Genomic DNA, 144,179 nt, shown 5'->3' with positions numbered 1-144,179 from the left:
AAGGCAACAAAAAGAAACATTTTATCGGTTTCGATGAATCAATTCCCACGATGAATCAATTCCCATGAGAATAAATATGTCATGGAACCTATTATTGCTCTTTGGAGAGAAAATATTTCGCATATAAATGCCAAAGAGTGCAACGGAATAGTTCGTCGCAAATAATGTGAAAATTTACCCACTAATAGAGTGAGAGCTACTCGACCATTTTAGCTGTCGGAGTAGACTTTTGTGGTCCTATTAACGTTTCATTAATAATACGCGGTAGACACCCAAATGTATATAGCGGTTTTCGTGTGTCTCGCTTCTAAGGCGGTAAATTAAGAATTATTATCTGATCTGTCGACTGATGCTTTTCTTCTTTCGTTTAAATGGTTCGCTGCCAGGAGAGGCCTTCCACATGTTGTGCATTGCGACAAAGGGAGCGAGCCGTGTACTCAGAGAGATTCAACAAGCGTGCGACAAACGCTGGCATGCCGTAGAATCATACGCAGCGTCGTCTGGGGTGAGGTTCAGCTTCACATCAACCAGAGCTCCACACTTCGGCGGACTGTAGAAAGCAGCAGTCAAACAAGCTGCTAACGCATGTGGGAATGGTGACAATGCTCGCACAAGTAGAGGCTATGATCAACAGCCGCCCAATCGAACCGCTGTCTCCACACCCCAACGATGGCATTGCGCTGGTGACAGCACTTCTTCCAATCAGCGTGGGTCTGCGTTCGCTATCGTCAGAATCCGAAGAAGGAGCGAGACATTTTGGCAGGCCTGGTCGCAAGACTACATTCTGGGTATTCAGGGCAAAGGCAAGTGGACCAAGGAAATACCCAAGCTCAGAGAAGGCCAAGTGGTAATAATCCACGAGGACAATTGCCCGCCACAGCAATGGCTGACCGGGAGAGTGGTCCGCGTAGTCGAAGGCGAAGATGGCTAGGTCAGATTGTCGGAGGTTAAAACCTGATGATGCGAACTTAGATTCTAAATTAAATAATTAATAAAAGTTTTACAATCCTTAAAACATTTAAGGATTAACAATATCAATATAGTTTTACTAAAGACTTTAGGGAAAAGGTTTCCTAATAATCTGGTCTAAGCAACCAGTCAAATGCTCATAGCATATCCCCCAACAATAAATTTCAGTGAATTTACCAATAATTGAGAACGCATCACATCAAAACTAAATCTTACCAAAAAATTAAAAAAAAATATTTGTGAACCAAGAATTGGTGAAAAAATCAAGGTAGTTGCAGTTTTTTGCTAATTTTATCGATTTTTAATAGCAATATAAGTTGAATTATAGCGGATTGATACGGATGTATCAATCATGTATCTGGTTTTGTTAAAAAAGAAAGAATTATTTTATCAAAATTTTATCCTAAAACTAAACAAACAAGAACAAAATATAAGTGCCACACTGAGTCAACCTATTCTCTGTAATAAGTGTAAAAAAGAAATTACAACAGCTAATTATGTGAAATGTGTCAATTGTAAATCCAATTATCATTTCACAACTTGCTCTCCACTGTCAGAAGCCATTTACTTGAGCTTGTATGGTGAGAGAAAGACATTGAGGAAGTGCGAAATGTGTAAGCCGAGAAGCCGCCCTACAAATAATTTATGTCAGGCAGTTGTTTCTGATAAGGACAACAACAAGAGGCCACCTCGAATTGATGACGTAGAGATGGAAAATGAGCAAACAAACAAATTTAAAGAGTCTGTTCAATGAGTTGTCTCTGAATGCAAATCAGATATCGCTGAATTAAAGACTGATTTAAAAGATGTAAACAGAACAATAGAACAACTCGTATCCAATGTAAACACATCAACTATGCAGATAAAAGACGAAATAAAAAACGCTCTTACAAGTGAAATAGATTGCTGACAAATAAAGAGAAACACAAATTATTAGCCGAAACAGGGAGATAAGAAATATCTCTCTAAAAACAATTGACAAATCTCGGAATATTGAAATAAATGAAACAAATATTAATAAAAAACATCGCTTAAAAAAATAAACCGACAAAATAATAGTAGAATTCGTATGAATCTTAGAATCATGCTAATATTATAAGCCAAATACCAAAACAACAAATACATCTATATAAATGATGAATTAACTTTTAATAGCCGTCGACTCTTATGTCTAGCCAAGACCAAACCAAAAGAGGCCAATTGGAAATTTTATTTATGTAAACCATGGGAATATCTTCGCCCGCAAAAATGAAGGCTCACCATTATTTGTCATCAACAACTCTACAGATATTGAAAATAATAAATGGCACCACAAACTAAAATACATTTTCCAAAATATACATATTTTTTTTAAATATTTTTCTAATATCCCATTTTACTGAAATCAGTAAAGCTTTCGACACTCTTTCTCACAGCAAGATACTTCAAATTGTAGAAAAAAATTGAAGTGAATGAGCTACTTGCATATCGGCCCCTGAGCGAAGTAAGGTTGTATTCAAAGGTAATAAAAAAGTAAACAAAACATAGAATTATATTCGAATGCAACCTTGAAAACAGCTGTTCATGAGAACGATCGGCAAGGGAAAAAGATGGAGAAAGGCGGGAAAGGGTTTGAGTGAGGGAATGGGTGGGAAATGAAACAAAAGGGTGATGAAGAAGATAGTTTTTTTTTTTTGGATGTTTGAAATGATGAATGATAGAAGTTTTTTGTCGGAGGTGTGCAAGTTTTTTTGTGGTGCTAGATTTTAGTGGAAAAAAAAATTAAAAAGGCTAAAATGACACAAATGAAAATACAAAGTTACAAATTTAAAAAGAAAAACATACAAATTTAAAAGCAAAAATATTTAAAACAGAAAATACAATTTGAATACAAAACACAATTTTAAACAGAAATATTCTAAAGATAAAACTGAATACATTAATACACACTTTAAATAAAACACCCAAATATATAAAATTTAAATAGAACAAGCAAGCGAGCTATATTCGGCTGTGCCGAATCTTATATACCCTTCACCAAATTATACTTCAAAATACAAATTTTAAATATTTTTAGGTAAACAAAATTTTTTTTTCCAGTTTTTTTTTAATTTTTTGGAAAAATTTTTTTTTCGAATTGTTATTTAAAATTTTATTTTTTTTTAAATTTGAAATTTTTTTTTTGGTTTTTTAAATTTTTTTTTTGGTTAAAAAATATTTTTTCCAATTTTGACCCATTGTAGGTCCAACTTACTTATATACGTCGTTGCAAAGGTCTTTGAAGTAGCTATCATTAGATATCCATATTGTCTATATTAACGACTTAGTAATCCAGATATAATTCATAAATAGGTAAAAAATCTAGGCTATCCTGGTTTTTTACTCATATCTCAGCCATTTGTGGACCGATTTTGCTGATTTTAAATAGGAAGTGTCAGCAATTTCCGGTCGAGACATGATGGCAACGCAAAAATTTAGAAAAAAATTATGGCAAGGCCTGGCTAAGCCGGTAGAAAAAGCGTTAGGTTCACCATCATGTCCCCCACGAAATAACTGTACAGAAAAAATTTTAATTTTAAAACAAAAAAACTAATCTCAGCCTTCAACTGTTTTGCTCTACTAATCCTAACATTTTTATATTTTAAATTAGAGAAATCGCGACGTTTACTTTCGTTGGCCGCAGCTGATGTTTTGCTGCATGGCCTGCCCACCCTCCTCCTTGGCAAAACCTGTGGCCCATCATATTAAGGTTTGCCCCTAATTTACCCCTACACCTTAAATTAAGTTCTCACTTACCTTTCTATTACAGCTCACTCCATTATGGTTCCTTTACATTGGCATATTAAGCGAACATGTGGGCCTTTAGGGAATGGCAGACTCGCCAATTGGGCGCATGAGTTTGGTGTAAAAAGGTACAGGTAAATGCGTCGGTTTGTCGTTGATTTTTTGCTAATCAGCACTATCTATTTTTTTTTAATTTCAGAATAAACCTAGTCTGAGCTCAAACTGAAGCCTACCCTGTCTTGGACACCAATTGTGCCAACCAATATAATTTGACAATAAACTATAAAAACTATTAACTAAACCAACGAAAGCCTTTTTTATATATATTTCCTGTTTCTGTCCGGTCAGTCTGTCTCACACTTATGCCACTGGCCAAATATCAATCGGTGCACTCCTTTGGTTATTTGCGTGTTTTGTGTAACTTTATTTTAAATACGTGTATGTGTATTTTGTTTTAAATATAATTGTGTGTATTTTGTGTTTGTTTTAATATTTTAAAATCTATTGTTTCTTGTTTTGTTTGTTGTTCTGTTATTTAATTTTTCATATATTTTTTTATATTTTAAAACTCATTTTCTATATTTAATTTTTCGTCAACTTCTTCACTTCACATCTTGTCATCGAATCCCCAAAAATTTCTTTTTCTTCCTCTTCTTCCTTTTCCCCAATTCACCACTACCTTTCTTTTTCCCGCCTTTTTCGCCATCTTTTTTTTTCCTTTTGTCAACTGTCTTAGCCTCCCTGAACGACTGTGTAAACAGTCTAGCAGTTACACGGTTGCATACTAATGTAGATAGTGCAGTTTTTATTTTGTTTCTTCTTCTTGTTACATTAGTATTGAACCTTAACCCGTTCAGGGGAGACATGACAGAAGCTTCTCGAAAGTATGTCTGACAGAATTATTGAAGATTTGGATCCCGAAGATAATATAAAAGATCTTCAGAAAATTGATTTCAAAAGACAGACAGACAGACATGGCTTAATCGACTCTGTAAGGATCTAGAATATACATATAGTTACAGGGTCGGAAATTGAAAATGTTGAAATAGACACTTCGAATTACATTTTCAACACACAAATATACAAAATTCAAAATTTTAATTAAACATCTAAAATATCACACACACAAAATTAATCACATTGGAACACAAATTAAGGAAACGTCACGATGACGAGAAGGTTCGGACTGTTCTGGACAGGATAACTTACATACGGACTATAATCTAACCCTGATTCATAAAGTTCCTTTGTGTGTTCCGGACTAATTAAGATAATGTCCGATTAAAAAAACATAAGGTAAGTGAGCTAGTTTTAAGGCTGTAGGGAATAGTTAGGGGCAAAACCATAATTAATGGGCAAAGGTTTGTCATGGAAGAGGCGAAGCAGCAAACCTCCGCTGCCGCCAAGGAAGTAGGGAATTGCGATGCCTATGAATGAAAACCAGGTTGAAAATTCAACAATAGGGAAATTCTAACGGTTTTTTTTAATTTTTTTTTAATATATTTTTATATTGAGTTAAAACTAACAACAAATTAAACAACAAAATAGCAAGGATCGCTCAAGGATCGAAACTAGGACCAATATTATAGATTATCTAAGACAACAATATGATAAAATGTCAAAAAAATCGCAAAACTTTTGCTTATGCAGATGATACTGCAATAATTATTGCTGATAAAATTACAAAAAACTTCACAGTTATAATGCAACAAAATGGTGCCACAATAATGGGCTAATCACAAACGAAAGCAAAACTAAAGTTATGCACATTAAAAACCTCCTCATTTGGAAAATTCAGTCATAACACTAAAATACCATAACATACAATGACGAAAAAATAACTATGAGAAATAAACTTATCAAACATTATTTCATAAATTTGCAATATGGAGAATCCATATCAAAACGTACAAAAAAGTGCTATTTTCGGATTTGACATCTTCGATTTTAATGAAATTTACCACACATATTACGGTTCCAAAGGGTTCCTCAAATCAATGACTTTTTCATCGGAAAAATTTGTCTAAAATTATATGCACATTGAAACTGCTCAAAGTCCAACATAATTTTAGATTCCATTTTAAAGGCAAAGATATTGACCTTAAAATGGTGTAAATAATATTGTTGTTTAAACTACGGTTTAAACCATATTTAATTGTATCTTTTATTTAACAAAAAACAAATATTATTTATATAAACATTCATTTCTTATTGAATTTGTAACATTCATTGAATTTTTTGTATTATTGAATTGTATTATTGAATTTTATATTAAATTAAGTACTATATTATTGAATTGTTAGTATTTTTAAATGAAGTTAAATTAGTACTCTTCTAATATTTACCTGATAATTAACCAGAATGTTAGTAATTAAGTACGATTAGTATAATGTTGCTAACGGTATGTTAGAAATACATAAGAAATTCCAAAAACTCTTTGGAATTTAAAACTAGGTTTCTTTATAAAAAACAAAATTATAATAGTTCACTTCTTGCCTAGCAACAGGAGCCTTAAGTTGCAACTTTAATTTTTTATTCTTTTTATAAAATCCTAATTACCTACAAAATTTTATTTAAATAAAACCCCCAAATTTTTATAAAGTTTTTCGAAAACATACAAGCCAAAAAAAACCAACCACAATTGTGCATATATTTCTCAAATACATGTACATAACAAAACTAATCAAATTTACTTTTATTTTCTCTATCTCTTTATATTACACAGTACAACACATGATTTTGGGACTCAATTCTGACAATTGCACCTGAAAGTAGCCCAAAAAATAAGAACTTCTGCATCATTAGTTTTGTCAAGTTGGCTGCCGTAATAATTTAATGGGCATACGAATTTTTTTTCCTCAAGGTGGATTTTTATCACTTTTTCTATATTTTAGCTCGGTTATATCTCGTATACCGTACGGAATATCACTTTTGTGGCTGAAGCATAGTTGTAGATATTGAATAGTAGAAAAAAAGCACGGAACATACCTACCCGAAAAAGGTGCATCCAGTACCTTAAAAATCGCAAAAATGCCCATTAACTGGAATAGTTTTTCTACAATGACATTATATCCATCATAATTTCAAAAAATCATATATTTTGTACATAAATTTATTTTCCTTTGACATGTGGCATTTGTCTAACATTGTTCTATCCATATTAAATCAAAAATCTTCAGCTGCATTTTTATCTTTATCAAGATTTATCATTTTGTTCAGAAATGTAACCAATTTGTGTGACTCATCATATTTAAGTGAGCAATAAATTTTTTTAAATCCTGTGGCTTATCGGGTTTCTGCACTAAGCCCTTCATTTGCTATAGTCTTATTTTTGTGAACAAAAAAAATACATTTTCAGTTTTAAATACAGTTTTCTTAATCTCTTTCAAGAATTGCTTAAAACAAATCCCTTATTTTTTCCAAATGTTAAGACAAAAATTACAGACATCTTTTAGTGTGTAGTGATAATCACAGCATCATCATTATCACAAGTAACATACAGCTGTCGATTATTACCACAATAATTGTTTATTGTGTTCGTACTTATGCAGATTCACATAAATAAATCTATATCTCAGTTTATCCTTGTTGAATATAATCCTTAACTGAAAATTCAAAAATTACAAATTTGTGTATATAAACTCTCATTTCACAGATCACTATGCAGACACACATAATTAAACTCACAAACTATGAATCCTTATTTAATATTATACTTAAGTGGAAATTCAAATATTGAAAATTTGTGTATATAAACTTCCATTTGACTGATCACTAAACATCAGTTGCAATTCTGATCTCATAGTGTAAAGAACAACTGAAAGAGCTAAAAATTAAATGAAAAAGAAGTAAATGAATATTGATGTTATAATGAAGTAGTAAAGATGTGGGCATATTTTTTAGCAATTGCCACTTGTTAACTACTTACTATAAATGTATTACATTCAACAAATTACCTAAGTGATAAGAAATGGTGAACTAAATGACATATCTGTGAAAAAAAATTTAGAAAAGTGAAAGAGTGTTTTAAACATTGTGAGAAAAATTTGTTAATAAGTAAGTAGTAATAATGAAGGCTCTTAATTCATCAAGCATCTTCAAATTACAACTTATTAACTAATTTTCCCTTTCATGTGTTTGTGAATAATAAGGTGTGAAAAAAGTTTTATGAGTTAAAGATATCTAAAAGAAAATATATATTTTTCGTTGTAATATCGATGATGTATGATTAATTCGAATTCCATACGTCTTCAATTACAGCTAATAGAAAATATTTTCCTATCATCAATTATAGTTGCAAAGGAATCAGTCAATAAAATTGAGAAGCAGAATTGAAGTTTAAGTGAAAGTTTAATTTAAAAATAAATGTTAAAAACATTATTTAAATATTATTGTTAAAATCTAAAAAAGAGCATAAATAATATTGAGAAGTAAGAGTGGTATATTGGGCTTATGGTTTTTATCACGGAAATTCCCGGGAATTTGATAAATTTTTCAATTTAATTTAATAAAATCCTTGTGAAGTTAGAATGCCAATGTTTGAAATACATTTCAAAACTAATGGATCATCCAAATTCCCTTGCCAGGGAGTTGCTGTCATTTGAGGGTCATAGACGACTGAGGCGATTGAAAACACTGGATCTGGCCAGATAATCATTTTAACAATCACTCATGTTGGACATTTTAGCGGCAATAACAACTTTAGTTTTAGTTTAGGTTAAGCTTTTAATACTTATTGTAAATTTCTAAAAAGAAAGATTCAATAAAGAAAAAAAGAGTATGACTGATTTCCTATTGTAATAATAAGTGCTAAAAATCAACTATTTTAAAAATAAATTGAATATTATGTTAATAAGTAGTAATAAGTTACAATTTATTAACTAATTTTTCTTTTTATCTTTTTGTGAATAATTAAGTGTGACTAAATATTTATAAGTTAAAGATATCTTAAAGAAAATAAATATTTTTTCGATATACCATTGAAGATGTATGATTAATCAAATTATCTTTGAAATTGTGAACTGTAGTTTGATAACAAAGTTAACACTAAGCGACAGATGTCGGAAATTTCGGTTTTCTCTTAATTCAAATTTTATTTAATTTTAAATTTAATCCTGAGTACAAACAGTAATTTAAAATCGATGTTCACTCAATCAAGATACACAATAAACTGATTGGTTGAACAGGTCTCAATCATTATTTATGTACCCAGCGTCATCTTCTGACAATTTCCAGCATGAGCTAAATAAGTACTTCGTAATGGGTTCTCAGTAGATAAACGTGATGATTGTTAAACCAGGCGATACAAACCGTAAAGTTAAAATTGATAATGCAATTTCGAAACAAAATAATAATTGAAAGATAATGTATTGTTTGTTAGAAGCGAATAAAGTTATGAGTAATATTATAACTAATATGATTAATTTGTAATGCGTTTTCACATTAAAAATAATTTCACAATGGCTAATTGACAAGGTTAAAGGGTCCCTGGGATTGGCACCCCACTCGACCGTCAATCGAAAGGCACGTATTACGAAGAACAATTTCGAAATTTCGGCTTTAGCCTATTTGTTCTTAAACTCGGTCCAAATGTGTAACTAACTCAGAACCAGTCAATGGTTCTGAGTTAGTTACATTGAAGTATGAAAAAGTGCAATATTTTTGAATAACGGAGTTTTAAAGTGGCAATATCTTGAAATTGAAAGCCAATCGAAATTTATTAATACCGAATTGTTTGAATTGAGTTGAATATGTCTGTTAAGCACAGTATATGCAAATTTTAATCAGAATGTAACATTGAAATAAAAAAAAACTAATGCAGAAGCCCCCTGTAAATCATACGAAGACCTAGGAAAAACATCTAAAAAAATCAGATATATTATCTGCCCATTCGGATGCTGAAGTCAAGGATTCGTTTAAAGAAGTGTTGAGAAGAAATAAACAACCGGCAGAAACAATCGAAATGTCTAAAGCGAATAGTAAAAAGTATTCCATAGAAACCATTAATCTTCTAAGTTCCCTGTATGAATGGAGAGAACAAACTATTACTGAGATTATAGAATCGTGTGTTCTTCAAGAACACACTTGAATTATTACATTTTTAATGTTCACTCAATCAAGATTCAAAATAAACTGAATGGTTTAGCAGGTCTCTGTAACTATTTATAAACACCACCGGCATCTTCCGACAATTTCAATAGTAATTCATAATGGGTTTTCAATTTACACTTAATCAACTAATTTTTCATGAATAAATAATTGAGATAATTAGTGGATAAGACAATTAAATACAAGACTTGCATGATCTAGCAAATATACTCGACTATATTTCATTTCCATAATGATCATGCAATGCTTTCCACACTGCTATACATGCACTGTTCTGTTATACTCCGCAACAATGTTTGTGACAAGATGTTTGTAACGAAAACGCCTCCTTAAAGTATACCGATCGACTCAGAATCGCTTTCTGACTCAGTCTGGCTGTCCATGTAAAATTTGTGCGCAAAGTACAGGTAGCAATTTTGAAGATATTTCGATAAAATTCTGTATACACTACTATTTCGGTCCAACTGGCTTGAAACTGGCTGAAATCGGTCTAATATTTCACCTAGCCGCCATACAAATATCATCCCGAAATTGCACTTTATCCGTGATAAATGTTTGATTAATATAGGTATCTACACAAATTTCGCTCCAAAAATGTTTTATATATACCGAAATCATTTCACCTAATTTTATGATGATCGGTCCATCATTAGTCATAGCTCCCATATAAGGCCCGTTTCTGAAAATCACTTTAACGAGCATAAATCTCTTAAAAATGTTGGTATACGTATAACATTCAACACAAATAACTTTGAAATGGACATAAATAACATGACATTATTTCATGGCGATGGGTTTATAACTAGTCATAATACCCATATAGACGCGCTTCCGAAAATCACTTTAACGAGCAAAAATCTCTTAAAAATGTTAGTATATACATACAATTTAACACGAATAACTTTTATATAGAAATAAATAAAATTACATAATTTTAGTATGATCGGTCCATCATTAGCAATAGCTCCCATATACGGCCCCCTTCCGAAAATCATTTTAACGGGCAAAAATCTCTTAAAGATGTTGGTATACTCATACAATTCAAATAACTTCAATATTGACATCAATAACATGACCTAATTTCATGGTGATTGGTCCATAATTATTCATAGCTCCCATATAAGTCCCTCTTCCGAAAATCACTTTAACGGGCAAAAATCACTTAAAGATGTTGGTATACTCATACAATTCAACACGAATATCTTTCATATTGACATCATTAACATGACCTAATTCAATGGCGATCGGTCCATAATTAGTCATAGCTCCCATATAATGTACTCTTCCCAAAAATCATTCACGAAAATAAATTATTGAAATGTTAAAAGGAAAATGATTATGCTCATATACTTAGTATAGGGTATTATATGGTCGGGCTTTCTTACTTGTTTTTGTTTGAAAGCCCATTGAATTGTATTAAAAATAGTTTAATTAGCGTTAAAGATAATTGTATTAAAATTTAATTTTAAATTTTCTTTTGGCAGAGTTTTTTTTAACATTTCTAAAGTCTTTTGGGAAAACTTTCCCTGATGATCTGGCCTAGGCAACCAGTAAATTTTCTGAGACTTTATCAATAATTAAATTGGAAAAAGTCATATTTTCTTTAGAAAGAAAATAGATGTTGAATATTCCTTATTAACTTGTTACGGTCAATGATTTCTCCTAGACCTCTCGGCACATATTTGACCATAGTCCATATATAAAGTTCACTTTCGAAAATCCCTCAAATAAGCATAAATATAAATATCGCCATTAACTTGAAATTCAATGCAAATAGTCGCCATATAAACAAAAATCCTTATACCGAATTCTATCGGACCATAATTCGTTATAGCTGCACAAAGACATTGACATAGCAACTAATATTATGCAAAATGAGCTCAACATAGCAACAAAATGGTGCCATGACAATGGATTAATAATTAATGCCAGTAAAACTAAGATTATGCATATAAAACCACGACACTTCAGGGGCCTATTTCACTAAACTACAATTCTACAAGTTTACAAGTTACAATTACAAGTCTAATTCTTACAAGTGCTGATGAATTGTGTTTCATTAAGATTTTCACAACACTTGTAGCTTTTTGCACTTGTAAATTACAATTTCTACAATTACAAGTTCTTGCACATATATATTGTGATATTAATTTTACAATTCTTATTTATTATTACTCAAAATGCTAAAATATCCTATAAAAACGCAATATAACATATTTCAATAATATTTCTTATATAAAAAAAATTTTTTAACCCGAATTTTTTTTTCACCAAAAAAATTTTAAAATTTAAAAAAAAAATCGAAAAATATTTTTTTCCAAAAAATGAAATAAAACAACAAATTTTGTTTACCCAAAAATATTTAAAATTTGTACTTTGAAGCATAATTTGGTGAATGGTATATTATTGTTTATACCCAATCTATCGGAAAATATGCTATAAATACTTTTGCAAATTTGGGTACTAATTTAGAATTGTCTATATATGTTTAGATTTCCAAAGTGGCTATTCACAAAAGCAAAAAAAAAAAAAAACAAGTAAAAAAGTATAGTCGTTGAAGACCGACCATATGATACCCTACATCAATCGCCTTAAAATTAGGTGGCATGACTTCTGTATATATGAAACCTATTTCAAAAAAAAAAAAAATCGTTACTTTAATATAGAAAGGCCCTAAACGTGTTTTTTATAAGCCCAGATTTTCGATAAATGGTCCACTCATATATCATATTTAGCAAAAAAATCTAGACTTAAAAAAAACACGAGTTAGGGCCTTTCAATATTAAGGTAACCAAATCCTAATTAATATTAAATTTTTTGGATTTTGTGTTTATTTTAACTAATTTTTATTAAAAAATAGTTTAAAATCAAATTTTATTTCAATTTATCATTCACTTGTAACTTGTAAAATTTTTCCGAGGGTCTCCGTCGACCCTAAGCTTTTTTTCTACAATTCTACAAGTTTACAAGTGCAAATTTAGTTTAGTGAAACAAAACCACTTGTAGAAGTATGACTTGTAGACTTGTGACTTGTAAAATTCACTTGTAGCTACAAACTTGTAATTGTATTTTGATGAAACACAATTATTCACAAGTTCACAATTTTACAGGCAAAAACACTTGTAATTGTGAACTTGTAGCTTAGTGAAATAGGGCCCTGATACTCTAAAATAGAACTTAAATTTCATGATATTGCTTGCATCCATAATGAAAATATCAACAATAACGACAACTGCACAACAATAATTGAATTGGTCAACACATATAAATATCTGGGCGTGTATATAGACCACAATTTCAAATGGCGCACACACATCGAAGAAGTTCAAAAACAACTACGAAAATCATCGATTATGCTTTATCATTTAAGCAACTCTGCAACATATAGTGTTTTGAGACAAGCCTATTTTTCACTGTCGGAGTCCTACATCAGACATGGCATTACTGCATGGGGAAGCTCATCATACTGTAGTACTCTACAAAATTCACAAAATAGAGTCCTAAAAATATTGTGGAAGAATTTACACAAATCTAAACAACACAACAACACCAATATAAACATCAATAACGTCAACAATAACAATTCAAGCGTTATTAACGTTATAGACAACAGCACCAACACAACTAACAACAATGTCAACAGCACCAACGTAATTTACACCAGTAACAACACTAGCACAAACAACAACATAAACAACACTAATCAACTCAACAATTTATATAATTCAATTCCAAGAAACAACATTGCAAAACATCTAAATATACTAAATATCAAGAGTATTTATGAAATCACGCTGATAAACAATTTTCACCATGAAACGAGATATCTTGAGAGAATAAATCACCAATACAACACCAGACTTCGCGCAGAAGGACGATATAAACCAGATACATACAAAAACAATTATGGAAAAGCTAAAATAGAAGTTAATTTGCCAAAAATTCTAAATAACTTGCCAACAAATATATTAAATATTAGATATAAGCATAAGAAGAAGAAAGAAATCAAAAATTTGTATATAAGTTCGCAATGAACAAATTCAAATTAATATTTTGTTATTATTGAACTAACTATTGAATTGTAACGTTATTATTTCAACATAATCATTCTTAAATATTTAATTTTTGACCTGCAGATAAGCCACTTAACGGCTTCGTGGGTCCTTAATTTGATCTTAAAATGTAATTATAATTATATGAAAAATTCAATAAATAATAATTAATTAAAAAAAAAAAATATATAAGTACCTCTTTCGGAAAACATAAATATCTAAAAAATATCAATATCGAACCAAAATTTAGACAGACCAGTAATTTGTATTTAATAATCATACTACACGAATTTGTAAATAGCGGTCCTTATATGAAAGGAGCTCCCATATAAGGACAACTTCCGAAAAAGATCAAATATCTAAAACATATTGATATCAAACCAAAGTTATACACAGATCTTTAATTTGTATCCAGTAATCATAATAAGAGATTTGCGAATTTCGGTCCATATTTTAGAAAGTTCCCAAACCCGAAGATAATTGAAATTCTCATCAATATCTTACAAATATGCTTATCAAATTGAAATGCGATAAAAAAAGCACCATTATAAAGAAAAATCGCTATACCATTTTTTTTTTAAGATCTGCCTATAATTTTTCATAGCTTCCATATGAGAACCACTTCCGAAAAACTCATTAACCTACACAAAAATCAAAAAAATAAATAGGGGAGCAACTTTTAAAATCGAAGTTTTTCGATCGAGATGGAATTTGCACCAAGGTTAGTCCTATTGGATAGTAATTCAGACACAATTTCAACAAAATATGTCGTGAACTCTCTGAGTTAGAGGGGGTCAAAATTAGGCATTTTGACCAAATAGGTGTTTTTTCTCATCCATATAACTTATTACCTATTGTTCTTAGGAAAATGTGTCCCAAATAGTTTAGATAGCTATTTCTTCAATCTTTCGAAAAAATATTAACTTACCTCTCTAGTTAATATTTTTTTGAATGTCTTCTTTGATTTGTAAACTTAATGTGTTAACATTTATTGAGAGCTGTTCCATTGTTGTTACAAGATCTTTGACATCAGATTGGACTGAGCTCATTTTATTGTTGACAGAGGTCAATGACATTGTCTCCTTAAATTTTTTGGATTGATCTTTATCTACATTCTCTTCATCATCGGTTCGTGCTTGTTTTTTTTGTTGGCATTATCATCAAAAACAACAGTTTGGTAGAATGTACTGGGAGATCGGCTTCTTGGGTTACATCAGTAAAACTTCCATGAAGTTGTTCTTTCGCCATACATTTCTAGGTAGGTACTCTCAGAAAGCGGGCAGCACATAGAGAAGTGGTAATTTGAGTTACAGTTGTAACACTTTACATAGCTTGTTGTTGTTATGTCTTTTTGCATTGATTACAAAGAACTGCTTGATTAATTTTGATTTTCTTTTTTTTTAAATAAATTTGGTTTTTATTTAATTGTTGTTTGGTATTTTTGTTTAGTTTTAATTTTGACTTTTAAGATAGTTTTAATTGTTTTTTTTGAAAACCTCTAAGTAAACACATCTATTATTTCAATATTTCAACTAAACTCGTCTGGTTTGTATTTAAATATTGTAGCTCTTACTATAAAGTTAAAGCAGTCTAACTATACAAAAAAAGTCGACCTCCTTTCAATTTTTGTCTATAAATATGAGCCAATAAATATAATTGTTTTCTCTGAAATTATTTTCAAACACCAACCAAACTTACCAACATACTCATATGAGTGATTATAATTGTAGGGATTTGGGGAAAAAGAAATAAATAAAAAGAGTTTGAGTTGGGTATTTTCTTTTTATATTATATTCTTTTTTTTATTAAAACATATTCACCTTTTTTGTTGTTTTAAAGCTGGTTTACAATTTGATGGTTAATTGATTCAGGTAAGTATTTTAAGGTAAGTATTTTATGGTAAATATTTTAACAATAAAAAGGTAAGTTTTATTTTAAGCAAAAGGGTAAGTTTATTTATTTTAAGTAAAAAATGCTAAATTGATCTTATTGGATCTGTTGCCAAGCAAAAAGTGAAAGAATTCAATTTTAATTTTAGCTAACAAGAACTATCTTCGGTTACAGATAGCCGAAGATATTTGGAAAAAATCCGTAAGTACTAAATGGTGTTACGGTTTGTATTCATTTGTAACGCCCTCTGTACTTCAATATACTTAAAATTAATGTAATTTACATGCTTATGAATTAGGGTGTACAATTCTTTTCATCTTTTCTTAAATTTAACAATTTTGTTTGTATAAATAATGAGTTCAATTTTGGTTAAGATTTTAATACAATTTTAAAATTCATATTTATTTATTTATTTATTTATTTATTTATTTATTTATTTATTTATTTATTTATTTATTTATTTATTTATTTATTTATTTATTTATTTATTTATTTATTTATTTATTTATTTATTTATTTATTTATTTATTTATTTATTTATTTATTTATTTATTTATTTATTTATTTATTTATTTATTTATTTATTTATTTATTTATTTATTTATTTATTTATTTATTTATTTATTTATTTATTTATTTATTTATTTATTTATTTATTTATTTATTTATTTATTTATTTATTTATTTATTTATTTATTTATTTATTTATTTATTTATTTATTTATTTATTTATTTATTTATTTATTTATTTATTTATTTATTTATTTATTTATTTATTTATTTATTTATTTATTTATTTATTTATTTATTTATTTATTTATTTATTTATTTATTTATTTATTTATTTATTTATTTATTTATTTATTTATTTATTTATTTATTTATTTATTTATTTATTTATTTATTTATTTATTTATTTATTTATTTATTTATTTATTTATTTATTTATTTATTTATTTATTTATTTATTTATTTATTTATTTATTTATTTATTTATTTATTTATTTATTTATTTATTTATTTATTTATTTATTTATTTATTTATTTATTTATTTATTTATTTATTTATTTATTTATTTATTTATTTATTTATTTATTTATTTATTTATTTATTTATTTATTTATTTATTTATTTATTTATTTATTTATTTATTTATTTATTTATTTATTTATTTATTTATTTATTTATTTATTTATTTATTTATTTATTTATTTATTTATTTATTTATTTATTTATTTATTTATTTATTTATTTATTTATTTATTTATTTATTTATTTATTTATTTATTTATTTATTTATTTATTTATTTATTTATTTATTTATTTATTTATTTATTTATTTATTTATTTATTTATTTATTTATTTATTTATTTATTTATTTATTTATTTATTTATTTATTTATTTATTTATTTATTTATTTATTTATTTATTTATTTATTTATTTATTTATTTATTTATTTATTTATTTATTTATTTATTTATTTATTTATTTATTTATTTATTTATTTATTTATTTATTTATTTATTTATTTATTTATTTATTTATTTATTTATTTATTTATTTATTTATTTATTTATTTATTTATTTATTTATTTATTTATTTATTTATTTATTTATTTATTTATTTATTTATTTATTTATTTATTTATTTATTTATTTATTTATTTATTTATTTATTTATTTATTTATTTATTTATTTATTTATTTATTTATTTATTTATTTATTTATTTATTTATTTATTTATTTATTTATTTATTTATTTATTTATTTATTTATTTATTTATTTATTTATTTATTTATTTATTTATTTATTTATTTATTTATTTATTTATTTATTTATTTATTTATTTATTTATTTATTTATTTATTTATTTATTTATTTATTTATTTATTTATTTATTTATTTATTTATTTATTTATTTATTTATTTATTTATTTATTTATTTATTTATTTATTTATTTATTTATTTATTTATTTATTTATTTATTTATTTATTTATTTATTTATTTATTTATTTATTTATTTATTTATTTATTTATTTATTTATTTATTTATTTATTTATTTATTTATTTATTTATTTATTTATTTATTTATTTATTTATTTATTTATTTATTTATTTATTTATTTATTTATTTATTTATTTATTTATTTATTTATTTATTTATTTATTTATTTATTTATTTATTTATTTATTTATTTATTTATTTATTTATTTATTTATTTATTTATTTATTTATTTATTTATTTATTTATTTATTTATTTATTTATTTATTTATTTATTTATTTATTTATTTATTTATTTATTTATTTATTTATTTATTTATTTATTTATTTATTTATTTATTTATTTATTTATTTATTTATTTATTTATTTATTTATTTATTTATTTATTTATTTATTTATTTATTTATTTATTTATTTATTTATTTATTTATTTATTTATTTATTTATTTATTTATTTATTTATTTATTTATTTATTTATTTATTTATTTATTTATTTATTTATTTATTTATTTATTTATTTATTTATTTATTTATTTATTTATTTATTTATTTATTTATTTATTTATTTATTTATTTATTTATTTATTTATTTATTTATTTATTTATTTATTTATTTATTTATTTATTTATTTATTTATTTATTTATTTATTTATTTATTTATTTATTTATTTATTTATTTATTTATTTATTTATTTATTTATTTATTTATTTATTTATTTATTTATTTATTTATTTATTTATTTATTTATTTATTTATTTATTTATTTATTTATTTATTTATTTATTTATTTATTTATTTATTTATTTATTTATTTATTTATTTATTTATTTATTTATTTATTTATTTATTTATTTATTTATTTATTTATTTATTTATTTATTTATTTATTTATTTATTTATTTATTTATTTATTTATTTATTTATTTATTTATTTATTTATTTATTTATTTATTTATTTATTTATTTATTTATTTATTTATTTATTTATTTATTTATTTATTTATTTATTTATTTATTTATTTATTTATTTATTTATTTATTTATTTATTTATTTATTTATTTATTTATTTATTTATTTATTTATTTATTTATTTATTTATTTATTTATTTATTTATTTATTTATTTATTTATTTATTTATTTATTTATTTATTTATTTATTTATTTATTTATTTATTTATTTATTTATTTATTTATTTATTTATTTATTTATTTATTTATTTATTTATTTATTTATTTATTTATTTATTTATTTATTTATTTATTTATTTATTTATTTATTTATTTATTTATTTATTTATTTATTTATTTATTTATTTATTTATTTATTTATTTATTTATTTATTTATTTATTTATTTATTTATTTATTTATTTATTTATTTATTTATTTATTTATTTATTTATTTATTTATTTATTTATTTATTTATTTATTTATTTATTTATTTATTTATTTATTTATTTATTTATTTATTTATTTATTTATTTATTTATTTATTTATTTATTTATTTATTTATTTATTTATTTATTTATTTATTTATTTATTTATTTATTTATTTATTTATTTATTTATTTATTTATTTATTTATTTATTTATTTATTTATTTATTTATTTATTTATTTATTTATTTATTTATTTATTTATTTATTTATTTATTTATTTATTTATTTATTTATTTATTTATTTATTTATTTATTTATTTATTTATTTATTTATTTATTTATTTATTTATTTATTTATTTATTTATTGTTCAAATATGGGTTTGAACATCCTTAATTCTATTAAGAGCCATTAACTCTTTGTAAAATTTGTCTTTGGTGTGGTAGCACATACTATCTGGAAGCACACTTACTCTTGCAATGCAAGTCTTATTTCTGCATACATATTTGTTCTGATCCAAATTATAATTTCCAAATTTATTTTAATAACTTTATTTGAAAATAACATTATTTGCATTGCGAAATTATCATGATCTTAACTGTGGAAAATTATCACTTCAACTGATAGTACAATATTTTTTTATGAATGGTAAATGCAAATTTTAAATATATCGGGACAAAATTTATCAATTTTACGTTTTCTTTGTAAATTAAAAGATGAAATAATCCAAAATATATATTGAGCATTTATTTCATAATAAATTAGAAAAATTAAATAAAACCCCAAAAAATGATATAACTCCCCAAAAATCATTATTGCATTTTATTTTGGGGGATTATTTTGAACTTCGTTATATCGCCAACTTTAGGAGTGTTTGTAGAGAAAAGGGTATTGTATAAAGATCACTGGAAACTCATATCGATATCATTCTCTGCAACCTTTCGAAGTATAACATGAACAAATAGGCGACATGAAATAAAAACGAATTTTGGAGACTTATTTCATTTTCTAATTATTTTAAAAAGTATATCGAATTCAAATTATGTCCCTGTTTATTTACAACACTCATTGACCATTCATGAAAAAATAATAACTAGGCAATTCGTTTGACACATAACTTTGCGGTGAAAATTACGTTAAATATTTAATAAACTTAACAAATAATTTTGAAATTATAAGCGGTTATAAAAAAATAGCCGATGATCTATGTTAAAAAATCAGTGTTTAAATTCTAGCGATTTTTGAATTTTCTTACAATTTATGAAATTAAAAAAAAATCTTTACAAAGTAAATAGAAATACAATTATGGCTACATTTCTTTATAAATCCGAGGTTTTTTGATTAATTTGGTTTTTCAACAAAGTCGCCTTTGAGTGCTAAACACTTTCTCCACCGTTCTTCCATTTTTCTTTTACTTTCCAAAAAAATAGGATTTGTCGAGGTCATTAAAATAGGTACTTGTTTGTGAGATGAATTCATCGTCGTAGTCGAATCTCTTTCCATCGGTCCATTTCATCAGTTTTGAAAACAAGAAATAGTCACTCGGGGCTAAATTCGGTGGATATGGCAGATGAGGGAGCAAATCATAGCCTAATTCATGAATTTTTGCCATGGATACTGCATAAGTGAGCATTGTCCACTGTCCAGGTGAAAAAGAACTTTATTCTTGGCCAAATGAGGTCATTTTTTCAAATCCTCATTAAATAATATTACACTTTTAGTTTATGCTTATGATTGTACCTGAAAAGAAAGCATAATATAAATTAGGAATGAAGAAATATTGAAACGATAATGTTGTACCTGTAGCCATCCCGAACATTTTTAGCGAAACCTGACTGTAAAGGGAAAATAAGTAATATTATATAAAACAAATTGTAAAAACCATGTGCTAGCCAGCTGACAAACAATGCATGTAAATAGTGTCTTTATATATGTGTGAGCTAGTTGTGATTCGTGGTCATTAAATGATGTAAGATTGACAACGCGAAAAGTTCTCAGGTTTGCATTTCATTCAGATAAGGGAGTGTTTATTTTTGATTAACAATCTTTGTTGATTAACAATTCTCGTGACATTGTTATTATTTTGAAGTGCAATCAGACCAGTTTTCGTTTTTTTCGTCTCAATCTGGCACGTGTTCTACGGCGTTTGCACCAACCACTCGTCTTTTAATTTATGTGGAGAAGCTAAACATCGTGGATTACCATTATCACACTTGTTATTAATAACAAGCTTTAAGTGCTCCAGCTTCCTAGATGAAGATATAGGTCTACTATGGACTAACTAGAATCGACGTGGGACAACCTTGCAATTTGAGAGTCTTGTTACTCCGCCATCAAAATTACAAGAAAAAAATTTAAATAAATTAGTGAAAAATAAATCTTGCTAAAAATTATGAATTCCTGGTAGAATAGGCGATAGAAGTTTATGAAAATCCAAGGAAAGCGCCTAAAAGTGAGAGGTAGACTTTAATCAAAAATTTGCCAGTGTAGTAGAGTGGGAAAAACCCGCCAAGTGGAGAAAATCCGCTAAATATAAACATATAGAGATAAAACAATTTATTACATTATTATTAAAATTTCAAAAACAAAAAAAAACATACAGATGTCATGATCGGCAACCAATTTTTTTTTTTATAATTTATTTATTGTATCTTCATTATTTAATGAACTAACAATAAGTGGTTCAAATCTTATATCTAATATTATTATTTAATTAGTCCAGCCAGTGCCGGACGAAAAAATTTTGTGTTCATGGTTGTTTTGGTTAAATTGGCATTCTTCCTTCTAGATTAGGTCTGCTGTGTCCCTCCTTCTTAATCGAGTGTGGCCACGGTTATCTAATATGTTGCGGGCCAGCGGGTTTGGGTGAACTTCAAGATTTTTTTAAATATTTTTGTACGTTTTTCGAGATTTCAGTTTTTACAATGGGCACGTTTAGATCTTTGTGTATATTCGCGTTTTTGATATACCAGGGGGCAACTGTGATCATTCTTAGAAACTTGTTTTGTCGTCTTTGGATTTTTCTACATTTGACGCTGAGGCCGTGCCCCATAACTGTATGCCATAACACCATATCGGTTTTATGATCATGTTATAAAGTAGAAGTTTACAATCTAAACTAAGCGTGGAGTTTCTGCCAATAAGCCAATTAATTTGAATTGATTTCAATTTCATTTGAGTCAACTTTGCATCTATATGACTTTTCCATGTAAGGCGACGATCGAGATGTATTCCGAGGTATTTCACTTCCGATTGTTGAATTATTGTTTGGTTATTGATATGAATAGGGGGGGCATGATTCTCTACGCAATGTAAATGTAATGTGTGTACATTTTTGCTCGTTGACTTTAATTTTCCATTGTTTTAACCATTTTTCTAATTCAAATATGTGGTTTTGTAAGTAACGAGACGCTTCTTGAGGGTTTTCATGAATGCTTAGAATAGCAGTATCATCAGCAAATGTTGATGTATGAGTGCGATTGTTAGTTGGCATATCAGACGAATACATCAAATATAAAAAAGGAAATTAAAATAGAAATTAAAAGCCAAAAACTTCACATAGAAAAAATACCATGATGACACGATCAACAGATTATGGGATAGAAGTAAAGGAGACATGACGTGATGAAGGGGGAAATAGGTAAATAGGGTTTTGAATCAATAGAGTTTTTATTTTGAGAGTAAAAAGCCCCGGGAAAATGTACATAAATGAGGAGGAAAACTAAAAGAGGGTATTTAAGCTCGTGGTTCATGTTCCTGGAGGAGAATAAATAAATTCAATAAATAATATTAGAACTTTGAAAATCGTATGTAAATAATCTGAGGAAAGATTGTGCCAATAGTGCTTTCACAACCTTCCTGTAGCTGGCTAATTTTACAAGAATGAAGTTACGAAGACCTTGTCTAGTCTACACTGCAATAAATAGCCAGGTAATAATTATACCCTTCACCATGAGTGGCAAGGGTATATATAAGTTTGTTTTTTATTTTAAAATACTTATTTGAGAAGCCGCAGAACAAAAAGTACTTTTTTTGAAAATTTAAAAATTTTGGGAAATTGATTTTTTCTAGAAAATTTCAACCCAAATATTAAAAGTACCAAAAAATCAATTTGTAAAAAAAATCGAAAAAGTGTCTTTTTTTCTTAGCCGAATTTACAATATTAAAAAAAATATAGATTCATATTATTTTTTTTAAATAAATTGTCCAATTCACAAATGCTGCACAGTGGGGGATCTGAAAAAAAAAGTGGAAATAAATCTGTAACTTCTAAACGAATAGCCCGATTATAATAAAATTTCCCATGGCTATAGAGGAGATGTCGATAAGTTTAAGTTTTGAATTTGGGCTTAAACAACCAAGGGGGCCGAGCCACAATGCCCCAAAGTGGGGCACCTCGGGTATATCAAAAATTAAAAATGATGCCAAATGCGATCCGATTTGAAAGATTTTTATATATATGGAATGTACTAGACGAGATCTACAAAAAAAATTGCTTTAGCCATATATTATCTGTTATAGTTTACGAGTTATTCGCATTTGAAAAGTAAAATTTTATTTTTTTTGCCTACCTTGGTCTGCCATTTTGCTAATAACGGATCCAATTCTTTCCCGATTTTTTTGAAGTATCTTTTTTTGAATTAACAACAAATTTATTAATAATCTTAAGAAAGAATTGTTAAAAAATATCTACTGAGTCAAAAGTTATGTGCATTCAAACTTAAAAAAAATAAAAAAGTCGTTTTTTCGCCATTTTTTTCGAAAAAAGTACCTACATTAATTTTAAATTATACAGAAAATGAGAAAAAAATAAATAATGTGTTTATATTTTTCTGAAAGAGAACATTTCGGGAAATATTATAAAAGCAAAATAATATCAAAATTCGTATTATTGCGTGGTCCAGAGCCTTCCGAAGTAGACCTATTTTTTATGTAAATTTCAACTTTAGACAACATATTCTAAAATCGCATAGCTGCTTTCAAAAAATTAAGACCAGTTTTGTATGTCCCAATCTGTTCTTCAATATCATGCATAGGGATTTCATAGCCCCGAGCTTGGTACCTTCAATAGATCCAAACATCAAAAAATCCCAATTTTGGGATTTTTGAAAAGTTTTTTGGGAATTGTGGGATTCTCAATAACAAATCTAAATCCAAATTTTCACTTTTGCATTCCGACAAAAAATGTCTATATAATTGTCTCGAGATTCGTGTGTTGTGTTAATCGTTGTAATTTTATAGAGCTTTGTAAATGTACTTGGAGTTACTGTTGACAAAGTAACGAGAGGGTTGGAACCTCCTGGGAGTTAATAAGCTAGTCTGAAAAACTCGTTATGTCGATTCTGTGGCTTGTGGTCGATTCTGAGCAAACGCGGCAATCATCTTCCGAAAAACTTACTCATAACCAAGTGATCATTCAAAATTGAAACTACTGAGCCAATCGGCCAACACCATATCGTGATTTGTACATCCACATCGAAATTCAGTAAACAACTTTTTTCCAAATAAAATTTATCGTGCAGAGTTCCCATAGAATTGGTTTAAGTGATGGTTTTTTCCGGAAAAAATAATGCTTATTCAAATTTTAACAGGAGACAACTGGCAGATGCCTGTTGACAGGAGCAGTGTGTCAACGGTTTTTACGGGGATTACCCTGGGGATGAGCAGAATGATAGCCGGGAGTAGTGTTCACCATCTAGCCATCGCTGAGCAAAAAAAAAATAATAAAATGTCATTTCTTATTAACGTTGGCCTGACTAAATTTAAAGTCATCGCGACCCTCTATTTCCCATTTATTTTAGGTATGCCCTAACATAACCCCTACAGTTTGAAAATTAACTCACTTACCTTATAGTAAGCTACTCCATATTCACATTACCACCAGAGACTCCGACTGAACAAAAATGTCGATGCGGGAAGAGCTAATTTTCTAGATCTGTCTGTCTACTCTTTCCGAAATATTACTGGTGTTAAGAAACAATTTAAGAAATTCTCTCTTTTGACTTTTGTTTAAATATATTTAATTTTTATTTTTAATTCTATTTCTCTTACCCCAATTACATAAACATATAGTTTGTGTTTTTACTTTGGCCAAATTGATTACACATTTAATAGATTATATTAGCAAGGATACAAACAAACAACAAAAAAACTTAAACAAAACTACCAAGAATATAACACATAATAAAATTTAACACTATAGTAAATTCTTAACATACACAAATTAAACTAAGGTTGTGGTAAAAGGTTTTATGTTGTTGTTTCTCAGAGGTGGAAGTTGTGTTTACTAAAGGTTCCAAATTAACAAGACAACATTTTGCTAAAAACAAACACACAAAAACCAATCCAGACATGCATACAACTACAGTAACAAAGTTAATATGTAGAAAAATGTTTGAATATACAGTTGCGAGCATAAAAAATGCAACGCTAGGCTATGTGACCTTCAACTGGTATGATTTTTCTTATAACGGGATCCAATTCTCCCCATCTGCTATTTATAAATTCTTTATGGTCATAGTCAATTATTGTGTGACGTTTTGCCCAATATTTTTTTACGTAAGGAAAATTATAAAATTTTTAGTAAAATCAGTTTGGGCGAGCAAAAAATATGCAACTCCAAGGAAATTGACTTAATTTTTAAAAAATTTTAAAAAAATATTTATAAAAAATTGCTAAAAACTTTAATACTGTTACGATACAGTAATTTGCTGTTAATACTAATAAATTCAAGGATATGAAATCTGCAAAGGATAACAGATTTAACGAATGATGCATTTTCTGTTCAATATGGTAAATTTTTCGAAATTTGATTTTTTGGTATTTTTATAATATTTGGGTTGAAATCTTCTAGAAAAAATCAATTTTCCAAAATTTTTAAATTTTCAAAAAAATAACTTTTGTTCTGCGGCTCCTCAAATGTAAGAGTGCTTTATTCGGCTGTGTTGAATCGCCATACCATTCACCAAAGTATACTAAAAATATTGAAAACTATTTGTGGCAAACAAATTTTTTTTCAAAAATTGGGCGTAAAAAAAAATTTGAACAAAAATTGTATTTGAAAAAAAATTTATTAAAAAGCAATGGAAAAATCGAGGTACTTTGCTATTCTTTTTAGCTTTAACTCATACCGTAGTCCTTTCGTCTCCCAGGTCATAAAGCTTTTAATACTTTCCCAAATGCGATTCGAGAAAGATCCCCTGATTTGACGTTATCATCGGCTTATGAAATTATTTCTTCGGTAGTTATTCTGTTAAGTTTTATGGTATTCCAGTTATCAACTTCGACATTTGCAGAAAGCAAATGAATTGCTTCATCAGGAACAGTCAAGAACTTTCCGTGATATCATTAGAGCAATATTATTCAGAGCTCTAGCAAATTCTTGATTTTCTCTTTGGCGCATAATTTTCCTAAGTTCAAAATATTTGAAGGTATACCACAAGGAAGATCTATATATAATGATCATTTGAGGGTACCAAAATCTATCCAACTATCACCTTTTGTTGATTATTGATTAAGTTAGCTTCAATTCTATGGCGATTAATGTTTTTCATAAATTCAACAATGATTTTATCATTTATATTTTTGAGGCGGTAGGCATCACTAATGTCATATTCATTTATATTTACATTTATTGACGCTGCTATTGTTTTGACAACATCATTTGCATTTATTTCTTTGTTTTGTACTTTGTTGTTGCATTTGGTTCATTTTTGTGTCCATCTCTCGAACCTCTTTTTTGTTCTCTTTATTTTCTGCTCTCATCTCTCCAATTTGTTTAACTAAATCCGAGAGAGTAGTTGTAATTAGCGACAAGGCAGTTTTCATATCTTCTTTAAAAGAGATATCAGACTGGCTTACATTATGAGTTAATTGCTCAATAGATGCTTTAATATTGTTTTTGACGTCGTTGATATCAGATTTAACATCATTTACATCTTATTTAACAGTGCATATGCTGGATATAATCCCGTTTAATGTGATGGACGTTTTGAATACTAATTTTCCTGATCATCATTCTCTCTTTGCTGCTTTTGTTGGAATTTGTCTTGATACAATACTACCTTTTATGCATTGTTGGTGGTAGATTTGATACGATGTTTGCACATATGACATTTCCAGTTATTTTTTCGCTCTCCATTCATACTGATGTAGGTGGTTTCGGAAAGGGGACAACAAGGATTGATATGGTAGTTGTTGTTACAATTGTGGCATTTAACATAATTACTCGGTAGAGGTTCTGAGCACTGTTTGCAAGTTAGAATTACAATCTGCTAGTTGAAAAAACTGTCAAGAGGCGCTGTCAAGAAACTAATAATAAGTTGAATAACTGCACAGAGAAAACAGATTCGTGATAGTAACCGAATTTGTTGTCAATCGAATGATTCGGTTGCACACATAGAATTTTTCAATTCTAACAACAGAAAGTCAGTTGATAAAGAAGAATTTCAATTGAGGCAACCAAAAATTAGTTGCCCCTTCCAAAATATTATAGTCACAACTGTAAAATTCGGTCACTAAGACAGAATCATTCGATTGGCAACAAATTCGGTTGCTATTACGAATCTGTTTTCTCTGTGTGTAATCCTTTGTAGAATAGGCATCTTTTCATGGCATTATTAGTGGCTTTATGTATCCTAAAATCGCTGGCATTTCGCAGATTGTTGTACTTCGTTGACATATGTTAGTTGCTCTGTTAAATATCCTGGAGCACTTCCTATCTTCATTTTATATATAAAATTAATGTATTTAGTTGGAGACTTTGTCTGATGTTTAGCCATTTTAGTGTTTCTAGCATAAATTGAATTGCATTTAATTATAGCTCTCATAGCTTTATTTTGTAGTTTCTGATCAAATATGAACATCCTTCAGCACAAGCAGCTGCTTATTGTTGTTTAGGAATGCGAATCTTCGAAAGTAGTAATGCTGATGTATCTATTAATACAGATATACCCGAAGAAAGAGTTTTTTTTTTTTTCGTTATTTTACTCAGAATCAATAACTCTAATAACGATGAACTTTTGTGCGTTATTTTATTTTTTTTTGCTAAAATCGACATAAGACATGTATTACAATATGTATATCTCATAAAAAAACTAAATTAAAGTAACACAATAATTTTGCCTGTATGTAGACTTTCTTGGGCTACTGTATATCAATTAATCAATTACAGATATAATTATATACCTGGTACGGACTCAAATCTAATACAAGTTTTATTATGTGCTCCAACCGGAAAGGCAGCATTTAATGCAGTTCTAGTTGCGAACTTATACGGACTTGTTTCAACAGTGCTTGTGATACGGTGAATTAAATCTACTGACAAATGCCACAATTTTTATTTAAAAAAACTTACAGCTCGAGATATACCGCTATTTCGAAAATAGAGGAGGTTGCACAGCATATATTCGCATAACTAAAAAATTCTATGTGTGCAACCGAATCATTCGATTGGCAAGTGATGTAATATATGTAATATTAATATATTTAAAAGAAATTGTGTATTTTTGTGAAAAATAATGTATATCAGAGCATTTAAAAATTAAAATAATTTGAATCAAATGTTATATATTTATAATATAAAGTATTTAAAATACTACTAAATAAATAATAAAATAATAATAATAATAATAATCAATGTAGTGGTAATTTCTAGGATTATATGCTTTTAAAATTTTTTAATGATGAACATAAGGCTAATTTATTATCTTCATAAGATATATTAATGCGCTCGTTACTTAAAAAACGTTCAAAGTTATTCAAATTGGTTCTAGTTCGGTTCAACTTCAGTTCAGTTTTCTACAAGTTTCGTTGCGAACAGACATGTCTATAAAGTACTCATGTTAAATCTCGATTTACTGCATAAATGAACGGCGAAAAATTAAAAATAAAATATAAACAATCAAAACGTATTCAAAAACATAAAAGCTGGTGTTAAAAAAATAGATAATCAATAGATTTGTGCTTGTGAAATTATTAAATTAACCAAATTGATTGAACAGCAAAAACCTAAAACACAAAAAAATCTATATCAATGCAAAATATAAAACAAAACAGAGAAATAATCAAAATGAGCAACGTTCTCTGCAATCAAAGTAATAACAACAACAAATTTTGTAAAATGCCATAACTGCAACTCCAATTACCATTTCTCTACGTGATCTCCCTTATCGGAATCAACATACTCCACTATGACGGGTGAGAATAAAATAAACTGGAGATGTCATCTGTGTAAACCATGGATCAGATCTTCTAATAACGTTTATCAAGCTTTAGTTTTTGATGAGAATAATCAACAAAAGCAGATACGAGATGATAATATTTCAGAAGAGAATGACAGAGCGAAAAAAATTCAAAGAGTCTCTGTTCGGTGTAACAGAACTAAAATCGGACATGAAGGAAATGAAATCCTAAATTGAATTGCTTATATCAAATGTAAACACCTCCAACTTACAAATAAAAGATGAACTACAATCAACATTCTCAACAATTATAAAAACATTATCAACTCTAGTTACTAGAGTCTAGTAGCTCAAGTGACTGAGTTAAGTATAAGTGCAAGCAAACATAAACATAAATAAACAACATGGAGATGAGCATAAACAAAATTGAACAACAAATTATTGCTAAAAAATTGATATCAAAAACATTGATAATAAACAATTCTCTCCTTTCGATGTCTTTAAAAAAAATAGCAGCTTCGAGAAACTTTGATATCAAAGAAGTAGCTTATCGTTGGAAGAGACAAGAAAACTAAATTTTGGTTGGGTTGTCCTCTCTGGATAAAAAAATAGAATTTATGAGCAAAATATAAAGGCATAGAGTAGAAGCATCAATTATAAACAATAATGAAAACAATAATAGCAAATATTCACTTGTACAGGATCGATTATAGTTAAGTTTTTGATAATCTATATCATAGTAGCATCTATATATTGAGTAACATTTGTATCGCTAACATTTGTACTTGTATACATATCAACAAACTCAATTACAATTTTTGGAGCATCCTATAGCCAATACATGCTAGGTATAAGTATGAGTAGAGCCTCTTTGTTGAAACTCTACTCTCCAAATACTAGTGCACTATGCACTAGTAATCAAATCACTAGTCTGAAAAACTCAGATTAACAGCATCCATGAAAAGTTATTTCTTTATTGTCAATAATTTTTGCCAAAATAAAGTTTCGTCCATACTGTTTCTGCAGCAGAAAGTGTTATGCAAAATATGGGAAGGCCAAATTATGATAGCAAATGATACGTCTTCGGAATATTCATCCATTACAATATCCGGAAGTCGTTGTCCAACAGTTACATTATCGAGCAATGTTAATACAACTGGATTAAGATTTAATCCACCTTTATTAAGATTTTCTACATTAAACTCATCAACATTGTTATAATTATTACCGTCATCGTCTCTATGATTGATGAAAATGTCACAGATTCTGATCATCTTGACGATCAGCAACAAATGATACATTTTGAGAAGTAAAAATATCGAACCAATTAGAGTCAATAGGTATGCCGTGTTTAATGTATAAATCGGTCGTTATTAAATGTCTAGCAGCTTCAATAACTTTAGCTGGCCTTATTATCTCATAGATGAAGCTGAATAGCCTGAGTTTGGTCAAAAGTCCTAGGCTGAGCTGTAACAGTTTCATTAACAGAAATATGAAATTTTACAACAGATCCTTGTATTGAACATTACCTTTCAAATCCATGAGCTACGACTATCATGAATGTCTAATAGGCGCTCTTCTATGGACGTTAAGTCTTTGAGACATTAAGGTATATCTGGGAAATCAAGCTCATTGGATAGATTTGTCCTACGCTTATTTTTTATAAACAGCTACAAGTTTTACTTATTAGTTTCGGATGGAAACCTTTCTTAAATAACAAAATATATCGTTAATGAAATTAGTACTTAAACTATTTCTATCCTGTGATATTTGTTCTACCTGGCTTTTGAGCCATAATCCTCCACAACACATACATATTAATGTTGACCCTTGTTTAATGACGTCGTTATACTTGTTGAATCTCTCTGTTTGCGACTACTAAGCGTCTGTTTTCGTGCAAATATTATTAAGGTGGTTCCTCCTTCATTTGTCTTTACCTTACTGCTTGGCGATAGCTTTCCCTTTCTCAGTTGGTATCATCACGTCTATGACGAAGAACTCTTCCATGATCATTTCTTTGAATATCGTATTGGCTTAGGCGCTTAACTGTGTATGTCTATGTTGTATTTTGTTGTTGCTCAATACTCTATATTCCATTTTTGTCGATGAAACGAGCGACGCACGTATTCCTGAACTGAACTAATGTATGCTAATGTGGATCATCTCGAATTGTTCGATGTTCCTCCGTATTATGGGCTTGTTTTTGTAACCTATATTCCAGATTATTTCGTCGACTTAGTTGCCTGGCTGTATTTCTGGCTTGCTCTTCCACTCTATATTCGAGATCATTACGTTTTTTCGCTTTTTTTTGTGGCGACCAGCTCCAATTGACGGTGTAATGGATCGTCATGTCTATATTGTCGATTAGCATCGTCACGCTCCAACTCTAATTGACGGTATAATGGATCGTCACGTCTATGTTGTCAATTAGCATCGTCACTCTCCAACTCTAATTGACGGTATAATGGATCATCACGTCTATATTACAAACGGAATAATGAAATGATAAATGAATGATAAATACATAATTATTCTTTGCCCCAAAACTTGAATCATAAAATAAAATGTAAACGATACAATTTTCAGCATTCGAATTTAGATGACCAATGAACCATAGGGAGTATCGACAATCTAAAAAGTGCAAAATAAGGGTCAGTCTAATTTACATAATGGATTTGTGATTGTAAACTGCAATTATACACAAAATGTATTTTTACTCTTCGACTAACGCAGACATTTATTTAACTCTCTCTTTGCTAAGTTGTTGCTGATATAAATACATAGCTTAGGGCATTCGACTAATGCGAATAATTCGAATAAGATATTTTAACTTGTTCGTATAATATGATCATACATTTAAAATTAATCGAATTATTCGAATAATAGACATTTCGTATGGTATCAGTAAAGAGAGAAGCTTTATTTGATAATTTATTGGGTTTATAATGTAAATTAGAAAATATTGGTGCCACACTGAGGTACACAGAGGTGATGTATTTGACGTTTCAAGAAACAAAAAACTGTTTTCTAGGGCAGTCATTTATATACATATTAAAATCATTTTGTTAATCAGTTTCAACGTTTCGATTATTCGAATGGGTACCCTAATACCTATACATGTGTATATATTTTCTGCCTGACTAAAAAACTGGTAGCACACTAAGTAATAGCAACCACTTGACACAGCTTAAGGCACTTCTTAATAAAAACCCACAACAACTGCAAAAAAAAATTCCAGAAACCATAAAAAAAACGTAAAAGAAATGAAATGAGTAAAACAGGGAAGTGCATATTTATTACAAGAGGCCAAGTGTGATACGAGTAGTACAGCACTGTAACAAAATACCAATACAAATGAGTTTATGTTAAGAGGCTGGTAAGGGAATTAAAAGAATTTATTGGCTGAGAAAGGATAATCATAAAAATTAAGTTACTTTTGTTTAAGTAATCATTAATGTAGGGCTGAGTATGAATTACATAGTTTTATTTAAAAAAATGCGTAAATCCTGATACGTTTTCTTTAAATATATAAGTAGACAAATTTTAAAATTTGTGGTTACAAGTGAATTAAATGTTCTGTCAGAGAGTTAAAACCAAAGTATACCAAGTAGTCCAACTCTCAATTTTTTCAAATTACTCTCTCACATATACGCGTACCGTGTGAGCGCAGATAAATGTAAACAAATGAAATGTCTTGAAATTTTAACTTTTAATTTTTGATAAAATAATGTTCTATTATACATTATTACTTTAACACATATAATTTTATATTTTTTTTAAACACTTTTAGCACACTTTCATTGTTAAAAAGTTTATATTTTGCACAAATCAAGAAAAAAATATTTTTGGAAATTCTGACATGTAATTTTTTGTTATTGTAGAATTTAAACACATGGAGAGAGTTAGGTACTGTTGTCAAAGAGTTGGACTACTTGTTATACTTCGGTTGGACTACTTGTTATACTTCGGTTAAAAAAAAATTTCAAATATATGGAAAATTGTGGATCGTTCATCACAAAATTAGTAGAAGTGATTTTTTTTTTGTAATAAACTTTACTGGTGCTAATAACATTTTCATACTAACGTGTTTAATAGATTTGTTTAAAATTGAAAAACTAGATGTGACGTTTTTCTTTTTGAAAGATTTTTTGTAAAACTGTTTAAAAATCTTTGAGAAATATAAAAAACAATTAAGCTCCATTTTTGTCAAAATTTAAATATTTTTCAAACTCATTAAAAATTTTTGACTTTGATTATATGTATTTCACAAATTCTAATTGCAAAATGATATACATATGAGTTTTAACAAAGCTACAAGCTGTACAACATTTTCCTAACCCGAGACCTTACCTTGAGACAACGATAGTATGCTTAAAAATTTAATTTTCTTAAAGCGATATTGTGCTATAGATTTTTCGATACACAGAGAAAACAGATTCGTGATAGCAACCGAATTTGTTGCCAATCGAATGATTCTGTCTTAGTGACCGAATTTTACAGTTGTGGCTACAATATTTTGGAAGACGCAACTAAAGTTTGGTTGCCTCAACTGAAATTCTTCGTTATCAACTGACTTTCTGTTGTTAGAACTGAAAAATTCTATGTGTGCAACCGAATCATTCGATTGGCAACAAATTCGGTTGCTATCACGAATCTGTGTAGCTTTTGGTATGAGAGAAAAAATGTTCCACTACGACATATCAAAAAAATCATTTTCGAAGCGCCCAAATATCAATTTTTTTACATTTTCTCAACTTTTATGTTTAAGGTTTATATTTAGTAGGTAATTGAAAAAAATCCGCTGATTTTTATTTTTAAATATTACCCTTCCAAGGTGAAATTGTATGCTAAAAACGATGGCGATAGCTATTTTTCCAAAAAGATGTTTTACTTGAAGTATTGGAAGAGTTTTTGTAGAAAAATCAATCTATTTTTACGAGTTAATTTTTAAAGTTTTTTAGTAGGTATTTTAAATAAAAAATTCGCCGATTTCAATTTTTTTTTTAATATATCCTATCCAATGGCGATATCATGTTTTGGGTTTTAAGATGAGTTTTTGCCGAAAAATGTTTTTTTCGATTTTTTATTCTTTTTTTTGTTATTTATAAGGCTCCAACCAATTTTTATGTATTTTCTCTTGTATCAAGTTTAAAAAAAAAAAAATTTTGAACGAGTTTTGGTCAAAAAATTAATTTATTTTCGAAATGATATCGCTGTTCAGGTTAGACTTGCCAACCGTCCCGTTTTCGACGGGACAGACCAGTTTTAGAGTCGAATGTCCCGTGTGCCGGCGATACTCTGAACGGGACGCCATTTGTACCGTTTTGAAAAAAAAAACATAACTTTTTCATTAATTACCACAAAAAATATAAAGAAATCAAAAATTTTAAATACCAATAGACAAGAATGCTTTAATTTCTGAAATATAGTATTTTCTCAAAAAATCACTATTTAACAACATATTCTTACTCCATTCATATTTTAAATTTATAAAAGCTTTATAAAATAAAATGTTCATATTTTTTTATAAACCTTTAGTGCATTAACTTCTATGACTCATTCAATTATATATTAAACTAGCTGTACCGGCAAACGTTGTTCTGCCATAGCTCCCACAAAGTTTGAAGACTCCCACTATAATAGTACTCCAGATATGCATTAATAAATTTTTACTTTGTATCGGAGGTGCCATGCCCATTGTACCTATATAGGTCAATTGTGAAGCTAAACCATCCAGGGACTCACTCAAACACACACAACAAATTTCATCGAAATCGGCCCAGTCGTTAAGGAGGAGTTCATTAACTAACAGACGTACAGAAGAATTATATAAATAAAGAAGAAGATAATGTTTACAGTATACATTCATGAAACATAAATGGCACGATACTCGTTCTAGGAAGCTTGTACCTTTAGTTAAAGCTGAGTTGTTGGTCCATTCCAATTTCAGAGCTAAGATGTGCTAAATGAATTTTTCCCAGATCATTTAGTGGTGTCCCGTTTTGGAAATTTCAAAAGGTGGCAAGTCTAGTTCAGGTACAATTCTTACCCGGAGGGCTGGTTCACTGTTCTTGCGGCTTCGTTTGTTGGTACAGGTCAGTGTGATATCTCACACACACACTCGATTATTATTTTTTTTTATTTTTATGTTTGCTTTTATTCACTTTTAGTTGTTTTATGTAGATATTGTTTTTTTTTAAATTAGATTTTTTCTTAGATTTAGTTTCTTTTAATTTCAAATATTATTTTTATTATATGCCGGCGTCTATCCGTCTGACTTGTTGTTTTCTTTTCTTCATAATGCCACAAAGTATACAGAGCCGACACGGCAAAAAAAATATATTTGTCTCTTACGCTCGAAACAATTTCAACTGGTTTGGTTTTGTGCTTATTTATATAGTTGTTTGTTTTAACGCACTATCTGTATTAAACCGCAAATTTGTTTTCTCTGTCTATCGAAACAATTTCAAAAAAGCTGATTTTAGTGTTTTTGAACTGTTAAATTTGACGCCTCTGTATACTTCGTGATAATGCCAAAAAAACTAGTTAACTTGCAAAAGATCGTCGAGTTGTAAGAAACTCACCACACCTCTTACAATGTTACCATATTAAATGGGAGGCTTACACAAGAACTACAAATATGTTAAATGGTTTACACGGGAGGCATAAATCAATGACATGGTTTACACGTAAGCCACTAACAATAAATATGCGTTACCACGGACAGACGCTAGCAATCGCCATCGTTTTAATCGTTCAATTTTACCTTGGATAGGATATATTTAAAGAATTTTTTTTATACACCTGCTAAAAACCTTAAAAATTTTTTGATAAAAACTCGTCCAAAACCTCAAGAAAATCATTTTTTGAAAAAACTTTTATCTCCATCGTTTTTGGCGTACAATTTCACCTTGGAAAGTTAATATTTACAAACAAAATTAGATTAGTCGATTGTTTTTATTACCTACTAAAAACTCTTTAAATTAAAAATTGAGAAAATGTCAAAAATTTAAATTTGGACGCTTAGAAAATATTTTTTTCCCTTTTGAATGATTTTTTGTAAAATTTTTTAAAAATCTTTGAGAAATATAAAAAATAATTAAGCTCCAGTTTGTCGAAAAAACGGAGTGACAAAATCACTCCATATTTATTGATGGTGGGTAGAAAAATAATTTTGACCACCATTAGTTAAAATGTTTTATAATTAGGTCAGATAATGATAAATGTTTTCTAGACTGAAGACATCCATTCTTTTTCAACAAGCGCCACCTACTGTCAAAACTAGAATCTTGAAAAGTTTGTGCATCAGCACGACTCCTGAGTCTCCTTATAACATTTTTTATCCTATTCCTGTAGTTACAGAAAATATTCAATTCTGTGGAGCCCTCCACTGGAGAAAATGATCATACATCAAATCTCTTAAAGAAATCTGATAACAAATGTCTCTATCATTAAACCGATCATCCGTATTCAAACTCAACATGCGATGAACCATCGGAACTAAAGCATGCAAGGCATTAATATTTGACACAAAAATCGAGAGTGGCAAATTGACATTGGTCAAGTACATGCCCCTAAAACACAGTCATTATTAGCAGCCTCTAAATATTCTACTGCTAATAGGTTATTATCTGGGTATGTTTCAAATTTCGGACAAGATGGATTGGTAATAGCTATACAAATTAGAGAATGTCGAAATACTCCTGGAAACTGCCCGATATACCAAAAGAAATTGTATTACTCAAAGGGAAAAAATGTAACAATGGAGTGGTATCACAACCAGCATTACAATGGGTAGGTATAGAATTGTGATGATAAGTCAGAAGCATAAGGCCTTAACCAAGTCTCACTCAACCCAAAAATGTCCAGAAAATTATAAATAACTGATCGATTAAGAGAAGCATCAGCAACAAAATGAAAATATCTATCAATCATAACAATGGGTAGGTATGGAATTGTGATGGTAAGTCAAATCCAATCACTGACAAAAGACTTATAACCCGGTGTATTTATCGCCTGTGATCAAACATAAGGCTCACTTAACCCAAAAATGTCCAGAAAATTATCAAAAACTGATCGATTAATAGAGACATCAGCAACAACTTTTTGATTAAAGGAAACGGGATCATGTGTTTCATTAATTATACTCATATAATTACATTTTATTTAACAGTTTAACAATTGATCTCAACTTTAACTTTAGGAACATCATAATTTAGATGAGTATATTTTTTTAAATTTTCCCTTTAGTTTGAATATCTTGAATCAATATTGCCTCCCATTACGTCTTTAAGGAGAATTAAATGATTTCTTATGATAATTAGACATTACCTGGATCCGATTTGAACGGAGTTAAATTTTACCAACACAGCTTATCTCCACCAAAATACGTGCATTCCTGTAGATCGAATCTTTAATTATGTTTACCACAAACTTGTTTTTTCTCTGCGTGCACGGAAACTATTATAACCTACGATTTTGTTCCCAAAAAGTGACATGAAGTATTTTTATAGTGTATGGTGCCCATTATATTCCAATGTCCGTTATTTAAATGTCCGATGAGTAAATAAAATTTTCACTACACCATATCAAAAACATAATTTTCAAGGCTCCCAAATTTCACAAAAAGCCAAAAAATTTCCTTTTTTTACGTAGTGAAATTTTTTGTTCCTCATAACAAAAGCTATCGAAAAATCGATTGCTAAATAGATCTACCCTAATACTCATAGATTGTTCATAATTAAATTTTTAAGAGTTCCACAATTCATATAAACTTTAACTTTAGGAACATAATAATTTGTATGAGTATATTTTTTTATTTTTCCCTTTAGTTTGTGATCTTACATACAGCAACAATTATTTTTAGTCAAAGTCAAGTGATCATTTAAATACACCCTTGACTCAATATTGCCTCCGATTACTGCTTTAAGGAGAATTAAATGATATTTTATGACAATTAATCATTACCTGGTCCCGAGTCAAACGGAATTAAATTTTACCAACACAGCTTTATCTCCACCGAAATATGTGCAGTTCTGTATATCAAAACTTTAATTATGTTTACCACAACTATGTTTTTTCTGTATTAATATTTTAATTTCTAATATTTTATTAATTTTAAATAAAATTGGAAAATTTTCCTAGTCTGTTAAAATTAAAATTAAACGATAGAAAAGAATTTCCAAAAACGAAGCATTCACTTTATTTATTTAATACTTGTTTAAATAAAAATAAAATTTGGTTTGTTATTCAATGTTTTGCAATTAAGTTTAATCCAATTGTTTATTATTTTGTGTTTGTTTAATTTATTAAACTCCTTTAATTTTAAATAAAAATTTTATTTATTATTTTAATGTGTTTTAAAAATATAATTTACACTGCACTTGTTTCTTTCACTAATGTTCAAAACTAGAGTGATTTACAACAATTAAAAATTCTAATTGAGAGCAAAAAAAAGCTAGAATGTGAATGTAATGGGAGAATAGAAAATAAAAAAAAATCATATTTATGGTGATACCGCTATTGTGCGTGGGTGGATTTAAATTTGGTTGACTCAATTATATGAGGAAGGGTTGATAATTTTAAGAAAATTATAAACGCAAAGCCTTGAATGCAAAGAAAAAGCTTTTTAATGACACAGTTATTTAATGACCACGCCCACTTTCATTCAGTGGTAGAAAATTTAGATACAGTTGGGTTGTTTTATGTACGTTTAACCATAAATGTCAATAGTACATATATTTTAAATACTAGCTAATCTAAAAAAGTAATGAAGTATGGTCGCTAAAGCCCGACCATATAATAGCCCACATTTTGTGAATGATTTTTGGAAGTTGGCCTTATATGGGAGCTATAGCTCTCTTGTTTAAGGAATTTCGTTGTGGCCATAAAAGTCCGGCAGATGTCGAATGTTCTGGATGCCCAGTTGAGGTCTCTACACCAGAAACAATTGAACAATCACGATATGCTGAAGGAGATTGAAAGTGCGAGATACTGTGGAAGCCATAATCATCTCTCATTGCTCATTGCTCAGTGGTATCAGTTTTGAACGATTACTTGGATATGGGAAAGCTTTCCACAAAATGGGTGCCGCGTTTGTTCAATATAGATCACAAACGTGTGACAACTTAGCAGGAGTGTTTGTTGTTTAACCGCAATATGGACAAGTTTATCCGCCGTTTCATGACCACAGCCAAAGAATATTTATATTCATTGCCACAACGCACCAGAATTGTCAGCCAACAAAGTCATGGCAATCAATCAATGGCGAATATTATGCCAACTTATTTGAAAAATACGACCGCTTTTGGCTTGTTGTTGTATGAAGTAGTATTAAGTAGTATTAATTTATGAAGAACAGATTTTAAAGTGGCATATTTTCGAATGTCATTGAGATATTGACTTTTGTAACACCAAAAATTAAATTATTTCAATAATTTTTACAATTTTGCTCATAGGGTCCACATTTTCATTGGAGGTCGGAAAATACTTTGGAGATAAATAGGGAACACATCATGGTTTTCAGAGCTGCTTTCAGTTTTTTGATCCCAGGTGTGGAATTTTAGAACATGTGGCCCAAATTTGAAATTTTGATAAACAAGTTATACTTCAAAATACAAATTTCACCAAATTATACTTCAAAACACAAATTTTAAATATTTATATATATTGTTATTTTAATTTTTTTTTAAATTTTTAAATTTTTTTTTATAAATTAATTTTTTTTTTTTACAAAATTTTAAACAATTTTTTTTTTTTGGTGTCAAAAAATATTTTTTTCGATTTTTAACCATTGTAGGTCTAACTTACTACGGTCTTATATACGTCATTGCAAAGGTCTTTGAAATATCTATCATTAGATATCCATATTGTTTATATTAATGACTTAGTAATCCAGATATATAGGTCAAAAATTGAGGTTGTTCTGGTTTTTTCCTCATATATCAGCCATTTGTGCATCGATTTTGCTGATTTTAAATAGGAAACGTCTCGAAAGCATGTCTGACAGAATTATTGAATATTTGGATCCCGAAGATATATGGGTTCTTCAGAATATTGATTTCAACAGACAGACAGACGGACATAGCTAACTCGACTCCACTATCTATAAGGATCCAGAATATATATACTTTATAGGGTCGGAAAATTATATTGTGGAAATTACAAACGGAATGACAAACTTATATATACCCTTCTCACGAAGGTGAAGGGTATAAAAATAGGTCATATTCCGAAGGGTGCAGGGACGACATATTCGAAAAATTTTCTCCGTAATACATATGTATGTTCTTTTTTAATTTTTTTTTTAAATAAAAAAATCTAAAATCTTTTGTAACAAAGATTTGAGTCCATTCGGTCCAAAAGTACGCTATTTATTTTTTGAAAAGCGGACCAAGGTATGGCAACATTTTAAAATTTCTATAACTCGGAATTTATAAGAGATAAATAGCACACATGCCGCTCCTGGAGAATTTGTAGGGCCAATTTTAATAACTTAAAATCTAATACTCCTTGTCTATGCCCAAGTAAAATTTTATACCGATAGGTGCAGCCGTTTAGAATTGCCAGATTTATTTCCAAAAAATGTTGATTCTGCACCACTGTGCAGCGTTGAACGTAGCACAAATAAAATTCAGAATTTTATTTAATACTTACATACTTATGATGACCTTTTCCAACATAAACACTATTTGTTGTTTTTTTCAAATTTAATAAGTAGCACGGCAGTTCGTTTTTGTTTTAGTTATTATACCCTACACCACCATAGTGGGGAGGGTATTATGCGTTTGTGCAGATGTTTGTAACGCCCAAAAATATTAGTCTAACACCCACCATAAAGTATACCGATCGACTTAGAATCACTTTCTGAGTCGATTAAACGATGTCCGTCCGTCCGTCCGTCTGGTTGGCTGGCTGGCTGGCTGGCTGGCTGGCTGGCTGGCTGGCTGGCTGGCTGGCTGGCTGTCCATGTAAACCTTGTGCGCAGAGTACAGGTCGCAATTTTGAAGATATTTCGATCAAATTTGGTACATATTACTTTTTCGGCCCAAGGACCAAGCCTATTGAAACTGGCTGAAATCGGTCCATTATTTCACCTAGCCCCCATACAAATGTCCCCTCGAAATTGGACTTTATCGGTCATAAATGTTTAATTTATCTATGTATCTACACAAATTTCGCTCCAAATAAGTTTTATATATACGAAATTCATGTCACCAAATTTTGTTACGATCGGTCCATAATTAGTCATAGCTCCCATATAGACCCGCTTCCGAAAATCACTTTAACATGCATAAATCGCTTAAAAATGTTGGTACACACACAAAATTCAACATAGTTAACTTTAATATAGACATAAATTACACGACCTAATTTTATGGTGATCGGTCCATAATTGGTCATAGCTCCCATATAAGGCCCACTTCCGAAAATCACTCAAAAATATATATTATTGATATTTTAAAAGAAAAATATTTTTACACATTTACTTGGTGTAGGGTATTATATGGTCGGGCTTGACCGACCATACTTTCTTACTTGTTTTTTAATTATTTATTAACAAAAATGGAGACGGGGAGACTGCTCTTGATGAAAAACAATAACAAATTTTGATGGCTTATTCCGAACACTTTTGAAGTGTTCGGAATTTTACTGGAAGTGTTCGGAGTCTGTCAGTCAAAGTCGACAAGGCCGTTATTGAAGTCAATTAAGTCGTCTTCAAGACGATGATTACCGATCGGACCCCTTAAAAATAAAAGTTGAGAAAAAGTAAATTTTTTGATTTTTTTCTGAAATTTGGGCGCCTCGAAAATGATTTTTATACCCTACACCACCATAGTGGGGAGGTTATTATGCGTTTGTGCAGATGTTTGTAACGCCCAAAAATATTGGTCTAACACCCACCTTAAAGTATACCGATCGACTTAGAATCACTTTCTGAGTCGATTAAACGATGTCCGTCCGTCCGTCCGTCCGTCTGGTTGGCTGGCTGGCTGGCTGTCCATGTAAACCTTGTGCGCAGAGTACAGGTCGCAATTTTGAAGATATTTCGATCAAATTTGGTACATATAACTTTTTCGGCCCAAGGACCAAGCCTATTGAAACTGGCTGAAATCGGTCCATTATTTCACCTAGCCCCCATACAAATGTCCCCTCGAAATTGGACTTTATCGGTCATAAATGTTTAATTTATCTATGTATCTACACAAATTTCGCTCCAAATAAGTTTTATATATACAAAATTCATGTTACCAAATTTTGTTACGATCGGTCCATAATTAGTCATAGCTCCCATATAGACCCGCTTCCGAAAATCACTTTAACGTGCATAAATCACTTAAAAATGTTGGTATACACACAAACTTCAACATAAATAACTTTCATATAGACATAAATCACACGACCTAATTTTATGGTGATCGGTCCATAATTGATCATAGCTCCCATATAAGGCCCCTTCGAAAAATCACTCAAAAATATAAATTATTGATATTTTAAAAGAAAAATATTTTTACTCATTTACTTGGTGTAGGGTATTATATGGTCGGGCTTGACCGACCATACTTTCTTACTTGTTTTGATATGTCGTAGTGGAAATTTTTTTTCCTCATGCCAAAAGCCATCGAAAAATCCATGGCACAATATCGATTGCTAAATTGCTCCCTCCTATTCACCCTATTCACCGGATTTAGCACCGAGAAATGACTCCATGGAAAAAGATTTGAATCCAACGAAATCATATCACAAACAAATAATTATTTTGATGACCTCAACAAATCTTATTTTTTGAAAGGGATACAAAAATTGGAGAAATGTTGGGCAAGACTATTTTGAATAATAAAATGAAGTTATATCCAAAAACCTGTGTTTCATTCAAAAAGTAGAAATCCAAATTGTGTCAGATGTTAATGGAATGACCCATAAGTAAGACTAAATCAACACAATTTTTATTTGTATGTGAAATTTTCAAATAAATCGCGAATATTTAAACCTGCATGTTATGTTTCACATTAAATTAATTCCTTTACATCTCTTTTAGTTAAACGCGTCTAACAACAGAGTGTTTTACAAAATTGTAAAGTAAATTAAGGCAGACAAAGGAGTTACTACAAGCTAAATGAATTAAGCAGTTTATCTTAAAATACACTTAAAGAAAAAATGTTTTTTTTTACAATCCATTTATTCTTGCCAATAACTAATTAAATTTGCTCTTTTATAGAATTTAAATTATAATATATTACTCCTACAACAAAATTTAACATTGCCACAATATCATTGTTGTTGTCTGTTGTGTTTTTTTTCTTCACTACCACTTTTCTACTACACATCATCTTGTTAGCCAGGCTTCATTTGATAAGACAAACATGTAATAAATTTTAGTTCATTTTAATGTTTCTACTCAACCAATATTTGTATGCATGCATGAGTTTCTGGGCAGAGATGTAAAAAAACAGTGGATGACAAAAGTGTTAATGATTGTTGTTTAGTTGAAATTAAAACTGTTAAGAAGAGTATATAAGAAGGTTAATAATTTGTTTAGGTTCCTTTCGAAAAACTAAAATAACACAATACTATATACCGTGAAGTTGTAAGGAATACAAACCAAGACTATCACATTAAAATCAATGAAATCCTAGCTTATTCATTAATAATATATTTAGCCTATTGGTCAAATTAAATGGAATAAATTCAATAATTAATTTCCTCTTTTGTCACCAACTGTCTCTATCTATAGATGCGTGTTTATTTGTATTTGTAAGTTTAAGTTCGTTGTATGCTCATGATATCTTCAAGATACTAGGACACAATAACAAATGAGTATAGATCTAGCAAATATCCTCATGTTATTTAAATATGTATGCATATATGTGTATTAGGGTTGCTCGCCCTTATTTTGCACTTTTTCCTTCATACAATAAATAATTTTCCATCTAGAAACCATTGACTGGCAATCGAAAAACGGTTCCATATTTTATTTAAATTTTAGTGTTTTGGGTCAAAGTAAGTCATGAGAAAAATTTTCTGTGTTCCTGAAAAAGTTCTGGACAGTTGGGTGGATTTACCTCCCGTGGTACAAAATTTACATTTTTGTTTCAATACCACTCAAGGGCCTTTTTCCATAGTGGAATGATGCCAAATCGTGCCAGATATATGGAGGCACTATGTGCTGTTTTAAGAAAATCAAAAGATCCTTTGTAGACACTCCGTAATATATATTTCTGTGTTTATCATGCCTGATGTCACAAATGATTAGCTTCTTTTGCCAGAATTGCAAATTATTTGCCACACAAGAAACTTCTTGGAAAATTTTGTTTGTTTCCGGTATTATTCTTGAGCATTACCTCGTCCATCAGCCACATAAAAATCTTGGACCACAAGTTGTGATAATTCTGCCAGTACATAAGTTTCATCATCCATCATACAAAGGATTATTTTTTTAAAAAATGATTTAACGAATTCCGATCTGGAACTTTCTGAGCTTCAGAAGACTTCAAACCAGCATTAGATTTGGCTCTGCGCACAAAAGAATCAGAGCATTTAACTTTACAAGCTGCTTTTCTGATAGATCTATTCGGTGCTCTTTAAAAGAGTTGTCCAACTTCGTTTGCCTTAATAATGTTCGAAAATGCAAACAGTGGCTACTCTGCAGCTGTCAAATGGTCGAAAATGCAACACTGAAGTATATTAGGCGCAAATAAATTCAAAATCTTAATCATAAAAATGGCTGACAAATAAACTTTTTTATTTGTTTAATTTTATATTTATTTTTTAAAAAAATTTTAGACTTGAAGGCGAAGGAAAAATTTTTCATTTGTTGATTCGAACTAGATTGGACATGGAAAGTGATTTTATAGCCGGGATAAAAAAAGACTGTGCTGTTGGGTCAAGTGTTAACAAAAATTAAAGAAATTTACCCAGATTTTAAACTAACAAAGGAACATATAAACAGAAAATTTTCAAATTTAAGAACAACAAATAAAAGAATTAAAGCCAGAAATGAAGTGCCACCACATGGACGTTTTTCGAAGAGTTTGATGAAGTCTATGGCACAAGACACTCGATTGATCCACCAGAATTTAATTTGATAAGTTCATTGGATGAAAGTGTGGATGGAAACATTTCCGAAACTTGTGACGATTCGCAAGCGTCTGAAGATTCTCCTATTCCCAAAAAGAAAAAACGTGGAAGTAACGATGAAATTCTGCAATATTTAAAAGATGAGTCTGACAAGGAGCAGAAACGGCATGACGAAATTCTTGCTATGGAAGAAAAAAAGTTGCTTATTACAAAAGTAATAACATAAAAAATTGAATTCAGTCATATTTTAGGCACTAAGGTCATTCAAATTTGTACACTTATATAAAAATTCAGGTAGCAAGTATTTTAATTCCTTACAATAGCTTTCTCTAGTATATCTTTTAGTTCCATCATTGCGTATATATTCTCATATAGAATTGCACAACAAATAAGTAAGTACACTCCAATTTCTTTGGATAGCTACTAATCAATATAAAACTGAATTTTATTTGTTACATTTCGTGTAACAAATAATTAATTATCTACTTTGGTCTCACCAAAATGGTTTTAGCTCACTTATTAATGCCTGGACTTAAAAACGTGAATTTAATTAATTATTTTTTAAAAATAACAAATTTGTATGTACCTACTTGAAATGTTGGACGACTCATTCGAAAATGATCAAAAAATACGTTATCAGGATACCTGCGGACGGTATTCAAAATAATAGCAAATGAGTGCGATATGTGTGATAGTCGTGTGCTCCGAATGAAAGTGCGCGTATTAGGTATGAGATTACTTATGTCTACTGAACAACACCCGTGATAATATCTGTAAAATAAGGATAAGCTGCGCATATTCCGACGATGTTCTAAAGTATCGATAAACCGGGTAACATGTCCATCACCTATAAGATCAACCGCCCTTCTTTGAACCCGGCCCAGCAGCTGTGTTTCCTTCGCAACTTCGAGTATATGACGATTCCAACAGACGTCACACTGTATTCTAGTACCTAGAATAAAAAGGTTATCTGAAACTCCAACAGTTGTGTTACCCATACGAAGAATTGATTCTAGTGTAATCTCAAGACGTTTATGTGTCAATAGCAGTTACCAGCTGTTGGCACACTTACTCTTGCCTTGCAAGTTGTATTCCTGTACTCTTATTTACTTGTACTATTGTATACCGACTTTTTGACATTCTGAACCAAAAAAAGTAATTCTGAACGCAGTTTCAATTTCAAAATTTATTTCAATTCTTTACAGCTTTCTTTGCATTGCGAAATTATCACGATCTTAACTCTGCGAAATTATCACTTCAACTAATATTACAATATTTTGTTTGGTGAATGGTAAATAAAAGTTACTAATATATCGAGACATAATTTACAGATTTTACGTTTTATTTATAAATTAAATAATGAAATTATCCCCCAAAATTTATATTGGGGACTAATTTAATAATGATTTTTGTGGTATTTTTGCACATGAAATAATCCCCCAATTAAAATATGAAATAATACCCCAAAAAATGAAATAACCCCCCAAAAATCGTTGTTGTTGCTCTCTGTACTAATTTTTGGGGGTTATATTTATTTTGATAGATATCCCACTTTGAAAATAAGTTAGATTTTTCAAAATAAAGTCAAAAATTGTATGTCTTAAGTTACAAAACGTTTATTTTGGTAGATATAATATCTTCATGGAAAAAATCAGAGATTTATTTTGCGCGAAAAAAATTTTCCATTTTAAAAAAACAACAAAAATTTTGATTTTGCAAAAAACTCAAAATTTGTATGTTTTGAGTTACAAAACATTTATTTTGATAGATATCCAACTTGCATCCCACTTTTTCTTTTTTAAAAAAAAATTCAAAAAAGTTTTTGATTTCGGAAAAAAATGATTTTTTTAAATTTTTTTTTTTTTTTTTGAAAGAAAGTTTTTGATTTCGGAAAAAAATGATTTTTTTAAATTTTTTTTTTTTTTGAAAGATTGAAGAAATAGCTATTTAAATTATTTGGGACACATTTTTCTAAGAACAATAGGTAATAAGTTACATGGATGAGAAAAAACAATTGCTTGGCCAAAATTTCAAATTTTGACCCCCTGTAACTCAGAGAGTTCTCCACCGATCTTGTAGAAAAATGTATTTCAAAAGTTGGTTCACTTGACATGAAATCCCCAATATTTTAAATTTCAGTTCAATCGGATCCTGAGATACGGATCATAAATTGAGAGGCCACGTACTGGCCTACATTACCCTTAGGAATCTGAAGAACTATAAATCAATTCGAAAACACTTCAGCTCCAACCATATGAAATTTCGTAACAATATCTCCAACAGATCCTGAGATACTGAATTATTAAAAAAAGTTTTTTTTATTTTTTTAAAAAACAAACACAAACTGCGAAGCGTTTTGCTTGTCTGCAGAAACACCCAGAGTCTCTGGCAGGAATCGAACCCGAAACCCTTGGATTGATAGTCCAGTACACTATCGTCTAGTCTAGGCACCCATATACAAGTGTTCTAAGTGAGAATAAATCTGTGGTCGTATGAAAAAACCACTTTTTGAGAAAATTTAGATAACACCAAAAATAGAAAGTACGTTTCATTTACTATCACTCTATCAGATCGAAATTTTTATATAGTTTCTCATTTAAAAGTTGTTTTTATGTAAAAAAAGCTAACTCCACGCATTTTTTTAAAAAAAAAACAAGGTAACTGCATAGATTTTTAAAAAACAGGAAAATTAGAACTTATGACGACGATGTTTGGAAAACTAAGAGAGAAAGAGCGAAATAGAACAAATTCGGGTCACAAGTTTTTTAAAATTAAATTCTGAAACCTAAAAATTGCAAGACTTAAGGTACGGTCACACATGGCAAATATTTACTCAAAATAGAGTAACCACTTTTTATAGCACAAATTTGTTTGACGTGTTTACTCTTACAATTGTTTTGTAAGATCAAACAGCATCAAATAAAATAAAACTAAATATTTGTTTTGAATTGTCTTAAGTAAAAGGAGTTTTTGAGAATAAATAAAAGAATTCAAATATATTTTATTTAGTGGTTACGTCTATTTCGTTAAATATTTGAAATGTGTGACCCTACCTTTAGAATACGACTGCCAAACACCCGAAATCTTTCCGAGTAACAGTTTTTAAGTTATTAATTTTCAAAATTTTTAGGAACCTTATCATGAAAACTATGCAGGGTAACAAAACGAACCAAAACTTTTGGATCAAAATCAATGGTGATAAAAGGTCACAAAAATTATTTTAAAAACATCTATTGTAAATAACGCTTTTTGAAGTCAAACAAATAGATGACGGAGAACAATTTTAGACCTTGGGAGCACTGAAAACTTAGAATGTGCAAAATATGGGCCACCCTAATGTGCATGTATTTTGTAACTGCAAGTGTGTAACAAATATCCGAGTATGGGTGTATGTATGTGAGAAGATGTATGTATGTGGACTGTATTTTATTTGTACGGTCATGTAACTCTTATGTTAATTAACTGTGAATACAAATGGGATTTATTTAGTGCAGATTTATTACTTGACTAACATATCATTGCTATACATACTTAATATATCCAGGATTCACACACATACATACATACATTTCATCTACAAGATATCGTATTAAATCCAAACAAACAAACAAACAAACATCCAACTAAAGATGAACTACATGCTCTTCCATGTTCCTTACAACACACTGCTAGTTTGTACGTAAAATATCTGAACTGAAAATATAATTCATGGATGTTGTTAAACATTTACAGATGGACAAAATGTAAATTTATATCAATTTCATTTTGTTTCTATTTTTTATTGTTTCTTCTGTTGAATTTGTTTACTTATTTGTTTTAAATAAACAAATAAACAAACCATTGAAAATAATTATAAATGAAAATGTGTATGTAGATGAAAAAAACACAAGAAATCTAAATGTATTGCATTGTAAATATAAAGTAGATTTTACATTTTATATAAGAGGTCTAATAAGTTAAATAAAGCTGACTTTTGTGGAATACTAAACTATAATACGGTTTGAGGTATACACTGTTCAAATTAAGCATAATTTTAGTGAATTATTTGAAAAATATTTGTTTTACAGTACATGTTTTTAGCATAATACAAGTAATCAAAATAAATATGTTTTAACTCACAGTAGAAACTTAAAAGGTCTGATTCTACAGCATGTTTGCCTGTTCAACTGATATACAGGCGCAGATCCAGAGGGAGTAAAATAGGAAACCCCACCAAAACCAAAAAGTTTTCATATAAAAAATAAGAAAAAGGGAAAAGTATAGAACAAATATTGATTTTCCACCCCAAATGGTTGACCTGGATCTGCGCCTGCTGACATATAATGATTATTCTGATTGAAATGGTATATTTCTTACCATATACATAGATATAAATAGATATAAATGTTTAAGAGAGGTTAGACAAAAATCGTTGAAAACTTAACTTTCCAACTAAATTCACATTTAGATTATAATTTATTATATGGTAAGAGAAATGACATTGACGACTTATTAAGAAATTTCTTATATTCCAGTCAGACAAAATAGAATTGACTACACTTTTGATTTTACTTGTGCATGATTGTGCATGCATTAAGTTGTTTACTTAAATTGTAACGGTCTTCAAAAGCTATTCTGTAATTCTGTTCTCCCATCATTTATCTATGCATATTTGAAATCTTGACATTGATTTCTTAATTGAATTAAAAATCAATTTTTTTTATTTATAACCACTTCATTATTTGCTATCTCAAACACATTTTAATTAAAGTATTTAAAAGAGCAAAGTATAGACTTCAAAGAATTTATATTTCTCAAGAACACCTTTTGTATTTAATTTCCTGTGTTTAATGAAACAAAGGAAAAACTAAAGCAAATATTTACATTCATGCTAGTTTTTGTTTTCAAAATTAACCCTATAGCTTGCAATAAGTATATTTCTGTTACATGCAGTTGTTTTTTGTATTTCAAATATTATCGCTTCTATTTAATTGCGTAAGAATTTTATAAATTGCCAGACCTTTATCACAGACAACCGCCTGTTTTTATGGAATTGACGAATTTCTAAATGAACGATTCATCAACAAACGAATGTGTTACAAATTAGATTTCATAAATCACACAATTTTTTTTTTAATTTTCGAACATAATTTTTATGTAAAGATTTTTGTTTGGAAATAGAAATTTTTTTTTAATATAGTCGAAAACAAAATTTCATTTGTTATTGTGACGAATTGAATGGGTTACAAGTTTTATAAAAACATCGGGTAAATAAAGTTGGCTACTGTTACATTTAAGCCACCGTTACCACTAAAATACCCTATCAGCTCAACTACCGTTACCAAAATAGCTGCAATTACCATTACCGACATAATCGTAAATTGCGTAACGGTATTTACGATTATTATATTCTATACTAACATGTAAAACATGTAAGAGAGCTATATTCGGTTGTTCCGAATCTTATTCACCAAATTATACTTTAAAATAAAAATTTTCAAAATTTTAGGTAAATACATTTTTTTTTTGGAAAATTTTAAAAAAAATGTTTATTTTTTTGTTTCGAAATTAATTTTTAAAATTTATTAGTGAAAAAATTGTACGACAAAAAAATTTTTTGTTTAAAAAATTCGGGTTAAAATATATTTTTTTCGTTTTCGACCTATTGCAACTTACTATAGCCTTATATACATCTTTGCTATGGACTTTGAAATATCAATAATTAGATATACATATCGAGCCCTTAGCGCCAAATTATCGTAAGCGACATTTTCAAAATTTTTGATGTTTTAGCGTTCTCAGAATATCAATATTGTTAATAACTTCAAAATTATAGGGGGTAAGATGTTATCGTAAGTCAATGTTTACATTTACAGTACACGAATTTAATCGTAAGCGACACATAGTGGTTAGAAAAAAAAGAGGGAAATAAATGTGTAACTTCTAAATGGTTAGATTGGTTTGAACGAAATTTCACATATGCAATGAAGAAGTGCTGTCGAGTTTAAGTTCTGAATGTGGACCTCATTTGCCCACCAGGGCAGCGACCAAGGATCCTCAAAGTAGGACACCTCGGGTATATTACATTTTTAAAATTATCCAATTTCTTCGTTTGTGTTCCGATTTCAAAAAAAATAAAATCTTTTTATCGAGTGCTACAAAAGACCTAGTCGTAGCTATCAATTGTCGCTTATAGCTTAGGAGATATTCGCATTTGAAAATTAAATTTTCAAAATTTTTACCCAACCTACTCCAGTTTTTTGATAACATCGTATCCAAATATTTTCAGATTTTCTCCAGTTTTCCTTCATTGGGCTAACAACATACGTATGTGTCAAATAAGGAATGAACTGTTTAAAAATAATGACTAAGTCCAAAGTTATATGCGTTTGAATTTAAAAAATTTTGAAAAGCCGATTTTTCGCTAATTTTTTGGGAAAAAAGAACTTTTTTTCTTTTTAAGTTATCGCAAAAAATTTCTAAGAGGATGTATAAGGAATTTATACTTTCTGAAAGCTAAGTTTTTATAAAATATTTTGAATGAAAAAAAAATTAAAAATTTTTATTACCGAGGGGACCAGGTCCATTCAAAAAACACCTTTTTTTATGTAAAATTAAACTTTAGGCCAAAAATTCTCAAATTGCATATTCGATATCAAAATATAATAACCGATTTTAGATGGCCCAATTTTAATTTAATTATTTTGTAAAGGATTCCGATAACTCCGACCCTGGTATGGATATTATAGCCAAAAAACAAATTTTTGGGATTTTTCAACACTTTTTGGGAATTGCGGGATTGCTGATAACAAATTTCAAAATTCGTTTTTATTTTTCCATTTTAAATAGAAAATTTTACATAACTGTGAAATTTCATTAAAAACTATTCATAAATAAATATTTTATTTCAATTCGAAAAATTTGTATCTATGCAAAAATTCAATAAAAAATATTTTTTTCATATTTTTCAATAAAGTTTTCCATGAATTTTTAATTATCAAAAGTTATAAATATTTTTGAAAAATAGACAAATAGCTTGAACGAAATTATAATAATCGCATCATAAAATTTTTAATTCTATGTATAAATTTCAAAATAATCGAAAAATTATGTAAAATTTGTGTTTTGTCGCTTAAGATAATTTGGCGCTAAGGGCTCGATATTGTCTGTATTAATAACTTGGTAATCCAGATACACAGCAAAAAAATGCCAAAAATCGAGGTTGTTCCGTTGTTCCTTATATCTCAGCCAATTGTAGGCCGATTGTTCCGATTTTAAAAAGCAATCGAGCCGGGACAATTCCCGATATATTGATGTATGAATCATGTATGTAAGTTATTTGGGGCTTCGGAAAGTTGATTTCAAGATACAGACGGACATGGCTATATCGACTTTGTGTCTACAACGATCCAGATCCACAATGAAAAATGTAAAAATTACAAACGGAATGACAAACTTATAAAAATATGAGTGCTCACATATTTCTTTGGATCTATCTACTTCACCTTCAAATCGAGTTCCAAATAGCTTTCCCATTTTTGCCGCTGATTGGTTTAAAAGCTACATGGGTTAGCAAAAAAGTACCAAAATACAGTTTGTCCCCGTTCATAAAGTACCATACACCTATCTCCTAAGTTTCTAAATTAAATTTTGTTTGTATGAGGGTGGGTCAAAAGTCCGTGACTTTTTGAATTAAATATAGATTTTTGGATGAAAAATCATTCAATTTTTCAATATACTCTGCTTTGAGGTCTATACACTTTGTCTAATGTTTTTTACACCTTCCCTTTGTCGATGTCATAAAAATAGGAATTTTTTGGTGTTATGATTTGATCTTTGGAGTCAAATCGATTTCAGCCGAGCCATTTATTCAGGTTTGTAAATAGAAAATGGTCACTCGGAATAAAGCGGATGAGGAAGCTATTCGTAGCCTAATTCACGGATTTTTTCCATGGAAACTTCACATTTGTGCACCCTTTTGTGAACTCGATTGTAAGCAAACGCGGAAGCCATCTTGCGGACAGCTTTCTCATATACAAGTGATCAATCAAAAGTGAAACCACTCCAGTCAGGAGGTAGTCAAACATAAACTAAATGACGCAGCTCGTTGAAACTGACAGATGCCTATTTACAGGAGCAGTGAGGTGGGAAATTCAAAAAGTCACGGACTTATTGATCCTCGATAAAATACAAACCAAAGAGAATTTAAAATTCTTTTTAATTGTTTTCAGGTTTGAAAAGTAAAAATGAGTAATTGCACTCACGAGTTTGGTAAGCACTGCAATAAAGTTACTGATGGTGATAGATTTTCTAGGGAAAACCAAGTTAATAACTAATATCATATATCGAATATCTCGATTATACAGCATCGCGTCAATAGCCATGCTTTCCATTCCTTTAAATCTCCAGGTCCTGAGGGTATCATTCCTTTGAAGTTACAGAGACACATTAATGCTATGGTTCTTGATGTCCTATTAAAATTGGCATATGAAAGGTATAGAAGCAAATGCCGCAATGCCCACTTTTTTCGTGAACTTATATAATGATGCCATCTAGTTACTTTTAATAAATGCTTGTTGTTAGTCAATATACCAATTCTAAATCGAGTTTTAAACAATATAAATCAGGGGTAAAAAACTATCGATATACGAGACTAAGCCACTAGAACGATCCTCTTAAAATTTGTTTTCCCAAATATCACAGTATTTACGAAGTTATTAACGATTTAAGATTTTTGAGTGTTTTTATACTATAAAATACGAGTGATCAATATTTGATTTGGATTGGATTTACATATCTACACGTTTACACTCGAGTTGAAACATTTTCTGTATAATCCTCTATATCTAAAAGGAACAATAGGCTACTTTTTATTTTGAAATTTCAAGTGAAATATTATCGAATATCTTATGAATTGTAATTGTAATTGTAAAAGCCGCAAAAACGTAGTGCGCAAATGGACGGCATTGGAGAAATAGGCGTGGCACCACCCATACAAGTAAATATTTATTTTCCAATATCTGCAGAACTATAATCGTGACAGTCTTCAAACTTTGTATGAATCAATTTCTTATAAGTATAAAGTTTAAGCAAAACTACAATGTAAATATGGTGCCGTGAAATAGATCCCAAATGAAATAACTCCCAATGAAATAATTCCCATCAAAAATGAAATAATTCCCAAACTTAAAAAATGAAATAACTACCAAAGGGTAAAATGAAATTACTCCCAATAATCGGCGGTTTCATAATTTTAAAAATATTAGTCCCAAAAAAGCGAAATAAATCCTAATAGAAATGAAATAATTGCCAATCCGAAGCAATTTATTTATGTAATCTAAAAAAAGGAACTACAAAAGTGAAATTATTCTTCGCTTACCAAACATTTTTTGCATTGCGGGCCTATGGCGTAGCGCAAAGTTTTACTCCTCTGGGATGTGCCAAAAACTGGCTTCAGTCAGAAAAATAGTTTTGCTTTGACGGCCTTCGGCCGGGCCTTAAGATCTTCTCCTCCGGGGTGTATCAAAATCTGGCTTCGCTCAGAAAACATTTGTTTCATTGCAGAAAGGTTTTATAATATTTCAGAAAGCGGATTTTCATTTCGCACCAGATTAAGAAAACGTTGCAACCTGACAAAGGCCGACGATGTAAAAAGAATATTTTCTGAGCGAAGCCGGTTTTTAATACAACTTTTCGACCGGCCGGAGGCCGTCAATGCAAAACACTTTTCTGAGCGAAGCCAGTTTTTGATACACCCCAGAGAAGAAAACTTTAGTGCCCAACCGAAGGCCGGCTATGCAAAAAACATTTCTGTGTGAAGCCAGTTTTTGATATTTATGAGTTCTGCTTTTGCAAATTAGAACCCAACATAAATGAAATTACTCCCAATACAGTGAAATAACTCCTAATTCCCAAAATAATATGAAATAAAACCCAACAAAAATTTCATTGGGAGTTATTGCATTATGAAATAACTCCCAACAAAAAATTATGAAATAACTCCCTATGCGTTGGGAGTTGTTTCATAATGAAATAAGTCCTAAGTTGTATAAAAATTTGTTGGGTTTTATTTAATTTTTTCGTGGGTTATTTCATTTGGGAGTTATTTCACGGTACCTGTAAATATTTATTATCGAATATCGGGAGACCTATAATAGCGAGTTACTTAAAACTTTGCGTGAGTTATTTTGTTGCCATATTTGAGAACTACTACAACTGAATGTAGTTCGGAACTAAAGAAATGTTCCCTTCCATTCATAGATAACATTCATTATCGAATGTTTTGGGAACTACTATAGATAGAGTTTTCATAAGTACTTTGTTTAAATTCGCTTGTAGACAGTATCCGTTGTTTGTCTTAAAGTGATGGTGAACGAACCCGTCTCACATTCGGTTAATTGTTATTAATGGATAGATCTATAATAGTGTAATTCTCAGTACTAAAAATATGGACATTGCAGTGTATAGTTGTATATCCCTCATATGTAAGTTGACAATAAATATAACTGAAATTTCTCAGTTACTAATAAGGGTTAAACCATAACTTCCCTCCCCCCAACAATTTTTAAAATAACAAATCATATACTGAAGCATATATTTTTTCCATTATTCATATAAAATATGTATTTGAGTAAATGTTAGTAGGTAAGTAAGTGTTCATGTACATTTATGTAGGTTTATTCATTTGTGCATACCTGGCTTTTGTTAATACTCGTATGTTGGCATATGTTTGTTAGTTTTGCTTTTAACACTTGTATGTTGCCAATTATCACGTTTCGCGTGTTATTTTATTTGAAATAAACTCTGAAAACCACTTTTACCGCATTGAAGACATAAACTTTTTTTCCCTGCCACTGATGGTGCTCTTTACTGTTCCTACCCATGCCGCGGTTTTTCCCTGTTTGTTGCAGTTAGTTCTATGGTGCATATGTGGCATATTGTGTATGTTTGTGAATTTTCTCCAAAGTGCAACAATAGTTGTAGTTGCTGTTGTAGTAGTATTGTTTAGTAAAAGTTGAAGAGTGTGCGTGCAACACTATGATAAGTCAGCTTAATAGCAAAACAAATAATGGCAACAGCAACAAATATAAATATTTACTTATAAAAAAAATATATATTTTTTAAATAAATACTACTTCACACATATTTAATTCAAAGGCATTTTATAATTGTTTGTATGGAGTGTTAGTAGCAAATGTGTTTGTTTTGAAATTTTTATTTTAATTGAATTAAAGTGATTTTAATTGAAGTGGTGTGATAGGAAATTGTAGACATTAATGGTTTGTATTATTATTTATTTTTTGTTTTAGTTGATTGTTATTTGTATAGTGTTTACTTAGGCGGTTGTATGGCATGTCAGAAAAACATTTATTTTAAATGGGTTTATTAATTTTTAGATATTTTATAAACACCTAAGAAATGCTGAAGTACTAGAGCAGGATATACTGACATTCAATAGCATTAATTCTAAAACAATTATGTGTTGTCACATAAACCCCCCTCTATATTTGAGCAATGCCTAACTCTTTTTGTTTAGGAGTTATGCACCAAAATCTCACATTTTGGTTCATAAATTATAACCTAAAAGAAATGGAAAAGGTGCAAAATAAGGGAAAAACTAATCATCAATCTGGTTTGGCTCCCTGAATATGACCAGGAAGGACATTTTGGGGATGACAGCAGTATTAACGGGAAAACATACTTGGACTTCTATTGAACAGTTATTGCTGCAGTCTGGATCGAGAAAAATATGATATAGCTATCCACTTCCTCTGTGAATGTCTTGATCTATTATGATATAGATTTCTGAACGTACATAACTGGATAACTGAATATGTATTGGATCGTGTACTAATTTCACTAGTATCTAGTGTTGATTTAGTTTCACTCCTCCCATCACACTCACTATCGAATGTATTTGCTTGTGTGACGCCAGATACTATGTAAACCAACCATCTGCTAATACAGTTTTCATGCAAATGATTTTTTGTCAAAATTCTATGAAAAATAATTAATTTAAATGCCATATTATTTCAGCAACATAACTTAGATTTAACAACTTTAAACACTTAAAGCTTCCTAGAGATTTTATTACATTTCTCACACCAACAAACCTATTTTCCTACAGCTGCACAGAACAAAATATTTCGTTCTTATTACCACCTTTTAGAGTACAAATGTTGCAAATGTCTTGGCAATAAACATTGATTTTATGTCATTTCAACACGTCATTACCATGTACGTTAAGGGAGCAGCACACAAAAAATTACCGATAAAGGAAACGCAAAAAAAAAATCCATGAAAAATCAGAACAATTTACCAAAGTCTGGGAAATGGTAGAGAAAAACACATTGCATACTCGATCCTACAATCCTACATACTAAAATGGAAACAAAAACATAAAATCAAACTATTTATAAGGGTTCAATGTGTGGAACTCACGAACGAAAAAAAAATTGATATTGAAACATACTCGTATCATAAAATAAATGAGACATAATCGTGAAAGCAATAGTAAAAATATATTGAAAAAAAAACACACAAAACTATACAATATAAGAAATTTAATACTTTAAGTAAAATCTCTACAAAAAAGTGTTAAAGCAGAAAAACAAACATTTGAAATCAAGCCTTTACTTTATCCAACCAAAAAGGTCTAAAAACTTAATTCCAACACTTTAACAATTGCTATAAGCCTACACTCACACTTCCATCAGCCGGTGGAAATAACAACATATGTGCCACATTAACTGAAATTATGGCAAGGATGTTAAAAAAGGTCAAAGGGTTGTGATCTTTTTCTGTCATCTTGTTAAAAAAAAGTGAAATATTTAGACAAATGCCGAGTAAAGAAATGTCAAAACAATTGGCCTTTTTATTGAAAAGCATTTTGTTTGATTGTTACATTTTAAACACATTGTTAACTTTAATATAGATATGTTTTTAAAGGAAAGAAAAATTTCAGTTGTTTTTAAATCTGCACATGAGACTAAAATTTGTTTTGTTCTATAGTAACTCCAGTTTAATTTACGCAGCTACTTCAGATTCAATTACTGATTATAGTACAGGTTACAGTTTAGGTGTTAATTCAGTTCTAGTTCAAGTTCAGTTCTACTTAAGTTCTAGTTCAGTTCTAGTTCAGTTCTAGTTCAGTTCTAGTTCAGTTCTAGTTCAGTTCTAGTTCAGTTCTAGTTCAGTTCTAGTTCAGTTCTAGTTCAGTTCTAGTTCAGTTCTAGTTCAGTTCTAGTTCAGTTCTAGTTCAGTTCTAGTTCAGTTCTAGTTCAGTTCTAGTTCAGTTCTAGTTCAGTTCTAGTTCAGTTCTAGTTCAGTTCTAGTTCAGTTCTAGTTCAGTTCTAGTTCAGTTCTAGTTCAGTTCTAGTTCAGTTCTAGTTCAGTTCTAGTTCAGTTCTAGTTCAGTTCTAGTTCAGTTCTAGTTCAGTTCTAGTTCAGTTCTAGTTCAGTTCTAGTTCAGTTCTAGTTCAGTTCTAGTTCAGTTCTAGTTCAGTTCTAGTTCAGTTCTAGTTCAGTTCTAGTTCAGTTCTAGTTCAGTTCTAGTTCAGTTCTAGTTCAGTTCTAGTTCAGTTCTAGTTCAGTTCTAGTTCAGTTCTAGTTCAGTTCTAGTTCAGTTCTAGTTCAGTTCTAGTTCAGTTCTAGTTCAGTTCTAGTTCAGTTCTAGTTCAGTTCTAGTTCAGGTTCTGATCTTTGTTATACATTTTGAGCAATTAACATGTATCTTTCGAAATAAATTAATATTTGCTAATATTTTTCAAATTATTAGAAAACAAACAGATTACCATCACCAACCATCCATAAATGTCCAAAAGGATTAATTTGTTTTTGATAAATATTTGAAAGTCATTCCAATAAATCAAAATTTTAAATTGTTCTCCATCTTATGTCATCTCACCCACATATCAGTTACATTACAACTGTACAAATATGTATAAGGACGAATTACAAATACTCATACTCAAATAATAAATGCTCATCTATATAAGTTTAATGTTATTAAAAAATCATTCATTTTCTTTCGTAAATCATTATCGTCAGAAATCTTTAACATTCTATATATATATGTATAACATCTCCATCTTGTTTGTTGTTGCTTTTGTTTGCTACAACTCTCTAAATATTCCCTGTCATTGTTTTTTTGTTTGAACATCATCATGTTGTCTTGTGCCATTTTCATTTGAGATTAATGACAAATTCATTGTATGACATTACAAGAAAAAGATATGACCGAAAGAACAAAAAAAAATATTGGAATCCATTTGGTACATTAGATGGTGGTTTGGTAAGAGAATAGAGAAAAACAAGTGAGAGTGCTACATCAGCTGTGGCGAATCTTAAATACTCTTCAGCTAGATATATTTTAAGATAAATATTGAAATTAATATTTTCGTTAAAAATTGGATGAAAAATGTGTCAAAAATCGAGGTAGTCATTGTTAGTTTGCTTATATCTCAGCCATTTATGGGCCGGCTTTCTCGATTTTAAATAGCAACCGAACCAGGACTACAGCGATGTATTGATTTTTGATTTAAATAGTTAAGTGTTCAGTCTTAGCTAAACTTCCTACTGATATTTAGATACATAACCTCATAAGATTAAGAGATCTGTTACAAATGGAGTAACTAAATCAACATGGCTCCCTGTATTTGTTACATGAATATAAAAAATATAGAAAACACCCAAACCACCAGCAGCAGCAATACCAGGAACAACATGGCTCATCATAGCCATCACTATCACTAACAACCATCCCAGCTACAACATCTATTTCAACTCTAGTTTAATTTTTTTTTTGTATTTTTATGTTCTATCATCAAATTTGGAAAATTTTCTGTATTATTTCTTGCAAAGTTGCAATCACATCATCACTTCCCATCTGTACGAATCCTGATCAAAACGGAAAGGAGTAGAAGGTAATGGTAGAGCTTAAACATACTCTCGTTATTATGAATTGCATTTAGAAAAGAAAGGCGTTGCACTAAAACACACGCTCGCTCGCTCCCTCACATAAATACACGTACTACATTATAGTCATCATTGTCATCCTCTGCCTCATACCCATTACCCATCATTAGGATCTTTAACAACAACAATAATACATGGAACCGAAGCAACAACAATATGTGTTAAGGGAGTTTTAAGTTCAAATGTATTACGAAACATTGTTCCTTTTTTCAAAAAACCAGGAAAAAAGAACACAGTGATTTTTCTTTTTAGTATTTAAGCAGCATTGGAGGGAGGGGAGGTTGAGTTGAGCTTTGTGATTGTCCCTGCGATTCTGTTGCTAAAATGTTGTTTACTGTTTCTGTTGTGTCCTGTTTTTTTGCTTCATTTTAGAAAAGTCATTGTAATTTTCATGTTGACAGTTTAACTAGAAGCAAAAAGGAAACAACACAGAAACTAAAACAACAATAAGCTCGGAAGCAAAAAAGCATTTGGTGATTTTCTTATCTTTCTATGGCCAGTATTTTAGGTGTTTTTATGTGCATGTAGACATGGAAAGTGTCTTTTACGGAAATTATAAAATATTATTAACAGTGTAATGCAGGGGAATAAATTGGTAACATTTTTAAGAAGAACATATTTTCAATTAAATTCCCGTTTAATACACGTCTCACCCTTAATTGGAAACAACTCAAAATTATTCTTTTTTATACGTTTAAAAAATATTGCAATAATTTTTTGGAAAATATTTTTTGATATGGAGATTTTAAAAAAGTTACGTTCTTACCTTCTTGTGTGGCTTTCCACACATATAGTGTACAGACTGAAGGATTATTACAATGAGGTAGATTCTGTCTTTCAGATCTTAAATCTGAAATCCATTAAGGACGTGTGCCTCCATGTCAAGTCTAGTTTTGGGAGCCCTGCAAGCAAATATAAGTTATAATGGTGCGATTGAGATTATCAATTGTAGAGAGGTTTGCGATAGGCAACGATTAGTAGGCTGCCGAGAGCTCTCCCCATGGAGTAGTTACTTCAGCGATAGGAAAGCTTTTGTGGTAGGCGCCAATGATACTGTTTGTAGCGATGTTGTCAGGGGTTGCCCTCAGGGGTCTACTGTGGTCCATTCATTTGCAACCTATTGATGGATTTCTTGTTAAAATCTCTGGCATCGTCTTGTTGACTCTGTGCGTATGTGGATTACTTGCTCATCTTAATCGAGGGTCAGTCTCGTGCTGAAATGTAGAGAAGGGGTATTCAGACCATTAGTGCGGGGAACAGTGTCGGTGTTGAGGTATCGAATGATAAGACTGTGATGATGATGCTGAAAGGCAGCTTATCGCGTCCCCTTTAGTTCGATTTGGCGACATTAGTCTTAGATACGTGACTGAGGTAAAGTATCTGGGAATTACGGTCGGTGAGGGAATGAACATCTTGCTTCATCTCACTGTTTTCCAAGAAAAGCTATCTACCGTTGTAAGTAAAATCAGACGCATCCTTCGTTGTGACTAGAATCTTAGCGGGCGTGCTGTGTCTGTTATGTCTGTCATATCTGTTATGGGCAGGAAGGAGTCACTGACTTGTCACAGATTTGCAATGCTGGCTTGCATGCCAGTTTGTTATACGGTCTCGACAAATGCTCTTGAAATCCTGCTGGGTGCGGCTCCCCTTGATTTGGAGATAATATGGCGAGGCTTTGAATGTCAAGAAGAGAATACCACTTCTTAGTTATGACTGGATTTCTGCTACTGAAGTGGTAAGGTTGGAGTCAAGACGGACAAAACTCCTTCTGGACGATCATCTTGTCTCAAGATGGCCTTCACTCTGGACGAACAGTGGGTCAGTCACTAGTTTATATGGGACGCTACTTTTGTTTGGGAATTCTCGGACTTTGGCTCCAGTTTAGGTTTCATACTGACCGGACATGGCTCCTTGAATGCCTTGAAAGGTTTGTCAAATTCACCGGACTGTGTTTGTATACAAAGGCCGGAGGACTTGTTACACGTACTCACGGGGTGTTCACTTTATAGTGATATTGGGAGTTTAGGTGAATATTCAACGGGCGTCTTCAATCGTAGGAGGACTGTACGTTAGCGGAAGGGACTCCTGAAGTGACTATTTGTGTATGTGCTCAACTGCGAATGTGCCTACGCACAGGGCTTGGCCCGGTTTACGTTGTTGGCGGGCTGAAACAACGTTTTCTGTCTCTCCCAGCTGTGCACCGTCTTCGTACTTCTCCAAGCTGGTTTTTGTTGTTGCTGCTACCTGTTGTTCTCTTGAGTATTTTAAGTGTGTGAGCTACCCGTGAGAGGAGTCTTAACCATTTTTTCGTGTCGTACCTTGCCGATGTAGCACCATGTGGCACAAGGCTCGCTCGCGGCTGTATGTTTTGTATGTTGCTGAGGTTGATTATTTGGAATTAAACTTGGCAATAGTTTCAGCTACGAGGCCTCACCGGAGGCTTTCTGGTACCACGGGTATCAGGAGCTCTTGGAACTTCGGTTCCAGCCTTTAAGTTGGTGCTGCACTTCGGGGTGCTTTGTGGAGGCTGCCGTGACCCACAGAACGGAAGGAGGAGGTAAAAGATCGTTGGTTAAATTTTTGCCAATTGTGTTCTCCTTACAAGTCACACAATGGCTATTTTTTTACATATAAAATTTTGATTATAATTTCCTACCTCTTAACACCACTGTCATCTCCTTGTGACATTGTTTATAGTTTCCACCACAAAAGTCCAATGACAGTAACAAAAAAATAAAATACAAGTATAAAAACAAAAGAAGAAACGAACTTTGTTGATATGAAATTGCTAACATCTTGTTTGCAGTTACAAAACAATAATTTTTTATTTTCTGAAGGCATAAAATTGAATTCATTGTCATGACACTAATCGTTTTTTAATTAGTTTCTTGTGTTTTTATAGACTTTGCTCTAACAAATAAATAATAAACGAGTAGAGGACAGAATACTTAAATTGTAAATAAAAATTTTAAAGAATTTTAAATTTGATACTAAGTATCCAATACATAAATAAAATTAATATTTTGTAAAGAAACATTTTGAGAAATCTAAAGCCTTAAAATTTCGATAATATATTTTTTAAACACACAGCTAAAGGGCCAGCTGTAGCTTTGAAAATTATTAGAAATGCATTTCCAACTAAAAACTTATTTATTTTGCTTAATTTAATTATAACATTTAACAATGCTCACTAAATTATATCCGTTTTCTTCTACGTTTGCAAAAAACATATACATGTATGAATTGTAAAACGTACGAAATTTTATTTTACCATAAATTTATTAATTGCTCTGATTATGGTTTTACGATTTTTATTAAAAATATAATATTAATTGTAAGTATAAATATAAATTACGAAAGAACATGAGTTTCTATGTACCTACTAAACATTTGTACTTATTAATGATACCCTATAGACAGAACAAATGAATTGTTTAATATGTCGAAAATTTTCACACCAAATATTGTCAACTCATGATGTGCTCTACAAATATTGATATTTAGGATTTCTAGATTGAAATTCACTTGATTCCTTTTTGTTTTTTAAAGACTTCACCATGAGTGGTAAGTTTAGCTTATCCACATGATATAGATTGGTTACCATACCCAGTTAAATATTCTATAAACAATTAACAAACCATTTTTAAATTTATGAAAATTTTCAAATATTTGGATTTACTTTGAAAACAATAAAATTGAAAATTCATATAAACTTTGGAATTTAACAACATTAAGGACATGTTGTATTGTTTTGGTTGAAAATTCAAATATTTTCAAGAAACAAAAGAATATATATTATTAATTTATAACCAGACACTAGGTCTAAAAGTTAAGTGCTGAAAATTTGAGCCCAATCGAACATCGGTTTCGGGACGCGCTTCTAGGCAAAGGTCAGATATATGCAAAATTTTACAATTAATCTATATGTGTATATAAAAATGAAATGGTTCATGTATGTAATGTCATCACGTGAGAACGGCTGGAGCGATTTGGTTGATTTTTGTTTTTATTCGATTAGAAATTTTCAGGAGATGGTTTGTAAAGAAAAAAAAATTCAAAAATTCCGGGTAAAAGTCGGATCTTATTTTTAGTACAGTCAACTGTAATAAAAAAGCCCAATAAAGTATGCAGTACAAATTTAGATATTTTATTTGGAAATAAATAAAAGCAAGCAGGTGTATGTGGGTTGGAGAAACTTGAAGAACTAACATTAGTAAATGCCACCGGGCGAAGCCGGGCGGGCCAATTAGTATGAAATAAATTTGTTGAAGTCCTTAACATTCAGCATTATTTTACAGATATATCGAGCCCTTAGCGCCAAATTATCGTAAGCGACATTTTCAGAAATTTTTTTTTAATGCAAAAATTAAAATTTTATGGACCGACTGATGTTTTAGCGTTCTCAGAATATCAAAATTGTTAATAACTTCAAAATTATAGGGGGTAAGATTTTATCGTAAGTCAATGTTTACATTTTACAGTAAACGAATTTTATCGTAAGCGACACATATTGGTATAGAAAAAAAGAGGGAAATAAATCTGTAACTTCTAAATGGTTCGATTGGTTTTAATGAAATTTCACATGCGCAAATAAGAAGTATTGTGGAGTTTAAGTTCTGAATGTGGACCTCATGGGCCCACCAGGGGCGCGACCAAAGGTCCTTAATGTAGGACACCTCGGGTATGTTACATTTTTTAAACGATCCATTTTCTTCGTTTGTGTTCCGATTTCAAAAAAATACGCATATAAAATCTTCTCATCGAGCGCTACAAAAGACCTAGTCGTAGCTATCAATTATCTATTTTAGCTTAGGATATATTCGCATTTGAAAATTAAATTTTTAACAGTTTTACCCAACCCACTCCAGCTTTTTGATAACAGCGTATCCAAATATTTTCCGATTTTCTCCAGTTTTCATTCATTACACTAACAACATATGTATGTGTCAAATAGAAAAAGAAGTGTTTAAAATTAATGCAAAGTTATATGCATTTTAATTTAAAAAAATTTAAAAAGCCTATTTTTCGCTAATTTTTTGGGAAAAAAGAACTTTTTTTCTTTTTAAGTTATCGCAAAAATATTCTAAAAGGATGTATAAGGAATTTATACTTTCTGAAAGCTAAGTTTTCATAAAATATTTTAATTGAAAAAAACATTAAAAAAATTTTTTACCGAGGGGACCAGGTCCATTCAAAAACCACCTATTTTTTTATGTAAAATTAAAATTTAGGGCAAAAATTCTCAAATCGCATATTCGATATCAAATTATAGTAACCGATTTTAGATGGTTCAATATGCTTTTAATTAATTTGTAAAGAGTTCCGATAACTCAGACCCTGGTATGGATATTATAGACAAAAAACTAAAAATTTCCATTTTTGGGATTTTTCAAAAATTTTTTTGGAATTGCGGTATTGCTGATAATAAATTTCAAAATTTTATTTTTTATTTTTTTAAATAGAAAATGTTACATAACTGTGAAATTTCATTAAAAACTATTCATAAATAACAATTTTATTTCAATTCGAAAAATTTTTATCTATGCAAAAATTCAATAAAAAAATTTTTTTGTCATATTTTTCAATAAAGTATTCCATGAATTTTTAATTGTCAAAAGTTATATATATTTTTGAAAAATAGACAAATAGCTTGAACGAAATTATATTATATAGCATCATAACCTTTTTAATTTTATGTATAAATTTCAAAATAATCGAAAAAACCTTCTCCTGTAAAATTTGTGTTTTGTCGCTTATGATAATTTGGCGCTAAGGGCTCGATATGTAGATTTATTTACATATATTAATAAAAATTACAGTAAAAAATCTTTTGGAGATTAACCCTGTATCTCCTTTGGGTCAAAATGACCCTGACACTTAAGAAAATACGTCAAGAGAAAGTCTAACAGGTTTAAATCGAACGATCTCGGCGACTAGTTCATATAGTACCAACGTGAGATGGCCATGTCTTCAAATCACTTGGGCATAATCAGTGTGGCATGAGGTTTTTTGTATCGCCGCATAGGGGGATTTTGGTGTCAAAAAGTAAATTTTTCAATCACTCAATTTTAAAAATCAAATGATGTAGATTTGTAGAGAAAAGTTTAAAGATGAAATGTACACTTATAGTTTTAAGAAAAATTTAATTTTATTTTTAAAAAATTGAAGTAAAGTCCATGCAAGGGTGTTAAGCAAAAATGTACCTATATTTTCACTCAATTCAGTAGTTTATATATGTATAATATTCCTAATAATACCATTTACCTTTAACATATTTGAAAAATATAACATTTCTCCATAAATAAAAAAAAAATATGGGGATATCATAAATCGTTAAGAAGATATGCCCAAATCTATAAGTCTCTAAAAATTATTTTATTTTTGATTTTCCATGAAGAAAAAAAAATGTAGCCCCACTTTCCCCCAAGCTGTTCCTTTAATAAAATGAAAGTTGGGAGTGTTTTATTTCGACTAAAAGAAAAAATAGTTTTCGGAAGTTTTCGGAACAGGATGAAAAATTAAAATTTTTTTTCGAATAATAAACGGAATATCCAAAAAATTCTTATCTATGTATGGGTATCGTGGGCGGGGGGCATGGCCGATTTTATTGAAACTCGGCATGCGTTCTTTTTTTGTTTCAAAAAATATATGTACCAAATTTCTAGACTTTCACTTGAATAGGACAAATTTTATGCGAAAAAATTCATTTGGACTGTATGGGCAGTGGGCGTTGGGCGTGGTCGACTTTGATAAAATTTTATTTTTTTTTAGTTTGGTCCATATAATTCTCTGTGCCAAATTTCAGCGCTCTACGACCACTCCTTATAACTTTTGCCAAAAAATGTATGAAGCCATCCCTCTGTGCGCCGTTCTGTTGAAACCGCATATCGTTGGTGTCCATATTATCCAATTCAGGCCAAAAGAAGTTGGTAATCAGGCCGATGAGTGTGATGGCTTCGCCAATGTAGTTCTCAAAGAAATATAAACCGATGACAGCCCCAAATTCACAACAATCAGTTATTTCATCGGGAGGCATTGGACATTTTTGTATTTCATGTGGATTGGTATCGTCCAAAATACGATAATTTTGATTGTTGAGGTACTAATTCATCCAGAAATGGCCCCATTTCTGACGATGATTTCTTGATGAAAACCCATTTTGATAAAACATATTATTGATTTGGAAAAAACAGAATAAATGACAGCCAATTCGATATACATATGTATGTAGCTTCAACAATAGAGCCGGGATACCCTTTATTTCGATCCAAAACTTTTTAATGATTCAACCAATTTTTGGATACGTAAGTGCAAGTGCTGTTAGTTATAACTTTTTGTGACAATTTTCGGTTTTTTAGGACTCTTCGCTTTTTAATTGTTTTTAAACATCGGGCGGACATTTTCTTCTGAAAATTTTTTTGTTGGATCTTTTCTGCCCATGTTGAACACTAAACATTTCTTATCAACACAGAATATTTTCGTGAAAATTTCAACCGCTAAGTCCGTCTTCTAAGTCCAATTCTGACTTTTACAGACAGATATATAGACATATGTACTATGTCGTCTACCAAATTTATAAAGGCTTACGACGAATAATTCGATGTGTTACAAACAGAATGACAAAGCAATATACGTTTGCCAAATTGCATGATATTATCAGCAATATATTTAAAAAGATAGCAAAACTTTTTTGAAACATTTTTGAAGGTTGCCTCACATTTTGGTACTTGACTCTGGTTCTGCTTAACCGAGTTTACCCATTTTTGATACCAAACTTTTCAGATAAACAAAGAATATTTCGAGGCTTTCTTTCAGGGACCTGTCCTGCGTTCAACAGATGGACGAAGATCGCCTCAGAATTTTATAAGTTACGTGAATATAGAGGAGCCGCAACAAAAGGTACTTTTTTGAAAATTTAAAGATTTTGGGAAATTGATTTTTTCTAGAAGATTTCAACCCAAATATTATAAAAATACCAAAAAATGAATTTGTAAAAAAAATCGAAAAAGTACCTTTTGTTCTACTGGGTCTTCATATGTTTGTAAGACGATCTAGCTAGATCTGTCCGTCTGTTCATCTATCTGGCTGTTGAAAACTCGATAGCAGCTACATGCCTGAAAATTTCCACAAATATTCTCTTTTGATAAGGTTAATTTGGTATTGAAAATGGGCAATGTCGGTTCATGATTTCACTTAGACCCCATACAAATGTCCCGCGGAATACTCTTTGAGCAGTCATAAATATATTGATTATGATACAATCCTGATCAAATCTTACACAAATTAGTTCTAAGTACTCTGAAATTATACTGTAAAGTATGATGAGATTCGGGCAATATTTATATGACTTGAATATTCATAATTGTCTTATAATGACTAATAATTGACTTATGATAAAATTTAACGTAAACATGTTTTGTATGAAGCTAAATCTTTCTACCAACTTTTGTGAGGATCGGTCCATAATTTACCCTGGCGCCCATATAACCCCATGTATCAGAAAAATATTTTGTTTTCACATATTGATGGTGGTTATACAAATATAACACTATTTTACTTCTTCTTGCTCACATTGCTAATATTCTATTAAAAAGAGTCTAAATGACATAATTAGGCTTTAAATAAATATTCGCGAACTTATTACAAAGCTAAATATTTATAATTTATGCACCAAAATAAAATGTTTGCCAAAATTCAATCATTCCAAGCTAACTTTTCTACAACTTTAATTCAATTTAATTAAATGAAACTATTTGCAGTTATAGCACTTGCAACCAGTCGTCCATGACCATTTGTACAATAACCAAAATAACCTTTTTGGTGCATTACAATACAAATTGGCACATATTTCTACATAAATCATTATAAATACAAACCCAATAAGTTAAAAGCAACACCAGAAAAATATAATTTTTGGTAAAATTATGTGCAAACCGAAAAAAAGCAACTGTAATACAGGTCAGGGTTTTTAATAAATAAGTACAACTACTAAAACGAGAAAGAGAGAAAAAAGCAGTAAAAAGCAAATGTAATATTAATGTAATGAAAAGAAATGCAACTTATGCTAACAAAACTATTTTTTATAATTTTTTTTTAATTTTTATTTTTGTGTAAAGCAAGTTGTTAAAGTAATAAATGGAAATACGAAATGTAAGGATATTTTTCATATTATTTTTTATGTGTATGTAGTTTTGCTAATAACATTTGTAAAATAAAATTTATGAGTTTAAATAAACTAGAAAAAAAGATTGTAGTTTTTATATATTTAACGTAATGGCTAAAATTTGTAACAAAACTAATAATTGCGTGTTTTTTGCGGGAAAAAAAGAATAAATGAAAAGTAGAAAAAAAAGTTTTTTAATGAAACTATTTGACTTGTGGTGTTTTTGTGTAGTTTGGCTTTTAAATAATATTTACTGAGGTTATAATTTCCAATACATTTATTTGCTATATATTCTAAATTAATAAAAACAAAATATATAAAAAGAGTTCCCTAAAAGTACATGGCATCCTATTACACATATCAATAATTTTCTGCAATTTAGATTGATATAGATACAACTGATTAAGAAGAGGTCGGCACTTCTAGCTGCCACGGATCGAAAGTGATTGGTTATTTACCTGTAAATAACACGAATGCCAAAGAATAAGAAACAACAATGATCGCTTCAAAGGATTCAGTTGCATTAGGTACAGGTATGATTGTCCAGCCAGACTTCAGCGCACAAGAGATAGGATCCTTTTGGTTCCACCAAACACATATAATTACCTTAGCGCAATGGATATTTGGCTTTGTCGTATGGAAACTCTCGGTTTAAATTCGTATGATACCCAATTTTCATGCTTTTTGATGTAACCAGCTGCTCGCAAACGTTTTGAAATCGATGTTGGAGTAATGCCTCCAGTTCTTGACTTCAAACTTCTTTGTCTTCCATGTTGTGAGGACGCAAAGTCACACATTTGTTTTGGCCCACACATTTATTTATTTTTGTCTTATTTTATTTAATTATCTTGTCTTTTGCTAAAATACTAAATTACAATTTAATTATCCGTTAATTTAAAATTATTTGTTACGCCATCTACATGTCGATGTATTATTTATTAACTACAACTCTACCAACAGAGTTGTATAAAACAGTACTAGTAGTCAACTGTGGCTAGTAGTCAACAGTGTGTATGTCTATGTATGTATGTGTCTGTGTAATTGTACTATGTGTATAAAAGGCAGGCACAAACCACAGAACAACATCAGTTGGTTTTGGGCTGATCGCTAGGTAATATGTTTGTTTGACTATTACCTATAATAAAATAATTGGGTAGAGTTTGTATGGCCTGCCGTTTTGCTAAATGGATTAATTAGTATTGTTCCCTACCACGCGTACGGTTTTAGAGAAAGTGTATTTAAATTTAATAAAAAGTTTTATAACGTAATATGAAAAAATATATTGTGTTATTATTTTAATAAATTCTGATAACGACCCTGGACAACGTTGAGCTACCCCAGCGTTGAGGAGAAATTCCGTCGTTACAGTGGCGCCCGAGCAGGGACTTTAAAAAAAAAAAATGATCTTTACAAAAAGACATTGAAAAAAAAAAAAGTCATATTGTGAAAAATAATGTTGTGTATAAACTGTGCGTGTTACGAACTTTTGCTAAAGAAAAGATTCATAAATATTAAATAATAGTTAATCGGGCTTCAATAAATGGATTATCGCAAAATAAAAAAATTAACTAATATACGGATAATATTTATGATATTAGCAAAATATCCATATTACGTCAACTGTGTTTATGTCGTGTTCGTCATAAATATAAATAAATTTATATTTAACGCGCTTCGGAAAAAAAAAAGTTAATCAGGTCGAAAATTTTAAAAATAAATATAAATTTATAATCGCGGAAATGCACTGTAATACGCGTTGCACATTAAACATTTGCTCACAAATCTCTACGAAATAATTGAAAAAAAATATATATACTTGTTTATGTCGTGTTTGTCATAAATGTAAATAAATTTATATTTAACGCGTATCGAAAAACAAATCGGGTCGGAAAATATAAATTTATCATCGCGGAAAGGTTTTATTCAATAGAAAAAAAAAAAATAATAATAATTGTGAATCATGTTAAAAATTTCATGGGCCTACACATTACGCAAGGATGACTTGGTATCCTACTTGGACGAGTTTGGAATTCAACCGGCTGGCAGCGTGGACGAGATGAGAAGGCAGATGGCACAATTTATTGGTAGCCCACACTCTCCTGACCAATTACATCGTTTACTAGAATTGCAGGCAAAGTATGAAAATTCTTCAGGTAACTCTCCAAATCCAACAGTGTCACCATCGAAAGCTCCCAGATTATTAATAAACGGAGAATCGAGCGCACTAAAAATGGAATCAGGTACGTCATCAAATATTAATGCCAGGAAAACAGATGGATACGATACAACCGTACATAAAGTGGAAAATAGGGAAACTGCATTAATCAACACGATTGATTTAGTTCGAAAATGGGGTATACGTTATGATGGAGGAAAGGATCCCCTCATATTCATTGAAAGATTAGAGGAAATGTCGGAACTTTACGGTGTCGATAAAAATTTCTTACCAAGAACTATGCCAGAGTTATGTAAGGAAAAGGCATCGATATGGTTCCGAAATAACAACAAACATTGGAACAAATGGGACTCTTTCAAATCAGATTTTTTAAAATTTTTCCTTACTTCTAGATATTTTGAAAAGCTGGAAGATGATATCCGAAGAAGATGTCAACGATCTCGGGAAACTTTTAAAGATTATGTCCTGGCTCTGCAGAATTTAATGCGACATGCAGAGATGACAGAGGAACAAAAATTGGAGCGGATTTATCGTAATGCGCATCCCAAATATTTGTTATATATTCATCGAAGGGATTTTACCAACTTGAAGGAACTGCTATCCCTCGCCGATGATTTCGAAAGTATACCCACGACAAATAATCCACCAATAAATCCCCAACCCCCTCGATATGAACAACATCGGATGATGACTAATCAAACGCCCAACAATTATAATTCCATCGAAAGGAATTTAAACCAATCTGGTCAACATCGCCAAAATTCTAGGAATGAGGAAATTCTAGAAAATGCGATCCAACACCCATCACCACCTTTGGAGTTAATAAATCTGAGATGTGATGAAAACCGAATAAGTGTAATTACTAAAATTGGAGTGAAAACCATAAACGCTACCATTGACACTGGAGCCACTAGCAGTTATATTAATGAAAATATGGCTGAAACTGTTTTCGCAGCTTATCCAAAAATTACCACCAACCTTGAGGTCATACTAGCCGATGGATCCACCAACCGAATATGGAGTGCTATTGAGATGCCCTGTGAAAATTGGTCAGGAGCTACACAACATAATGTTCCTGATTATGCCTACAGCCATAGAAGAGATGATCATCGGTCTAAATCTACTTAAAATCCAATTACCACCAACCTTGAGGTCATACTAGCCGATGGATCCACCAACCGAATATGGAGTGCTATTGAGATGCCCTGTGAAAATTGGTCAGGAGCTACACAACATAATGTTCCTGATTATGCCTACAGCCATAGAAGAGATGATCATCGGTCTAAATCTACTTAAAATCTTCAAAACTACGATGTCATTTAGTAACCTATCTCTATGTTTGGATGATACCTCATCTGGAGCCGACCCAACGTGTATGGTTATGCAAACCCAACCTGGTTGTTCCGGAAATCCGTCACCAACATCAACAGAAGAAATTGAGATAACACATACCCAACATGAGGAACAAGAAGTTGTACCTAATCCGGTAAGTGTATCCATTTCAATGACAGACGGGACTACTAATAATGACAAAGACGCAGAAAATCAAGAAACAATTAATGCATTTATCGAAGAGGAATTGCAGAAATTTAGAGATATTCACGGCCCTACGAATCTAACGGAGCATCAGATAGTCATGAAGGATGACCGTCCCATAAAAATAAGATACTGAAATCGCAACCCGGCGATGCAGTCAATAATTGATGCGGAAATCAATAAATTACTCGCGAAAGGATATATAGAACCCTCTACCAGTCCATATAGTTTTCCCATAACACTAGCCAAGAAGAAGAATGGCTCATGGAGACTTTGTATGGATTTTCGTTAATAATCGTTCGATCACCGATGCTTACCCTCTACCGCGTATTAATCATATTCTGGACCGATTAAGAGAAGCAAAATACATCAGCTGTATCGACTTGGAAAACGGTTATTGGCAGATACCAATGGCTGAAAATAGCAGAAAATATACAGCATTCACCGTACCTGGCCGTGGTCTATACCAATGGAGAGTCATGCCATTCGGACTACATTCAGCGCCAGCCACATTTCAACGAACCCTTGATTACGTTATTGGTGCAGAGATGGAACCTCATGCATTCGCGTATTTGGACGACATCATCGTTACGAGTCGTACCTTTAAACAACATATTCATCACTTAAAAGAAGTATTTCATCGATTGAGAAGAGCAAAATTGGTATTAAATTCCGAAAAATATGAGTTCTTCAAAAGGGAAATTAAATACCTTGGTCATGTCGTGTGCGGAGAAGGTATCAAAACCGATCCCGACAAAATTGCAGCTATCATCAAAATACCAACCCCGAAAAATGTGAAGGATGTACGAAGATTTCTGGGAATCACCTCCTGGTACAGACGCTTTGTTCCAGACTTCGCAAAAATTTCACAACCATTAACATTTTTATTGAAAAAGGGAAGACATTTTAAGTGGGGTCCGGAACAACAGAAAGCTTTCGGAGACTTGAAATGCAAACTCACCGAATCCCCTATATTAGCTTGCCCAGATTTTTCGAAATCGTTTCAACTACAAACCGATGCCAGCGATTACGGACTTGGAGCAGTACTCACCCAGGAGATAGACGGGTTGGAACGAGTAATTGTCTACGCAAGTCGTCACTTAAATCAAGCGGAGAAAAACTATACAACTACAGAAAAGGAATGCCTCGCCATCGTATGGGGAATACGTAAAATGAAAATGTATTTAGAAGGATATACATTTGTGGTAATCACCGACCATTTGTCGTTAAAATGGTTAAATTCGATTGAATCACCAACAGGCAGACTAGCCCGCTGGGCTTTAGAACTCCAGCAATATCAGTTCACAATCCAGTATAGAAAAGGATCTCACAATGTGGTTGCCGATGCTTTATCTCGACAACCTTTAGAAACTTTTCAACGTATGGTAACCAGTGAAAAATCAATAGAATGCCCGTGGTTAAAACGAAAAATTAAAGATGTCAAAGAGAATCCCGAAAAATACTCAGATTATTTAATAATAAACAATTCTCTTTACAGACATTTTCCAAGAAACCATTGTGATGAAGATTGTCATCCATGGAAACTTTGTGTGGGAACGAATCTCAGAGAACGTGTATTGAAGGAAAATCATGATGATGCAACAGCCGGCCACCTCGGAATTCGGAAAACAATTAATCGCGTTTGTAATCGCTACTATTGGCCAGGCCTATTCAGAGACATCAGTCGTTATGTGAGAAAATGTTCATCGTGTCAGAAATATAAAATTAGCCAACAAAAGCCAGCAGGAGAAATGTTAGTCAGAATACCAGAGGAACCATGGGCTACCATTTGTCTCGATTTTGTTGGACCATTACCACGTACTAAACACGGCAACACCATGTTACTCGTTATCATCGATCGATTTTCAAAATGGACGGAAATCATACCCCTACGGAAAGCAACATCGGAAAACCTAATTAAAGCATTCAGAGAACGTGTATTATCTAGATTCGGAGTTCCCAAAACAGCTATCACAGATAATGGCTCACAATTCACGAGTAGAGTGTTTCAGAAATACTTGGAAGAAATTGGTGTTACGCAACAGTTAACTGCACCATATACACCACAACAAAATCCTACGGAACGTGTCAACAGAACGATAAAAACGATGATATCGCAGCTATCGAATAACAAACACACCATTTGGGATGAACATCTCCCTGAAATAACCTTAGCTATAAATACAAGCTGTTCTGAATCAACCGGTTATTCACCAGCATACATTGTACAAGGTCGAGAACCTCGGTTACCAAGTGCACTATACGATGCAGTAACCATAGGCTCAGGTGCTCCAACACTAAACCCAAAGGAGAGAGCAGTACAATTAAAAGAAATCTTCAGGATAGTAAGAAGTAATCTAGCCAAGGCTTCACAGGATCAAAAACGACATTATAACTTGAGACGTCGTATATGGAAGCCGCAAATCGGAGAACAAGTATTGGTCCGTCAACATCAGCTTTCGAAAGCTGTAGACCAATTCACAGCTAAACTTGCACCCAAGTTCGATGGTCCTTACGAGATAATTGAAATGCCATCCAAAGTCATTGTGAGACTTAAGGGTCGTAAAAACAATGATATTAAAACCGCCCATATAGGCGATATTAAACAATTTATTTAATATAATTTCTTTTAAACATATACATATATCACATTTTTTAAATATTTTTATAACAATGTTCTAACAATTGTTTTATCTTATTAATAGAATAATGGACAAATAGACAGATGAGAAGAAATTCCAACCAACTCGCGAGAATTTGAGAAGAAGCTATGTTATTATCAACCCTCTATCTCTAGAAATGTACCATACGTGCCACGGACACAGAGATCTCTTCGGTGCACAGTCCGACAAACCATCATTGTGCCAGACACTAATCAGCAAACAACCACTATAAATATAAACGAAAACAACAATTTATACTTTACCACGACGTACATCGGGGCTTACCATAGCCAGCCCAATTCGAAACACGATTCATCAACCCAGCCATAGATACATCGGATTTTGATGACCATAGCGTGTACCGGCTACAAATCCACCCCAACCGAATAATTATAAAATTCGTCAACCGACGAGAGGAGGACGTGTGAGGACGCAAAGTCACACATTTGTTTTGGCCCACACATTTATTTATTTTTGTCTTATTTTATTTAATTATCTTGTCTTTTGCTAAAATACTAAATTACAATTTAATTATCCGTTAATTTAAATTTATTTGTTACGCCATGTCGATACATGTCGATGTATTATTTATTAACTACAACTCTACCAACAGAGTTGTATAAAACAGTACTAGTAGTCAACTGTGGCTAGTAGTCAACAGTGTGTATGTCTATGTATGTATGTGTCTGTGTAATTGTACTATGTGTATAAAAGGCAGGCACAAACCACAGAACAACATCAGTTGGTTTTGGGCTGATCGCTAGGTAATATGTTTGTTTGACTATTACCTATAATAAAATAATTGGGTAGAGTTTGTATGGCCTGCCTTTTTGCTAAATGGATTAATTAGTATTGTTCCCTACCACGCGTACGGTTTTAGAGAAAGTGTATTTAAATTTAATAAAAAGTTTTATAACGTAATATGAAAAAATATATTGTGTTATTATTTTAATAAATTCTGATAACGACCCTGGACAACGTTGAGCTACCCCAGCGTTGAGGAGAAATTCCGTCGTTACAATGTCAAGATCACCACTTCTGAATCGCAAACCGTCTCTCTAGAATTGAAGCAGATGGACACATCCAACATAAGCTTAGGTGAGCAATCGGTGTGCTTCAGCGGCACATCTTTTCAAAGTAAAGAAGTAAAGCAAAACTTCCCGCATATGACGCTTTGTTGATATATAATTCGACATTTTCGAAGCAAAAAAAAAACTTTGCAATTAAGTGAGAATAAATAACAGATATTTGCTCTTCAAAATGACATATAAATTATTAAAAACAAAAACCGCGTTCAAAAGATATGTCATCTATTCTAAATTCCGCATTTTTAAATCATACATCCCAGCGACCTATATAAAAGCTCTATAACTATTTCCTGGTAATTTTTAGCGTTTTGATTTCCTACAGTGGTAACAAAAGATTTCCAAGACGCTGGATCTAAATCAATCATTGAATGTATGAAATTCATCAAAGTTTTTATGTCCTCAAACCTGGAAACATTCTTGAAAGATTGGCAAAACATGGAGTAGTTTTATTTAATGCCTTCATATACTGATTCATAAGCCCAAATTTTGTGTGCATTAGAAGAAAAATTAGCATATCTCTGGAAACCTAAGGCGGGTTTATAACATCTTGTTTTCCAACCGAAATGTTTTCTCTCAGAGGCCAGTCTTTCTTGACCCAATTTACATGTTTTGTTCCGGTGTTTCATAAACCGATTAAAAATTAATATTTAAAATTGAAGCATATTTCTTTTTTTTTTCTCTTTCAAAAGGTCAATGTCTTCTAGCAAGTCATTTATAAGGCATCTTGTGAAAAAAGTGAAGACGTCTTTAATACTTCAAAATCGCTGTCATGTTTATCCGAAAAAACTTCCACCATTTCTGTGTACGACAAATCTGAAAGATGTTTCTTCAGAGGAAATGGTAAGTCTTCTGAGAACAATAGCCGTTTTTTAGCAGGCTGTAAATCAGGATATGCTATTTTCCTTTTCTGAATGATTTTTGAATCTATCTGTACATACATCGTCCCCTTAATAAATCAATAGTGTATAATTTTTTTGTCATTTCGAAATAATTGAGTGTAAAATTTTTATGTTAGATCAAAAGTAATACTTCAATTGATCTTTTGACCCACTTTGTGGAAGTAGAATTTCACCAAATTTTTACCACAATTAGAATCAGTTATGCAGATTCTTATTATTTAATAAAAAAACAAGTAAGAGAGTATGGTCGGTCAAGCCCGACCATATAATACCCTACACTATGTAAAACAACAAAAACATTTTTCTTTTAAAAATTCAATAATTTATATTTTTGAGTGATTTGCGGAAGTGGGCCTTATATGGGAGCTATGACCAATTATGGACCGAAAGTTAACTATGTTGAATTTTATGTGTATACCAACATTTTTAAGCGATTTATGCACGTTAAATGGATTTTCGGAAGCGGGTCTGTATGGGAGCTATGACTAATTATGGACCGATCGTAACAAAATTTGGTGATATGAGTTTTGAGTTTGTGGAGATATATATACAAATTAAACATTTATGACCGATAAAGTCCAATTTCGGAAGGACTTTAAAAAATAATATGTACCAAATTTGATCGAAATATCTTTAAAATTGCGACCTGTACTCTGCACAAGGTTTACATGGACAGCCAGCCAGCCAGACTCATCTAATCGACTCATAAAGTGATTTATGAATAAAAAACAAAATTATACCAAAACAAATATTTTTACAGTTATTAATGTACAAGGTAAACTCCGAACTTTTTTAAAAACTTTTGCAAATATAAACCGCTTTTAACAAGTACTGCCTCTTTTTATACCCTTCACCTTCGTGAGAAGGGTATATATAAGTTTGTCATTCCGTTTGTAATTTCTACATTTTTCATTTCCGACCCTATAAAGTATATATATTCTGGATCCTTATAGATAGCGGAGTCGATTAAGCCATGTCCGTCTGTCTGTCTGTCTGTCTGTCTGTCTGTCTGTCTGTCTGTCTGTCTGTCTGTCTGTCTGTCTGTCTGTCTGTCTGTCTGTCTGTCTGTCTGTCTGTCTGTCTGTCTGTCTGTCTGTCTGTCTGTCTGTCTGTCTGTCTGTCTGTCTGTCTGTCTGTCTGTCTGTCTGTCTGTCTGTCTGTCTGTCTGTCTGTCTGTCTGTCTGTCTGTCTGTCTGTCTGTCTGTCTGTCTGTCTGTCTGTCTGTCTGTCTGTCTGTCTGTCTGTCTGTCTGTCTGTCTGTCTGTCTGTCTGTCTGTCTGTCTGTCTGTCTGTCTGTCTGTCTGTCTGTCTGTCTGTCTGTCTGTCTGTCTGTCTGTCTGTCTGTCTGTCTGTCTGTCTGTCTGTCTGTCTGTCTGTCTGTCTGTCTGTCTGTCTGTCTGTCTGTCTGTCTGTCTGTCTGTCTGTCTGTCTGTCTGTCTGTCTGTCTGTCTGTCTGTCTGTCTGTCTGTCTGTCTGTCTGTCTGTCTGTCTGTCTGTCTGTCTGTCTGTCTGTCTGTCTGTCTGTCTGTCTGTCTGTCTGTCTGTCTGTCTGTCTGTCTGTCTGTCTGTCTGTCTGTCTGTCTGTCTGTCTGTCTGTCTGTCTGTCTGTCTGTCTGTCTGTCTGTCTGTCTGTCTGTCTGTCTGTCTGTCTGTCTGTCTGTCTGTCTGTCTGTCTGTCTGTCTGTCTGTCTGTCTGTCTGTCTGTCTGTCTGTCTGTCTGTCTGTCTGTCTGTCTGTCTGTCTGTCTGTCTGTCTGTCTGTCTGTCTGTCTGTCTGTCTGTCTGTCTGTCTGTCTGTCTGTCTGTCTGTCTGTCTGTCTGTCTGTCTGTCTGTCTGTCTGTCTGTCTGTCTGTCTGTCTGTCTGTCTGTCTGTCATTCTGTCTGTCTGTTGAAATCAGTTTTCTGAAGACCCCAGATATCTTCGGGATCCAAATCTTCAATAATTCTGTCAGACATGCTTTCGAGATTTTTGCTATTTAAAATCAGCAAAATCGGTCCACAAATGGCTGAGATATGAGGAAAAAACCAAGACAACCTCGATTTTTGACCTATTTTTTTACCTATATCTGGATTACTAAGACATTAATATAGACAATATGGATATCTAATGATAGATATTTCAAAGACATTTGCAACGATGTATATAAGACCATAGTAAGTTGGACCTACAATGGGTCAAAATCGGGAAAAAAATTTTGAACCCGAATTTTTTTTAAAAAAAAAAAATTGAAAAAACAAAAAAAAATTTTAAAATTTAAAAAAAAAAATTTTTTAAAATTTAAAAAAAAAAAAATTCAAATTTAAAAAAAAAAAATTTTTAATTTAAAAAAAAAAATTAAAATACAGTCGAAAAATTTTTTTTTACAAAAAATTCAAAAAACAACTGGAAAAAAAATTAAATTTTGTTTTCCTAAAAATATTTAAAATTTTGAAGTATAATTTGGTGAAGGGTATATAAGATTCGGCACAGCCGAATATAGCACTCTTACTTGTTCTACATAAAATTGTCTTAAAAACAAGTGCAAAAAAAAATAGGTATATATAGAAAGAGGAATAACTATTGTTGAATTTGAAAAATGACGAAAAAAATATACATTTTATGCATACATTTTATGAAAGCTTAATTCTTTGCATCTAGGTGCTAAAGTACTAGGATCTAACCTAAACAGTTTTTTCAAAATAACTCAAAATTTTGAGGGTGTTTCAAAATTTTTTAAAACGGTTTTAGTATGTCCTCACCTAGGCCGATTTTCATGTTCTGATAAAAAGTGTTATTTTGTAGCAAAGTGTTATTATTTATTGTTGTTTAGAAATTTAGAAAAAAATTTAAATGTAATTACCTTTTATGTAATTAGAATTACTTTTTTATCAATTACTTGCAATTACTTTACCAATTACAAATTAGAGTAATTGGTAAAAGCCAATTACCAATTACTTGTAATTGGTAAATTTCAATTACTAATTGCTTGTAATTGGTAATTGGTGTTTTTCAATTGCCAACTACATGTAATGTAATTGGTAATTGAAAAGCAATTGGCAACGCCCAAGTCTGCTCCCTACTATGGTGGTGTAGGGTATAATTACGTGTCAGTGTTTGAACTCCTCCGAAACGGCTTAACCGATTTTTATGAAATTTTGTATGTATGTTTGGTAGATATGAGAATAGGTCGTAAAGTATATTTCATACTGCTAGGTCATTAGGGGGTCCTTATTCAGAAAATTTTTTTCCATTATTTTTTTGCCAAAAACCTTTTTTTTGCATTTGTTTTATTTGGCATCAAACAATACATATATCCCCAAATTTACACATTTTATAATCGCAATTTAAGTATTTTTATACAGAGACCGAAAATAACGGGTTCACTTTCATTTCAATGGTAAATTCTCATTCGCAGCCATTTAAAAATAATTTTTTGTGACATATCACTGAGAGAGTGATTTATTAGAGAACATTTTAGGTTACGGGTTGAGAGAAACCGAAATGAAACAAACACAAATAATCTAGATGAGTGATATATAATTTATTTTTTTTTGTAAAGGTCAGCTTGTGACTTTTATTTGCGAACATGAAAAATAAATCGCAAAAATTTTTTTGATGCAAATCAACGCTAAATATATAAAATTTATCAAAGATGTATAACAAATTAAAAAAAAATCTCATTTCTTTTACTCAGACTTCATTACTTCATATTCTTTCCATAATTTGCTAAAAATTACTTACAATATCTTATTGTATGTAAATAAAAGAGAAAGTAACAGTTATTAAGAACAATAACAAATGAATTGTTTATCTCACACCAAACCATTAAAAAACAACAAAAACAAATAAAGGTCATACCAAAGCATTTAAATAAAAATCATTTTATAACTGTTATTTTCAGTGATTTATTTTTATCACAAAAATATAAATCACAAATTGGGTTTTTTGGTATATGGACGAGTTATTTTCGATCTCTGTTCTTATTATAGCAAAATATCCAAATAATTCAAACAGACGGAACGGCTCTACAGATTTATATGATATTATGTATGTACAATTTGTAATTATGAGAATAGGTCGTGGAGTATATTTCATACCGCTGGATCCAAAATATTCACTAGAAATAATTTGTATGGCAGAACAACGTTTGCCAAGACAACTAGTATTTCTATATTATAATATTTTGTTCGTTCTTCAAATAGTCTACAAAATCCTGTAATCTCTTCTTAATAAATTAAATGCTAACAAAGTGTACATATTAACAAACACTGCCATTAACTTATTATACCCTGTTCCAATAGTAAATGACTTTTTGTTCCAAAAAAAAAAATATACTTGTAATTATAAACATCTAACAATGGCATGTAACACGAAATGGCATTGTAAAAATATTATACCATCCTCTAAAATTACATAAGTAAAAATAATATATTCGGTAGTGTGGAATCGTGTATGTACCCTTCGCCAGAAATATATAATGTTAGTCAAAAAAACCAAACTTCAATGATTCTACTCGGTTTCAACTTTAACGGCCACTGTCGCAGTTGCAAGATCAGCGAAAAGGGGGAACTTTTTTCCACCATATCTACGAATGTCCGGCTCTAACAGTCAAAAGTCAGGATACAGGTTTAATTACCTACTGAGATATCTCACGACTACAGGTTGGATTTAATATCATTCCCGTCAGCATCTATTATAATCCAAGGATCATTCCATCTGACGAGTGGTGTGATCTTGTCAAATCGCAGTACTTTTGACACCGTTTTTAACTACCACGATAAGTACCCAACTATTTGGCAGCAAGACGAAATCGTTGAGAGCGAAATGGATGGCATTGTCGTCCACTTAATTGTTGATACCCATGCGGCTGATATTGTCGCTTTTATAATAGTTGAATAAAATGATGAAATTATACTATACTTAAGAATCGAGAATGCAACTAAACAAAAAATATATATTTCTTCAACAAATGAAAGCCACATAAAATTACATATAAATGATTTTAATAACTTCCATACTAATATAGGATTTCAAGTAAGACATTTGGGAGTAGTTTAGTAAGCTGATGAGCATGTAAATAGATTTCATAGTTTCGTAAAAGAATATTATAGAAAAACAAATGAAATGACAAACTGATAGTATAGGGGAACTAAACTAAAAAATCAAAAAAAAACAAATCTCAAAGCGAAAGGGAACAAAACAAACCTATAGTACATATTTGCAAACAAGAAGTTGGACATTAAAAATTTATAATACTTGTTGTATGTTTAGAGAAAACAGAGCAAAAGTAAATAACTAAATAAAATAAAATAAGAAACCTTTTCATGCTGGCAATAAGCCAAAATAACTGAAAATATAGCAGAAAAAAATCTTTATATTTATTGCTGTTAAACGTTTGAACAATATTTTCTGGTGTTTACTTGTACAGAAATAAAAACGAGAGCAAAATAATCTGATAAGAATGTTTTAAATGTCTCTTTTTTTGTATTCGCTGTTTGTAATTCCTGATGTTAAAGATTTCATGAGAATTTATTAACATGTGAAGGTTTTATGGTCCATTATGTCGTCGATGTATATTTCATTTTAATTATATTAAATGGAATAAAATTTCGGTAAATGTTTAAATTTATGAAATTGGAACAAGAACTTTTTGCACAAAAAGATCCTTCGTGCTTCAACGATAATTTCTGACAGGTTTCGGAAGGGACTTTTCTGTGAAATTTTGATTGAAAATACAAAGAATTTGTATTTTCAACTAGCATCTCAAAACTTCATGATCGTCTATTGACAACTTCAGTCTGGTATTAATTGAAGCAGTGGTCAATTATTTGGTAATAAAAATTCCAAAGAATAATGACTTATAAAACTGCGTCAACTGAATGAAATATAGAAGAAGGATTTGACCAACCAAGTCTTACGAAATATTTGAGTTATTCTTTAAGAAACGGCAGAGTTCATAGACAAGTTCACACTTATTTTACCGAGGCTATAATGATGCAAATTGGTATGTTGGAATAAGCCATGTTATTTCACTATGTACCCCAATTATGAACTGAAATTATTTTTTTTTGTTGATTCATGAATTTCATATTACAGGTTTTATGTATTGAGTGTGTGACTTAAAAATGCGGAATGTTTTTAAAATATTTAGCTTTTACTTTGAATCATTTGTACAATATACATTTACTCAAAGTATTTTCCATTGTTAGCTATGACCTTTTGAAATTTGGTGCATCTTTTGAGGCCAAGAACGAATGAAGCTAATTTCGGATACTTTGTTATAAAGTAAAGCGTATGCTGGAGAACATTCTACATCGATCGAAACAAAAACTATTAGGGCGGTTCAAGGTCCCACTTCATTATTAATAGTTTTTAACAGGTATTGCAACATGTGTCCGAGTGTTGTCATGATGGAATATTAGGGTTTCATATCTGGCCGCACATTCTTGTCAATTAACGCCAAATACTTGCTTCAGACGATCAGTATGATGGTCTAGCTAGATTTCAGCAGCTCATAATAGGTATGACCTTTTTGTTCCCACCAAATACAGAGCATTACCTTAGCTCCATGGCTCCATCCGGGTTTCATATACGATCTCTTAAGTGTCGGGTTACCGTAATGGATTAATTTTTCATCGCAAGTAATGATTCGGTGCAATAATGATTTTCATTTATAGCGCACAGTGGGGCAGAATCTATATTTTTTGAAAATAAATCTGGCATTTCCAAACGGCTGGTCTGATCGGGATATTCGAGTTTACGATTTTACAAAAAAAAATTTCAAGTCAGTATCTCAATTAGATTCAAAAATATGCCACTTTAAAATTCCATCTTTCAAAAATATTGCACTTTTTCATACTAAAAAATTTGTATAAATTTTCTTAATATTTTATTCAACACAAGTCATTGGTTCTGACTCGGTCACATTATCTAATTGAGATATTGACTTGAATTTTTTTTTGAAAGTTTTTGAAACTTAATGAATATGTAACATGTAATAAAATCTTTATTTATTTACGAAATTCAATGAAATTTTTAACGTTTTTTATGTTTGTCATTCTAAAAAACATGGTGTAAAATACCTTGTCAAAAGGTCAAAGTGAATCCCGCAATTCCTAAAAATTGGAGCGAAAATCCCAAAAATGGTATTTTTTACAATTTTGCCTATAGGGTCCACATTTCCTTCGAGGCTGGGGCAATACTTTGGGGATAAATAGGAAACACATCAAGGTTTCCAAGACTGCTTTTTGTTTTCTGATCCCAGATTTGTGATTTTAGAACATGTGGCCCAAATTGGAAAAATGGGACATATTTTTTATATCCATAAAGATATCTTTCAGATAAATGTAAAATTGTTATATGTTCTTAAAGAAAGTTTTTTTTTTTAATCAAAAAATATTTAAGTCACCTTTTCACCCAAAAAACAGCAAAAATCTATTTAAATTGAAAATCGTTTACTTTTGGATCCATAGTACATATTGACCTCAAATCTTTTGTACGTTATTGCTAATTTAGTTGCCTACGACAACAAAAATTCGAGTCCATTCGGTCCAAAATTACGCCCCTGGAGGATTTTTATGGCCCATTTTAATAACTTAAACTCGAATGCTTCTTGGCTATGCCCACCGTTAAAAAATGGCAGATTTATTTCCAAAAAATTTCGATTCTGCCCCACTGTGTAGCGTTCAAACATCATTTCGGACATGAAAATCGTCTTTCAAGGTCTCTCGGCTTCAATTCGTATGGTACCCATTTTCCCTGGTTTTGGATGAATCTTGCTGCTTGCAAAGGTTTTAAAATTGCTTCTTGAGTAGCTCCCAATGATATTGCAGGCTCTTATTGAGTTTGACAATAATATTCATGGAGTTATGCCTCCATTTCTGGGTCTTCAAACTTTTGGGCTGGCCTGGGCCAAATGGCTTAATTTTTGATAACTATTTTGCATAAATGTGGCTGCATTTCGATGATGTAGAGTGGAGTTTCCTCCTTAAAGTCCCCGGTGGTTGTGGACTAGTTCTCATAGAACTTTGACTTTAAATACCTGGTGTTAAATCACATATCTTGGGGCCAATTCTGGTCACAGGAACGAGAAGGTATACAACCAGGAAATGTCTCATGCACAAATTGAATTGTTTGAAGAGCTTCTTGTTGAAACCATATATTGTCCATATTAGTATCATCTTAGTTAGACAGAAAGAATTTTGTAATCATGTCGAAATATCGAGTACCAGCAAGAGTAACTGCTTAAACAGCATCATTTTCGAATGATGTCTAAGCCTAAAATTACGATGAGGATGATTTTGGTTTTCGTTAATCACATGAAGGCTGTATCCCAAATGTGTTACTTTTGAAGATTAACCTATCCCATAATGCTAAAATATGATACACAACACCGGGTATATGATTATAAAGACTTTTCTTTTGATATGAAACTTATTTATGTTGAATTTTGTTTGGATACTGGCATATTTCAGAGATTTATGTATATTAATGACATTTTCGAGAATTTGGTTATATGGGATCTATGGAATATTGTTAACCGACCGTCACGAAATTTGGTCGTGAGAGTTCGGCTTACATAAAACTTAATTGTGCTGAATTTGGTTTGAATATGTTTATAATTAAGATATTTATGAGAGCTTAACTATTTTCAAATAGGCCAGTTGTATGGGGACTAGGATAAATTAAAATCGGCCCAAAAATATATAACATTTAGCTTTCTTTTCATTAGAAATTCCACATATCGAAAAATTTGACCTTTGGCCTTCACGATTTTAAGGTTATCGTTTTCCGATTTTAGTAAAACTTTCAGACCATAATTAGAATTACCAGGATTATAATATTATGGATAAGTTTTACCCAAAATTTATAACAGTAAGGAAATTGGGCTCATTCGCCTAAATATGGACAACAAATTAGTTTTTCTTGAAAATCGCAAAATTTAAATCGCAGGTACGGAAAAACTGTAAGAGGTATTGACATAATTTTTTTATATTTTTATTCCCTATTTTGATCTCAATAAATCCCAATGTGATGATCAAAAAATTCTAAAATTTCTTTAACAAAATTTTTAAAAATTTGAAAATGGAGATTCGAAACGGCCGTTAAAAAAAATATTTTTTTTGGCCATACCAGCGAATACGTTAACGATATCCTACGAAGACAAAAACTCGTACACAAGTAAATACGGATATATTTTAAATAAAAATTAGATTTTATTTTAATTTTTCTCGAAATATGTTAATGGTCTGGCGAATTTGTAATAACTTTAACATTTTTTAACCAAATTTTGTTATTTATATCTCATTACAAGGACAATTACGTACATATGTATTTCGATTATTTTGCATTCAATTGCAAAAGTATTTATTTAGTAGCAAAATTTTTTCAAAAACTGAAAAATTTGCATTTTTCTTTAATTTTTGCGATAATATAGTTTTTGGGTCATTTTGACCCAAAGGAGATACAGGTTTAATTTCCAATTTTTTTTTTTTAATTTAATATTCATTAATATAAATAAATCTACCTATTTATAGAAAACAATGGAGAAAGTTAAGGAATTTCACCTATTTATTCCATATAAATAGTATAATTTTGCATATATCTGAACTTTGACCTCGATGCGCGTCCAGAAATCGTTGCCCGATTTGGCTCAAATTTTCAGCACTTAACACATAGGCCTAGTGTCACAATATTCCACCCGGCACTCTTTGAAATCTAAAAAAAAAATCGGCTGTCACTCTAATACACATAAACACTTGGGCCCATAATCATAGTCAGAAATAAAGTATATTTTAAGAGAAATAAAGTCGTCTTTACTTAAAAGTGGACTTTAGGTCTACCATAAACAAGATAAAATATACTTTTGACGTTAAAGTTGACTGTAAATATAAAACCAGCTGAAGCTGTTATTAACTCATTTAACAACAGCATCAGGTGTTCTTCCTCAAGTAAAAAAGTTCGACAACAATTCAAAAATGTTTACGTTACAAGATATTGGCAGAGATTTTGCAATTATTGAACAGTTATCAATAAAATTATAACCAAAATATCCTAATTATGATATTAATCTTATTTTATGTATTTTTCCACCACAATTTGCTTTTTTTCTTTAGATTTCGCTGTTACTTTTATTGTTTACCTTTTTTGTTTTTTTTTTAATTTTCTATGTCAGCTGTTCAGCGAATGAAAACATTTTCTACATTTGAGGTGGCACCCAGTTAAAGTCGGTTCAATTTAAAACACACTTTAATTTTGACTATAGTTGCAAAATAATTAAAAGCAGGTTTTTATTTTAAAGTTGTTTCTAAAAAGAACCGACTTTAGTGTTTGACTATGATTATGGGCCTTGGATTTTAAAATGAGGAAAATCGTTTTAATCATAAAAAATTTCATGAAAATCTTGACCTCACGATTTTCATAAGCGAAATGTACATTAATTCGGTTTAACATTTAAACTTTTTCTCATATTTATTATTTGAAAACATATTGAAGTTGTATTAAATATTGAAACAATAAAATTTACATACTTCCTTATTCAACTTATTTATGTAGTCTCGAAAAAAAGTTTCTTTAAAAAATATTATTATTTTAACTTAAATACATTTAAAAATCTTGTTTACTTTTTCAAATACTTAAGCATTTTGTTAAATCTCTTTTGTGCACTCCACCCAAAAACCACTTTATTTTAATTGGCCTATTGCCCCAAAACACCAAACCTTTAAATTAAACGTTTTGCTGAGCGTTTCGTTGTTCGCCTTGCCTTCATTCATTCAGTTTCTTGTAAAACATAATATTTATTTTATATTTCGTGTTGTTGTTGTTCGTTGTTGGTGTTTTTCTTGTTGTATGGTTGCTTTGGTTGTTTCCACCCACTTAAACACAAATCACTGCTTTGTGACTTTAACTTAATTTTTATGAGCTAATTATATTGTTAGTTGAAACGCCTTCATCTTCTCTTCTACTCTACTACTTTTTTTTTCCTTCTACCTTTAAGCACTTTAATCTGGGTGTGTGTGTACAATTTTTCGCTTTTTTCCCCCGTTTCGTTGTGCATATATTAATTCTTTAAAGCGAATTCTTTGTGTGGATTATATTGGGTGGGTGAAAAGTATATTCGAATATACTTGGAAGTCGCTTTTGAGGGAAAACATGGCATTAATAATTGAAAATGATTTCGGGCATATGGCCACCGTGGCAGTTTTTGACGAAGCTCATTCTGTACGTTAAATTTTGGGCTACTTTTTCGACCATGTCACGAATAACCAGTGTTGTCAGTTTAGCATTTTTGAGGCTAAATTTAGCCTTTTTATTTACTCTTTAGCCTCGAAATTTTGGTTTTAGCTTCGTGGCTTTTTTCTAGCCTTTTCTAAAAATTTCGAGACTAAAGAGTAAATAAAAAGACTAAATTGATATTTGTGAACCATTTTCATTTTAATTCATTACTGATTTTCATTTAGCTTTTCAACATACTCAAGAATTGTGCAGTATTAAAAGAACAAATAACAATTGCCAATATCAAGTGGTTCAAAATGAAATAGAGTATTTTATATCTGAAAGCTTAAAAGTCTAGCAAATTCTCTTTCAAGACAAAATTGTTATTACACATTATATTCATCATTATATAATGGACAAGAGCCCCACAAACTCTTGAAGGCTTGTGATACTCGATGGCGATCAATAGCCGTTAAACGTCTTGTGGATCTATGCTTCGAGTTAAAACCCATTTTGTTTTAATTTCGTCAAACCAGCAATTCTAAAAAGCCAAACTTTTAAGTAATTAATACACTGATTATAATTTGGCGTACCATCTTTTTTTAAAACCAGTATTGCACAAAGTACAAAAAGTAAATAAATCATTTGCTGTTTTCTGATTTAAAATTCAAGGAATTTGATCCATTATCGTCGCCAATTGAAAATTGTTTAATGTTTTTGACACATTTTGAGAATGAGAGATAAAATAAAGAACGTTTTAATTAGTGAAGATTATGACAAAAATAATACGACAAATTAAACTAATTGAGCAATTGCGACAAAGATTACCATATGAAAACTCTACGCAAAATCAATTTTTTCCCATTGATAATAAAGTAGTAAAACCAAAAAAAATATATTATGTCATATTGATAGTGAAAAATTAAAGTGCTAATAAAATTACGAAGCTTAAGGCTCAGGGGCAGAATATATTAAACTACAAATGGACAAATATAGAACCAACAATGTCCATTTTCTGACATGGTTAATCTAGTATTTAACTTTTTAGTACTTCCTTTAAGTAAAGCAGATGAATTTTATATTTAATAATAAATATAAACCAAAATTCTTAATTTATAATATTTTAGCTTTTTTTTGGCTTTTTTTCTAAAGCGGTTTAGCTTTTTCTGGCCTTTTTTTGAAGCCAATATAGCTTCTTTTTTCGCCAGCTCCTGGCAACACTGCGAATAACACAAACAATGTTGGGCTCTAGGGCTTCAATTGTTGCTGGTTTATCAGCATATACCAGTGACTTCATGTGGTCCTACCGAAAATAATCGAGATATATGAAATTACACGACCTTGGAGGTCAGTTGCAAATTGCATTTCTCAAAATCGAGTTATCGTCCAATTCTGGTTAAAAAAGTGTATGGTTACGGTCGGGGTATGGAACGTAGCGCCATCCTGTTGAAACCACATCTCGAACAATTTCATCCATATCTTTAAACAAAATATCATTAATTACGGTTCGGTAACGATCACCATTGACCGTAACGCGAGCTCCAACTTAGTTTTTGAAGAAATAAATTCCAATGATGCCACCAGAGTGTGAACCTCACCAAAACGGTGCATTTTTCTGGATGTTATGGAGTCTGTTGGGTCTGATGTGGATTAGTCTCACTCCATAGGCTGCAATTTTGGGACTGATTCTCAAAATAAATTTGGATAATTTGGTAGAATTGTTCAAGCGTTAATGTAATCATTATAATTTGCCATAGTCAAATCTGAGTGCACTATGACAGTTCTTTCGACAGTTGACCCTTTCATAAGATCTACCAGGCTTATAACACAAACTTTTGATACGAAGTAATGTTGGGAGACAAGTTATTTTCGCTTAAATTGGAAGTTTAGATTTTTATTAGATTATGATTCTCTTAGAAGAATATAACTTTCTCACCTCCGATACAACCAAAAAGTTTGCATGTAATTATGTTTGTATGTATTAATTTTTGTTGTGTATAAGTTTATTAAGCTGAATTGATGTTAACTTTAGTCTATCATAATAATTTGCATTAATTATATGGTAAAATAAGCAACACCAAAAAATTTTCGTTTAATTGCTTGTTTTTGCTATTCTTCCTTCATGCCTTTTGTGGTTTTTAAAGCATCATATTTTTGTTTTTTATTTTTCAACTTGTACACTCTTAACAATTTCCCCCTTAACCTCCCCCATATCTTTGGGATCACAGTTTAAACACTTCGAAGCCAAAATGTTTTCACGGTTCACCGACTAAGTGTAAAAAAAGAGGAATAAAACATGTTGTCTTATTTTTTTGTATTGTTACACATGGGCATCATAAGTTCTAAATCATTTATTTTCCAAGAAAACTCTGTTGAAATAAATATCTTGGCTGTTGAGCCCGGAAGATGAGCAGAGAATATTAAACAGATTAAATTAAGTTGATTTTGAACCAAAACATAAAATATGCTTTTGTCTTAGAGACCGTCTGTGTAGATATTTTATGTTAAAGTGAGTTAATTAGCGTCAGATGGTCTATGAACATGTCATTAGATAAATTCATTCATTAATAAAGGCTGGCAACTTCCAGGAAATAAATTTGTTTAGATAAACTTAATGTTTTTCTAAGAAGTAACGTATAATTTTGAAAATAATTTAAAAGAATAATTTCCGGTGAACAAAAAATATAATGAAGCCTTCAGAATGCAATAGGTACTAGAATTTGCGTAATCCGTCAGAAACATTACATTTTTTAAGATTAATGAAGCTACAGTTATATATTTATTTTCGTATATTTCTGACAGAATTATGAACATATAAAGATGAGCTAGTGGCACTTCTTTATTCATCTAATGTTGCTTTTTAAATATTCTAAATGAATTATCCATTCAAACATAAACTTAGAACCCTAGAGGCCTGAATGAAGTCAGAGCACTCATTTATCACATAATTTCGAAATTTAATAATTTAGTGAAAGTATTTCTAAAATAAGTCACCAAGCAGACAATTCCAATTGATTTTTTTTTTGAAAAATTCTAGTTAATGAATCCAATATTCTTTAATTTGAAAAAAATCACCTGGAGCACAATGTGACTGTGCGATTCAGAAGGGGTGATTTTGACATGGAAGATAAATATCGGCTAGGCCAGTCAAAACAAATTGAAGACCAAGAACTGGAGGCATTTTTGTAAAAATCAACAAGAGCTTTAGAAATCATTGGAAGCTACTCAATCAGCAACTTCAATCAGCAGAATTCAAAAGCAGGCAAATTGGGTACCATACGTATTGGAGACTAGAGACCTTGAAAGACGATTTTACATGTCCGAAATGACATTTTTGCACCGAATCATTACATGCGATGAAAAATCGATCCATTACAATAACCCCAAGCGTAAGTGATCGTATGTGAAGCCCGGCCAGCCAGTCAAATCGACAACAAAGCCAAATACCAATGGCGCAAAGATAATTCATTTTACTTAAAAATCATAACAGTAAGGAAATTTGGCTCATTCGCCAAAATATGGCCAAAAAATTAGTTTTTCTCCAAAATCGCAAAATTTAAATCGCAGGTACGGTAAAACTATAGGAGGTATTGACATAATTTTTCAACATTTTTATTCCCTATTATGTTGGCAATAAATCCCCAAGTGATGATCAACAAATTCTGAAATTTGTTTAACAAAATTTTTAAAAATTTCAAATTGGAGTTTTGAAACTGCCGTTAATATACCTGTCAATAGGTTAACTGTATCCTACGAAGACAAAAACTCATATACAAGTAAATATGTATATATTTTAAGAAAAAATAAGCTCTTATTTTAATATTTCTCAAAATATGTTAATTTTGTTCCTACGTTTCATGTTCTAGTGGCCTGAGACACGTTAATGGCCTGGCGATTTTTTAATAACTTTAACATTATTTAACCAATTTTTGCGTTTTATGTCTTATTAGAACGACAATTACGTACACTAATCGATTCTTTTAAATTAAATTGCAAAAGTAATTATTTAATGGCAAAATTTTTACAAAAACTGAAAAAATTGCATTTTTTTCCCCCTTGTAAATGCACCACAAAACTAAATCGCAAGTCCGCACGGGTTGCAATCATGATAGAAAGACAAAATTTCATATTTAACTATTTTTTTATATATATAAAAAAATTAGAGGGTATGCGTTCCGAAATTTCAAAAACAAAATTTTTTGGGACGCTCTACAGTGGGGCAGAATCTAAATTTTTTGGAAATAAATCTGGCATTTCTAAACGGCTGGTCCGATCGGGATAAAATTTGAATTGGACGTAGCCAAGGAGTATTCGAGTTTAAGTTATTAAAATGGGTCCTACATGTAAAATTTTTAAACAAGTGCCATTTTTTTGTTTCCCATCCGATTTCAAAGAATTTTATATTTTATAATTTCCTAGTTATAGGAATTTCAAAATTGAAATTTTAAAATTTTGGCATACCATGGTCCGCTTTTTTTTAAAAATATAGTGCGCACTTTTGGACCGCATGGACTCGAATTTTTTTTGTTAGTTAGACAACTAAATTACCAACAACATACAAAAGATTTCAGAGCAATATCGATTACGAATCCAAAAATAACCGATTTTCAATTTAAAAATTCAAAAAATAGTATATTTTTGCTGTTTTTAGGACAAAAAGATGACTTAACTCTTTTTTTATTAAAAAACAACTTTCTTTAAGAACATATAAGAATTTTATGTTTTTCTATAAAGGTTCTTTACGGAAAACATTTTGGTATAAAAAAACATGTCCTTTTTTTCGAACATGTCGGCCCTTTGGAAATTGACCTATTTTTTATCAAAATTTCATCTTTGGGCCACATGTTCTAAAATCCCAAAGCTGGGATCAGAAAACGGAAAGCAGTTTTGGAAACCCTGATGTGTTCCCTATTTATCCCTAAAGTATTTTCCGAGCCCCGAAGAAAATATGGACCCTATAGACAAAATTGTAAAAAAAATTGAGTTTCTAAAACTAAAATTTATATCAAAATTTTAATAGGATTGCAAATATTAGGAACAATTTATCCACACTTATTCCGAGCTATATTTTTTTGTTTAGATAAATTAATTTTTGGTCTTACAAACAAAATTTCAATTCACTATCTCAATTAGATTCAAAAATGTGCCACTATATTTCACTTTTATTTCGAAATGGCAAACAAATGATTAGCTATTTGTTAAGGGGACGATATTGTACAAATGTTTCAAAATAAAAGCTAAAAATTTAAAAACGATTCCTAATTCTTAATCCATACATCCAATATATTATAATTACAAAGCATTTTTGCAACAGAATAGCGAATTTTTGAATTTCTCGAAATGAGGATCAAATTGACCCTTAAATAGATGAGGTGGAGGGTTAAGATCTTCCACGAAAATTATCCTCATAAAATTCCACAATATAATTCTGACAATAAGAATTCTATCAGACATAAACTTACAACATTTTGTTCAATTATTGTAATGCTCCCTTCGATCAAAACATTAAAACTTTGACCCACTGTAAACAAAAATTTATTATAAGTTTATTTTACGAAAATTATCTACTCAACATGCCTTTTGAGGGTTATATGTTCCAAAAATGCTGTTGGACAGTGTAATAATTCATTCACTCATTTGTTTTCCACATTACCAAATCCCAGAGATACTGATGGATACCAATTTTCGAAGCTATCAGTAACTCAAATCTCAGTCTAAGATAAACCTAAATTTGAGATTAATACTTTAATGCCGTTGTTTCTGATAACCTTCAGGGTCTGCTTGTGCATATTGCCCATAAAAATGGACAGCTTATAAGATTAACTTTATCCTCAAAGGAGAAAAAGAATTTGATATAAAATCTTTAGACTTCACCATTTACATAGTGGGGGTTACCTAGCCTAGCAGGTAGGCAGAGGCAATAATTACTTTGTGCTCTCTGAAATACGTAAATGTGTTAGATTACACAGTATAACATTTTGCAGCTCATTGCTTTGGGACTCAATTCTGACAATTGCACGTGAAAGTAGCCCCAAAAATATGAACTTCTGCATCATTAGTTTTGTCAAGTTGGCTGCCGTAATAATTTAATGGCCATACGAACTTTTTTTGCTCAAGGTGGATTTTTATCACTTTTTCTATATTTTAACACGGTTATATCTCGGTATACTGTACGGAATATCTCTTTTGTGTCTGAAGCAAAGTTGTAGATATTGAATAGGAGAAAAAAAAGCGGAACATACCTACCCGAAAAAAGTGCATCCAGTGCCTTAAAAATCGCAAAAATGCCCATTTTTTTAAATTTTTTCCCCATTTTTCACCTTTTTTGCTCATGATATTACCAAACGTTAAATTGCATTTGATGTAGATACTAGGGTATTCATTCGAATAATGATCGTTCGATTAATCGAATTATTTCTTACAAATAATTATTCTAAGATTTTTAAAATTACCATTTTCGAAAAATTTTATGTAGAATAATCGAATAAAATGAATAAATGTTCATATACACTGTAGATGAGTGTCCCGATAGCTCCTTCTATAAATATATAAATATTACTGCAAGAAGTTACAATTCTAAAAACAGATCTTTCAAAATTTTTAACTTAGGACTTGAACCAATGAAAATAAAAGGTACGGAATAAAATATTTGTTATTTGCTGGCGAAATATTAGAAGAAACGCAATTAATAATCAAAATATTAACTTAGATTAAAGTGGAGTTGAATATGATGGAGATTGTGTGAAAGTGATATTGAGGATGACATTTATAATGATAACATTGAAATAGACAAAGACCATGATCTTAAAATATATTTAAGTGATGTTATGCACCGCGTATGAAAGTGTTGCAAAACAATGACAATAATATCAAACTTTGGACAGATTTGTGTAATTCCCTATGACAACTTGATTAAGCAAAGATTCGGAACCCAGATAGAACTATAGGTTATAATACAATTTGTTATAAATAATTTAGATAAAGTGAATAATTAATTTACTAAATAATTAGTTACTCATTTTAAATCCCGAATTAATGAAAGACAAAAAAAGTTCTTAATACGTTTTTATTGTACTTGAATTAAGTTTCATGTCCAACTAGATCAAATTTTTTAAAGCATAGCTCCAAAACGGAAACTATTGGGTTTGCTAGTCAATTGTTTTGTAGATTGTTTGGGAGTTAATCTGATCAGAATATTTCTGATGAAAATTTAACGATGGACTTTTCTATCGAATGTTTTTTAACATTATCAATACTTGAATTGTTAAATTTATTTTTATTTTTAAAAATCCGACATCAAAACTTCATTCTTTACTTTTTTAAAAAAATTTAAGTTATTCGAATAATTCGATTAATTTTAAACGTGTGATCGAATTATTCGAACAAGTTAAAATCTCTTAATCGAATTATTCGTTTTATTCGAACAAGAGAAAAATCGAATAATTCGAATACCCTAGTAGATACCTACTTTCAATAAATTAGACTTCATTAGTGTGTTATGTTCTTAAAATTTTAATTTATTAATCATTTCGTCAGCTTTTCAGAAATGTTACTGGAGAGACAAAAAACATTCTATAATCCATTATTTGAAATATTTTTGAAATCTGATAATGGAGTTTTTTTATAATGACAAACAATCACAGCTAAGAAGAAATGCGTTTGCATCTTATAGGTCCTTTTTTGGGACTTGTAACATTTTCTGTTTCATATCAGAAAGTCGAAGTGATAATAAGTTTCAAAATTAGCAAATATTTAATTAAACAATTTATGATTTAAATTTTTTTGGTTGAAATTTAATGCATAAGCCAATAATTAAAACAAGTATTATATATTTAGTAACATAGTTATACTCGATTCGCTTGACTGAGATAATAATTTTGGAAATTTTTACAAAATAAATAGACTTAGCACTTTTGTTTATTTATAGTTATTTAATATTAATCATTACTTACTACTAAAAATTACAAATTTTAATGCTGTATATACTTTTTTAGACATTTTATGTTTTCCACACCTAAAACCGATTTTTTAAAAAAGGACAATTTTCGGTTAGCCAACAAGCTGGTTTTTTAGAAACACTAATCCCAGTACATTCTTTCATCGAATTTTTATCGTGCCAACAACACTTGGACAGATGATTGGACATAGTTAGATCGTCTTAGAATTTTATAAGTACCCATAATTTATATACTTTTTAATTCTATCACCAATATTACGATATGTTACAAATGGAATGGAAAACTCAATATATCCCCCATCGTTTTGGTGGTGGGTATAAAAACCATGACAGTTTTTTTAAATAATAAATAATTTAATTGCAGTGATTTTGTCAGTCAACAAATTCACCCAAAACTGATTCTAGTTTAGAAAAATACTCTATTTTTAAACATTTCCAAATAATAATGTCCTATTTTTGAATTTTTACGAACACAAATCCTTTTTTAAAAACTAAACTTTAATTTAATTTAATTCTCTGTTTAATCCACCCCTTAAAATTTTAATTATAAAACTTTCTAATTTAGTAACAACTACTTAAATATGCGCATATATATTGTTAACTCATATAAAACATACATAAAACAAAATGGAATAAATATTTTTGCTGCCAAAATCAAAAAAAAAAATACATAAACAAGGACATTCATTAAAAAACATTGTTTTATATTTTATTTTTGTCAACAATGTTTACACATGATACTAAAAAAGAAGCAACTCCGCATTTCACTTGCACACACACACATAATGAATGCGGATGTTTGTATCAGTTAAAGAACAATGGCCGAAAGGAAAGGGAAACGGTCAGAGATGGAAACTATTTTAATTATTATACAACAACTGTTAGTGACCGTCTGGGACCTCAAAAAATTAAATGTTGGGGAAAAAAAAATATCTGTATGCAACGAATAATTAATCTTTGTGGGATAATTAGTTTTAATGGTCATGAGCTTAAACAGGAAAGCACTTGTGCTAGAACAATAAAAGCTAAAAGGAGCGGGAGTAAAATGAAGAAAATCAAGATGAAGGGAATTAAAATAATGAACTTGAAGTGTAATTAAAAAAAAGCAGGCTGGAGAGAAAGCAGCAGTTTTTATAAAAAAAACAGTTTAATGCCTTCAAAAATCTATATAAGTTTTACAATTTTTGTATTTTCTATAAATTCAGCATGTGTTTAAAATTTTTGACACTTCTGTGCTTTTGAATAACATTTTTCTTAAACAGTATTGTGCATTTTCTAAACTTTATTATCAGCAAACTGTCTCTTATGTTGTATAAATTTATACCACAAAACGAATTGTAGCAAAAACTTGCCAAAATTTAGATTATAACTACAAAACCAAACACAATATATGTCAAATATTATGAAAACATACATGTAGTTCTAAAAATCATTTACGAGGGTTGGCCTAAAATAAATATTAGATTTAAAAAATTTAAGTATAAGATAAGGACTTGTATAAAACACATGTAAATCCATAAATCCAAAAGTACTACCTATCAGCGATATTTTCATATTCTTAATAAAACAAGAATTTTTAATATAACAGAAAGAGATCAAATCAGCTTTATACAAAAACCCTAGAGCTTAACCTGCGAAATAGTTATATGTAGTTAGAAATTGCTCACAATTTTCTATGAAAAAATTATTTTTCATTCAAACTAATTAGAAATTAAGAGCTTAGATGATAGAGAATTATACATATACACTGGTGCATATTCCCATAAACGCAAACTACTTCTTTTTGAAAAGATTGTAAAAATTAAACATGAACATATTTAGGCGGCTAAAAATTTGTTTATTAAATTAGTTAAGACTTCATTTAAAATATTGTTTACAAAAAAAATTCATTTGTACTTTATTTATTTTTTTTTACTTAATTTTCGAGATTAACAGCCATTTTTAAGGGTATTGTCCTATAAATGAACTTTAATTTATGGGCCACTGTAGCATTATTAATAATGTGTGGATGATCCTTTCTTATGGATTGGTTCAAAAATACGACCTGGCATTGATTCCACTAATTTTTTAAGTAGATTGGAATCAATTTCCTCCCAGACTTGTTTAATTCTTAGTTTCAGCTCTATCACACTCATGCTTTCATTCTGGGCATTATTTGCATAAACTTTACGGGCCATGTATCCCCACAAGTTCTCCATTGGGTTTAAGTCCGGACTACAAGCCGGCCAGTCCAACAGAGGAATGCTATGTTCATTAAACCAAGATTTCGATTGCTTAGAAACATGGATTGCAGCATTATCTTGTTGGAATATACAATCTTCAACCATTTTTTCATCTATAAATGAGAGAAGAGCATCTTCCAACAGTTCGTTATAAATCTCACTATTAATTTTTGTCGGAACAAAATATATTTTCGACTTCCCAACTGCAGAAAAAGCTGACCAAACCACTAACACCACCGAAATTATGTTTTGACATCCGAACATCGCACAGTGGTATTAGAATAAAAAAAGATGGAAATAAATCTATAACTTCTAAACCCTTACGCCGATTTGAATGAAATTTCACATGCGCAAAGAGGAAGTGTCGTGTCGAGTCGAGTTTAAGTTTTGAGTTTGGACCCCATGAGCCAACCAGAAACGGGACCAGGGGTTCCCAATTAAATTTTTAAAATGATCCTATTTCTTCGTTTGCGTTCCGACTTAAAAAAAAATACACATATAGAATCTCCTCATCGAGCACTACATAAAACCTCGCCGTAGCTATCAATTATCTCTTATAGCTTAGGAGATATTCGCATTTGAAAATTTAATTTTCAACATTTTTACCCACCCTACTCCAGTTTTTTGGTGATCGCGGTTCCAAATATTCCCCGATTTTGCGTTCCGACTTAAAAAAAATACACATATAGAATCTCCTCATCGAGCACTACATAAAACCTCGCCGTAGCTATCAATTATCTCTTATAGCTTAGGAGATATTCGCATTTAAAAATTTAATTTTCAACATTTTTACCCACCCTACTCCAGTTTTTTGGTGACCGCGGTTCCAAATATTCCCCGATTTTTTCTATTTTTCTCCTATGGGATTAACACTAGACCTATCTATCAAATAAAGAAAGAAGTGTTTAAAAATCATGGCTGAATCCAAAGTTACATGCATTTGAATTTAAAAAAATTAAAAAAAGGCGATTTTTCGCAATTTTTTTGGGAAAAAAGTACCTTTATTCTTTTTAAGTTATCTAAAAAATTTCTAAGAGAATGTATAATTAATTTGTACTTTTTGAAAAGCTAACTTTATGCCAAATATTTTAAATGAAAAAAACATTTATAATTTTTGATATCGACGGAATCAGGTCCATTCAAAAAATGCCTATTTTTTTATGAAAAATTCAAATTTAGGGCAGAAATTCTCAAATCGCATACTCGATATTAAAATATGGTAACCTATTTTAGATGGCCCAATAAGTTCTTAATTATTTTGTAAAGGGTTCTGATAACCCCGCCCCTGGTATGGATATTATAGCCAAAAAACGAAAAAATTCCATTTTTCAAGATTTTCAAGGATTTTTCAAGATTTTTTTGGGAATTGCGGGATAGTTGATAATAAGTTTCAAAATTTGTTTTTATTTTTCCATTTTAAATTGAAAAATCTACATAACTGTGAAATTTTATTAAAAAATATTCATAAATAAAAATTTTATTTCAATTTGAAAAATTTGTATCTATGCAAAATTCAATAAAAAGCATTTTTTGTCATATTATTCAAAAAAGTATTCCATGAATATTCTAATTGTCAAAAGTTATATACATTTTTGAAAAGTAGACAAAATCCTCTATCCATTGATATATAACATGTCTACCTTATGTTTTTTACGTGTCAAATAAATTAGGGAAAACTTAACAACTCGCTGAAAATTTACCGCATGTGAAATTTCATTCAAAGGGTTTAGAAGTTACAGAATTATTTCCCTCTTTTTTTATTCTCATACCACTGTGCATCGTTTGATCACAAATCGTGCCAATAGCATGAGTATGAGTCAGGACCGTCTAAATTAAATTTTTTTCGTCAGAAAATTACTTTTTTCCATTTATCTGTCCTTTTCATATATTTTCTTGCGAATTTTAGACGATTTTCTTTATGGTGCTTTTTAGCATTGGTTTACATTTCGGTTTTTTCCATTTTATGTTTTCATCGTTTCGTAAAATGTGTGCAACGTGTTTGGAAGTCACTAGAAGATTCAATTTAATCTTTATTTGTGTGGAATTCAATTTGTTGCGGGTTGCTTCTTGTTTTATTAGATCAAGTTGTCTTCTTGTTAGTTTTGTATTTCCCTTTGTAGGTTTGCGAACTCCATAATTATGACCTTTCTTCAAGAAATTTCGCACCACACTTTCCGAACGATCGATTTTACGTCTAATTTCTCTATTGGAACATCCTTGGTCGTGAAAAAAATTTAATTTGAACCTTTTCTTGATCGGACAAAAAAGTTCCCTTGGGCATCTTTAAAAGTGCTGAAATTTATTGATTCAAATAGAAAAAGTTGCAGTCAATTGAGATGTTACTATTAGAAACGTACCTTTGGTTGGAAAAAAACTAAAATTTATAATATTTTATTTATACGAATTTTCTACTTAAAATAGCACCAAGAACATTTGATCGCATAATTAAGGCAAACAACAAGAATAAGAAAAAAAACTTAATTACTTTCAAAAAGTACCGTTAAGTTGTCTCTCATTAAAATAGTTAGATTTTTCATTTGGATGAGAACAACAAAGATATAACAAAAATACAGAAACAAATTAAGTGCGTTTATAGGAATATGCACCATTGTATACGAGACACTCCGTTTTCCTAAGTGGTCCAGTTATTTACGCTCTAAAAATGCATTTTACAAACTGTCGTTTACAAAGCCAACCAACAATTTTCCAACATTTATTTAAATGTCTTTTTATTTCGACACAATAATGTTAGTGGTCTATTGAACATGAATTCATTTTATTTTCTTTATTTTCATTTTTCTATACAAGAAAATATTTTGAATTTTTGATTATAATTCGTGTTAAAAGCATTTTGTGGTAGAGTTTCTTTTTTTTTGCTTCATGTTGCTGGACAAGCTTCGACAACAATACACAATCATATTATGTCGAAGTAAAAGGAAATATGCAAAATAAATAGAGAAATATTTTCTCCTGAAAAAGGAGATAATGTTTTTGAGATGAAATCATTATCATTTTGTTTTATTATTAGGTTATTTTTAGGAATAATATGTATGTACTTTGATAAATAGTTTGAACATTAGTAGATAATTAAATAATGTTTTTTAATTTGCAAATTTTGTAGATTTTTAAGAAATAAATTATTGTAGTTTTTATGTAATTATGTTTTATGAAAATTTTTATGAATTTGTTTTAAAGATGCCATAAACAGAATAAGACCGAGTGCATAATTACAATACAAAAGATACAAAATAGTTTAGTCGTATTCCTGCTTACATAGGAAAATACGAAACTTTAACCAAAATGATTTTCGAATTCAAAATATCTGATATCTTAAAGTTACAAAGAAAACAGTCAATTCTCTTAGGAATAAATTAATGTTTGAACTTAAATCCACTTTAAACTACATGGTACGGCATTGCTATACTTGCAGGGTCAGTGTCGCGACAGTTGTCTTAGAAGATATGTCGCCTTAGAAGAAACCTTGAACCTAGCCACATTATTGATGGATACATTTTGTTGGATTTTGCAGAGTCAATAACAACTTTATATTTAATTCAGTCTATGATGTTACTACTTTTTATGAATTTCTAAAAAGAAAGATTCATTAAAAAAACAAGCAAGAAAGTATGGTCGATCAAGCCCGACCATATAATACCCTACACTAAGGGCCATCGTTACAACTTGCCGTTATAGTTAAAGTTAACTTTAAGGCACCTTTTTCTATTGCTTAAAGTTACCTTTAACTATAAAGGCAAGTTGTAATGGCCCTAAGTAAAAGAGCAAAAACATTTTTCTTTCAAAATTTCAATAATTTATATTTTTGAATGATTTTCGGAAGTGGGCGTTATATATTGGGGCTATGACCAATTATGGATCGATCTCCATGAAATTAGGTCGTGTGATTTATGTCTATATGAATGTTTACTATGTTGAATTTTGTGAGTATACCAACATTTTTAAGCGATTTATGCACGTTAAAGTGATTTTCGGAAGCGGGTCTGTATGGGAGCTATGACTAATTATGGACCGATCGTAACATAATTTGGTGACATGAATTTTGTATATATAAAACTTATTTGGAGCGCAATTTGTGGAGATACATTTATAAATTAAACATTTATGACAGATAAAGTTCAATTTCGGAAGGACATTTGTATGGGGGTTAGGTGTAATAATGGACCGATTTCAGCCAGTTTCAATAACCTTGGTCTTTGGGCCGTAAAAATAATATGTACCAAATTTGATTGAAATATCTTCAACCTGTACTCTGCGCACAAGGTTTACATGGACAGCCAGCCAGCCAGCCAGACAGCCAACCGGACGGACGGACATCGTTTAATCGACTCAGAAAGTGATTCTATGTCGATCGGTATTAGACTAATATTTGGGTGTTAGACTAATATTTTTGGGCGTTACAAACGTCTGCACAAACGCATAATACCCTCCCCACTATGGCGGTGTAGGTTATAATTATGAAGAAGTCTACCAACAACCATAGATATATTTTTACACTAAAATACGACAAGGAATAATTAACAAAAAAGATAGACTTTTTAAACATTAGTGATTATGCCACCGGTTTGCAAGGATTATGCCACCGAAATAAAACAAGGAAATAATTTCAATATCGAATTTATAATAAAATGTACTAAATCTCTTGCTCAATATCGAATGTGGTAATTCGGTCCCAGAATTGTTAATCCCTGCATTCAAGCGAAGTTTAGTTATATTGGACACTTTTTGAAGCGAAAACTCAATCCATAATCCAGTTAGAAGCGATTCCATTCTCTTCTTTTCTGGAATCCATATTAAATTGTTTTAATATTTTTCATAATTGATACTCTCATAATTTACATGCAATACTGTCAGTGGTACACTATTTCTATATTGGTGGTTTAATAAAACATATCAATTGTAATAGCAGGAACACTTGGACGCTACACGGCAATCGAATTTCTCACTGTGGCGGAACACAAAAAATCTCACAATAAATATAAGCCTCATTTTCAAATCCGAACTCCGAACTTATCAATTTAAACAATTGAGTTGTATGTCTTGAGATTCAAAAGATCGAGAGAGTTAAGCTGAATTCACCCATGCGTTTCTGAAACATTTTTTGTTCGGAACAATTTTTTATACCCTCCACCACCATAAGTGGTGAATGAGGGTATATATAAGTTTGTCATTCCGTGTGTAACATTGAGAAATATTCATCTGTGACCCAACAAAGTATATATATTATTGATCATTATGAAATTCTAAGTCGATTGAGCCATGTCCGTCTGTCTGTCTGTATGTCTGTCTGTGTAAAACACGCTCACGTCTAAAAATGTTTATTGTTCTCCTAAGCAGTTTGGTATTGAAAATCAGCAAAATCGGTTCAGTGGAACCAGAGTTATGAACCAAAATGTGAGACAACCTTAAAAAAACTTGATAATTTTAATATAGTTTTGTTATTTGTGCAAATATATTGCAGATAATACCATAAAATTGTACACACGTTATTTTTATGTTAAAGGGACTACCTCTGGCGAAAATTATAAGAATCGGTCCATGATTTCTCCAAGACCCCATACAAATTTCTTCCCGAAATATGGTTATATGGTCTGTAAATGCCTATAAAATTGCAGTATCCACACAAAATTCAGGAAAAATAAGTTTCGTGCTTAAAAAAAATACAACACCAAATGTTTTGTTTATCGGCCCATATTTGACCTTAGCTACCATATAAAGTTCATTTTCGAAAATCTCTTAAATAAGCATAAATGTCTTATAAATATCGCTATTAAGTTGAAATTCGTCATAAATAGTCCCAATATATACCAAAATCGCTATACCTAATTCTATGTAGATCGGTCCATAATTGGTTATAGCTCCCATATAAGGACCACTTCCGAAAAACACATTAACCTACATAAATATCTAAAAAATATCAATATCAAAGCAAAATTTTACTCAAATCTCTAATTTATAGTTAGAAATCATACTACAGCATTTTGTGAATATCGGTCCATATTTGACCATAGCTCCCATATATGGTCCACTTCCGAAAATCAGTTAAGTACTCATAAATCTCGTATAAATATCTTTATCATGCTAAAATTCGACAAAAATAATACTCATATACATAGAAATCGCTGTACTAAATTGTATGCAGATTGACCGATAATTGGTCATAGCTCACCTATAAAGCCCATTGCCGAAAAAGATATTAACCTTAAAAAATATTTAAAACATATCGATATCAAAACTAAATAACGCACAGATCAGTAATTTGTATCCAGTTATCATACTTCTGAATTTTTTGAATATAGATCCATATTTAACCATAGCTCCCATATAAGGTCCACTCCCGAAAATCACTAAAATACTCATAAATTTCTTACAAATATAGTTATGAGGTTGAAATGCGAAACAAATTTATTCAATATATACAAAAATCGTTGTACCAAATTTGATGATGATAGGCCCATAAATGGTCATAGCCTCCATATAAGAACTACTTCAGGAAAACATATTAACCTGCACAAATACCCCAAAAAAATCTGTATTGAACCAACATTTTACACCGATCAGTAATTTGTATCCAAGAATCGTACTACAAGATTTTTTAAATATTGGTCCATAATTCGACATAGCTCCCATATAAGGTCCACTTTTGTTAATAGCATTGTTTATATGAAATTCTACAAAAATAGCCCTCAAATACTTAGGACCATTAAACCAAAATAGTACACAGATCAGTAATTTGTATTCAAAAATCATAATACTGAATTTTGTGAATATCGGTACATAATTGGCCACAGCACCCATATAAGTACTTAAAAATCACGTTAAAATATTTTATGACAATCAAATAATAACAGGCCATAGCTCCCTTATAAGTCCCACAACCAAATATTTTGAAATTTGACCAAATGTATTTGTATACCCTTTTTTATACTCTGTTTCTTCACTTGAGGTGAACAGGGAAAAATGTTGATCCAAGCGTATATATTTCAGTTGTTATACCATCATATTTAGGTGGAGGGTATTTAAGATTCGGCACGGCCGAATATAGTACTCTTACTTGTTTTTATATGTAGTTTGAAGTCTCTATCAAAAATAGAACGTCAAAAAAAAAAATTTTCCGAACAAAAAATGTTTCAGAAACTCATGGGTGAATTCAGCTTTAGTGTTAATTTAAACTTCAAGGTATTGCCAAAATTAGCAACAAGATGCTTATGAAATATTTAATATTTAATGTATTTAATATTTAATGCTTGTATTTTATAAAGGCTCATGATATTTATAACTAATCATATTTATAACTAAATAGTCGGAGGTTAAATACCCTGTCTATAACTCAATCGTCGCGTTATTTATTTGGAAAACCCATATACATAAATGAAAAGCTACTTCAAATGAAATTGATGTCGATTTATATTATTAGAAAATCAAAGCTCCATTTAGATTGCTAACGTATATTTTATAAATCAAATATAAAATCAATATTTCAAAATGTTTACTAAGATTTAAATGTTTTTTAGTAGACAGTAGACTCATCTTAAAACCTTACGGATATGTGGCATAATAACGATTTTTGAAATCTATTGAGATGTAGTATGGAAAATTAAAAAAAATTCAAAATCAGTAAAATAATTAATTTACTTTATTATTTTGCCTCAGAACACATAAAACGCAAGTTATAAAATTAAACTAAATTAAATTAAACCAAAAAAGACAAAGTATTATGATTTGTAGAATGGATCAGTTAGATGTTTCTATATTTTTTTATCCCTTACAAAAAATAAGAGTTTTTGAGATGATTTCATCGTTGGAGTCAAATCTTTTTCCGCCGAGATATTTTTTAGCTTTAGAAACAAAAAATGGTCACTTGGGGCTAAATCCGGAACAAGGGGCAGGAGAGTGAGCATTTTATTTGCGTAATTCATGTGTGTACTCTTTTGTGCACCCTTTCTCATAATCAAGTGATCATTCAAAATTGAAACCACTGATCCATGTAAGATGCCTATGTCTTCCACAATCTCTCGCACTTTCAATCTCCGATCGTCTAAAACTATATCGTAATTTGTTCAATTGATTCGGGTGTAGATACTAGGGTATTCGAATAATTCGATTTTTCTCTTGTTCAAATAAAACGAATAATTCGAATAAGAGATTTTAACTTGAAAAAAAATATAAAAAAACGGAAATCAAAACTTCATTCTTTACTTTTTTAAAAAAAATTTAAATTATTCGAATAATTCGATTAATTTTAAACGTGTAATCGAATTATTTGAATAATTTAAATTTTTTTTAAAAAAGTAAAGAATGAAGTTTGATGTCGGTTTTTTAATATTTTATTACTAAAGAAAAACAAAAAATAACGTTAAAGTTAACAATTCAAGTATTGATAATGTTAAAAACATTCGAAAATAAAGTCCATCATTAAATTTTCAACAGAAATATTCTGATCTGATTAACTCCCGAACAATCTACAAAACAATTGACTAGCTAATCCTTTAGTTTCCGTTTTGGAGCTATGCTTTAAAAAATTTGAGCTAGTTGGGCATGATCCTGAATTCAAATACAATATAAAAGTATTAAGAACTTTTTTATGTCGTTTATTAATTCGGGTTTTAAATTGAGTAACTAATTCTTTAGTAAATTAATTATTCACTATTTCTAAATTATTTATAACAAATTGTATTATACATCAAGCTCTATCAACGTTGCCGAATCTTTACTTAATAAAGTGGTCTTGGGGAATTATACAATAAAGGGAATCTGTCCATAGTTTGATATCATTATTAGTGAACGTGGCTAATTTGAAGTCAGGCAGTGCATGATTGATGCATTTACAAATACGCAAAAAGTTTATTACCATGCTAGACAAAGATGTTCATCGATGTTCAAAATCATCTATAAGACGAACTCCATGCTTTTCTTACAACAAAACGTTAGTTTGCAATATTTCTATTTATCATTCGATTTATTAAATATTTTGCAACACTTATATACACATATTTTAAGATCATGGCATTATCTATTTCAATGTAATAATTATAAATGTCTCAATATCACTTTCGACGACGGTTTCAAAATCACATTCTCCATCACATTCAACTCCACTTTAATGTAAGTTAAAATTTTGATTATTAATTGCGATTCTTCTATTATTTCGCCAGCTAAATAACAAATATTTTATTGCGTACCTTTCATTTTCGTTGGTTCAAGTCCTAAGTTAAAAATCTTGAAAGATTTGTTTTTAGAATTGTAACTTCTTGCAGTAATATTTATACATTTATAGAAGGATCTATCGCAACACTCATCTACACAGAAAAAAGAAATTCATAATTGGAATGAATTTTGTAATAAATATTATTAATCGAACTTGACTTTTTTTTCCCAAACTTATTTCATTCAAAATAAGAACATGTTCATAAATATTATAAAATTTTACATGACGGAAATTTTTGCTTTTTTTACTTAATTTTTTTAATAAATTGCATTATAATTGTATTATATAATGAATTAGTGCAAGAATATTTGCATAATAGCCATATATTGGCCAATATTTTAAGATAAAAAGGAGAATATCTGAAACTTAAAAATTATCATTAAACATAATAAAACATTCATAAATATAAAAACATTTCATCCTCTTAAATCAATTTAATCATTTTCGCGCTTTTTATATCATTTTGTAGCTGAAAATCATAAAAAAAACTAAAAATTTTCCATGACAAATTTCAAACATTTTTGAACAACATAAAAATAAAAATGAAATTGAAATTATATTTTTCAAGCCTTCTAGATTTTATTTCAAAACATAAAATATTAAAAAAATCATACTATTTAAGAAATTATTTATAAATGTTATGAATTGAAATCAATGAATTCGAAACATAATATTTATGTTGAAACTTTTTTCTGTGTACAGTGATCGAAATTCCCTTTGTCTTTAGTTATTTGTCGAATTTCATAAACAATACAATTTTTGTGAGTCATTGTTACTTATTTAAATTTGAAATTATCTGCATTTAGAGAAACAGGCAGATACTGCCTGTTTCTCTAAATGCGAACGAACATTTTCTTTCGTATTTTATATTGAAAACAAGAATAAAATTTAAAATTTATTTGTTGTTTTCAATATAAAATACGAAAGAAAACGTTCGTTCGCATTTAGAGAAACAGGCAGTATGCAAAATTTTAAGCAATTTAATAAATTTAAATATATATGCACATTTATTCGTTTTATTCGATTATTCTACATAAAATTGTTCAAATTATTCGTTATTTCGAACTTTCATTACTCACCTTACCTGGGCGTCGAGAACTTTCGACATCTTGTGTTCTAATACGGCCACAAAGAAATTCACTAAACCACTTTTTTAACATATCAATTGATGGTGTAGGGTTCCTATACTATTTATCAAGCTTAGGCCCGTTTTCTCAATGTATCGACAAACTGCCTTTTACTAAATTTATTAGGCCGATAAACTATCTGTTAAAAATTTTGGTTTTCTCAATATACCGAGAAAAAACATTATTTTCAGATGGAAATACCTCTCAAAATAGACAACATGTGAACCAAGTGACGACATGTTTACATAAATCAGCAGTTTAATGTGGCCATCGATAGCCGGAGCCTTTTGAAAAATTTATTATCCTTAATGTCTACCTGGCTTGATAAACTCTTTCAGCATTCACTTGGAACCCATGTTCTGCGAGTTCATCCTCCATTAAATTAATGTTAATTCCTCTATTAAATTTTTTTTTTTATAAAATCTATTAAAAAAAAAACTATGAACAGCAGTCAGCTGATTGAATTTATCTCTACGATAAATAAATAATTGGAAGATGCGATGACAGAATAGAAGCAAATGAGACATTGAGAAAACCAAATTTCTTTAATCTGCAGTTTTTCGTTGGGATAAAAGATAATCACCTAATGAGAAAACGGCCCTTAGTCTTTATTTGAATGATGGGGGTTTTCCGAAAAAATAATGCTTAATGAGTAGACGAAATTCGCAATTTCTCTACGAGCACGAAATAGTCTGCTATCAATAGCAGTCAAACATAAACTAAATGTGTTGGTTTAGCCTAAGGTATCACCTAGTGTGTTCAAATGTATGATATCTGCAAACAATATTCTAAAAGCTTAGCTTCTCTTCTACTTATGTTCTAAGTTTCAAATACATCGGGCAAGCAGTTAAGAAGTTATAAAACAAAATATTTCGCAATTGTCCCTACTTCGCGCCATTTAATTATGGTTCATAAAAATTAATCATACGTGCCGTAGCATCACATAAATTTGCCTCATTTTTCCTAGACATAATTATGTATTACGGTGCGTATACTTAATATTTAATTTTTATATTCAAATACATATTAATCATATTCAGGGTATTACATATTTGCGTAATTTAAAGGTTTCTATTTAATGAACATTTTTCATATTTTTAGTAATAATATCTTATAGATTTCAATTAAATGTTCAATAATAAAAAGCACATAAATATAAAAATACCCTTAAGGTAAAACATTATAATATTTAGCATTTTAACAAGAAAGTACGAGTACTCTTAAGTACAATTTACGGAAATTTACCACAAATACTACACATGTTCTTCATTCATATATCTTTTTCTTTTCATAAGATTGCAAACTATTTACTTTTATCATATGAGTTGCATGTTCAAGTACTTGTTAGCAATAACTTGGTCACACGTAGTCTTCTAGTAGTCTTATAACAAAATTTCTATTAAATTTTGTGTGTGAGTTGTTGTAGTTAGTTTTTTTCGTTTACATATTTAAATGTTGCAAGTGTTGTACGTGCCTCAATATGTATGTCGTTGTCTTTTTTGTGTAATTTTTTTGTAGTTGTCATAAATTGTATTTTAACAGATGCTAATCAGCCAAAAATTACATTTACGTATTATTTATTCTGCAATTGCATACAAATTTGTGGAAAATAGTTTAGTTTTTTTCATGCACAATGGGACGAAAGAAGTTAAATAAAGGTTTTAGTGAAGTAAACAGGTTTCAAATGAAGAAAAATTAATATATTTATATATAAGAAAAGGGTCTATAGTTAAGCACTTCCTTTGAATTTAAGTATGAGATATCATTTATTCGTTCGAAAGGTCTATTGATGGCATTTTAAATGGCATATTGCAACGTCCGCCTCGACTTTGATTCACAACTCTGGCTGAATTTGACCGATGTTCTGTTGACTTTTAGGGTCACTGTGATTGGTGGCTTATTTGCATAGACCTGTGACTTAAAAAAATCTAACAAATCTCATGATCTATGTGGCCAGTTCACACCACCTCAAATCGCTCGTGCAGAATATCCAATCTGGCATGAGCAGTGTGGAACGTATCACCGTAATATTAAAAACAAATGTTGTTGGTTTCCATATCATTAAATGCAGGTCAAATGAAGGTGGTAATCATATACCTCTGATTCTCTATTCAAAGTCGTTCTCAAAGAAATTTGGACCGATGACGCTACCAGCTAAAAATCAATACTAAACAGTGACTTTTTCGGGAAGCATTGGATGCCCTTGGAGTTTATGTGGATTGGCATCGCTCCAAATTTGGCAATTTTCTTTGTTAATGATAATTTTTTAATGAAAATTAGAGTCAGCTTCCAATTGCTCCAAAGCCCTTTTAGCGAACACTCATAGTTGTCTCTGAACGTTTTCTATCAGCTACAGCATCAGTCGAATGTACGGGTGCAGACCCAAGAAATGAGGCAAAATTTGTCGAAGTTCGGAAGCTCCTGTTTGAAGACCCTTCATTTTAGTTGTGATATAAAGTTTGTTTTATGAACTTTTTTACTGAAATTGTTTTAATATGGGATAGTATCCTGCTGGTGAGAATTTCAGGCGCCTCAGAAAAATATCCTAAACTTTAAAGTGCAGTCTACAAATTGTAGTTTTAAAGAGCTCTTTTTCAACTCAACAATTTTGTCAAGGACTGCAGCTTGTAGCTTGCAGCCAAATGATTTGAGCCATATCGCTGTACGTGTTAAGAGGAGTCTTAATCGTGTCTGTGCTTTTAGTACGGTATAGACAATCTTCAGATGCACTAGATACTCTTTTAGGAGGATTCGGCCTACATTTATTCCTGGGGATTTTAAGGTCACGCAGTTTGCTCCTAACTTCTTTTATCGGCTTTAGGCACATTAGTTTTGCCTCCTCTATGGCCCTGCATATCTCGATATAGAGCTTTAGGCGTTAACATGCAGCCCCACATCATTTTGGTCTATTGTTCACGTTTTGTGTCTGTTGCATGTTAGGCGTTGGATCTAGCAAAGCATCGTCGTCATCCTTTGGGATAGGTACCCCAGTTGATTCGGGACAAGGGCCCCGCAACACCAAGGTATCATCCATTTCTTCTGTAAGAGATTTAGGATCTAGAGATCCTACTACAGGTTAAGTAAGGTTCATAGCGACCTGCTCTGATTTTAATTCATCATTAAGATAAATTATTGCTACGTTTTAACCTTTTCAAAACGCTGGTTTATTTCCTTTAAATAAACCGGATACTTTTGATTGCAAATAAAAGCCGTTTAGTAGTTTGAAAATGGTAACAACTCTTTATTAATTCAAATGTACAACAACAACAGAATTAAATAGTCACTCAATGTTTTGTATACACGTTTGTAAATTCGCAGAAATACAGACACAATTTATAATGTACACGAATTTAGTTGAAAAACACAACACACTTTAAGGCACTCAGTTGATGTTTATTCGAAAAGCGTATCTGATAAACTCACTCACGACTGCAACCTCTGCCACTATTTATAACACTGCCATCTGCACAATAGGGTTCTATAGCTGAAACAAAAAGTCGACTTTTCGACCTTTCGACTTTTTCCGTTTTTTAAAAAGTCGAATTTTCGAACTTTCGACTTTTGGTAATTTATAAAAGTCGACTTTTCGAACTTTCTACATTTATTGATGCGCCTTTTGTAATTTTTAGCAATAAAAATTAAATTTATCAAAGCGATAATAGTTAGAAGAATGTTGTGTAGAAAAAAGCTTTAATTTATAAACATTTATTTATTATTTATATTAGCATATACTACAAAAATGCAAGTGTACCAAATTGCAATAGTTTTAGTATAATGTTGCAATTAAATTGTTTTTTAACAATCTAAAAAGTCGACTTTTATCGACTATTCGACTTTTATCGACTATTTTCGATTTTTATCGACTATTCGACTTTTTTCGACTTTTATCAACTATTGGACTTTTGAGATAACATAATCGATTGTTTAACTTTTTTCTGACCAAAAAGTCGATTTCGACTTTTCGACTTTTTTCAGCTAAAAGTCGATTGTTCGAACAATCGACTTATAGAACCCTACTGCACTCTAGATTGTTCTTTAACTGTCAAAATTCAAATATTCTAGATCTTACTAATACATACGCCATCTGGGGTGTACTTTCTACAATGTTCTTTAACTGAATATTCGAATTCGAATACAGCGTTGCCAACTTACGATCAAATCAACTGTAAGCTTTTATTTAATAATGCCCACAGATATGTTACAGTTTGCTATTACAGCACTGTTATTTGAAAGCATTATGCTACTTTTAAATCAGCCCTTAAAATCGTTATATTTGAATTCAAGTACAATTTCGTAACATTATTAACAGATTATTTGTATTGCGCGATCCGTACCATGCAGAAAATGCTGCTTGCCTTTTTAGTTTTGTACTTAGGAGAAATTCCCACAAAATTGTTGAATCTTTTACCCCATAGTGCATTATAATGAAAAAAATTCTAAAAAAAAACCCAAAAACCTACACAAATTGTTACAAAAAGGACAACTTTGAAAGAAAAAAACGTTAATATTATTATGATAAAAAGAACTAAACATTATGTATTTTGTACGAGTAAATATCTCTAGAGAAGTACAGCTACAACTAAAGGGTCCTGCTCCTTTTCAGTTTTTTTAAATGAATTTAACAAGTACTACATGTGGGGAACATATGTTTTGTTTTATTTAATTTCTTTGTTAAAAGATGTTTATTTATTTTTCACATTTGTTAAAATACATACAACTATATCTGTGCGTGTGTTTAAGTGTTTCCTTGCGAATGAGGCTTTAATTTTTATACAAATTTATTTAGTCACGTTTTAAATGACCAATACGTGTAAGTATGTTCTTTTTGCCATCTACTATCGTACTGGTCAGGTATAGAAACAAGTAAATGACAAAACGTATAAACGTACCAGAAACATATATAAAAAAGGCGAACAAAATTAAGTTGATAATAAAATTAGCTTAACATACAACAGACAAGATAATAACATTTGCGTGAGGTAATAAGTACAAGTATATTCTGGGCCATAAAGTTCAACAAATACGGAAATGTGTTGCATATATTTTTGTGGCTACTGATACAAAAAATTAGTTTTAACTATGTTTAAATAAATTTAGGAGAAAAGTTTCAGCTATATGTAGATTATCAAATATTTCCAAGTTTTCAATTTAATTTAACCCTTCTTAAATATAAAATTATATTAAAAATGACCATTTGAAATACGTTACTAATTTAATATTATTTTTTTTTACACCAGTTCTCATTTCTTGCATACGAAATTGGTTTGAAAACAACCATTGTACAGCAGTTGCAAACTTTTTTTTCATCAATTCCATTGTTAAAAAGGGCGCATGACCGAATGACATCTGATAACCACAAAATGTTATCAGAGCTGATAAGATGCGTTCGAGGGAATAATCAAGATGTTTCAATGCCCCAACAATTGATAATATAGCAATTGTCATTGTTGGTGAAAATTTAGAAGCCTGTGATATCGTTTGGCGTATCGGCGAACCAATCAACTGCTGCGAAATCGTTCTAAATCAGCGAATCAATCAATTGCAGCAAAATGATTACAATCACGTCTTGAAATGTCGACGTTTATTTAACCAATATTCAATCGATATCTACGTCAAAATTGAAACGGAATTTTTGACATTAATTTGATTGAACTCGCTTCCAAAGAACATCTTTAAGATGCCATAAATGTTCACTGAAAAACACTGAATGTCGCTCGAATGACACTTCTCTCAGCAACGTACGTCAGAAGTCCTCGACAGCTGGCCCTTAGAAAAAATCTTTTTTATATTGCATATCGATCTCGATACAGTGTCGGACAAAACTGGAGCACTGAATCGGCTGGTTCCAATGTATTCCAAAATTCAGTAGGAGAATTGAAGGCTTGTTCATCGTTCATTGCTGTGTCAATCGATTTTTATTTCATTATGTTGTCAGGTAGTTTCTATTTAGTTTGCTCATTGAGCTTATTGGCATCATAATTTTTGGTGCCAAATTTGCAGGTTCTCACAGCCAATCCGAATCTTTGTAGTTGGTTGTAAGACTTGGGAATACCTTGTCGACAACGGCATGAATAGTAATTTGCATTTGGCAGAAGTTCGGCGGGAACGAAATCTTATCTGCAGTGGGGTCAATTGGAACTATACCACCTCCGATGTCCAACAATTGTTGCAGCAAATGCACACGCATGTCAGTTGATAGCGTTCGGCTTCTGTAGCTTCATTTCCAATGAAATCAATTTGAAGGAACTTGGCATCATCATTTGGAAGCGGGAGCAATGATCCAATTCTTTGGTTTATATTTGGTATTGAACTTTAAAGGTGGGTAAGAAGACGTCGTTGTTTTCGATATTAGTTTCTCCAAAGTGACGCCGGAAATATAACTTGGCTCAATAATTGATGGCAGAACAATTTTGTCGTTCGAACAGCACATTCCCGGGTATTACTTAGGGAACTTCAAAACGCTGCAATGCACAATGGTTGTTTCCCCATAGGTCAAAAATAAAAAAAAAAAGTTGTTTTCTAAGCTTTAACTATATTTATTGATAACACTCTAAATTTTATGAATTTAACAAATTTTTATGTTTTTTTTGCGAGATTTAATATTTGTGTCAGTTGAAAATTTTTATATTTTCATAAAATAAAACTGAAGTTTATCTAAAAAGTTATTCGCGATATTGTGGCAGAAGTCTCCAAAGACCCTGCAAACATAAAATTTTAACTTATTTTCTACCAAATTAAATAATAAAACCTGCAAAAATATAAGTCCATTAAAAAATCCCTGAAGAAAAACTTTTTGACTTTTTCAAAACACACGTTTTTTTTTGAAACGAAAAGCCTGTCATTTGGGGCCGGAACGAAAACAACTTCAAGTTGGTTGTTTTCGGTGCTGTAGGAACGAAATTATTTTAATTAATTCTTTACTTCAAATTTAAGGTAAACCAAAATTAATAAACAAATAAATTTTCTTTATTGGAAGAGGAAAAAATAATAGATTTTGTCAAAAATAATGAAATTCTATTTAATGTGCGACTTCCAAAATTAAAAAATAATTTCGTTTCTGTTTTATGCCGCAACGCACCCAACTGAAACGAAAACAATTCAGAGACGAGACGATGACGAACACCAACGTTTTTCAGTTTCAGTTTTCGTTATCTGCGCCGATTATGGTGTATGCGGAAACCCAGAACGAAAAGTTAAGTATTTTGAAGAAAAAACTATTTAGTCGACAACGAAAACTGGTGGATGCGGCAACTCGAACGTTGGCAACACAGCGCGGATATTTTTTCAAATTGTCGATCTTTCATAAAAAATACCAGGTTTCGATAAGGAGATTTTGCAAAGATATGCCAGAATTTTCCAAGCTATAAATTCTCGATTTAAAATTGATGCCGAAAAGTTTGAGGAATATGCTGCAGAGACAGCCATAAAACTTGTTGAGCAGTATCCCTGGTACTACCTCCCTCCATCGATGCACAAAATTTTGATCCATGGAGCTGAGGTGATCATGCATCCATTAGTGTCAATAGGTGAATTGCGCATGGCTCCAACATTGTATGACTTTTTAATTTAGTTTTTTTCAGTGTATATTTTAAATGAATTAAAATGAAATAAAAATTTACAAAAATGGTTTAAAACAAACGAATTTTCAAAGTCTTAAAACAAGTCGTTAAGACAATTAACTCTTCAAAGGTCAAATGGCTACTGTTGTTAATATTTTTTCCTAAAAACTTGCGAACTTTAAGTTCTGAACTGACAAATTTTGAAGAACTTTTTCTTTTTTAGTTTTGGAGGTATTGATTTTTGGCCGCTTGTTAATATAAGATATGTAAGCAAAGTTTGTTCATTGCGCCAATCAGTATGTCCTTGTAATGCCTGTAGTCATGATTCTTATTGTAATGAAATGCCGCCAACTTTCAATCGATTCTTTTTCTTAATCAAGCCATTCGGGAGTGGTTGGCTTGTAGTCTTTCAATATGCTGTTGAGGTGTCTCTGCAGCTCTCGGTGAAGATGCACTGCTATAAATTTGCTGAATCCGTAGATGACCTGTCGCGATTTTCTTCATGACGTGATTCGCGTACCGCAGCTGTTACAGCTGCTATTCTTTCCCTGATATTCCAAGATTTGGTTGTGTTTTTAACAATGCCTGTTTTTTTGTGGCATTTTTATAAATTTTCACTTAAAATAATTTATAAACCAATTTTGTTCTTTCAAAAAATTCCAAAACACTTGTTACTTATTAATTTGATTTAACTTATAGCTTTTTAGCAATTAAGGCAAAGGAAATCAAATGTAGTCAGTGACTAAATAAAAACAGATTTTATTTAAATAAAACCGTTAGTTTTATAAATTCACCTTCTTTATTTTTTAATAAAAGTGGAATGCGGAGTTATTCAAAATATTTTTTTTTTAATTAGATTTGACATGTAAATTTCTTATTCATGCATCTAATATGCAACAGTAAACAAAATTGTTTATCATCGATTGATAATATAAAAGAAGTTATAAAGTACAATTAATTTTTTGTTTGACATCAATCACTGACCTTGAAAGCCTTTACAAATGAAAATATCTATAAGAATTAAAGAAAATGTCGATCAACAATTATACATACACTGGTGCATATTCCTATAAACGCACTTAATTTTTTTCTGTACTTTTGTTATATCTTAGTTGTTCTCATCCAAAACAAAATTTAACTTTTTTAATGAGAGACAATTTAGCGGTACTTTTTGAAAGTCAACAAGTTTATTTTCTTATTGTTGTTGTTTGCCTTAATTATGCGATCAAATGTTCTTGGTGCTATTTTAAGTGGAAGATTCGTATAAACGCAGACGTGAAATTTGTGTTTAAAAAAGTTTCCAAAAATAAAATATTATCAATTTTATTTTTTTTCAAACCAAATGTACGTTTTTAATAGTAACATTTCAATTTACTGCAACTTTTTCTATTTGAATCAATAAATTTCATCACTTTTAAGGATGCCCAAGGGAACTTTTTTGTCGGATCAAGAAAAGATTCAAATAAAATGTTTTTCACGACCAGGATGTTCCAATAGAGAAATTGGACGTAAAGTCCAAATCTTGAAGAAAGATCAAAATTATGGAGTTCTCAAACCTACAAAGGAAAATACAAAACTAACAAGAAGACAACTTAATATAATAAAACAAGAAGCAACCCGCAACAAATTGAATTCCACACAAATAAAGAATAAATTGAATCCTCCAGTGACATCCAAACACGATGCACACATTTTACGAAACGATGAAAACATAAAATGGAAAAAGCCGAAATGTAAACCAATGTTAAACAAGTAAGGAAGTATGGTCGGTCAAGCCCGACAATATAATACCCTACACTAAGTAAAAGAGCAAAAACATTTTTCATTTAAAATTTTAATAATTTATATTTTTGAGCGATTTTCGGAAGTGGGCCTTATATGGGGGCTATGACCAATTATGGACCGATCACCATGAAATTAGGTCGTGTGATTTATATCTATATTAAAGTTAACTATGTTGAATTTTGTGTGTATACCAACATTTTTAAGCGATTTATGCACGTTAAAGTGATTTTCGGAAGCGGGTCTATATGGGAGCTATGACTAATTATGAACCGATCGTAACAGAATTTTGTGACATGAATTTTGTGTATACAAAACTTATTTGGAGCGGAATGTGTGGAGATACATATATAAATTAAACATTTATAACCGATAAAGTCCAATTTCGGGAGTACATTTGTATGGGGGCTAGGTGAAATAATGGACCTATTCCAGTTTCAATAGGCTTGGTCCTTCAGCCGAAAAAATAATATGTAGCAAATTTCATCGAAATATCTTCAAAATTGCGACCTGTACTCTGCGCACAAAGTTTACATGGACAGCCAGCCAGCCGACCAGACGGACAGATGGACGGACATCGTTTAATCGACTCAGAAAGTGATTCGGTATAGTCGAATTCGATCGGTATACTTTATGGTGGGTGTTAGACTAATATTCGCAAGAAAATATATGAAATGGACAGATGAGTGGAAAAAAGTAATTTTCTCTGACGAAAAAAAAATTAATTTAGACGGTCCTGACTCATACTCATGCTATTGGCACGATTTGAGATCAAACGATGTTCGGATGTCAAAATGTAATTTCGGTGGTGGCAGTGTTATGGTTTGGTTAGCGTTTTCTGCAGTTGGCAAGTCGAAAATATGTTTTGTTCCGACAAAAATGAATAGTGAGATTTATAACGAACTGTTGGAAGATGCTCTTCTCTCATTTATAGATGAGAAAATGGTTGAAGATTGCATATTCTAACAAGACATTGCTGCAATCCATATTTCTAAGCAATCGAAATCTTGGTTTAATGAACATAGCTTTCCTCTGTTGGACTGGCCGGCTTGTAGTCCGGACTTAAACCCGATGGAGAAATTGTGGGGATACATTGCCCGTAAAGTTTATGCAAATAATGCCCAGAATGAAAGCATAATGACTGTGACAGAGCTAAAACTAAGAATTAAACAAGTCTGGGAGGAAGTATCTGCTTAAAAAATTAGTGGAAAATTAGTTAGCCAGACCGTATTTTTGATACAATCCATAACAAAGGATCATCCACACATTATTAATAATGCTACAGTGGCCCATAAATTAAAGTGCGTTTATAGGAAAATACCCTTAAAAATGGCTGTTAATATCGAAAATTCAGTACACAGAAAAAAGTTTCAGCATAAATATTATGATTTGATTTCATAGATTTCAATTCATAACATTAATTAATACTTTCTTAAATAGTATGATTTTTTCATATTTTATGTTTTTATGGCTTGGAAAATATATTTTCAATTTCATTTTTATTTTTATGTTGTTCAAAAATGTTTGAAAATTTTCTTGGAATTTTTTTTTAATTTTTTTTTAATTTTTTTATGTTTTTCAGCTTCAAAATGAGAAAATATGCGCGAAATTGACACATTTTTTTAACAAGATGCTATTCTTCAATATTTATGCATGTTTTATCATGATTAATTATGTATATTTTTAAAATTTCAGATATGTTTGATTCATCTTAAAATATTGGGCAATATATGGCTATTATGAAAACATTTTTGAACTAATCCATTACACAATACAATTATAATACAATTTATTGTAAAATATTACGAAATTTATGTAAAAAAGCAAAAAATTGCGTCATGTTCAAATTAATAAGAAACAAGTAAGGAAGTATGGTCCGTCAAGCCCGACCATATAATACCCTACACTAAGTAAAAGAGCAAAAACATTTTTCTTTTAAAATTTTAATAATTTATATTTTTGAGTGATTTTCGGAAGTGGGCCTTATATGGGGGCTATGACCAATTATGGACCGATCACCATGAAATTAGGTCGTGTGATTTATGTCTATATTAAAGTTTACTATGTTGAATTTTGTGTGTATACCAATATTTTTAAGCGATTTATGCACGTTAAAGCGATTTTCGGAAGCGGGTCTATATGGGAGCTATGACTAATTATGGACCGATCGTAACAAAATTTGGTGACATGAATTTTGTGTATATAAAACTTTTTTAGAGCGGAATTCGTGGAGATACATATATAAATTAAACATTTATGACCGATAAAGTCCAATTTCGGGAGGACATTTGTATGGAGGCTAGGTGAAATAATGGACGGATTTCAGCCAGTTTCAACAGGCTTGGTCCTTGGGCCGAAAAAATAATATGTAGCAAATTTCATCGAAATATCTTCAAAATTGCGACCAGTACTCTGCGCACAAGGTTTACATGGACAGCCAGCCAGCCGACCAGACGGACGGACGGACATCGTGTAATCGAGTCACCCCACTATAGTGGTGTAGGGTATAAAAAGTTTGGGAAAAAGTCAAGTTCGATTAATAATATTTATTACAAAATTCATTTCAATTATGAATTTCTTTTTTCTGTGTAAAAAAAAATAAAGTACAAATGAATTTTTTTGTAAACAATATTTTAAGTTAAGTCTTAACTAATTTAATAAACAAATTTGTAGCCCCCTAAATATGTTCATGTTTAATTTTTACAATCTTTTTTAAAAAAAAGTAGTGTACGTCTATAGGAATATGCACCAGTGTATATCATTTTTTTGGCAAAATATATTTTAGATTTTTCCACGCCCGAAAATTTCATCTACATTGGTCCATTTTTATATACATATATAGATAGATGTAATCAATTACAATACTAACTTTAAAATTATCTTTCTTCGGATAGCAGAGAAACTAGTTGCAATATTGTAATAATAATGAAACCATTTCTAATTATTTCCATAACTTAGGTGTAAACTGTCCTCATTCCACCTATATTACAAAGAAACTGTTGCACTAATTTAACATTTTAAATTTTCAATCACTTATTCCGTTCATGTCCACTAACTATTTATTATAAATCTGTCTCCGTTTTATAAATCCCTTAAGCAATATTTATGTTAAACCATAATACAAATCATGGACGAATATACCTTTTACTGAACATTGTTATTTCACTTGTATTTCTATAACATTAATTTTAAAATAAATTTATTATCGATCATAATTATTTTTATGGTATTTCATCATCAAACACAACAATGATTAATTGTTTTATTTTTATACAATATATTTCATATTATATCTGCATGTTTTTATCGTTAGCAGAAAAGTTTCGACATCCTGTACTATCACTCCCACTGAGATAATAGCTGGCAGCTGTAGCGGTGGCATCAGTAGTACAAAATCTTCATCATCATCAGAACCATCATTATCGCCAACGTTGTCGTCTTCGTCAGTCGATGTGATGTTATTAACACTATCATTATTAAAAAGACCCATAAATTTAATACTTGCAAAATTCGTTTAACAACAATGAAGAAATGAGCGAATGAATGAATAAATGTAGGAAGAAATGTATAAAAGTAAAAAAAAACTTTGACAGTTTCATTGTTAATATTACGTACTGTTGACATTTGTATCTGGGGAATATCACGATTAAGCTTATGATGATTATTATACATTTTGTGGGAGGAGTGTGATTTTCACTTTGTCTTTTTTATGTTTTTGGTTAAAGCAAAAAAACTTGTAGAATTAAACATAGATGTATGTATATTTTTTGCTTGATATTTTACTTTCCTTTTAGTTTGTTTTTGTTTTTTTTATAAGTAAAAGTTTCAGTCTTCTTTTGCCATCATACTCTGTTGACATTTACTAGAATTTTTATTCAGAAATTATTATAAGTTTTTTTCGTCGTCTATATATTTTACACTTGTTTTCGTGGTGTTGCAAGAAATTAAGTAAGAAAAGTATAAAAATCTTTATTTAAGTAACTCATGATAAATTTATTAAGTTTTGATAGTTTTGTAATGATATTGTTGTTGACAATGTTAATAAAGTTTGTTGTACTAATATACAAATATTTTGCAAAATTTTGTGAAAAATTATAGTTATAATGTTATTATATAATATGAATTACAAAACCTCATTTATGAATTTAAAATTCTTTGAATTCTCTTCATATTTGTACAAGCTAGGAGCTGTACAAAGTTTTAGAAACAAGAGGTGGTTGACTTTGACATCCGACTATCTCATTTTGTGTTCTAACAAGGAGGTCGCAGATTTAATTTTTCGAAAGCTTATGGCCTCCTGAACGAATTGTTTTTACGTTATTTTGTAATTGAACTAGTAATTTAGAAGATACAGATTTATTAAAACTTCGTTCCATAGACTTCACTGTGCAATGGTAGTTGTCAATTAAATTAGACAAATATTTATGTCAAGGAAGGAAACTTATGCAAATCATTATGCAATTGAGATCCTTTTTGAGATTTTCAATGACATTAATATTATCTCCAGCGATTATGACATCATCAACATACAACAGCAAGTATATAAAGTTGTTATCATTAAATTTGGTGTATAGGCATGCATCATATATGGAACGAATAAATCCTAACTAGATCAAAAATTATCAAATTTTTCATAACATAAATTTTCAGTCCATAAATTGATTTCTTAAGTTTGCATACAAGATCTGGAGAAAATTCAAGTCCATCAGGAATTTCCATAAAAAAAAAAATTTTCTTTCAAAACTCCATACAAAAAAGCTGTTTTTACATCGAGTTGTTGTAAATGTAAACGCCTTTTAACACTTACTGCTAATACTATACGAATAGTAGAAAGTTTTGCTACCGGCGAATAAGTTTCTTCATAATCTACGCCTGCCTTTTGGAGAAATCCTTTTGCTACTAGACGTGCTTTATATCGAACTGGATTTCCATTTGAATCTTCTTTAATCCGAAAAACCCACCTAGATTTAAGAATCTTTTTATGTTCTGGTCGTGATACTAATTTTCACATTTCATTTTTCTTCATTTATTCTAGTTAATGCTTCCATCAGAATTATCTTCAGTTAACAAATTCGAATTTGTATTAATATCTTCTTCATCTTCTAATATAGAGACTTCACTACCATTATCATTCGAATTATCACGAATATGTTCTTCTTCACTATATTCTTCAGAAACGACACTGGCATTATCAATATTTTCCATATTTTCTTGGTTTTTGCACATGTGATCCGTTGCACCAGAGTCTATTTTGAATTTCAAAATGTTTTCAGAATTTAAATCATTTAAAGCTCCTGTCATAAAACAAACAAACTGATTGTTTGTTTATGTCCCCTTTTCTTACAACGGAAACATGTACCATCAAATTTCTTATTCTTCTTTTCACCACTAAAAGCTGCTGCCTTCGTAAGTTCGGAATCAAATCGATCTTGCCTCTTTGCATCTTCAGCAAGCAACCTCTGTTTCACTATTTCAATAGTTAAATCGGATTCCTTCATATTTTGCAACGCAGTCACTACCGGGTCAAAGCTATCTGGTAGTGTGACAAAAAGTTGAGCCACAATATCATTTTCAGATAATTGAGCACCATGAGTTTTTAATTTTTAATGTTTACGGAGATCATCATCTGACTTCATCCTCAATAAGGTCTGACTGGTAATCGACTTCTTTGCAAATGTTTCTTGCATAGCAGACCACATCTCCTTAGCTGTATTTTTATCTCGCACAGTTTCTAAATATTCATCAGCAATTAAACTGACCAAAGCCGCTTTAGCTTTCTTATCCTTTATAATAAAGGATTCGCCTGAGGAAGGCTCAGCTGGCGGAACATCGTTGATAGCATCCAACAGATTCAAAGAATCAAAGTACATCTGTACACGAAAACTCCAGTTTTCAAAGTTATCTCCACGGAATTGTAAGATTCCATGAGATGAATCGCGCTTGCTATCACCCATAACCTATTATATTTAGAGTACGCAGATATTTTAAAGAATAAAGTTTTATTGAAAAATTATAGTTTTCAATTTAATATTTTTGTAATAGAAATTAAAAGAAAATATTTGAGTTTATAATAATAAAAATAACAACATATGTGATTGAAATACAATTATAAAATTACAAGTATTATAATAACAAGTAACACTTAGCAAATAAATTTATATGAAAAAACGTATTTTTAATAATGGTTTTCTTTTTAACTTCTGAACTAATCGAGTCTCCATCGAAATTTTTTTGCACGAATATTGTAGAGAGTTTAGGTGTCCTCATACTACTTTCTTTTTGAATTTTTAACACTGCGATTTTTAATAATTTTTACATAGAAATATGTACTCTGAAAATTGACCTTTAACCTTGTGGAAGTAAACAATTTTATTCACACCATTTTAAGGACAATATATTTGCCTTTAAAATGGAATCACAAATTAGTTTGGACTTTGAGTAGCTTCAAAGTTATGGGCAATTATGTGCATATAATTTTAGACAATTTTAACAAATTTTTCAATATTAAAATCGCGATATATTTTAAATGGGAGAACCTTTCCAATAGTGAAATAGTCATAGATTTGAGGAACCCTTTAGAACCGCAATATGTCTGGTAAAATTCATTAAAATCGAAGATGTTAAATCCGAAAATAGCAGTTTTCTGTCCGTTTTGATATGGATTCTCCCATATATAAGTACGGTGCCTTTCTATTATAGCAAAGGCAATACAAAACAGGTACTGAAGCCGCCTGAATTCAAATGGTAAGTCATTGGAAATCATCGATATGCGTGGGATCACTACGTATTCGCCTTTGAATATGCCACCGAAGATGATTGCATCAATTAAATTTGGTAAACATTTTTTGATGGTCAATCTTATTCCATTGCATAATTTTGGCGTGTTTAAGTTGCGGAGAAACATTATCGGTGATCCAACAATATGAAGTCAAAAATTTAGTGGGATAATTATTGTATTTCGTTGTTTCGTTAGGCAGTTTCAAATAAATTTGCTCATTGAGCTTGTTGACATTATCATTTTTTGGTGTCAAAGTTGCACGTTTCAAAAGAAAATACCAATTTTTGTAGTTGGTTGGGAAACCTTTTCGACAATGGCTTGAATATTAATTTGCATTTAGCAGTGGTGGTATCAATTGGAATTTTTCCATTTCGGATGTCCAACAATTGTTTTGAGAATGTTTCGTCGACAGCGGTTGGCTTCTGTAGCTTCATATCCAGTGAAACAAATTTTAGGGATCTTCGCTTCATCATTAGGAAGTAGGAGCAATGATCCAATTCTGTGTTACATTTGGCCTTAAACTTTATTTATGGGCATGAAGTCGACGTTCTTTACGATATTAGTTGCCTCGAAGGACGTCATTTGAAAGCATGAGGTGTACTTTCGGATATTTTGAGGAAGTGATTGGAAATCGGAGTGTTACTTAGAAGCGGCTCAGGGCGCTCAATAATTGGAGGCAGAACAACTTTACCGAATGAACAACACTTTTCCGGAGATTCCTTAGGGAACTTCAAAACGCTGCAATGTAAGCAAATTACGTCCTCGTGATGCCGCCAACTTTAATTCGATTCTTTTTCTTGATCGAGCCATTCGGGAGCGATTGGTTCTAGTCTTTCGATATGCTGTTAGATGCAGTTTCCCGATTTTCCTGAAGACGTGATTCGCGTTTCGCAGCTGTTTCAGCTGCTCTTCTTTCTATGATCTTCCGTGATTTGGTTGTGTTTTACCAATGACTGTAAATTCCAAAACACGTATTACTTACTAATTTGATTTAACTTATAGCTTTTTAAATGATCAACACAAAAAAGCGATTATTCAAAATATTTTTTTTCAAATAGATTTCACATGGAAATTTCTTATTCGTGCACCAAATATGCAAGAGTAAACAAAATTGTTTATCATCGATTGAAAATATAAAATAACTTTTATAGTAAAATGTTATACCTTATTAACCGAGACCTACTTCTGCAATATGAAATTTTGGTATGTACCGGACATATGCTGAAATGCATTCCTTTCTTTCATTTATTTCTATAATGGAAAAAACAATTTTTTTCGCAAAATTTATTTTGTTGAGAATTGACAGAATTATTGACCAGAAGAGCCACGAGCCTGCAAAGGTATCTCGCAGACCCTACACCAATTGAACTACTGGAAAACAAAATTTAAATTTTTCATGATATTTGTTTTCCTTAAGGAGTTTTTAAGTTATAAAGTTGCATTTTCATCAAAATTGATTCCTGCTTGAACTTTGTCATACTTTCTACTTCCTAACAGATAAATGGTATCACAACAGTTAGATTGCCTTCATTACGGAAAATATTATGTTATGAAATCTAATATTTCTAAGGATTTAAACGACTACTGAGTCTAAGAATTTAATTTTGATTGTACAAACTTGCCATTTATTTACAAAACATTTCTTTAAACATAAATTGTTAATTATTTTTCTAAATTCACATATAAATAAATGTTAATATAATCTTAACATTTAGCAAGAATCTTTAATTCCCCTTATACAATTCTAAGTGTTAATAAAACATATTATGCAATTGATTAAACTATTCTCTGTTTGTTTTTATGCATAATTTTTGAAGTAAATTAACTCAATAGCAAGCAACAGGAAATGCCAGACACTTTATGTTTTTGTTTTCTTAATTTAAATGCAAACAAATCTTCATCAGAAATATACAATGAATATGTCTTTACAAAAATCCAATGCATAAATAAATGCAAGAATCTATTTCAATACTAAATGCATTGGAAAAACTAAAATAAAATAAATAAATTTAATCAAAATGTAGTTATGGGTGGATGTTGCATATACATAAATGCATAACAGAAGACACAATATAAAGTTGTTCGAAACACAATATAAAGATATATGTATGTATTTGCGAGTAGTGTACATGAAAATAAAACAAATACTTGTTATAAAGAAAACAATATAGACAATGAATAAATTTTTGAAACATAAGTATTATTATGATCGAAAAAGGGTTTCCCTTACACCACGTCTATTCTTGTCATAAATATCTAGCATAACAGTTAATGATGTTTGTTGTCAAGACAAAGTTATCTCAGCTGAATCACTAATAACTTTTTCTCTTGACAACAATTTTAAAGTATATCAGACAGAAATTTATTAAATATAGACACAGGGTTATGAAATGATTTCTATAATTTTTTTAAATTAATTATTTGATTAAATAATTTTAAACGTTTTATAAAATGTTTGTTACTAAAAACTTTATATTTTTTTCATTTAAGAAACATCCTTAAATATAACATTTAAATTTCATGAGCTTAATACTAAGTACAAATTTATATTCAAAACAATAAATGTATTGTAAATATCATCAAGACTTAAATATTTTTCATAAAACCATAATCTAAGGAGTTACAGTTTAATTAAGCTGAGGTGATAATTTGTCATAACAGAAACTAAACTATTTTTCTGTGACACTTGCCTGAAATCCCCTTCGATACAAACAAGTAAGAAAGTATAATCGCTCAAGCCCGACCAATACTCTACACTGCACAGAGGTATAGAAAAAAAGTAGAGGGAAATAAATCTGAAACTTCTAAACGATTAGTCCGATTTCAATAAAATTTGACATGCTACCAGGGGTCCCCATAGAAGGACACCTCGGGTATGTTACATTATTAAAACGATCCTATTTCTTCCTATTTCGTAAAAATTACATATAAAGGATCACCTCGTCGATCATTAGTCGTAGCTATCAATTATCTCTTATAGCTCAGGAGATATTTGCATTTTAAAATTAAATTTTCAACATTTTTACCCACCCTACTTTGATAATAGCGGGTCCAAATATCTCCAGATTTTCTTAATTTTTATTAAACTAACAACAAATGTATATGTCAGAAAGAAAACATGTTGTTTAAAAATCATGACCGACATTAAATTTATATGCTTTTAACTTAAAAAATTTAGATTTTTCGCTAGTTTTTGGGGAAAAAAGTACTCTTTTTATTTTTAAGTTATCTAAACAATTTCTAAGGAGATGTATAAGGAATTTATTATTTTATGAAAACGTAATATTACACGAAATATTTTAAGTAAAAAAAATTTAAATTTTTGATTTCAAAGGGAACATCAATCCAAATAACACCTATTTTTTATGTAAAATTTAACTTTAAGGCAAAAATTCTCAAATCAAATTGGATGGCCAAATATATTCTTAATTATCCTGTAAATGGTTCTGATATGGACACTATAGCCAAAAAAAAAACTAAAAAATCCAAATTGTGAGATTTTTCAACCCTTTTTTTGGGAATTGGGGATTCTTGATTATAAATTTAAAAATTAGTTTTCAGTAGAAAAATCTATACATCTGTAAAATGTCATTCGACTGTGTCAATTCATACATATTCACCATGAACACATAAAATTTTTCTACAACTTGACCAAATTTTTTTTTTTAAATAAACATATTTTCTCACATTTATATCATTATAATTTTATTATTATAAAATATTCGGACTAAATTTCGTATTTTTAGTTCCATTAGTTTCGGTCATATCATGTTATTAACAGCGGATGTTCACTGAGGTGGGTCAACGTATATCCACATATCTCTGTCCATATATGTTTTACCGATTTTTCCAAACATTTTCAGAAACTAGAAACATTAGTAATAAATTTCATACCCTTAGAGGTCCTTTTATTTTGGCTTTATCGCAATTAAAATTCAGTTGATGAAAAAAATTCAAGTATTTGTCTTAAATTGGTGGCCACCACTGTACATGTTTACGTTATATTTTTTACGTGGCAAATAAATTAGGGAAAACTTAACAACTCGCAGAGAAGCGGGCCTTATATGGGCAATTCCACGAGAATCGCTACCACGACTGAAAACACAAAAACCCTAGAAACATTTTTTCAAGATGATTTGAATAAAAGAAAATAAAATGTTACTATGTGAAAGTATTTAGATCATTATACAACACTTTAAAGACAAAAATAATAGTTTAAACTGATTAGGCTCCCAATTAGCTTGTAGTATGAAATGAATTTGACTTTGATTGTTTTTTTGCTTTTGTCAAATTGTATATTGAAACCGAACGTATATTTTCTACTCTCTTTTTTAGTTTTTGTATACATATATTTACAGAAAATATATTGTTTTATTATAACAGAAAAATCTGTTACGTTTGGTATGTCACGTACGATATTAAATTTTATTTTTTATAAAATCATCCAAAGATTGTTTTTATTTAAATATGACGGATTGTAAAGGAAAAATATTTCGTTTAGTGTAAGAAATTAAAAGAAAACATAACGCCTTTCACGATTCCAATATTTTCGCATATTTTTACATGTACCTCAAAATGAGTTCCGTTTAATGTCATGTACGATTTAACCTTATTTCGCTCAATATTTTGGAAGAACTTTTTATTATTTTGAAATATAGTACCCTCTGAATGGAATATAAAAACAAAATTATTTTTCAGATACTCTTATTTTTGCAAAATCTATTCCACTCTATATGTGTACAAATGTCACGTACGATGATATGGAATTGCCCATATGTGAATTATAAATTAAATATTAGAAAAATAAAAGTTGAGAAAAAGTAAACGGTTTGACTTTTTTTGATATGTCGTACAAGAAATTTTTTTCCTCATGCCAAAGGCTATCGAAAATTCGATGACAAAATATCGATTTCTTAATCAATCTGTACGGGGTTTCATTCACTTTTACTCCGGACCTCTGATTAGTTAGCATTTCATTTAGTTGCCAGAAATGGAAAATAAAGGACTTGGCATCTTAAAAGCTTAAGTCTGTAGATACTTCATTAGATTGCAGAAAGTTACAACACAAATTTTATGAACAATATACATGTAGTACTTAAAAAAGTACCAAACTATTAATTTTATCAGTTTGCATTTAAATTATAGTTTAAAAGAACAACAAAATTCAAATTTGTTCGACAATTGTTTCGTCTTGTCTGAGGAAGAAAAGTAGTCGAAGTTACGATTCAGTAAGACAATATATTTTTTTCGTCTGGGTTACGTGGTTTGTGTCTATGATTTACGTTATTATCATGTTATTACTGCCAAGATATATATTTTTTTAAATTTATAAAATTTTCTTCTACTTTTTTTATTAGAAATATATATTTTAATCGTTTGGCAATAATGTTTTGTATGAAATTTGACAAATCAAAAATAATTAATTAATAAAAAATTGTTAAAATTTTGTATATATGTTCTCAGAAGCATTGTTTATTATCCAGTTGGATATCCAAGTAACATAGATTGCAATTAAAAGCAATGTTATTGCCCTGCAGTAAGATTTTCGGTGTGGTGAAAATCCTCCTGGATGTTACAATTATGGTTTCAGTCTTCGCAACCGCCAACTGTAGGCTATTATCTGTGACTATCTGTATGAGATCAACTGTCGGTTGTGATACTACCAGTGCTAAATCATCTGCATATCGTATTATTCAAGATACCATACATGACGTTCCATATAAATGGTGCCAGTCCTTTTGAAACTCCTGCAGTTATTTGGTATCGTTTCAAACCATCATCTGTTTCATACGATAGTATTCTGTTATTAGTCAGTAGTCAGCTATTGTATTGCAAATATACTCCCTTATTTCAGAATGCACCCAAAATAACACGCTATTTATCAATATTAGATGCAAAAATCTATTGATATCTTTGCCATCTCTAGTACTTCGTGAATAGCATCAAACATTCATCTTGGTAAATCCGTATTGGTTCGGCGATAAGCCCCAAAATTCATCAATGCGTTAATTCAGCCTGTGATGTAGAAGGCATTCAAGAAGCTTTCTCAGCGTGTTCAACATAGATAGAGGTCTATATGAGCTAGTTTCACATAGATGTTTTTCTGGTATTCCCTATCTATCTACCTATCTAATAGTTACAACGGATTAGTTTTATCTCGCAATTGTTTTCATTCAACTCGAAGAAAAACTACTCATACTACTCTAGAAGACTACAAAATTGTATTCGTCTGTTTTGATATTTAAAATCGTCCACAATATTTTACTGAATCAAATATTTTACGTTATTAAATGCCATAATCCTAGACAACAACCATTATTGTTTTATAGAATTCGAAACTTATAACTCAAATATGAAAAGTAGAAAATTCGTCCTAAATCGTCTAACAGAATTGGGGCATTAATGCCTTGGATTTGTCTTACGAAAACAATAATTTTAAAATTCATTCGATTGCAGAAACTTTTGTGTCTTCAGAACAATATATAAATAAGTACCTAAAAATTAACAAATTACAAATTTTTTTCGGTTCGCATTTAAATTACAGTTTAAAAGAATACCTAAATTATCCATTTTACTCACTATTACTGCCTAGATATTGTCTTATTTAAAGATAATTTTGAAATACAAATTTGTGTGACTTTACGAAATTGCAACACAATTTTTATCGATCTAGAACAAATGTTCCAAATGTTCGCTTTTTTGGTCCTTTGATTCTGGATTTAGCACAATTAGGTTGTTTGTGAACTAAAAATGAATTACTGAAAGTACTGATGATCTGGCCTAAATAACCAGTGAAATGCGCATATGAACTAGTTTATTTCCTCAACAATAAATTTCAGTGAATTTATCAATAATTGAGAATTCAGCACAATTCGTACCAAAATACTGAAATCTACATTTAGCCTTTAAATCTGTATATAAAGAAATACCAAATTACACGTTGTTAGTTTAGAGTAGTCTTATGAAGAATTTACTTCTCAATTGCATAATGTTATAACACAGAATTTGTTGTCTTAGAACAATAGACGTAAAAGTTACCAAAAACACAAATATTAGTACTTAGTACGCCCTTAGTTTAAAATACTCAAATGTAAGTTTATTTGTTTTCGATTTATAACAAAGTATACAAAAGGTACCAAAAAAAGTACCAATAACATAATTTATCCCTTTTTTCTTATATCTTATCTTATATTAAACTTATAAAATATATATTGTTTAGGAACTTATATTTCATTATAGAAATCTATATTTAAAAGTTTTAATCTGTATGTAATGAATTTAATAAAAAATTCAAATTTCCCCTTTTACCAATTTTAACCCCATAATGGTAGTCTTATAAGAAATCAGTTCTCAAATATATATTTTTGGGATTTTATAAAGCTACAAAACAAATTTTGTTGTTTTAGAACAACAGATACAAAAGGTACCAAAAAAGTACCAAAATCATTAATTATACCCTTTTTAACCCAATATGTTAAATTCTCAAATTGTACTTTGTTGATAAAGTTTTTGTACGTTAACATATCGATATTTTAAGTTTGTAGATTATTTATTTAAAATTAAAACAAAACTCTTCGTTTTACTCGTTTTTACCCACTTGAATTTCGACTTTCGAAAGGGTACTTTTCTAGTAAACAGTGAGTCATAAAAAACTTCTACATACTATTCCTTGGTCCAACAAATAATTACTTTTTTAATCACGTTAGCTATTAAAAATATTTCCGATATTATATCTTCTAAAACTGTTATTTAGGTCAAAATGGTCATCGAAATAAAAACAAATAATTAAAACTTTTCAAATAATCCAATATGGACTTTCAAACAAATATCCAAATTTCAATAGGCTTCGTCCTCGGACTAAACAAAATGTTTTTATGAAAATTCATCGAAAAGTAATTTGACTTTTTCTGAAATTTGGGTGCCTCGAAAATTATTTTTTTGATATGTCGCAGGGGAATTTGTTTTCTCATGCCAAAAGCTATCGAAAAATCAAGCGACTCAGAAAGTGAGTCTTAAGGTGTACTAGTATTTTTTGTACGTTACATACATTAGCACAAACGCATAATACCCTCCATACTATGGAGGTGTAGCGTAGAAACAATTGTCTTTTAACACCATTCACCATTAGCTCTCAAAAATACCCTACTAATTTCCCTAAACTGTGATCTTCTTAAATATAACTTATCTTTGCATGCCAACAATACCCTGTTGCTGAGAACAAACCTGTACCAATTGTTGTGTATATTGAAATGCGTGCCACATAATTGAATAGACTCTACACTACATAAGCTTGCAAAACCTCTCAATGCAAATGGAATCAATAATATCCAATTATGGGATAACAATATGAATTGATTTGGGTTTTACCTAAGAAATTCTCCACACACGCACACACAAACAATGGCGACAAAACTTAAGGAAGAATATGTATTTATAGTTTTCGGTATAAAGTCAAAATCAATATTGTATGGCAAATAATTGTTAAGTCTCCTATGTCTATGCAAATATATGTTAGACAGATACAAATATTATTAGACGTCTACAGTGAAGAACACAACTTTATGAGTTTTGTGAATGTCAAAACTAAAATTTGTAATTGAGAATTTGAACTGGTTCATTTAGAATATAATGACTAATTAACTGGTCCATTTGGAATGGAATATAAAGAATAGTAAACTTGTTAGTTTAGCAGATAGTGACGATTGAACTGGTTCCATTATAAATTATTAAAGAATGAACTAGTTCATTTGAAATATGTATGTATAATGAAAAATTAACTGATCGCAAAGCTTTAGTGGATATGAGTCTAAATAAAACAGAAGTCGAATTTATGAATTCTTCTAGATTTTCTACCTAGTTTCTAGTGAAAAAGAAAATTAGTTTAAAGACATTAAAACGTATATTAAGGGTTATAATATTAAAAAAATAATAATACCACTTTCATAATTGAAATATTTTCAAGTATTTCCATCAAAATCACCTGCAGTCTAATAAATGTCAAAATCTCCAATATTATTGTACCCATGTAAAATGTATTAAATATTCAATATCAAAATATTATGTGGCATTGATGTAGAGTTTCAGTATTAGCATGTTGCAATATGAATGCTGCATATACATATTTACTTCTACATGTAAATACTTGTAAGAGTATGTATTTTGTAAGTATCCAAGTAAACAATTTGGCATAAAAAGATCTAAGATTTTAAGAAAAGAATTGATAAATTTTCTACAACAACTTCATTACTGATAACATTATAGATTGTGATGCCTCATCTTGAGATTTTCATAAGAATTATAGTTTTTTTTACTCATTTCGGTTTTTTCTTTATTTAATTTCAAATACTTCACGTGAAGCTGGGTTATATATGTATATTCTGTACACACATATTTATTTCTGTGTGGTATGCTGTTAATTTTAATTGATTTGGCTTTTGTTTAATTAACTTTGTTTGGCATTTGATAAACTATATGTTTAAACACATCTATAGACAACATTTAGACGAGTAGACAATAACATACGTAAACATATACTCTACATAATACTCATAATCATACATAATTACTAACTATCTTCAATTTATAGTTAAATATATGTGAAAATTTAATATGCAGAAACCTTTAACAAATAAAATTTGTATAAGGAAAACAACATATGCGCTACTTTTCAATTTATGTTGACATATTGAGTTTTAAGGTACAAAGATTAACTCGTTCACTTAGAATAATGAACCCGGTTCATTTAGAATAGCATGAAAAATGAATCCGGTTCATTTAGAATAGCATGAAAAATGAACCCGGTTCATTTAGAATAGCATGAAAAATGAACCGGGTTCATTTTCTAAATGAACCGGGTTCATTATTCTAAGTGAACGAGTTAATCTTTGTACCTTAAAACTCAATGAAAAATGAACCCGGTTCATTTAGAATAGCATGAAAAATGAACCCGGTTCATTTAGAATAGCATGAAAAGTGAACCCGGTTCATTTAGAATAGCATGAAAAATGAACCCGGTTCAGTTAGAATAAAAGGAATGTAAATAAAAGGAAAGAAGTCAGAAGAAGAAAAACCCTGTCCAAAAAAGAAAAAGAAAAAGGATATAAGTATAGACAGGCATTCATAGAGTCCCGTTTCCTAAAATAGTCATACTATTCCCCTGATAAAGCCTAATAGATTTCATAGATCATTTGTAGTTATATTCCATAGTTCATCATGGGTTCTTTAACCTAGCCTGAGACATGTAGTCTAGGACAGTTACACTGAATATGTTCCATTATTTTTAGTTCGTCAATGTCCTCGCACATCCTACAGACGCCCTGTGCGCCCATATCCCATTTACCAATGAAGGCTTTGCTTGAGCAATGCCCAGTTATCAATCTTTATAAAGACTTGAGACTTTACCTATTGTTTATTTGAAAGAAGAAAGTTTTTGCTGGGAATCTGGATGGATTAATGTTTACTTCACTCAGAGCCAATCATAAACAAAATAATAATTTTATTTTGTTTATCTCAGAAACGAAACCCCAATTGACAATGCAATGAATAATGAAAATAAATAAAAATGCACAGAATTAGGATTAGGTTTTGGACAATAGGAATTTATTGGATTCAAGGAGAATATATTACCTTAAGGTTCGAATGATGAAAAAACAAGAAGGAAAAATACTTAGCTTAGGGAAACTACATTTTAGACATCTTGGCCAGGTTGGCAGATGGTTTTAGGCATTATAAGAGAAAGAGATAGCCTGATTTTCATAACATTCAGCCTTTATATATATTAAAGCAAAGAAAGGGAAAACTTTGCTCATCTCTAATATTAAGGCCAAAAGAATGTAGTAGGCTTTTGGCATTAACACATATCCAATTCAATTAGTATTCTGGTTGTCTTTGCATCCCTTTAATCCGTCCTACTACAGCAGTTTGTAGTTTGTAGAGTTTGTGGTTCGAAGATCTACCTTTAATAGTGGCATATAGGAAGTTTAACTTCCCAATTAATATAGTTCAGATCCGCACCATATATTGCCAATTCATCTGATATCTTATTTCTTCGTATGTTACAGTACTCTGGTAACCAACGCTTCTAGAGCCCTCTAAGAATTCAGCATTGTGCTCGAGTGTACCGTATGGCATATCAAAGCCCTCAGTGCTGCCTGACTATCTACATAAATTGTCACTACAGACTCCTCTGTAACGTGTGCTCTTTTCAAATCCGTGGCTTTCCTGATCTCTGCCCGAAAGACGCAGCATTCGTGTGGGAGTCTGTATGACATTTTGTTGTTTTCATGTACTACATAAACTCCGGCTCATGTGTCACATTTAATTTAATCCAACCCACTAGTCCCTGCTTGGAAATACAATTGGAGGTGAAATTCCGAAGTCTAAAGTCTTTAGCATATGGTCCAAAATCGCAGTAGGGATACCAGCCTGACCAATTAGACCTACCTCGTACAAAATTTTTGTGTGAACCGCTTTGGTCTTACAAGAGAAGACTGAAAGAGTCTAACGCCGACACACTTGCTACATAGTCCTCATTTTGCAGTAAGTTAAAGATTATATACAATTCTGCCTGATTTGTGCTACCGATAGCACCAGTTATCCTAATGGAAGCACATCTCTGAACTTTCATGAGTCTTCCTAAAACTACTCTTTCTCATTGCCTCCAAATATTGACATGCAAATAACATTAAAATCAAAAAAAGACTATGAATATTTGATATTTATATTGTCAGTTTAGTATGGAAATGTCCTAAGTCCATTATTTATGAAAATTTAAATTTTAATTCAAAACGATAGAATATATAAAAATGCACTGCTTAAAAAGTTTACATTTATTTAGTTTTTTCTTCTTCGTACACTGTGATATGCAAAAGTGCTAAGTCCGACCATATAATACCCTACACTAAGTAAAAGAGCATAAACATTTTACTTTTAAAATTTCAAAAATTTCTATTTTTGAGTGATTTTCGGACCGATCACCATGAAATTAAGTCGTGTGATTTATGTCTCTATTAAAGTTTACTATGTTGAATTTTGTGTGTGTACCAACATTTTTAAGCGATTTATGCACGTTAAAGTGATATTCGGAAGCGGGTCTATATGGGAACTATGACTAATTATGGAACGATCGTAACAAAATTTGGTGACATGAATTTTGTGTATATAAAACTTATTTGGAAGATACATATATAAATTAAATATTTATGACCGATAAAGTCCAATTTCGGAAGGACATTGTATGGAGGCTAGGTGAAATAATGGACCGATTTCAGCCAGTTTCAATAGGCTTGGTCCTAGGGCCGAAAAAATAATATGTACCAAATTTGATCGAAATATCTTCAAAATTGCGACCTGTACTCTGCGCACAAGGTTTACATGGACAGCCAGCCAGCCAGCCAACCAGACGAACGGACGGGCATCGTTTAATCGACTCAGAAAGTGATTATAAGTCGATCGGTATACTTTAAGGTGGGTGTTAGACTAATATTTTTGGGTGTTACAAACATCTGCACAAACGCATAATACCCTCCCCACTATGGTGGTGTAGGGTATAAAAACTATAAAAAAAACAAGTAAGAAAGTATGGTCGGTCAAGCCCGACCATATAATACCCTACACTAAGTAAAAGAGCAAAAAAAGAAATTTCTTTTAAAATTTCAATAATTTATATTTTTGAGTGATTTTAGGAAGTGGGCCTTATATGGGGGCTATGACCAATTATGGACCGATCATCATGAAATTAGGTCGTGTGATATATTGAAGTTAACTATGTTGAATTTTGTGTGTTTACCAACATTTTTAAGCGATTTATGCACGTTAAAGTGATTTTCGGAAGCGGGTCTATATGGGAGCTATGACTAATTATGGAGCGATCGTAACAAAATTTGGTGACATGAATTTTGTGTATATAAAACTTATTTGGAGCGGAACTTGTGAAGATACATATATAAATTAAACATTTATGACCGATAAAGTCCAATTTCGGGAGGACATTTGTTTGGGGGCTAGGTGAAATAATGGACCGATTTCAGACAGTTTCAATAGGCTTGGTCCTTGAGCCGAAGAAATAATATGTATCAAATTTCATCGAAATATCTTCAAAATTGCGACCTGTACTCTGCGCACTAGGTTTACATGGACAGCCAGCCAACCAGCCAACCAGACGGACGGACGGACATCGCTTAATCGACTCAGAAAGTGATTCTAAGTCGATCGGTATACTTTAAGGTGGGTGTTAGACTAATATTTTTGGGCGTTACAAACATCTGCAGAAACGCATAATACCCTCCCCACTATGCTGGTGTAGGGTATAAAAATATGTATTGAAATATCATTGGATAAAAGACGAATTGCATAAGATAGGATTTGATTTTAGACCTATGGTTTCTTGGGGAAAATTTCTTAGAATTTTCCGTAGAATGCGTTTCTGCTATACGATTTTTCATGAAAAAAATCGACCCGCCCTAATGTATATACTCTTGTGGGTCTGCGATGAATTTCTCCATGTATTACAAACGGAATGACAAAACCAATACACCTACATCATTTTTGATGGTGGGTATAAAAATGTACTTCATCACTATAAATCATACGAAATAAGAAATGAAACTGCATTGCAAAATATTTAGCAGAAAATATTTAAAACCAGGGATTTTAAAACGTTTTTTGTGTCTCCTGTAAAATTTGCGAAAAGTGACTTAGAACGTTTGCCAACTAAGCTAACGATATTTACCTTTATATTTAAATTTTGTTAACTCATCTAAATTATAAACTAATTGCAATGTCTTTAAAAGTTTAATGGATATTCTATACACTTATCTTTTAAACTACCTACATATATTATTTTAAGTTCATAAATATTGATTTATTATGTTATTATTTATAGCAAATCTTAAAAGGATTATTCTATTATGTATCCATTTACTTAATTACTCAATTATTGATTTATTATGTTGCTGTTAAAATTCTTATTTTATCTTTCAATTGACACCTACTTTATTTTGTATTTAAATAGTAATAAAATGCAAAATATTCAATATATGTATATATTTTCAATATAGTATAAAAATGTATTGGTATACTATATAAAGGTTATGCCTATAATATATGATTGATATTTATATTAATTAAGTAGATAAAAAAATTCCATAAGAATTTAATGAACTTTATATTTATTGGTTTTGATAATCTTTAAAATGTTTTGTTAAGTGAAGATTTTAAAATATTTTTGAAGACTTGAAGTAATTACAAAGAGAAGGGAGTATGATGTAATTATATGTATATGTAGTTCAACGATATATTGACCTTTCATTAAATAAAATAAAATATTCTAATATATTTTAAGATTTTTGTAATTAAAATTTTAAACATAAATTGGCAATTAAAGCAAACACTTAATATTTTATAAATTATATAATTAAATTTAGGAATGTTAACAAGTCTTAAGTAGGCAAGAAAGGTAAACATTTATGTAGGTAATTGAGGGCTATTCTAATTGTGTTTTTTTTAATCTTAGATTTTAATTATTAGCTATAAGCATGAGGACACTCCAATTTTGATTAACTGTGCCCCTTACTTTATATCCATACATTTCTAATTTGTTATAAATTGCTTTCCATTTAAATGCTATATTCCTATATCTATTATATTCTACTTAATACGTGTCTCTATATAAATTTCAATTATCATTACATCATCATGAATGAATATATTACCAGATAATATTATTCAAATCGAAATACGTTCAAGCGACCTATAAACATCTATAGATTAAATAAATAAAATGCAATTTACCATGTAAAAACATGATACATATGCCGCAAATAGAAAGGGGGTACAATTTAACCCATATAGTACATACAAGTTGCACCTTATCCCATCTGTAAATGAGTATTACAGCCTGAGAAATTTCAGCAAAAATATCATCTATCAAAGAGCAATTGTTTAATACATACCAGAACGTAATCATCTTAACATAAATCAACAACAATAATAACAACAAACCGTACAACACAAACAACAAATGAAAACGATTCCCTAACGACCTACAGGCATTCCAGGGAAAACATAACGTTAAGTAAACAGACAACAAATGTTGCTCCTGATGATGATGAACAAAAACAACAAAAAAACAGGGAAAACTCAAGAAAAAGAAATGGATAATACACAAGAAACCAAAATAATGCCAATGGAACCTATAAAATAAAACCAGAAATGAAATGGAGAAAAAAAAAACTGGAGGAGCGAATAGAAGACCAGTGCATGGTTACTGTTGTTTTTTATGGCCACCATAGATGATTTGTACGAGTGTGTTGTTAGAGGAAACCATAAGAAGCAATAAAAATGACGATGTATTTCTGATAAATACGCTCATATGTGTAAAGGGCACAAAAGACATGTAGTAAGTGTTGTAGTAGCGAAGGCAAAGTGGTTGTAATAAAATTGAAAGACAGAGTCGGGGGGTGGGAATTTCTTTTGGTGGGGGGATTAAGAATAAATGAATTGATAAAGGAAGGAAAATATATTAACTTCCATAAACTTCACAAGTATTAAAGTAAATAGAAAAAAGATAATGTTTTCAACTGTTTCAATCTATTCGACCTACTCACATTTGGTACATGTCATGTCCAACTTAGTCCCTAAGCCCTGGATACTCTACAGTCCATTCTATTTAATCAATACCGCCACGATCTCAGCCTGAAAAACTCTGCATTTATCAGTAAGAATATAGGACCTCCGGATATCAGTTTTCACTATGAAGATCCTTACTTCTGTGTCTATATCCGTTTTTGATAAGTTCTTGAAAATCGGCCACCATTTCAGGCAACGATATGTTGGAAGTAGTATAAAAATCCCGCAGAGAGACCATGTAATTCGAGATACCGTGAACCACTAGTCCTAGGTACACAATTTTTATGAAATAACATCTGCTGACATATACGAACACTTTGTCAAAATTTTACATGAGCGTGGATCGTGGAATTCGTTGAAGTATCACTGAATTTTCTCCTACAATGCACGGATGGTTATTGGCATAGACTTTTGACATCAAATAACCGCATGAAAAGATAGATATTAAATCATACTGTAATTAAATTGTTTCACGGTCATATGGCACGAGGAACCGTGCGACAATCGCAAGAAAGTGTTGTGTCTTCTAAAGTACTGCTCCGATTACAAAATGATTACTCTGCTGATTACTCCGATTACAAAATTATAAAGCAAATAAAAAAAACAAAGAAATGTTTATTTCTGTAAGTTATACATTATAATATATTATATGCTGTATGACTTAAACGTGAGGGATTTATAAATAGATGATTTATCTTTCGGTTTCAAGTTACAAGAGATGGTTTGTGCGATTCAGAAGTGCAAAAGTTTGCAGGATTCCTTCAAAGGGAAACAAAAAACGATTTTGCATGTCCATAATGATGCTTGAGCGCTATAAAAGAAAATCATTTTTGCACCAAATCTATGGATCAATTACGATAACCCAAAACGTAAGATATCGTGTTTGAAGCCAGGCCAACCAGCCGAATCGACACCAAATTTAAATGTCCACGGCGCTGAGGAAATTCTCTGTATTTGGTGGTACTTAACAAGAGGATCGTATCTATTATGAACAGATCATCACAGGGAATCTGTACCAAATGCAACTGATTCATTTAAAGCGAGACTTGTCCGAAAAACGCACAGACAATGCTCGGTCACATGCAATACATGTTAAAAAGTATTTTGAATGAAGTGGTTGGGAAGTTTTGCCTCGTCCACTTTATAGTCCGCATATGCCGAGTCCGAGTGCTCTCTGGAATACGATTCAGAGCGATACGGAGCAGACTATTAGCTTGATTCGTTCTTGGCCTCAAAAGATGAGCAATTTTTTTTGGCTCGGAATCCATATCGTCGCCCGAAGTTATCTTCACGTAAGTCTAAAATTTTTTTTTTTTTTTGGAAATTTAATTTAAAGTTTTAACGATTTAAGCCTAGTACTCTGTTCATATTTGCGAAAAATCATGGTTTTTTCATGCGAAAAATTTTATATGCAGCTTGACAGCTCGCTGTTGCTTTTAATTTCGTGCGAAAGAAGTGCTGCGTATGTTATTTCGTGTTGAAAAATAAGGTTGCCAGATGTATTTCACATGTTTTCCACAATAAAAACAGAGTACAACTTTTGCGAAATTATTTCGCATATATTTCATTCCAAATATTTTATATGTAGTTTGACAGCATTTCGCACGAAATTTTGAACAGAGTACCTAGCTTTATATAAAAAAATTGAGTCGAAAAAAGTAGTTCGATATTTCTGTATTATGTAGTGCTTGAAATTATACATCGATTAGTGTAAAATGGTTTTCATGGAGGAAATTTTTAAAGTTACTAGCATTTTTAGCTCCAAAAAAAATTTCCCATTTTGTTGTATACGCCACTTTTTACGAAATATTTATTAATTTATGGATAGAACTTGAAATTGTAAAAAATTTACAAAAGAAGTAAATTTTAATCAAACAATTTTTTTATTCAAAAATTATGATGATTTCGGGAATGTGTCACCACGGCTATTATTAATGAAGCGCATTATGGACGTATAATTTTGGACCAGTTTGGAATTGAATTGATGGTATGTCACAAATAACACGAACAATGCTGGCCTGCAAGGCGTCAATTGTTGCTGGTTTATCAGCATAAACCAGTGACTTCACGTGGACCTATAGGTAATAATCGAAAATGTAAAATAGCTCGTCCTTGGAGGCCAATAGACAGGACCATTTCAATAAATCGATGGTTGCGGTATCCATATGGCACGTAGCGCCTCCTGTTGAAACCACATATCGCCCGGCTATATGTTATCCATATTTTCAAACAAAAAATCATTGATCATGGTTCTGTAACGATCTCCATTGACCGCAACACTAGCTCCGGCTTCATTTCTGAAGAAATAAGATCCGATGATGCCACCAGCATGTAAATCGCACCAAACGGTGAATTTTTCTGGATGTAATGAAGTTTGTAGAGTTTGTTGTGGATTGTTCTTACTCCATATGCGACAATTTTGTTTATTAACAAACCCAGTAGTCAAAATTGAGCCTCATCGCAATAAGTTGCGTGAATCAATAACTGATTTTCAAAGTACATTTGGAAAATTTGGTAGAGTTGTTCAAGCATAAATATATTTATAATGATTTGCCAGAGTATACGTATCCTAAATGTCAAAAGGTGAGAACAGTGGGACAGTTCATTAGATAGTTAATCCTTTCATAAGTTCTGGCGGTCTTATAAAACCACCCTTTATTATAAAAAATTTGGAAAATGTTTTGCAAGATTTTATAAACTTCTGTGTGCCACAAAACAGAAATAAAATAGTATCGTCTACTTTCCTTGACATTTTGTATAAAAGAAATAACTTGAAAACAATTGTTCAAAAA

The sequence above is a fragment of the Calliphora vicina genome, chromosome 2, assembly GCF_958450345.1.
Source record: "Calliphora vicina chromosome 2, idCalVici1.1, whole genome shotgun sequence".
Classification (NCBI taxonomy): Eukaryota; Metazoa; Arthropoda; class Insecta; order Diptera; family Calliphoridae; genus Calliphora; species Calliphora vicina.
The sequence above is the reverse complement of the archived record's forward strand: the minus strand, read 5'-3'. Positions refer to the sequence as shown.